Genomic DNA, 141,992 nt, shown 5'->3' on the forward strand with positions numbered 1-141,992 from the left:
TCATCTTGACCCAAAGTCCTAATTCTTTGGTCCACACATCTTGGCCTTCAGTAATATTAAAAACAGCATGTCTCTATGCCAGATGATTATTGTTTCAAACATGTCCATTTCTACATCTTATGTCTGCAACGATAAATGTCAGAGCTTTGAGTCAGGAAACATACACAAGGGAACACAGTGTTTTCTGCGAGATGAAACAGGGTCACTGGCCTGAGGGTTTGGCCTACCACTCTCTAGGGTTGCTTTCCATTGAGGACAGAATTGCAAAGCGGGGCGTCTGGGTGGCTCAGTCCATTAAGCATCTGCCTTCAGCTCAGGTCATATGGGATGGAGCCCCACATTGGGCACTCTGCTCAGTGGGGTGTCTTCTCTCTCCCTCTCCCACTCCTTCTGCTTGGTCTCTCTCTCTTTCAAGTAAATAAATAAAGATCTTTTCTAAAAATTAAAAAAAAAAAAAGAACCGCAAAGCATGGCGCAGTTTCCCCAGTGTTCCTAGTATCGTGTATAACACAAACAGTCCCAAGGTTATACTGAACTTTGAGTGTAGTGCTTATTAAATGCCTCTGCTTGGAGAACAGACTCTAGAGCCAGATCGCCTGGGGCCCAATCCTGGTTCTACTACTGGCTACGCAGAGAGAACCTAGATACAGTGAGTTAATCTAATTTGTTTCCTTATTTGAAAAATGAGGATAATATGAGTACCTACTTCAGAGACTGTTGTAAAGATAAAATGAGCATATACCATAAATCATTCAGTCCTGGACATCTATTTTTAACATTCCTGAAATGAGGGTGTGTCTTGTGTGTCATGCCTCTAGTTTTTTCCTCTAGTGGTACTTGAGGTAATAGTGTATCTTATAGTTAATGAGCTTTTATTTATTTATTTATTTATTTATTTTTAGATAAGTTCTGTGCCCAATGCGGGGCTCAAATTCACAAGAGTCATGTGCTCTATCAACTGGGCCAGCAAGATGCTCCCTTGGGCTTTTAGATTCAATAAAATACAGTAGAGCTGGAGCGCTCAGAGCAGGGCCTGACATGGTGAGCATTATGTGTTATTGCTATTGTTTAGCCCTAGGAACCAAAATATTTAAAACTGCTTAAGAAAAAAAGAGCTAAATGTAGGCTCCAAATAACTTAAATGTTCTGTTATGAGATGCCATTTCAGAAACTTTCAAGTACTATCCAAGATTCCTCTTTGAATTCTCTCCTTCTACCGCCAACTGGTCTCTAAACCCTTCTGGTTCTACTTTTCAGATATCAGATTCATTCTTCTCTGTTCCCACTGCCGCAGGAGTTCAAATCTTCATCCTCTCTCACCTGACCCGTTGTAATCCTGGTCTCTGTTTCCCAAAGGAGACAAAAATCATCTCTAATGGAAAAATTTGATCTCATCAGACTCTAACCCAAAACTCTACAGTTTTCCCCAAACCTGGAAGAACATATCTGCCCGCTTTTGCTTCCCTCTCTGGCCTTTCCTGACTTTTTTCAACTCCCTCCGTCTGCAAACCTCGGTCACTCCCATTCATCCTGCTTCATCTCCTGAAGTCTTAAAATATCTAAGTTCTCATCAACAATAATAATCTTATTACAATGTTTTTTTATTTTTTTTATAAGATTTATTTATTTATTTATTTGACACAGAGAGAGAGAGAGATCACAAGTAGGCAGAGAGGCAGGCAGAGAGAGAGAGGAAGGGAAGCAGGCTCCCTGCCGAGCAGAGAGCCCGATGCGGGACTCGATCCCAGGACCCTGAGACCATGACCTGAGTCGAAGGCAGCGGCTTAACCCACTGCGCCACCCAGGCGCCCTACAGTGTTTTTTTTAAACTGGGGTTTACAACTATATTCTCAAAAAGAGTCTTTAGGGTTTTTTTCTTATTTCAGTGATAGTCTTTTTATCAATGGGATATGAGCATCTCTGATTATCTGGCTGGCCATCTTCTGAAAGAAGTTCAGTGTCAATGCCAGGTTTGCATTTCGTTTACAGTTCACTGGTGCCACGTGTCACTACTTTCATTGTCTTGGCTCAGTGATGAGAAGGAGAGGCGGATGGTATGAAGTAACGTGATAGGGACAAGTTTGAACCAAGTGAAAGTCCAGTGATGTCATGGCCCACTGTGTGAAAGAAGGTTTTACAGTTTCTCAAATGGAGAACAGCAATGGGAAGAAGGAAATCAACTTGATCAGGGAGGGGCAGGCATTGCAAAAGAATTCATGAGGTGCTATATATTCCTGTAGTAAAGTGGCAAATGGTTTTCATCAAAACAGTATTATATTAGATTAATCAGATTAATTTGAATTACATTGGTTTGGACTTTTAATGCTTTGCTTGAAAAGAACGTATAGATTTACTTCGGTGTATAAGAACGCGAGAGCTAAAACCACACATAACTTGAGCTGAGTGTATATTACTACACTTTCAAGTCAAACATTAAAAAAAAATTAAGTGCTAACTGCAAGGCAGTGTCCTGTATTGGATCCCGGAACAGAAAGAGGACGTTAATGGAAGAATTAGGGAAATCTGAATAAAATCTGTGGTTTAGTTAATCGTACTGCTTCAGTGTTAATTTCGGAGCCTTGGTAAGTGTGCCGTGGTTGTGGAAGATGACAAGTGTTGGGGAGCTGGATGAAGGGGGTGCGGGAGCCTTCTGTGGTGCATTTACAACTTCTCTGCATGTTGAAGATTGTTTCAAAATACAATATTTTTTAAAAATAAGCTAAGCCAATACTGAGGGTGAGATTTCTTTTTTTTTTTTAATTTTTTTAAAGATTTTACTTATTTGACAGAGAGAGAGAGATCACATGTAGGCAGAGAGAGAGGGGGGAAGCAGGTTCCCCCAAGAACTAAGAGCCCGATGTGGGGTTTGATCCCAGGACCCTGAGGCCAAAGGCAGAGACCTAAACCACTGAGCCACCCAGGTGCCCCCTGAGGGTGAGATTTCTTATCCCCTTACCTGAATGCTCATTACTTAAGGTTGAAAAATTTGTAACTTTTTATTTACTTATCCACATTTCCATGGATTCCTAAACTGCGAGATACGTCCTCAGATCTCTGCTGAATTGAAAGTGACTTGCCCCGTGCAGACGCTGCTAAGTGTGTGTTGCAAGAATTAATAAGAATAAAATCAGGGCGCCTGGGTGGCTCAGTGGGCTAAGCCTCTGCCTTCAGCTCGGGTCATGGTCTCAGGGTCCTGGGATCGGGCCTCGAGTCAGGCTCTCTGCTCAGCGGTGAGCCTGCTTCCGTTTCTCTCTCTGCCTGCCTCTCTGCCTACTTGTGATGTCTCTCTGTCAAAATAAATAAATAAAATCTTAAAAAAAAAAAAAGAATAAAGTCACCAACTTCACTGTGTGGAAGGTAAGCATTCTAATTTAATGCCTTATATAAGTCTCCTCTCTTAATCTTCACCAAGACCGGTGCAGGAGGCAGAATTAATTTTCCAATATTAAAAAAGATGTTAATATTTGTTCCATTTATGTAAAGGGGTATAGGATATGTTAAAAATACTGTTTTCTCAACTTTTCTGTAGGTATGAAAGTTTAAAACAAATTTTGCCCCAACTTGCATGAGAGACAGGAGGCAGACCTTGCGTGAGTGACTGTGGACCGCCCCCTCTTCCTCCTAGCAGAGCCCTTCCCCACCGGGAGCCTGGGGTCCCACCCGTGCCCATCTCTGTGCTTCTCTGCATCATCACTTAGGGTTGGAACAAATTTCCATATCTTAAAAATGCTATTAGTTTTCTCTTGCTCTATAACAAACCACCACAAACCGAGTGGCTTTCTGGTACATCTCCAGTAAGGTTATTAAGAAATCTTAATTCAGGATGATGAAAGTAAGGCAGTTCCAAGTAATAGTTTTCCAACAGCTAGGTCATTGATGCTGAGCTTTGGTTTAGAATTGTAAGAAAGACTTCAAACATTCCACTTGTTCCTTGATGGGAAATTCGAACAGGAAGACTAAGTTTTTAGGGTCAGCCTTGTCATGGAGAGACTCAACTGTTGGGGGGTGGGAGTGGGTAGTGGGTCACAGTCACTAAGCTAAAGCTCCACAAATGCATGAAAGGACAATTTTGCATCTTTCTATCAGTATTGAACTTCCTTTTACTAATTAAAAATAAATATATTTTTTAAAACAAACAAACAAAAAACCCACATAAACATTGGCTCAACAGCTCTGTAGGTCAGAAGTCTGGCACAGAAGGGCTGTACTTAGAATAAGGCAGAAACAAAGGTGGTGGCCAGGCTGAGTTCTGGGCTGGAAGCTCCGGGGGAAAATCAGCTTCCAAGTTTATTCTTGTCAGCAGAATCCATTTTTCTGCAGTTGAAGGACTGAGATCCCTTGTTTTCCCGGCTGGCTATCAGCTGGGGGCCATTCAGAGCTCCCAGAGGCCAGTCTCAGGTCCTTCCTCTGAGGCCCCCGGAGGCAGCTCACTATATGGTCGCTTGTGCTCTTTTAGGCCACTCAGAGCAGGTCTCTCTGATCTCCTCCCCTGTGTCCCACAGAGAAAACTCTTCTTCTAAAGGGCTTGTGTAAGTTAGGTCCTATTGCAAGATCAACTGATTAATAACCTTAATTACACCTGCAAAAATCTCTGTTGCGGTGTAACATACCATAATATCCTATCGAATGCACAGGGGAAAGAATCACAGAAAGGTGAGGGTCACTGGGTCATTTGAGATCACCGCCGACCACACCTGAAGAGTCATCACCACTGCCATCAATGCCACCACCCGGCACAAGCTGTCTTTTCTGCCGAGGGAGGAGACTGTCACTCCTCCCTCCGTGCAACTGAGTCCTGGCACACAGCCAGGATTTGACAAACCCCATCCGGTTAAGCACACTATGTGTTCAGCTGCTACAATGTGTAAACACCATGTTGGAACTGAATTGAAGTGCCTTGAGGACTTGCTGTAAATTTCTTGTAGTTTTGTGCTATCTTCTGACTTCTTTACCCTTGTTCCCATGTACCATGACCATACTCATTCCTACATTTATTCAGCAAATATTTATGGAGTTGTTACTGCACACCAGGCACAGCTCGGACATTTGTCAATATGTCTGCTCTAGGCTGTAAGCTTCCAGAAGGCAGGTTTCAAGTGAAATTAAATATAAGAAAATGCCCTATAGATGACATTATTATGCAAAACTTGGTCATGACTATTACTTTCTCGGTGAGCTGAACTGGGATAGAGATTGTAGAGTGCATACTGGATAATGGTGACATTTTCTGGAATGAGAATGCACAGTGGTTCTTTATTTTTTTCTTTATTTTTATATGACCCTGTGTTAGGTCTTTTGGCCATTTCATATGGGTTGGACAAGAAAGAAAAAAGAATATACAGTTAACTTTTTCACCATTAGAAAGATTCACTTTTTAAATTTTTTTTAAAGATTTACTTATTTAGGGTGTCTGGGTGGCTCAGTGGATTAAGCCTCTGCCTTCAGCTCAGGTCATGATCTCAGGGTCCTGGGATCGAGCCCCGCATCAGGCTCTCTGCTCAGCGGGGAGCCTGCTTCACCTCCTCTCTCTCTGCCTGCCTCTCTGCCTACTCTGTCAAATAAATAAATAAAATCTTTTTTAAAATAAGATTTATTTATTTATTTATTTTGAGAGAGAGAAAGAGAGAGCAGGGAGAGGGCCAGAAGGAGAAGAAGAAAGAGAATCCCAAGCAGACTGCTTGCTGAGCGTGGAGCCCACTCGGTGCTCAGTCCCACAGTGCATGAGATCATGACCGGAGCTGGAAACAAGTCAGAGGCTCAACCAAAGGAGCCACCCCGGTGCCTGGTGGTTTTTTTTTTTTTTTTATGTTTAAATCCACAAATGTCCAATGGTAAAATAAACTACAGAATGTTTGATCATGGAAATTTATTCCCTGGCTATGACACATAATAGGCACTCGACATCTGTTGAATAAATAAATAAATGAATAGCCAAACTAAAAAAATGATGAAAGCTGTATTATATGCATATTATTAATAAAATAACATTTCATAAACGTTATTGATGTAAATTTATTACTGTTTTCATTAGTATTATTAATACGGGCATTTCATGGTCTCCAGTGGACCAGAATAATTTATTACCTACATTAAGCACAAAATTAAGCTGGACGTTAGATTAAGTCAGGTAGTTTTGTTTGCTTGTTGGATTTGGGTGATGGGGGTGGGGAGGAAGTTCTCTTATTTCCACGAGACAATAGGATCCTGGCTTGAAGTCTCCCTGTTTCCTTCCCCTTTCTCCCTCCTCCTTCTCAGGCATTCATCAGCCAAATATTTATTGGACCTTGTGTGTGTTAGGAATAAAAGCCCACATAGGAGAGAGCCCACACTGCTAAGGAAACCAGGAGAGGGAGAAATCAAAGCAGGGCTGCTGAGCAGTAAAACAGACTGGGAAGACTTCTTACACTTGACCGCAGACACCTTCACTAGGACTATGCCCCAAACCAGACCACAGTCATCACCCGGCGCCCAGCCTGAGACAGTGAGAAGCTATCTCAGTAGATATTTCCTCCTCAATCACTTACAGTTTGCATAAAGAATAGCAAAGATGAATGTGCATGTATTTCCAGCCTGTTTGGAAGGGGATAGCTGGAGTGTTTAATGCATGGACTTCTTTGAATAAGAACAACTCTTTACTGAGAGTGAACTCAGGCTAATTACACTGCACAAAATACAAACGGGTGATTTCTGTGCCTGAAAGCTTTTCACGACCTCTCCTTATGACGGAGTTGCCGGCTGGCATTATGGCCACAAGCAAATTCATTCCATCAGAGCTCACAATGTTCTGATCTCAGTGGGTCTCATGCGTAGTTATTTGTTGACTTAGTCTTGAGGACCGAGTAACTTGACTACAATACTACAATATGATGTTCTGCCTTTGAAAAGTGTTGAAAATGATCAGGTTATACCGAAAGCAACTCATTTTCAGGATGACTTGCCTGGGACTTCCAGAGCTGTAGGGCTTCTGGATCTATAGAAACAGAGACAGTTACATGTGTGAGATGTACAAAGGACCCGTGCAGTCACACAGGGCCCTGTGCTCAGAAAAGCCTTATACTTGGCTTAACACTCTGCCGTCACCATCATGAAATTCTTAGTAATTTTTCAACAAGAGCCCCCACATTAGATACCCTTTCTTTTTTCTTTTTTAAAGACTTTATTTATTTATTTGATGGAGAGAGAGAGATCACAAGTAGGCAGAGAGGCAGGCTGAGAGAGGGGGGGAGGCAGGCACCCACTAAGCAGAGAGCCTGATGCGGGATTCGATCCCAGGACCCTGAGACCATGACCTGAGCTGAAGGCAGAGGCTTGACCCACTGAGCCACCCAGGTGCCCCTGGATACTCTTTCTTATGCATAGTGCATAATGGGCACATCAAGGAGGGTCCCCTAATTTATTTGGGGGATGGGGAGGCTTTCAGAAAGAGGAAGGTATGGGGGAGATCAGGAAATGCTGCTGAAAGCTGCAGAAGAGACAGTTCAGGAACATGGTGCATTTCAAACTAAGGCAGTTGGGACTTCACCCTGAGGCTAATAAGCTTTGAGCCAGAGATCCATGGCCAGATCTTCAAAAGATTCTCTCTCAGGCTGCTGTGCCAGCTAGCTTTGCAGAGTGCAGTCAAGTAAACAGTGACTGCCATTCTCTGAGTGAGGAGGAAAGCCCGCATTCTGCAAAGCAGTAGGGAAAGGTAAAAATGGATCAAGCAAATGTTCAGGGAGAAGAATCAGCAGGCCTCAGTGATTGTTGTTAAGGCTAAGGTAGAGGGCCAGATTCAGGGTGCCTCCCGGCTTCAGGGGCAGGCATGATAGCATATCGCATAAGAGCAGACTGCGGAGGGGTGTGAGAGATAAATAATTCAAGATGAGATTTATAGTTAAGATGTCTGCTCTCATCACATTAATCTATAGACTCAAGGCAATCCTAATCAAAATCCCAGTGGGCTTTTTTTTTTTTTGGTAGAAATTGACAAGCTGAAAATGTGTAGAAATACAAAGGGTTTTTTTTCCAAAACACATTTGGGGAAAAAAAAAAGTTAGAGGACCTGCACTACCGATTCCAAGACATACCATAAAGCTATGGTAATCAAGGCAGCTTCCAGAGTAAGAATCAGCAAACAGACCTTAGAAGAAAATAGAAGGCCCACTAGTAAACCCTAATTTATGTAATCATCTGATTTCCAACAATGGCACCTAAGCAATCCAGTGAGGAGAGGAAATTCTTTTCAACAAAAGGTGTTAGGGCAGCTGGATCTCCAGTTGGGGAAAAATAAACTTTGAGTCCTACTCCACACCCTACAGAAAAATATGAATTCAAACTAGGTCATAGATCTGAACATCAACGTTAGACCATTAAGATGTTAAAAAGGCAACCCAGGAGAGTACCTTGTGACTTGGGGGAAAGGCAGGGTCTTCTTGGGCGGCACACACAGAAAGAGCTGTAATCATGTAAGTAGAACTGACGAGTTAGAGGTCATCAAAATTAGAAACTTCTGACCATCAGGAAACATGGTTAAAATGAATAAGCAAAACACAGGCTGGGAGAAAATGCTCGCCACACGTAGACCACAAAGGACTGGGGTCTCGCATGCGTCAGGAGCAGCAGAGAACCAGCGCACAACTGAGACGGACGTACAGACCGTCGGTCCTGGCAGGGAAAGAAGTGAGACCAGGAGGAGGTGACAAACACTAGGAGGCAGGCGTGTGTGTGTGTGTGCATGTGCGCGCACATGCGTGTGTATCACGTGTGTGAGCTCATGTGCGTGTGGGCACGCGTGTGCGTGTGGGCACGTTGTGCGTGTGGGCACGCGTGTGCGTGTGGGCACGTGTGTGCGTGTGGGCACATGTGTGCGTGTGGGCACGTTGTGCGTGTGGGCATGTGTGTGCGTGTGGGCACGTTGTGCGTGTGGGCACGTGTGTGCGTGTGGGCACGCGTGTGCGTGTGGGCACGTGTGTGCGTGTGGGCACGTTGTGCGTGTGGGCACGCGTGTGCGTGTGCTGTGCGCCCTGCAGTGGGAGTTAGGCGGCGGCAGAGAGGACAGCAGGCTGTGCTCAGGGGCTGGGGACAGCTGAGCTCTCAGAGGTGCAGCGGTTTCAGGTGATGACGAGGCGCGGGGAGTGGCCACAGGAGCGGAGCCACAACACAAGACGGGAAGCTTCTCTGAGTGGAGGACCTGGGGACCGTGGAGGCAGGCACTGGATGTTGTCCATGCAGACACTCAAGCCATGCCATCTTCGGCTGGAGAGATATTTTCACTGAGGAAGGACCAGATGATGACATTTGCATCACTCGTCACATTTCATTCATTCATTCATCCATCCACTCATTCATTCATTCAGGAAGTCCTGCTGATTAGTTTTCTCTGCAGCCAAGCAGCCAGCCACTGGTCTTTTCCTGGTGGGTCTTGTAGTCTCTGGGGACCTACCATCATGGACACATGTCTCTCCTTTCTCTCCTCCGTTCCTAGGAGGGGCTGAGGGTGGCGGTCAGCTGGATGTCAGGAGCCTCGAGGGGGAGGGGCTTCTCCCCAGTCACCCTCTTGGAGGCATCTGGGGCAGCAGCATGAGTCTCCCCAAAGGTGTCCTTATGGGAGGGTCCCGGTGGGAGGCAGAGGAAGGTTGACACGTAGCTGGGCAGCTTGCCCTGGAAGATGGTTCCCAGGCTCCCCAAGGCTTCAGGACCAGTGGGAGGACACAGAGTTTTCTGGAAAGAACAGAGAGAGGAGAACGGGGGGGGGGGGGAGTTGGGATGACCAGGAAGTTTGCAGGGTAGGACGGGCTAGTCATCGAAAAATGAGGGTCCCCAAGGGCCTCTTCAAACCATGGACACAGGACATAAGGCTCAGGCTCGTACCCAGCTGGACTGCAAGGACTCTGCCTAGAGATCTCACCCCTGGTTTTACTAACACCTCGAAAGCCCCACTTTGTAAGTCGGTGTGAACTACTTCACTTAGTGCACAGGTTCAGCCGACTGCCATAGAGAGGGGACCAGGGGCACAGAGATGGTTCAGACAAAGAGGACATGGGTCATCCCCAGAGCTGACCACAGCAAGGTTCCGGGCAAGGCTTGCCACTCCAGCCACCTACACAGTGGCTTGCTCCCCAAAAATGCTGGCTGTGCAGGGTTGAGGTCAAGGTGGAGGTCAAGTGTTAAGAGACTGGCATTCCTGACCTCTGAAGTTACTGGGAGCAGCGAGGGGCTTACGCTCACGGCTTCGGCAAGGTTTATCCACAGTTTATGAATCAAGGATATGTTATTCACAGCAATGAACAGTATATGTTTCTTGAATAATCAAATATCTGATTGGTATCCTTATTAAATGTAATATTTTTCAAGGTAATTTTGAGAATCCACTTATTAAACCAACATTTCCCGGCAACCTGCTTTGTTCCAGGCGCTGTGCGGGGTGTTGGCGACACAGGGAAGAGTGAGGTGTGATTCGTGGCCTCCACTGGCTCACAGCCCAGTCGTGGGGACACCTTGTTGGGTCATCAAGACCAAGGACCACAGCCTCACGCACTGCATGCTGTGCAGAGAGGGATGGGAGACATCAGGAGGTGTAGATCCAGACAAGGACCTGGAAGGGTGTCACAGGCGGGTCATGCTTGAGCGGACTTGTTTGTTTTTAGGCGACCTTTTTTAAGTACATGGTCTTTGCAGGTGCTTTCCTTTTTTAAGTAGCTTTACTGAAATATAATTCACATTCCATATGCTTTTCAGTATGTTCATAGATCGTGCTGTCATTACCTCAACTGGTTTACCTTTTTGCGACCCCAGAAAGAAACTCCACATCCATGAAGAGTCCCATTCCATTTTTCCCCGAACCCTTCCCTCTCCTCTCCTCCCCTGCCCTCCCCCAACTCTAGGCAACTACTCATCTACTTTCTGCATCAGTGACTGGACTATTCTAGATATTTTATATAAAGGAATCTTATAATAACACAGTCTTTTGTGACGAGCCTGTCACCTAGCCCCTTCACCTAGCACCATGTTTGCAAGGATCGTCCACGGCAAAGCCTGCGTCAACACCCCATTCCTTGTCATGGCTGAGTAAGAGTCCCCTGGATGGACATAGCACGGGCTCTTTACCTCTTTGCTGGCTGATGAGCATTTGGGTGGTTTCCAGTCTTCGGCTATTGTGAATAATACTGTTATTAACACATGAGCCCAGGTTTTCGCGTGGACATTGTCTTCATTTCTTTGGTATGTACCTAGGAGTGGAATTGCTGAGCCATCTGGTCACTGGATAACATTTAAGGAATTGCCGAATTGTTTTCCAAAGTGGCTGCACCATTTTGTATTCCTGCCAGCCGTGTATGAGGGTTCCAACACGCCCACGTCTTTGTCAACACTTGCCTTGCCTTCTGTCCCCTTCCCCTTTCTTCCTTTTTTTTTTTTTTTAAATAATAGCCATCTTAGTATGTATGAAGTGGTGTCTCATAGTGTTTTTTTTAATCTCTTTAAAGACGGATGATATTTGAGTACATTTTCATATGCTTACTGGCCTTCTATATATCATCTTTGGAGACTGTCTATTCAGATCCATTGCCCATTTTTATCTGAGTTGTCTTTCTATTATTCAGTTCATCAGAGTTCTTTATAAATTCTAGATACAAGTTCCTCATCGGGCATACGATTTGCAAATATCTTCTGCCCTTCTGCGGGTTGTCTTTCCAGTTTCTAACGCAGTCTTTTTGAAGCACAGAAGTTATTTATTTATTTATTTTTGAAGACTTTATTTATTTATTTGACAGACAGAGATCACAGGTAAGCAGACAGGCATGCAGAGAGAGGAGGAAGCAGGCTCCCTGCGGAGCAGAAAGCCCGATGCGGGGCTCGATCCCAGGACCTTGGGATCATGACCTGAGCCAAAGGCAGAGGCTTAACCCACTGAGCCACCCAGGCGTCCCAGAAGTCATTTATTTTTTATTTTTGTTTTTATTTATTCAATTTTGTTTTCTTTTGCTATTTGTGATCTTGGTGTCACACCTAAGAAAGTTTTCCTCAGCCCAAGATCGCAAAGACTGACTGCTCTGCTTTCTTCTAAGGACTTTATAGCTTCCACTCGTTCACTGAGGTCTGTGATCCATTATGACTTAATCTTTGTAGATGGTGTTGGGCATCTCCTTTGATTGTTTTCCTCTTCTCAGAGAATTACCGAAGTTCTCTGCCGAGGACAGAGCTGGGAGAAGAGAAATTGAACATATGAGGGGAGAGGAGAGTTTGGAAATACTTGTCCAGAAGAGTGGGAGGTAAAATGGAACAGGGAAACAGAGGACATTACTGACTGTATCAAAGGCGCGATGTAGGGTCCCGGTCATGAGTGCCAAGGGAAACTGGAGGGGAGTGTAGAGTCAAGAAATCTGTACAAACAAGCCTACTTATACTAGCCTTTATCTTCCTAGTTACTTCTTCTCTACCTCCTACACCTAGTCCAAACCTCTTTGTCTGATCAATTCACAAATTGATTATTCTATGCCTAAGAGAATAAAAGCTTCCTGCTCTGCTCTGGTCTTCTGGTCTTCGTTGTCTTGTGAAGGCTCCCAGGTAAACATTTAATAAAATTTCTGTGCTTTTCTCCCATGAATCTGTTTTATGCCCTTCTGATTATTGGGTCCAGCCGGAGATTGAACCAGGCTGGAGGAGAATTTTCCTCCCTACACTTTCACTTGACGGGATTCACCAGCCGCACATCTCAGCCTGACACATTCTCTGTTTCCTTCAAGACCATCAGCGTGGTCCTGTGTTTGCTCCGACTACACACAGCTGCGTGACACAGGCACATCACAGGCCGACAGGTGGGTTTTCCCAGGGCTGGATTTTTCTGGCCATCAAGGAAAGCAAAACAAATAAGGGTCAAGAGAGCTGAAAGGGCGGGCAAAGCGGCAGAATCAGTATATGGCTCGTAAAGTATGAGGAGACGATGGATGTTGGTCCCAGGGGATGCACAGGGAGGGCACTAGGAAAGTAAGGGGGTGTTTTTTGGGGGGGAAATAATCCATCCCTGGTTACTGAGGTCGCCATCTATGTTGGCTAACTGCCTTTATCTAAAGAAAAAAAGAAAACTTTTCGTATTTCTATGACAAGCAATAACAGGAAGGCTTGGTTCTTGGTGTTTACATTTCAAAGGGGTGGTTCCTGGAGCCTTAAGGAAGACCTCTCTGGGTTGTAATATCAGCCAGAGGCTTCTGTGGTTTTAAAAAAGATTTATAGACACGTCAAAAGCATACAGGTAGGATTTACAAACATTCTTTTCTCCAGCAAATGTTCTACTAAAAGGAAAGGGAGACAGGGAAGATGTCGTTCTTTTGGGGCAATAGGGGAAGATCAGTCCCTTTATTTTTGGATGTGGCAGTAGTCAGAGAGCAGACTCCGGGTACCGAGACCACTGAGGGGTCCCAGTCAGTGGTAATATTGAAGGCTAAGACCGCAGGAGTAAAAGACAGCTGGACACCATCACTGAAGGAGAACGGTTCAAAGAAGTAAGAGACCAGGGTATGGCCGGAATCATTTCAGTATATGGTGCCATCACCAAGTGTTAAGAGAAAGGATGTGTGGGGAACTAAACTCTTTGAGCTTTGGGGGTCTGTGGAGCACCATACGAAGCGGAAGCAGATGGTATGTCTAAGCTATGCTGTCCAATATGGTGGCCACCCTCCGTGTGTGACTAGTCAAATTTAAATTAATACAAATTAAATAAAAGGTAAAATTCCACTCCTTAGGGTCACTAGCCATAAGTGCCCAATAGACACAAGGCCAGTGTCTGCCACATAGGGAAGGCAGCACAGTTAGAAAATGTTTCCTTTCCACTGGATGCAGCGGAGTTCCACTGGACGAGACAGCAGAGATTCAAGTCTGGGGAGAGGTGTTAGGGGGTCGGAGGAAGAAGAACCTGGAAGCGGCAAGAGGGAACAAGGAGGGTGTTTCCCACTGGAGCCCCAGCTCTAGCAGGTGTGGGGGTGAAAAGCAGCCTCCACTTGAGAGAGAGCTGGGAGCAAAATGACGGCCTCAGGGAAAGCCAGGTTGAGGTCAGCGCCAAAAGGTGAGGGACAGTGAAAGAAGTTGGAACGCCAGGCATGTGCCGTGGAGGGTTGTGAGTTGCCGAGGGCACAGGCACAGGGGCTGAGGGCTTGAGGAGGGATAGGAAGATGGACAGAAGGAGTGAGATGGGAACGATGACCTGGGGACTGCTATGCTTTCCTGTGGTGACTGAGTGAACAGGGATAGACGTATATCGGCCTCGAGGCCCAGAGTGGGGCCAGGCTGTAAGCGGAGGTGGGGAACAGGACCTCTCTCTTCACTGCCACTTCTGGCAGGCCTGTGAAGGGAAATTTTCTTTTTATTTAAATATAATTTAACAATGACAGAAAAGGAACGAGAATAGCGCAAGGAATTTCCATAGATAGACATATGGTGAGACCCTATGTAAAAAGTGAGAAATACATATATCTTTATATGTAATATACACATTATTATTATTATTTTGAACAATTCAAGAGTAATTTGAAGACATTATGTCTCTTTCCCTGCCCCCTATTCCAGCTCTGGAACTACCTATTTCTCCCATTTCTCCGTCTCTCCTTGACTATTTAAGATTAAGAGTTGGGTAGAGCAGGACGAGTGGAAGACGGTAGATTTCAGAGCTTGGAACAGGAGGTGGAATGTGTAGCGCATTATCGCATTTTAGTGGCTGCCACCTGGTGGTCTAGATGGCTGTGGATTTTACTATCGCTCAGTACTTTTCTTGAGTTTAAGAATGAATTATTATAGGGGCACCCGGGGGGCTCAGTCACTTAGGCATCTGATTCTTTTTTTTTTTTTTAAAGTTTTTTTTTTTTTTTTAAGATTTTATTTATTTATTTGACAGAGAGAAATCACAAGTAGATGGAGAGGCAGGCAGAGAGAGAGAGAGGGAAGCAGGCTCCCCGCTGAGCAGAGAGCCCAATGCGGGACTCGATCCCAGGACTCTGAGATCATGACCCGAGCCAAAGGCAGCGGCTTAACCCACTGAGCCACCCAGGTGCCCTAGGCATCTGATTCTTGATTTTGGCTCAGGTCCTGATCTCAGAGTCATGACATCCAGCCCTGCGTCAGGCCCCGTGATCAGCAGGGGATCTGCTTGAGATTCCTTCTTCCCCTCCCCACACGTGTGTGTGCACACGTGCTGTCCTTCTGTCTCTCTCTAAATAGATAAATACAATCTTTTAAAAAATAACTTGTTTATTATTAAAAAAGTTGAAAACACAAAATCAAACAAAGGAAAAGACACACCTATCACGCCACTTTCCAGCAATAACCTCTTCTAACATCTTTTTTTTTTTTAAGATTTTATTTATTTATTTGACAGAGAACACAAGTAGGCAGAGAGGCAGGCAGAGAGAGAGAGAGAGAAGCAGGCTCTGCACTGAGCAGAGAGCCCGATGCGGGGCTCGATCCCAGGACCCTGGGGTCATGACCTGGGCCAACGGCAGAGGCTTTAACCCGCTGAGCCACCCAGGCGCCCTGTCTAACATCTTGATTTATATCCTTTTAAGAGGGATATAGACACATGTATTGTTACATTTACATATTATTTCTTACACAGTTGTAATCTTAACAATGTCACTTAATATTCCTCTAAAACATTTTCTTTCTTTCTTTTTTTTTTTTTAAAAGATTTTATTTATTTGTCAGAGAGAGAGAGAGCACAAGCAGGGGGAGTGGCAGGCAGAGGGAGAAGCAGGCTCCCCACTGAGCAAGGAGCCCCCACATGGGACTTGATCCCAGGATCCTGGAATCATGCCCTGAGCTGAAAGCAGCTGCTTAAATAACTGAGCCACCCAGGCATCCCTCCTCTAAAACATTTTCAGTGGCAGCATGATTATACCATTATTAGTTTGCCCAACTCCCCTTTGTTGGTCATGTATGGTGTCTCTAATTTTCAGTCTCATAAATATAATGAAATGACTGTGGATGTCACCAATGTTTAACATACAGAGCTGCTATTCACACACAGAGGTCTATCTTCATGACCTTGTCAAGCCATGTAAAATTTCTAAAACAGAGTCGATATAAGAAGAGCAAAAAAATTCTCACTTAGCTTCCCCTGATTCTCCAAGAAGTCTCGGCATTTAAGCTCCTTGCTTTAGGTGATCCAAAAATATTCCCTGAGCAGGAACTCAACACCAAGAACGTGACAGTGAGTAGGGCAGAAACCTCTGATCTAGAGTAAAAACACAAGTACACTGGGGTTGGGCACATTGGAATATTTGCACACATCCTCTCTTTCCATTTTTTTTTTAAAGATTTTATTTATTTGAGAGAGAGAGACAGAAAGAGAGCATGAGCTGGGGGGAGAAGCAGATGGGGAACGAGACGCAGACTCCAGCTAAGCAGAGAGCCCAATGTAGGGCTCGATCCGAGGACCCTGGGATCACAACCTGAGCTGAAGGCAGATTCCCAACTGACTGAGCCACCGAGGTGCCCCTCTCTTTCCATTTTTATCATAATTCTCTAAGTAGACCTCAAAGTCCCCATTTTCCAGGCGAGGAAAGTGGAGTCCAAGGAGTTTGGGTATGTGGCAAGTCAATAAATGCCAGAAATGGGACGGGAGGTCAAGTTAATAAACGCCAGAAATGGGACAGGAGGTCAGATCCTCTTCGTTCCAAAGCCAGAACCCAAAGCCCCATGTGGCTCTTCTCTACAGCTTCTCCCCGAGGCACTTGCTGTGCTCTCCTTTGTCCAGGGCTAAGTACATCAAAGACGCGTTTGAAGTGACTGAATGTGTGAGTGACAAATGAGCCCCAGCCAGGGCGGAATCAGTGTCTTCCAAAAGAACCCTCTGAGGGGAAAAAGGCACCTGCAACAGAGAGACAAAGGGAGGAAAAGAAGCCAAGAGTACCCAAGGAAGCTCATTCTCCAAGCACACCTGGACCGGGTACTTAATAGGGGCGGGTCACTGTGCCGTATCAAGGAATCCCCAGAAAAATCATAGAAGACAGGTACATTTTACATTCTCTTTTAGAGCCCCCCAAAAGTCAAGTCACTTGTTCAGTTTCACTCGGTGAATGACTATAAGAGCCAGGACAGGAGTCACGGATGGAGGGCTGCTAACTCGTTCTTTGGACAGGGCAGTGGAGGGCTGCTAACTCATTCTTTGGACAGGGCAGTGGAGAGGAGCTTAGATCTGATTGAGCAATGCGCACACGGAGGTAGAAGAATGAAGTCCAAGTTCCAGGTCTACCATTAACTGCGCTCCCGATTCGATCACTTAATCTCCTCGGGCTGCTTTTTCATCTGTGAAACAAGGACCAGGGCATTCTTGATCATTTACACCTCATTTTATGCATCTCCCGTCCTGCTCCAGGGTCTGTGTTCATACCTTAGTGAGCTAGGACGCCTTAAAATTCTGTTGACCACACTCGCTTTCCTCAATCACTAGATTGAAAACGGATTTATTTTTGCGCCCCCTCCCCCACCCCCCCACTGACTTGCAGATACTGAAAAAACAAAACAAAACAAAACAAAACAAAACCAACAACCACTCCTTAAATGAGCCTTCTCCTTAACTTGATCAAAAAAATCATGAGACTTTACGGCCTTGGTTTGTCCAACCAGAGAAGAAGCCATCGTGATAGTTGTCCTTAAATCACAAGGGTATTTGCTGAATGGGAAAACATAGATCAAGGGACTTCAGGCTCATGGAGAAAGATGCTGGCATCACGGCGGCATTATTACAATGGCGCACGGTTGGGGTATAAAACTTTTCTACAGAGCATCCAAGAGAAGGAAGTGAAGGGAATGCTGACAAGCTCGCCGCAGCTTCCAAGTACTGTCTTGGAAGCCTCCAACGCTATTCTCTCTCACCTGCAAGACAAGCCTAAAAGATGGGCTTGATTGTCCCCCGTTTTCAGATGGGAACCCCGCGGCTCAGCAAGGCGAAGCAGCTCAGCCAATCGCCCGATACCAAAGCCTACTCTGTTTCTCCAACACCCTGCTGACTCAGCGGACAACGCCACTTATACTCATCTCCCCCGGCGATCTGTCCTTATAGAGAAACTTCCCTGGGTTCTTCTCAGAAAAGCCTTGAAAAATGTACTTGAGCCACTGACAGGTGGAATTCTGTGTCTGTGCTAAGTGAAAGGTGCATCCTCTGAGGGTTCTTTCCACGAAGTAACAAAGAGATTCAAAGGGCACTATCTGGGAGAGGCCGGAGAACAGCAGACCAAGTAGGCCAGCCTGGTCCTTCTGGTTCCCAAACTTGACGGGACTGTTCCGTCTTGCACAGACTCCAGCTGGCTCCATACATAACCAGTGCCAACTGCAGAAACATTTCTGGACTCTGCAGTCAAAGCCAAATTCATAGTAAGCTGGAGATGATTCCAGGCCGATAGCATTTCCTTCCTCACCTTCAGTCCCAGGAAGAGGTAGTATTCTTTATAACCCGGGTCGTGTCTATGAAGCACTTTCCATAACCTGTGGGTATTTTCAAAGCTGTGGTCAGGGCACGTAAACTTTTGGTCATTTAGGTATAGATTTCAGACTTTGGCAGGATGGGAACAATTGGAGGAACTGAACCTGGGTTGTTAAATGCTGCTTCCGGCTGGTATATGAAAAGGAACCACTTCCCTTACAGGGTGGGAATGATGTTTTGTATTCTCTAGATCTACCAATGGACGAGGCTCCATGACTTTGGGTGGATTTCTCATTTCTCTGTGTTAAAGGCTGATTGATTATAGGAAACTTGAAAGAATAACACAAGCCCGTTCCAAACTGATGAGTACAGATGTTGCCTTTGAACACTGCAAATCGAAAGACCCTCGGGGCAAGACAGTGCTGTTTTCATCTCCCTCTCTCTCCCTAGGTGGTTTTTTTTTTCCCCCCTTTTCTTTAAGATGTAAGTTGTCCAACAAGATCTCTTTATTTGCCTTTGAAATCAAATGTATCTGATTCCGGTTCTGAGCTGTAGGAAATTGCTGATGACTTTGGATTATCCTTCACTGATAAGATAGGCTTGATAATTTATTGATCTTGAAAAAACAGGCAACAGAAGGATGCCAAACCTTATGAATAGTTTCTAATCTCAGTCCTGCCCCAAAGCCTAAGTCTGTGTATGTATATATGAATATGTATTAAAAAGTAACAAAGAGAGTTATTAACTGTGGTTATTTTCAGACTGTGGAAATACAGGTGATTTTTTGACTTTCTCCTTTACACTTTTCTGTGTTTTCCAAATTCTCTATAGGCAGCATAGAATTACATTTATAAGCAGAAAAATGTTAGTTGGAAACAGCCAAGTTACCTCTACAGCAGTAGCCACCAACGATCACACATTCCAACAGGTAACAAGAAGCTCACGATGTACAATAATCAGAAAGATTTTAGATTCAGAGTGGGAAGATTTCTTTTTTTAAAGATTTTTTTATTTATTTGTCAGAGAGAGAGAGAGAGCGTGAACACAGGCAGACAGAATGGCAGGCAGAGGCAGAGGGAGAAGCAGACTCCCTGCTGAGCAAGGAGCCCGATGTGGGACTCGATCCCAGGACGCTGGGATCATGACCTGAGCTGAAGGCAGCCGCTTAACCAACTGAGCCACCCAGGCATCCCCAGAGTGAGAAGATTTTAAGTAAGACAAGGAACAATGTAGGTCCTCAATAACTTCTAAATCGGATAGCCAGATGTTATTTTGTGTCGAACTCTTCTTTTATTTCATGGAACAAGTGTGTTAGAGGAAGCCATATTTATGGAAAGAATGGTGCCAGAAGCAAAGTTGGGGACACTTCTAAATGTGTTGCCCAACATCTGAGAAGCCAGGGCGATGGCTCAGTATATTGAAGAAAAATGTTGTCTGAAATGGAAAGCACTCATTCTCCCACAGGCTGGCTGAGAGCAGGACAAAGGACCCTTGGATCCCACGTCATTCCCCAGAGACACGACACCCAGCAATTTGTGTAACTTCTGGGGGCATTCCTATCCTCTTTTGTAATTGAGTTTGTGCCCAGCTCTACAGTTCCGTTTTGCCTAGCTGGAAAGAAATGTCATTATTGGGTCAAGTACAAGATTGGAGACCCTGGGTTGAAGGTCCAAGACGGCCACTCCTTCTCTGGAATTACCATTTTTACCTCCCTGTACACACCAAGTTTCCTCATCCCTTGGTTTCAGGTGTCCTCCCTCAGGAAGATGTTGCAAGGACTGACTAATAATGCACACGAGTGTCCCAATACCGATGAGGCACCGTGCAGGTGCTGGGAGTTCCAAACTGCTAATTCCGAACCCACAACAGGATTGTGGTGTGACATGTGACCTTTACAAGCCTCCTGTCTGGGCTGCGTCTGAGCCTTCTCATCCCAGCATCTAGAGTTCCGCCTGACCTTTCCTTCCAAAGATCCGAAAGCATTCTGGGCAGTAGGTTGATAGTCTCACTAGTTTTATCTAGTAAGGGGAATCTCATTTCTCAAGGAATTCTTCAACACCCTCCACCAAAGATAATCCTGAGATTTTTATCTTTCCCAGAAACCACTGAAAACATTGTCCACAGGGAAGGATATGCTCGCACTTCCTCCTCTTACTCCAGAGAAAATGAATTCTTAGAGCTTTTCTTTTTTCAACATTCCCAGGTTAATTTCTGCGGGTTCGTCCTCTTTTTTCAAACAGGACGGATCGCACACCGCGGTAGTGAGACCCTGCCTTTTAAATCCCTCCTACATCCAGGGCCGTTTCGCAGGGGGGTAAGGTGAGGTGGGCGCGTGGGACCGGGAGTTTCCTTGGCGACCCGGGCACGCTCACGCCCACACGGACAGCAAGGCTTGGTCCTCTGCCCAGGTGCATTCCAAAAACATAGGTGGACCTGTTGCGCTTCTTCCCACAGATCAGTGCTCTCGCCCAAAGATTCCCGAGCCCCCGTGCCGGGTCACCGCCGGGTGGGGGTGGAGAGCGAGGCGGTGGCCGCGGGGGCCGGGCGTCCCCGGCCCGAGGACTTCGCCTCGCCCGCCCCTCTCGGTCGTGCTGGCCCCGTGCACTCCGCAACGTTGTGGGCTGGAGACCCACCCCGCCCCCCCCAGCCCCGCCCGATGGTCTTCAGAATCCCGCCGGGACCCACCTCCCCACCCCGCCGCGGGCGCACCCGGGGCTCGCGGGCGGCCACAGCCCGGCCCCGTATGCAAATACCCGAGGGGCGGGCGGGGGCCGCCTCCCCGCTGCGGATAAAAGCCCGGGGCGGGGCGCCGTGCCGAAGCCGCTGCCTCCCGGGAGCCGGCCGAGCGTTCCGTCCCCGCGCCTGCCTGCTGCACGCCCGCGGCCGCCGGCGCCCGGTAAGGACGCGCAGCGGGGTGGGGGACGCGGGGCCACCCGAGCCGCCCCGCAGGCTCGGCTCCCCGGCTCGCCTCTGCCTACGTGCGCTGTCCCCGGCCGCGTTTTCTCCGTGGGGACCAGGGAACCCGCGCCTCCGCGGCGCCCTCCCGGGGCCGGGCAGGTGGCATCCCCGCAGCTTCTGCGCGTGCGGCCGGTTTGTCGCGAGGCCATCAGCAGGCGAGACCCTGAGGAGCTGCGTTGGCAGTGCGCGGGGTCAGGAGGGACCAAGGGGGTCTCGGCGTGGAGGGAGGTGGGGGGCAACCAGAGAGCTTCCAGGACGGGTCTCTGACCTGTTTTTGCCTGTTTGCCCCGGAGCCCTCGGTGGCGCCTTGCGAGGCGCTGGGACGGGAGGAGCGGGCCGAGGGGAGAGCGGTGCGGCCGCGTGCACGTTTGAATGAGCAGAATTAATCGCCTTTGCAAGCTGCAGGCACTGGACAGAAACTGCCAGGCCCCGCACGTAACGCACCTCCGCAGAGTGGACGCCTGTTCTTAGGGAAAAACAACTTCAGTAGTTCCCCCACCACCTTACCCCCCCTTCTTATTTGGGAAAAAGAGGAGTTTTTCTGAAGTGTTTTTAAAGCTAGCACCATTCTCAAGGTTGCTCAGTTAAGATCTGGGGTTTGTCCGAGCTGTTGTGAAATTCCCTCCTTGTCTCATTCCCACCTTTACCCCATCCTTCTCTGAGTCCCGGAAAGTACAACGTGGAGAGGAGGAAAGTATTTTAGAGGGCCCCACGCAGGGGCTCGCTGTGCAGGCCCTCCCCCGTTTGCATTATGGTGTGAGAAGGGGGGAAACCGAGGAAGGGGTAGCCACCTTTCCCCATCTCTTCTCCCTGTCCCTGTCCCCCAACCCTTAAAAACCAGTCAGAACCACCCTAGGGATGGAGCCCTGAGGGCTTCCAGAGTTGCGATAAGGAACTGCTTGTTGCTTTGTGCCTATGGTGTCCTTGGAACTGGAGAATCTAATTTGGAAGGTCGAAGGGGCAAAGTATGGGAAAGAATGGGAAACTGGTAAACGCAAGACATCCCGGAGAGGATGAATTCTGGTGGAAGGGAGTGCTGAAGGAATAGAGATATTTGACGCTTGTCTCCTCCTGTTTCTGTGTGTGTTGCTGTGGTTCTGGTCAGTACCTGCGTAAAAGAAGGCTGAAGCATGTCGGAGTTTTGGTTAATTTCTGCCCCTGGCGACCAGGAAAATTTACAAGCTCTGGAGAGGATGAACACCGTAACTGCCAAGTCCAACCTGTCTTATAACACCAAATTCTCGATTCCTGACTTCAAGGTAAAATTCCTGGACCGGAGGAAGGAGGTGGTGGGTTAGGGGTGGGTGGCTTCTGGGAAGTCAAGGAGACATCACAGGGCAAAGACAGTGACGCTGATCCTCAACCTGGGGCTGAAGATGAACCGGGCACGTCAGTGGTCTGGATGGGACTTCATGCCACCGTCCGAAGTTGGTTGTGGTGTGTGTGGACTTCCAGACCCAGGAGGAAAGGAGCAGGGAGAGATGGGTGTGGTGGGGAGGACCGCCAGTACAGTTTAAACGTGCAGGCTTGGAGAGCTTCCGCCTTGGTAGTGCTCCCGCCCTGGAGCAGGGAGGGAAGCTTCAGGATCCTTCTGGTTCTGGTGGGGAGGCAGGAAGGGAATTTAATGATCGGTGGGCAGACGGCAGAGAGATGTGACAGCACAGAGACGGGAGGCAGGAGACTCTCAGGGCTCTTGCAGTGGAGAACAAAGTTAGAATGAAACAAACAGGCAAGAGGAGCAAGGCGAGCACAGTCCTTTTGCTTCAGAAGAGTGGAATTGTTGCCGTGCTTCCCAAGACTGTACGTTTCCAAAAGGAAGGCGCTTGAGCCATTTCTCGATGACACCTGTGCAAATGTGCTGTGGCTGCTGGAGGGATGGCCCCAACTGACCAGGGGCAGCTCTTCTCGAAAACTGCCATATAATCTTTCAGACCGCAGTCTGCCCTCTGCGCTGGGAGCTGCACCGTCAGCACCATAGACATTGGGGATGCCGCTGTATTTGCTGGTGTTTACTGAGCACTATGGTTGGGGCCCAGCCACTTTAAACACATCGTCTGGAATCTTCCAATCCCAGGGATAGATCAGGAAGGGAGGAGAAAGGAGACCAGGGCTGCAGATCTGGTAATTGGCAGCACCTGTTTCTGAACCCATGTGTCGCTGCCTGTGTCAAACCTGCCCTGTTTGTCCCGTGACCCCCGCTGTGAAGGTTAGGGAATCAATGAACACTCAGCACTTTGTGTAAGGCAGCGTGTCAGACGGGAGGGAGCAAAGAGAAGAGACAGGACCCTCCCCAAAGATGCTTAACGTCAGGTTGCTTGAAAAGAAGCAGCTTCATTTACGAGACATGTCCGGGCCTTCTTATTTCCTAATTTCCTTTCTTAAAGTATTTTTTTGTAAAAAATATTCTTTTATGAAAGGATAGCTCCCACACAGCGTTAATCCTGATTGCTTTTTAATGTCTGACTGGTGGTTGATGACCTGAAAACAAAGCCTTTCCTTCTGGTTCTGTGGACTAGACCTTTAAATACAGTTTTGGACTCTAATAACTGTCACTTTAAGAAGCGGAGTGTTATGAGTAACGGGAAAAGAAAAGGACTTGCATGAATGAGGAGGTGGGAGGGGGAGTTGGTTTTCTGCACCCCCAAGATCGTCGTTAGTAATAGCAGAGAAGAACAGAGGTTGGTTGGACATCTTGAAGAAGAAAGAAAGAAAAGCATCTCATCTTGAAGAAGAAAGGCTTTAGAAACAGCAATTTCTTTCTTTTTTTAAGAGTTTTATTTATTTGAGAGAGAGAGCGAACACACTGGGGTCAGGAGGCAGAGGAAGAGGGAGAAGCAGGCTTTTTGGCTTCTTACTGAGCAGGGAACCCGTGCAGGGCTCATCCCAGGACTGTAGAATCATGACCTGAGCCAAAGACAGATACTTAACTGACTGAGCCCCCCAGGCGCCCCAGAAATGGCGGCAGCTTTAACTTGCTTTCTGGTCCATCTCCTCAACTATGGGGATGAATCCCATGACTAGCAGACGGCCATTCTAAGAAGAAAATGAGCTGGGGTCTCACAGTGACATAGTGGTCACTCCTTCCTCTGGCAGAAATAGGATAGTTTATCCTATTGGCAGAAATAATAATAACAACAACAGTAATAATAATTTAAAAATTCCCCAATTCATTGCTTCTCTTAACAGCCCTTCCCAGTTTCCAGTTCGGCCACTGACCAAGAATAACTAAGGGGAGATGGAGTTTAGAGAACTCTTTGCTGTTGCTGAAAGTGACCTAACTCTCCCCTGCCTTAAAGCGTGAGCCTCTAACTTCTTTACGATCTTTTTAGGTGGGGACCTTGGATTCCCTTGTTGGCCTCTCCGACGAGCTGGGGAAACTCGATACCTTTGCTGAAAGGTAAACTATTTCTTATTTACTGCATACAAGTGAGAATTGGACAGTGTTGTCAAGGGACACAGTGCTCTTGCTTTGGCCAAGCCAATCTTGTCCACACCCGGTCCTAAAAGTCACATAAGGGCATCGGGTCAACAGCAGCACTTGGGGGCCCTTGAGTAGTTTTGTTTTTTGTTTTTTTTTTTTTTTTGGCTGGAGGCAGCGTTTTTCCGGGGGCCACCTTCAGAATGAAGAACACTGTGTGGCATAAGGTACTGAAACTTCTAGAAAATAATTGAGCCATTTCCCTCCAGGCTTTTGTATTTTAAGGTTCTTGGTTTGGTTTTGTGTTGTGTTCGTAGACATATAAGCACATCATAAAAGATTCGAAGGACAGACGGAAGGCTATCGAATGGCAAGAAGTTTCCCTCTCGTCTGGTTTCTTCTCTCCTGTTCCCCAACTTCCCCTCTTAGGTGGCAACACTGTTATCAACTTGGGGGGCACCTTCTGGAGACAGCCTGTACGTGTACCACCAATATGAGTATATTCTGGAAAGCAGGTTGAGAACAAATAATAGCATCTGCCCCCCACCTTGCTTTTCTCTCCTAATCACGTATCTTAGACATAGTCTGGTGTCAGTCCATAACTGGATTTTTTTTTTAAATAGTTTGCATTTTAAAGATTTTATTTATTTATTTAACAGAGAGAAATCACAACTAGATGGAGAGGCAGGCAGAGAGAGAGAGAGGGAAGCAGGCTCCCTGCTGAGTGGAGAGCCTGATGTGGGACTCTATCCCAGGACCCTGAGATCTTGACCCAAGCTGAAGGCAGCGGCTCAACCCACTGAGCCACCCAGGCGCCCCACATAACTGGATTTTTCTGTTGGGCTATATTAGCTCGACTGGAGGTGTCCTGATTTACTAGTATTTCCCTGTTGATGGACATTTAAGTTTTCTGTCTTCTGCTGTTCCAAACAATGCTGCAGTGATGGTCCTTTTTTTTTTTTATTTCTTTGTACACGCCCTGGAGTGGGATAATTATACACTGAAATGCTGGGTCAAAGAGTATTTGGATGTGAACTTGTGCAGATATGCCCGCATCACCTCTCCAATGAATTACTCCCATTCCCAGTCCCACAAAAAGTGTGCATATGAGGATCGTTTAAAGTCTTAAAATCATTTTTTTAAAATTGTTACCCATCTGGTGCATAATCACTGGAAAATACCAATAGATCGTAGAAAATCATGAGACAGAAAATACAAAACCCCAGTAATTATACCATTTAGAGAATGCTACTGCAAGCGATGTTATGTTGTATTTGCAGTAGATAAATCCAATTTTTTCTACAGATATGCTTGCGTACATTAATAATGGTGACACCATGTTATACATATTTTATAACTTGCTTTCTCTTCATATCTTTTTTTTTTTTTTTAAGAATACTTACTTATTTGAGAGAGAGCGAGAACGCTCACATGAGTGGGGTAGGGGGAAGGGGGGAGAGAGAATCCTAAGCAGGGTCCATGCTCAGGAAAAGCTGTAATAGAGGAGGTCCCAAGAAATCTTCAAACACACAAAGAAACAGCACTTACTTCACACTGAAAATGCACATGTTCAGGCCCCACGCAGCTGGAAGAGAAGCCCAGGAATCTATTTTTTTTAATGGGGGAGAGAAGCAGAGAGAACGTTAAGCAGGCTCCATGCCCAGTGCAGAGCCCAACATGGGGCTCGATCTCACGACCCTGAGATCATGACCTGAGCTGAGATCAAGAGTTGGATGCTCTCTCAACCATCTGAGCCACTCAGGCGCCTCCTCTCTTCATATCTTTGGATCACTGTTGACTGTTCCACTAGTGTTATACCACAGGGATTTGCCAGCATTTGTTTATTTGGGTGTTTTAAAAAATAATAATAATAACCCTTAGTTTTGGTGCATCCAGAAATGCGGTGTTTAACCAATGTTCCCATTTGATTGAAACAGAATGCAGAGTGGGGGTAGATGAGGAAAACAGTCCAAGCAGGCCAGGTCATGACCAGAACACAGACCCGGGGCCGGCGGATTGATCTCGCTGCCTCTGTAGAAGGTTTCAGATTCGCTCAGGGCGAATGTGGTGATGTGATGGGTCAGTTGCCTTTTTCACGCATTTCCTGGGAGCCCTCGAGGTCACACTGGGAGGACCCTTCATCTGCAGACTGGGGCTGTGAGCTCGAAATGTGTCCTGGGTTCTGTTGCTGTTCACCTGCCCCCTTCCCCGGGCATGAAAGGAATGCTTTGTTAGTGACATTTTGCTACCCGTGGGATGTTGCTCTGACCACAGAAAGACAGTCCTGGTCACCAGGTCCTGGGCAGCGCACCGTCTTTGAAAAAGAAAACTAACCTTTGGCTTTCTTATCTGTAAAATGGGATAATAGTGAACATCTCTGTGCTTTCCCAGAAGAATGAAGGGGAGTAAAATCGTGTTGCCTCAAGTGTTACCAAATCCGAGGCCACATTCTATGAAAAATTAACGTCCAAGAAAAAGTGGCCTGATCCCTGAATGTCAGCTCCTTTCTTAGGCTGATCTGCTCCACAGGGAATTGGGTCTGACAGCCTCTCTGGAGGCCAGCCCACTGCCCTCGGCAGGAGATGGCTTTCCCGGCCTATTGCAGAAAGGACAGCTAATCAGCATTTTCTCTTCCTAGACTTTTCTAGACCCTTCTAGATCTTTCTTTGCTACCGATTGTCTGCTCTAATGCAGGTCCGAGAGCCTGTTTCTTATTCCCCAAACCCTCCTCTAGCTCTAAAATTCTGTGATCCTGCATTATTATTTCCACCTTTATTTTTTCCTTTGTGTTTCGTTTTGCCTTGTTTTGATGCGTGTCCTGTTCCTTCCCTAGCGGTTGCACAGTTTGCTTGCACTGGTGGCATAGCATGTGTTTAAGGAATAACATAAAAATGTGTGCGCCGGCCAGGTTTAGGCTGTCATTGTGAAACAGACAGAACCCATACGAATGGAGGTGTTTTTCAAAAGAGGAGGTGTTTTTCAAAAGCCGGGGCTAGGTGTGGTGAGAATGGCAGTTGCTGTGCATTGTTTTATTTTTCCTTGTGGGCAGATATTCTCAAGAACCTTCCGTGGTGGGGGGCGGGGAGGAAAATGGTGTGATCTGAGCTCCCTTATTTCTAGCATTTCTTTACTTCCAGGGGCCAGGGTACTTTGTCTTAGAGTTAATGCTGGGGCTTGGAGTGAGGTAATGGGATACACTACCCAGGGGCTTCATGCCTTTGAAATGCCCTACCTGATTCTTTAAAGGGGACTCCAGTGTTGTTAGATAAATAAATGCTGGCCGGTTCTGTAGCCCAGGCAGCGCAAACCTGTCAGCACTGCCTCTGGCCAGGAGAACAGAGGAGGGACAAGAGTTTTCAAGGTGTATTGTTTCCATATCCTTTTATTATTTATTTACTCGGGGCACTGGAGTGTTTTTCCATGTAGCTGGAAGGCAGGTTTTGCTTACTGCCTTTTTTTTTTTTTTTTTTTAATTCCCCCATGCTCCCTTTGTTAATTTACTTTGTACTTACCCTGTAATTCATGAACACTGGAGAAAACAAATGATTTTATCTTGGGAAAAAGCACCCCCCCCACACACACCATTATCAGTGTTTGAGTTCTTCTCAGTATCTTCGATTCTTTTGCCATGCAGGTTGAAATACTACATTTCAACTACATTGCACTCAGATACACCTCACAGGTTCCTGGGGTACACTGGTGACTGTCGCTTGCCCCCGGCTTGTGGAAAAGCTGGTGGCTTTTCTTTATCCCGTGGTTCCATGAAGTTGACTGAGGGTTAGCTCGAAGATGTGGATCACAGATTATGTATCTGAGTGTGGATGCCTGATTAATGGTGGGTTCTTCCAAGGGCATTCTGAAGAGACGCAAAATATGATTTAACAACTTCCCCTAGCTGCGTGACATTTCTCCAGTTCATTAGACAGGTATTTGTTGAATGCCTCTTAATGCTGTGTGCTTTTCTAGACTCCTCCAAGCTTCTGGGCGGTCCTGCTGTAGGTGTTTGCTGTTTTCCTGCTCTCCGTGGTGTTTCCAACCTTCCCCTCCCTGTCAGGCCCCATTAACACCTGCTCATGCTGCTCCACTCCCCCAGACTCTTCTCCTAACCCTCCTGCCTTCAGACCTGTTCATCTCCCCCGTCCTGGTTTGCTTCTCCTTCATTGCACTTTCTACAGTGCCCTTGTGCGTTTCCTTGCTGGATCATCTGCTTAAATACCAGCCTGTCACCTAGACTGTCAGTTCCCTGAGGTTAGCCACTGGCACACTTTGATCCCTTGCACCTGTACTATTGTAGGCCCTCCAAAACCAGCTGAACGAATGAATGGAAGAAAGAATCCTGAAATATTAGGGCTGCACAGACCCTTAGAGATCGAATCTAACCCCTTCGTGTTCTAGATGAGAAAACAAACATGCCCAGAGAGACCCTCCCAGAAGGAGCTAGATGGGCTCGGGGCAGCAGAGGAAGAATAGAGCCTTGACCCAGATCCACCAATCAATCATTGTTGTTTTCTTTCTTTCTTTTTTTTTTAAATACAGACGTTTTAGTATGTCTTAATCCTGTCTTATTCATTGCTCAGATAATTAACATTGGCATTTTACAAAGTATTTGTAAATATTTAAAGATTTAAATGGTATAACAATCAAATGGTATGCAGAGGTAAAAAAAAGAAATAGTTCCAGTTGATTCCAGAAGCTCTCCCCAGAGGCAGTCCTTAGGAGGGCCTTTGTATATCTCCTTTCTTGGTAAAACAAAACAAAAATACACGTACATTCCTGCTCTGATATTTACAAACCTGGAAAGACCTTCTTGTGAGGTATCTAAAAGCACAGATTTTTTTTTTTTTTAATTTAGATATATCCCAAACACTTAGGACAGAACCTATCACATGGTTGGTGCAAAGATCCTATAGATAATTCATCGGAGATTACAGTGAAGTTAGGGGGATTAAATCCTTATCGTTTTGAGTGTTGTGGTGAGCATGGTGGCTCTTCCAGTTGGCTTAATTCTTTTTCTTGTTCCTCTGGAAAGAGCGCTTTCACGTTTCAGTCAGCAAAGGTCCAGCACGGTATCTCATGGACTCTTTCCCCCCAAATTTTATTTTTTATGTAGTTGCTATTAGAAATGAGATCTTCTCTTGAAATGTTTACTATTTATAAATGGGGATTTCCATGTCTTAATTCCGTGACCCACAAACTTAACTGAGTTTCTTTATGGAAGCTAAGGTGAAAGGTCAGGGAGTCTGATTCCAGCGTCTAGAAGTAGGGTTAGGGTCAGGATTAAGGGTTAAGGTTAGGGTTAGAGAGAGTCTGGCTCTAGAGTCCTCTTTTTTTTTTTAAGAATTTATTTATTTATTTGACAGAGACGCAGCGAAAGAGGGAACACAAGCAGGGGAATGGGAGAGGGAGAGGCAGGCTTCCCACTGAGCAGAGAGCCCTATGCAGGGCTCGATCCCAGGACTCTGGGATTATGACCTGAGCTGAAAGCAGATGTTTAACTGAGCCACCCACATGCCCCCAGAGTCCTCATTTTTTTTTTTTTAAAGATATTTATTTATTTGACAGACGGAGTAGGCGGGGAGGCAGGTAGAGAGAGAGGAGGAAGCAGGCACCCTGTTGAGCAGAGAGGCGGGGATCCCAGGACCCTGAGATCATGACCTCAGCCGAAGGCAGTGTCCTTAACCCACTGAGCCACCCAGGCGCCCCCAGAGTCCTCATTTTTAACCACAGTATTAAGACGGGTCAGTTGTGTGACAGCACAAAATTAGAAAGACATACTAGTTTAAGAATGATGACAGCTTTGTAAGAAGAATTTGGAAGTTTCACTCTGTTCTCCATCTTCTCCACATTGTTCACGCAGGCGTCCACTGGCCACATGGGGCTTGAGCTCTTGACTGGTGGCTCGTTTGAGTGAGATGGTAATGTAGGAAACCTCAGATATCGGAAACTTAGTACCAAAAAAAAAAAAAACTACAAAAAACAAAAAAAAAGGGAAATTCTAATAGCTGTTGAAACAATAATGTTTTTGATATTGAGTTACATAAAATATATTATTGAAATTAATTTCACTGTTATTTTTTCTATTGTGGCTACTAGAAATTTTTAAGTGACATGTGGCTCAGTTACATTTCTGTTAGCGCTGGGCTGGCGCTCTAGACAGTGCTTCTCAAACACAGATGAATGGCCTGGGGATCTCGGCAAAATGCGGGTTTTGACTCAGTGGGTCTGGGCTGAGCCTGGGACTCTGCGTTTCTTACAAGCTCCACGCTTATCCTGTGCTGCGGGTCCACAGACCACACTTGGCATTCTATGTTCAGCCTACTTAAATCAGTGGCTCTTAACCTGCACTGTGCCCCAGAATCATCTGGAAGACTTATTAAGAAATAGATGATGGGAGGGGCGCCTGGGTGGCTTAATCAGTTAAGCGCCTGACTCTTTTTTGTTTTTTTTTAAGAGTTTACTTATTTATTTGACAGAGAGATCACAAGCAGGCAGAGAGGCAGGCAGAGAGAGGAGGAAGCAGGCTCCCTGCTGAGCAGAGAGCCCGATGCGGGGCTTGATCCCAGGACCCTGAAATCATGACCTGAGCCGAAAGCAGAAGCTTAACCCACTGAGCCTGGACCCAGGTGCCCCAAGGGCCTGACTCTTGATTTCAGCTTAGGTCATGATCTCAGGATCGTGAGATTGAGCCCTGCGTAACATTCTCTCTCTGCCTCTCTCCCCCCATTAAAAATAAAATAGATTCCTGGGCTTCTCTTCCAGCTGAGTCGGGGCCTGAACATGTGCATTTTCAGTGTGAAGTAAGTGCTGTTTCTGTCTTTGGGTGTTTGAAGATTTCTTGGGACCTCCTCTACTGCGGCTTCTCCTGAGTGTCCCATGGGGGCCTCTGATGAGTGTTTTCTCCTGTTCCTGTTGTCTAGAGCTGGTAGGTGTCTGTAGGAACCACAGTTATAATGATTTTCGTATCTGCTCTACCCATGCTTTCATACATGATGGTATTTTCTGCTCTGGCTGGAGGCATGAAGGCGATGACAGTTGTCTCTCCGTGGGGGATTGCCACTTGATGGTGTGTGTGCCTGTTTGTCTCGTTTTCTGTCCGGAGTGCCACACTGGCGACAGCCTTTCACCCATTCCTCGTTGTGTGCCAGGCACTGTATTAGGTGCTTCTCATTTCTCTGTTTCCTCACAAAATCTCCGCCACCATCCTGTGAACCGTGTGAGTATCTGCTCTTTACAGGTGAGAATATCGCTGTTCCCCGAGAGAAGCTGCTTTGGCAAAGTCGTGTAGACGATGCGTGTGTCAGGCCTTAACCTGGTCCGCCTGCTTCTCTCCCTGCCTCAGCCAGAGGCCGGGGGCAGATGGCAGTTGGCTCCCCCTCTGCCTGCCTGCCCGGCCTTCATCCCTTCCTTCAGACCCTGCTGTCACACTCTTTGCTTTGCCTGATGTGACACAGGCCCTGACAGTTCTCCTTCCCCCCACCGGCCAGCTCTGGCAACTAGAAGTCGGGCCAGGAGGGAAGGAATGTGGGCCGGCTGCTTTATATGCATCAGGCCTGGGTCAGGGGCAGCCGGAGGCAACATTGTGAAATCCAGGAAATAATCTTTTGGAGGCCAAATTTAGGAGAAGGCACTTACTTCCCTCCGAGATCTTGACCAGCTCCTGGGACCCATAGCTCCACTCGCGTTGGGACCTCAGCCCGACCACGGCCACTCGGCCCTCGCTGACTCTTCACACCTCAGCTGGACGGCAGCCCCTTCGACTTTTCTGGTTCTCAAGGGCTTAAGGGGCAGCTTTAAATGGCTCTTTTTTAAGAATGGGCTTCATGTCCTAAGTGAATGTCATTCTCAGGAGACCGAGTACGTATGTGGAGTCTCTATGGGGCCCTTCGATGGCTCGTGGGCCCACAGACGCGCTGCCCAGGCATCCTCGTGTTCCTCCAGGTCCACAGTCCACTTGCCACTCCAGTAGGGACAGAGTCCTGTGGGTGCCACCTTCCAAACTTGGCCCGTGTCCATCACTTCTTGGCGTGTCCCGCGCCACATCTGCATGCAAGCCACCTTCTGCCCTTGCTTGTGTTCCCGTAACACACTCTTCCTGCCTGCCGCCTCCCCCGGCCCTGCCGCATGGCAGCCAGAGTGGTCTTTTTCAAAACGCCCTGTCACATGACTTGGGTGCTTAAAACCTTTCTGTGGCTTTCCAGTACCTTCAGTATAGAATCCATGCTCTTGACCCTGGCTTCCAGAACCCTAATGAGGCAGGCCTTCTTTTATGCGCACCCCCCCCCACAACCACCACCCTGGCTCCATCCTGCTCTGGGTCACGCTCGACCTTCCCTTGACCTGGAAGTCCCCCCACCCTCGCAGGGCGGGTTCCTCCTTGTCATCCCCATCTCAGGCTAAATGTCACCTTCAGAGGCCTTCTCCGGCCCGGCTGTCAGCCTCGTCCTGCCAGGTCGCCCTGTTCTGATACCTGCATTCCATATGCCACTATTTAATACTTTTCTTCTTTGTCTTTATCTGTTTCCTTTAGAATATAAGCCCCAAGAAAGCAGGTTCTGGAACTGTGCCTGACTCATAGTGGGAGTTGAATAAATACATACTGAACACATGGGCCTCATCTGCCCCGTCAGGAGGTCATGGGCCGCCTCCTTCAGCCCATATGATCGCCTGGGAACTAGAAAAAACATACAGAATCCCCGGGGACTCTGATTGGGTACATCTAGGGTGGGGTCCCAGAACCTGCATTTTATTTTGTTGTATTTTATTTTATTTTATTTTTTTCCTGAAGATTTGATTTATTTATTTATTTATTTCAGAGGGAGAGCGAGTGAGAGACTGAGCATGGGGAGGGAGCAGAGGGGGAGAGAAACTTAATGAAGACTCTGTGCTGAGCCCGAAGCGGGGCTCCATCCCATGACCCTGAGATCATGACCTTGAGCTGAAATCAAGAGTCAGAAGCTTAACCAACTGAGCCACCGAGGCACCCCTCAGAACCTGCATTTTGGGGGTCTCAGGGTGATTCTGGGCAGGCAGGCTGGAGATGCTGAGGAATCTGGTTACTGTTACCAGCCATGACCCCATTTAATCTTGACACGCTTCTGGGCACTCGATCTTCAGGCCGGGGTCTCTAAATGTATATTAAAAAGTTGATAATAGGGGCGCCTGGGTGGCTCAATGGGTTAAAGCCTCTGCCTTTGGCTCGGGTCATGGTCCCTGGGTCCTGGGATCGAGCCCCACATCGGGCTCTCTGCTCAGCAGGGAGCCTGCTTCCCCCTCTCTCTCTGCCTGCCTCTCTGCCTACTTGTGATCTCTGTCTGTCAAATAAATAAATAAAATCTTTTTTAAAAAGTAGAGAATAATTTTTTCCCCGAACAGGCAATACATTCACGTGCATCCCAGATAAAAACCATGAGAAATCTCCCTTACATTGTCCATGCCGCCCCTCCCCTGCTGTGCCTGATCTCTTCCCTGCTTCTCTGGTCCCAGTTTAAGAAAACCAGGTTTGCAAATTGCTTGGGTACATTTTTGGTGCTTCCTGATGCCAACACAAGGCGATTTCAGCCTCTATTTTTCTCTCCCCTTTCTAAACACAAAGTGGTCATCTACACATGCTGTTACGGATCTTGCTTATCCCTCACTGAGCAATATGTCCTGGGAGATTTCTCCTGTCGGTTCACCCAGAGCTGTCTCTCTTTCTGGGCTCCCTCGCATTCCACTCGGGGGACGTACCCTAGTTTATGAAGCGGCCCCAGAGGTGGACCCTGGCTTCTCGGCGTTTACAGGGCAGGGAGCTGTTACCAACTGTGTCGTGTATATAATCTTGATGCCTGTATAATTTTTTTCGCGTGGAAGCGTGTCAGGTGTGCCTGCGGGGCGAATTCTCAGAAGCAGACTGCGGAGCCGAGGGTCATAGGCTTTTGTAATTTTGACGGACGTTGCCAGATTTCTGTGCATTGGCCATTTCGCATTTCCACCCTCAATGAAGAAGGGTTTGCGTTTCCCTACACCTTTCTCGTAAAATGTGTTGTCGAATATTGGGTTTTTATGAACTTGACAGTTCAGAAATGCTCCTAGAATATAGTAGCTGTTTTTGTTTGTTTTTCTTAATGGCTCTGTTGAGACATGAATGACAAGCAGTGGAGAGCAAGTTTTCAAAGTGTGCAGTTTGCTGAGTTTTGAAATAGACACATCGGTGAAACTATGGCCACAGTCAAGATGATGAACACATCCCTTCCCCCAAAAGGTTCTTTGTGGCCTTTTGTAATCAGTTTCTTTCTTACAGCTCCGCCAGCGCTTGTAAGCTTTCTGTCACTATAAGCCTATTTGCGTCTTTTGGAACATTGATACAAATTGAATGATACAGGAGAGACCCCTTCCTTTGGTCTGAGTTTTCCATTCCACATCATCATGTGATTGTGTCTATTAACAGTCATTTCTTTTTTGTTTTGTTTTGTTTTGAAGATTTTATTTATTTATATGACAAAGATCACAAGTAGGCAGAGAGGCAGGCAGAGAGAGAGAGGGGAAAGCAGGCTCCCCGCTGAGCAGAGAGCCCAAAGTGGGGCTCGATCCCAGGACCCTGGGATCATGACCTGAGCCGAAGGCAGAGGTTTAACCCACTGAGCCACCCAGGCGCCCCTTAGCAGTCATTTCCTACTGCTGAGTTGTGTTCTGTTTTAGGGGTGAGCCCCTATTTATTTACCTCTCCAGCGGTTGGGGGACATATGGACACTTTCCAGTTTGGGACGTTTATTTATTTATTTATTTATTAGAGAGAGAGCGAGTGTGTGCGCACGCATGCGGGTGGGGGCCGGCAGAGGGCAAAGGCGAGAGAGAATCTCAAGCAGACCCCGTGGAACCTGTTGTGGGGCTCATTCGCATGACACTGGGAGTGTGACTTGCGCCACAACCAAGGGTCACACGCTCAACCAGCTGTGACAGCTGGACACCCCAGTTTTGGACTATTAAAAAAGAAGGGTATTGTGAACATCCATATGTACGGTCTTCGTATTGACATATATTTTAATTTTTCTTAGGTAAGCATCTACCCATTGAGGCAGCTAGAGTCAGGGACACATGAAGTGCGGGTACACACATACCCTTTGACCCTCAAATCTTTGGATTGCTTCCTGACCCCATGGGATGGACGTGGCTTGGAGGAAGGCCACACTGGAACCTTCTAAAGCATGGGGTCCCATGTGGTCCCACAACCTGGCCCCCTTCTCACGGGCTAGGTCTGCTGTTTAATTGCAGTGAGTACTTAGGGTTTTGTAGACAGAGGGAATACTGAGTTGTCGTCATCGTCGTCATTATTTTTAAGGAAATGGCCGTTCTTTGGAAAGTTCACATTCTGGGAGATGCAGCCGATGAGTGAAGAGATCATTTCCATCCCGTGTGACGCGTCAACAAAACAAAAATGGCGGTGGACCGTGTCGGCTCTGAGGAGCCCTGGTCTAACACCCACTTCACGTCGTCGGCCCAAGTCCCCCCAGGCAGCATTTGCCGGGCATCTGTGTATTTGCCGGGAACCACTGTATTTTTGCCAGAGCTGGTGGTAGTACAATTAATAATGTTTCAGAGATCTGTTTGTTTTGATGGAGTTCCCAGATGAGGAAACCAGCACTACGGTAGTATAGTAAGTGATGTGGTGGAGGGAAGTTTCTAGTAAGCCCTACGAGGGAAGTGATTATGGTTTGTTCACAACTGTCTCCCGATGGTTCCGCCTGGTACGTCATGGACACAATATGTTTTTTATTGAGTGCAAGAAGCAACATGTGTTGGGCGCAGTGTTACCCAACACTGTGTTGTGTTTGTTAGGGGTGACTTGGCACAAGGAGGAGCGCTTGGCCTGTTATAATGGTGAGCGGCACCAGGTGGGTCTGGAAAGCTGATGCGGGAAGGGCCGTGGCAGGCGGGTAGACAAGAAGCCTGGACAGGCAGATGTGCTCCTTGTAGACTCTGCCAAGGAGCCAGACCGTCAATATTTGAACTTCTTGGGAAACCGCTGACCTGGTTTAAACACAACGACTTGCTAAGCTGTGTAGTGTCGGAGATTTGCCTGGATGCTGTGGGCGGGTTGGAGAGGAGGGGGCCAGATTAAGAGAGGCAGGACAAGCAGAGAGGAGGCTGTTGAAGGAGACGTGGAGAAAGATGGTGCGGCCTGGCTGGGACCGTGACCCAGGGCAGGGCTCGGACAGATTTGCGGTAACTAGAGAATCTGGCGGAGATGGAAAAGAAGGGAGTGGAGCCAGGGAACTTTGGAGAAGGTGATGACATCCAGTGGGAAGGGCCATATCCGTCCTTGGCATTCTCCTCTAGGCTGGGTCTTCACCTTCAAAGCCAGGAGAAAGGCAGGGGCATGTTTTTAAAAATTAAGATAGAATTCACACACTGGAATAGTCACCCTTTGATGTGCACTGTTCATCGGTCTCCATTATATTTACCTCACTACCACCTGGTTCCAGAACGAGGCCGTCATCTCAGAAGGAAACGCCGTGCCTGTCAGTCACTGCTCACTCCTTCCTCCAGCCCCTGGCCTCATCCCGACCCCTCCACTCCTCCTGCCTCTGGTCATTGGCCACTCAAGTCTGTAGATTCACCTGTTGTGAGCCTTTCATGCAAATAGAAAGCCTGGATATTTTCAGATAAACCAAGAGAGGAAACTCACCTTCCCTGCAGATTTGCCCTGAAATGTGTGTATTGACGGGGGGCCCTATAGGGTGGGTGACTACGTGTCCTGTGGGGTCTGTTGCTTTCTTCTTCTTCTTCTTCTCCCCCTCCTTCCCCCTCCCCCGGCCCCTCCCCTTTTCCCTCTCCCTTCTCCTCCTTCCCCCTCCCCCTCTCTCTCCTCCCCCTCCTCGGCCTCCTCTTCCTCCTTCTCCTCCTCCTGCATTTGAGAGAGAGAGTGAATGAGAGAGAGGGCTCAAGCCAGGAGGGGGAGAGGCAGGGGGAGAAACACACTCTCCATTCCGCGGGGAGCCTGACATGGGGCTCGATCCCGGGACTCTGGGATCATGACCTGAACTTAAGGCAGATGCCTAACCCACTGAGCCACCCAGGTGCCCCTAGCTTTCTTCTTATTTAAAAAAAAGATCTCTGGGGCACCTGGGTGGCTCAGTGGTTAAAGCCTCTGCCTTCGGCTCAGGTCATGATCCCAGGGTCCTGGGATCGAGCCTCACATCGGGCTCTCTGCTCAGCAGGGAGCCTGCTTCCTCCTCCTCTCTCTCTGCCTGCCTCTCTGCCTACTTATGATCTGTCTGTCAAATAAATAAAAATCTTTAAAAAAAATAAAAAAAAGATCTCTTAGTACAAACAGACAAGGGATTTAAATGAGACGTTTAAAAAAAAAGTTTTAAAATTCAATTTATTACTCTAAAGTTGAGGTCTTGTTTTGGCCCTGGTCTGCTGCCTAAGGGCTGTGTGACCTCCGGTAGTTCCCACCTCTCCTGGGTCTCTAAAGGCCCATCCTACTGGTGATTCTGGGTAAGTGGCTTATATTCTAGTCACCCTTCCCAGGCATGACTCTAATGTCAAGGACTTTCCACACGAGAGGGCTTCTTTCATTTGATTTCTCATGGTAATGAAACTCTCACTCCATTCTCTTCTAGAAGTACCTTCGCTTAAATCTGTAGCTGGTTTAAGTCGGCCGCGTCCTACAGCGGCATTTCCGAAAGTGGAACGACTGGTTCGGAGGACACGGGCACATTTCAGCTGTTTGTACATATCGCTAAGTTGTTTTCCAATGAGGTTGGGAGGCCGCGCTGTTTCATCATCCCCTGTCAGTGTGGTGCCCTTAGAAACTCCTGCGGGCTTACCCGGCTGAATGCAAATGACGTGTGCTGTTTTAATGTGGATTTCCTGGTTCAGCAGCAAGAGGAAGCACGTTTTCAGAGGCTCACCAGCCATTTGTCGTTCTGTTTCTGTGGTCTGCCTGCTCTGGCCTTTGCCCGTCCATCCTCTGGTTTGGGGGTGGGGGCGGGGCTGCAGGTCACACAACTCTGGGGGGCGCTCTTCACTTGGGCGCCTGGGCCCTGCTCGGTGCGAGTGGGGCCCCTGCTGTGGGGTCCGGTGCCCAGGCTGCTTGGTGGATTGACTTTTTTGGAAAACACTCTAGAACTTAAATTCCAGTCCTCCTTCTAATTCAGATGCTCAGAGGACTGCCCCATTACCCAGAAAGCCTGCAGGACCCCAGAACATGTCAGTAACACTTAAAAACCAGGGGCCTTCCTTGTCCCTAGCCTTTCCGGGGGCAAATTTTCTCTGAGGATAGATGGGCTTTTGACGAGGACCAAAGATGACCCTCCGAGGTATGGGTAGGTCGAGCTACAGGAGGCCAATTTGACCAAAGTGAATTCTGTTTTGAGTGACAGACGATTTTACTAAATGGCCTTGCACACAGTATGCAGGGGGATCCCCCTGAAGACGGAAAGATCAGTCCATTCCTGCCACTTCCAAAGCTTCTAAGTAGCAAGGCCAGAATTCCAAGCATGGCACCTCTGAGGCCAGAGTTCCCCAGTCATCCCAGGCTGTTCTAGAACCCTCCAGAGCCTTCCAGAGAGGGCAACCTTCTCAGAGTCCTCACGGGATCTTTATTTATTTATTTATTTATAAATATTTTTATTTATTTGACAGAGAGAAATCACAACTAGGCAGAGAGGCAGGCAGAGAGAGAGGAGGAAGCAGGCTCCCTGTGGAGCAGAGAGCCCGATGTGGGACTCCATCCCAGGACCCCGGGACCATGACCTGAGCCGAAGGCAGAGGCTTTAACCCACTGAGCCACCCAGGCGCCCTGGGACCTTTATTTTTATTAAAAGAAAGTCATAGAATCACAGTCCAGTCCCATGTTCCTGACAGTTGCTGCAAGGCATGTTGATTCCTTTTTCCTTTGGCTGAAGAGGAAGCAGGGACCATGGAGCCGGGTGAGGTGCCCAGGGGCTCCTTGAGTCAGGTGGAGGCTGCTGGGCCTCGCTCCTCTGGGCTCCTGTGTGGCCGCAGAGGAAGGCGGGGTGGTCAGAGCCCCTCCATCTGTGGGGTATGCTTGGGGTTTTGGTTAGCCAGAGAGAGACACACTGGTCACTGGAGTGCTAAGAACGGTTGGCGCGGTGGACGGAAGCTTGCACCGGGGCGAGGCATGGGGATGGTACTAATTAATGTCAAGGTCACCAGCAAAGGGATCTCAGGCAAGGGTCTTGGTCTCTCTGAACCTCAGTTTCCTGAGCTCACTGTGGCCTCGCCTTGTTTATCATTCATTTATAGACACGTATGTACATAAGGTGCCCAAGGTCTGGTGACAACTCACTAGATAAAAGCTGTTGCTACTCTTGCTTCCAGACCCTATGGAAGCCCTCTGCCCCCCTCCCCCCCCCCCGCCTCTGTGGGTCCTCTCCGCCCCAGCTTGGAGTCATTTCTGGAAACCAGACCAACATTCGTCTGCTTTGGTCTGAATCATCCAAAAAACAAGGGGAAGGCAGGGAGCCCCGTGTTTCCCTTCCTGTGGATGCCCTTGGGTCCTGGGAACCTGACAGCCACTCTCCCTTCATGGAGAACTGGGTGTGTGAGACTCAGTCCTTCTTTGCACAAAGCAAGGGGTCGGGCAGGTGAGGGTGGGCCGCCTGCCAGGGTGGGGTACCCTGAGGAAAGCTGGGTCCACATTTTCTCTGAGGATAGATGGGCTTTTGACGAGGACCAAGGATGACCCTCCGAGGTATGGGTAGGTCGAGCTACATGGGGTGCACTGGATGGAGGAGACATGAAGCTTCGCTGTGCGCGCTTGCAGTGGGGCCGCCCTTCAGGAATTACTGTCTGTGCTTGGGGCCCTGGGACAGGGGCGCTGCCATGAGATGAGCCCATGGAGATGAGCCCTCTGCTTTGTACCCGTCGTCCATCTGGGCTGGGCCTAGAAGAGCCCCGGGGCCCTGCACGACAGATGGCCTGCTGAGCGTGGGATTGCGGGAGGACAAGAGGGACACAGAGATCTCAGGCGTCCCTGTCCCACTAGGCTCTCAACTCTTGAGCCATCCTATGTCCCAACGGCCCCAGGGAATGGCCCCCGTGGAGCGCAGGGTCCGAAAACCAGCAGTGCTGAGAGGTACCCCGTGGGGCTCTCAGGAAGAACGAACAGCATTGTCATTGCACACCTGGCCAGAGGCAGCCCTTCTTCCCTGACCCCTTACCCCGCAGGTTCCTAGCATCTGGATTCAGCCTGCCCAGCTCCCGAAGGCCTGCCCTGCCCTCCGATCAGCTCCCTACCTGCCCTGCCTCACACCTAGGTGGGGCCTCCATCTTTCTCCCTTTCTCCCCCCGACTCCCCGTTTGACGGGCAAAGTTAATTTGAAAGAAATCCTAACCAGCTGAGCCCAGGTAGCATGCTCTTGACTTGATTTACTTATAGCTCTCTTTCATGTGTAATGCCATTCTTCTTTTTTATTTTTTTTTAAATGAATACATGCTGTTAATTTTAAAATCCAGATTCTCCCTCTGCAAATCTACTGCCCAAAGAAATCCATTTCACCACCGTGGTGCCAATCTTTCTAGACTTTTCCATGCATAATGCATGTATTTTTATGTCTTCTGTTTTTACAAAAATGTGACCATAACTACAGATACTACTTACAATTTTCTTTTCCCCCTTTACTCCAAGAGGTACGGCCTCTCGTGGCCATCCGTAAGAGGCACATCTTTGCGTAGGAGTTTTGTGCACGGGAGCAAGGATTATCAGAAGAACCAGTTCCTGAAAGTGAAATTGTGGGTGGAAATACCTTACATGTTAAAAACTTTGGATAGTTGTTCTGAAAATACTCTCTAGTAACTAGGCTATACCAGTAGACATGGCATCAACAGGGCACTGGTGTTTCAATTTTCCAGGGTGCTTGCCAGTGCTGAAGTCATAAAACTTTGTAATATGCCAATCTGATAAGTGAGAAATATTTCATAGCGAGTGAGTTTGAGCTTTTATCCTAAGTGTTTATGAGCCATTTGTTGTTTACCTTCCAAGCATTTTTACCAGTCTCCCTCTCCCCCGATTAGTGCTAAAAAGTGATTTTTGAGCATTTCTTCAGGTGGTTGTTGGTCTTTTGTTTGTTTTCTTTGGAGAAATGTCTGTTTGAGCCCTATGCCCACTTTTGAGTGGAGTTGTTTGTTTTTGTGTTATTGAATTTTAGGAGTTCTCTATATACACTGGATGTTAATCCCTTATCAGGTATGTAACAAACATTCCCTCCCATTCTGTGTGCCTTTGTATTCTGCTGATATTTTTGATGGACAGAATTTTAAAACTTTCATCAGATCCAGTTTCTTTTCTTCCTTGCCCGTGCTCTTGGTGTCATATCCAAGAAATCATTACCTAATCCAGGGGTAGAAGTTTTAACCCTATGTTTTATTCTATAGTTTTATACTTTTAGGTCTTTCATTTAGGTCTTTGATCCATTTTGAGTTCATTTTTATATATGGCGTGAGGTGGGGGGCCAGCTTCATTCTTTCATGTGTGGATATCCAGCTTTTCCAGCACCATGGGTTGAAAGAGCTGTCATTTCCCCCACTGAACCGCGTTGGCACCTTTTTCAAAAATCACTTGCTGTATATGAGTATTTATTTCTGGGATCTCTATTCTGTTCCATTGGTCCATATGTCTGTCTGTATGCCAGTACCACCCTATTTTCATTATCGTAGTTTTATAGTAAGTTTTGAAATCAGGAAGTATGAGTCCTTTTGGCTTTTGGTTTGTTTTTATTGTTTCACAAATATTCTCCTGTCCCTTTTTCTTCTTGTGGGACTCCCACAATGCATATATTGGTGCATTTTCTGTGTCCCATGGGTCCTTTAGGCTCTGTTCACTTTTTTTCAGTTTTTTCTCTTTCTGTTCCTCAGACTTGATCATTTCCAAGGCCTGATTTCAAGGCTGGGTCTTCCTGCTCAAATCTGCATTGGGAGCCCTTTAGTGAATTTTTCATTTCAGTTATTATACTTCTCAGCTCCAGAATTTTTTGGGGGGGTATTTTTTCAAGGCTTTCTCTTTATAGATACTTTCATTTTGTTCATGGTTTATTTTCTCAACTTTCTCTTCAGTTTTCTTAGTTCTTTGAGCGCCTTTAAAACAGTCATTTTTTTTTTTAAGATCTTATTTATTTATTTGACAGACAGAGAGAGAAATTGCAAGTAGGCAGAGAGGCAGGCAGAGATAGAGAGGAAGCAGGCTCTCCGCTGAGCAGAGAGCCCGATGCGGGCCTCGATCCCAGGACCCTGAGATCATGACCTGAGCCGAAGGCAGAGGCTTAACCCACTGAGCCACCCAGGCGCCCTAAAACAGTCATTTTAAAGTCTTTGGGAGTCCTGCCATCATCTCTCTGTCAGGGACAGTTTGTATTCCTTTCTTTCTTTCCTCTGAATGGGCCATACTCTCTTGTTTTCTTGTATGCCTTGTGAGTTTTTGGTTGAACGTTGGGCTTTGAATCTAATGACGTGTTGATTCTAGAAATCCTATCCTCGTCCTTCTCTGGGTTTGCTGGTTTTTGGTTATTAGTGTTGCTTATTATCATCATTTTGAATTGTTGTAGGCTGTGTCCGTGCCAAGGATCAGCCTGAGGCATAAACTTACAGTCTCCTCAGGTCTTTTCCCAGCCCTTCCCTGGATCTGAACGCTCACTTTCTGACGTTTCCCTGTATGCGCAGTTGTTTTTGAATATTAATCTTCATGTCTGGCTCCCGAAGCGGAAAAAGAAAAATGAAGGCGGGAGAAAGACACAGGCTCTTTAAATCCCTTGGAGGTCAGGGTAGCTAAGGGGGTGGGGGGAGGCATAACAACGCTGACCACCCGGCTCTGTACCCCCGTGATCAGAAGCAGCCGTCGGAACAGATTCCCCGTGTCTCGAGGGCAGCACCCTTTAGACCCAGCTCGGCTCCTGCAGATCGTGTCCAGGAGCACACAGCTGCCATCATGAGTCTGAGGGTTGTGAAAGGGGTCACTGCTACCGTGCTGAGAACTGAAATTGGCCCAGATTAACCCCAGTGAATGGTGCAAGCCTTCCATCGGCATTTGCAAGCCTTCAGCAGGTTCCAGGGTTCCTCTCCTTACATCAGCGAGACAGGCACCGATGGACCCAAGGCCTCGATCAAAATACACGGTGTTTGCGATTTGCTTTTTTAACTCAAAATACGATCTGTACATTCTCCCTTACGGATCAGTATACATCTTCACTGAGTACTTCAGAGGAAGGGGCCGCGTGTCATTTAAACCACCACTGAGGAGCGTGGACTTTGGAGTCATGTAGATTTGGATCAGTCTCTGCTTTGACACTTGTCCCCCTGCACGGGGTGACTTTCAGCAGCGTAACTCTTCATGTTTTCACCTTTCAAATGAGGATATGACCCAGCTCAAAGCACCATCTCAAGAGTTGTGTTCCTGAGATCCTTAAAAGCCCTTACAAGTCAATAATTTTTTTTTTTAAAAAGGAACAATACCAGCAGAAAAACCAACAGGGAAGGGCATGAGCATGCTATTTGCAGAAGAAGAAAACAGACCATTTATGGCGTCAATGAGCCTGTGAAAGATGTCCAGCCTTCGTGAGGATCAAAGAGATGCAAATCAGAGCAGCAGTGCCATGGCGTTTTTCAGGTATCAGATCGGCAGAGATGAAACATTCGTGGCACCTGATGCTGGCGACGGTTTCGGGAAGCAGGCCCTCTTGCCCAGGGCTGGTGGGGCTGTACGCCGGCTCTGTGTGTTTGGAGAGTTGCTTGGCCTGTTTGTTAAAAATCATCAGCGTTCGTTCCCTTTATTCCACTGGTTATCCTTTAACACCTGACCCTGCCTGCGTAAGTGGGCCAAACATGTGCACCGTTGCAACATCCCATCACAGGGGAAACAACCCACATGTCCATGAGTAGGGCAACAGAGCCCAGGAACCAGGAAGCTCCGTTCACGGAAGTGTGTTCCCAGTGAACTGTGGAGTCACGTGGTCCCTGAGGTTCCTTCCGGTGAGGAGAATATCCTGACTCGGTAAGACCACAGTTGGCCGATGACTGTCGTTGGTCATCACAGCTACGTCGGGCCCCTTTTGTTATGTGAAGTAAGTGAGCTTTCCGGTGGTTAAACTTCATCAGACCATGTTACTCTGCGCTGTTCCACGGTGGTGGACACGCCTGAGGCCGGATGCGCGGCCATCTTGTTGTGGCTAAAAGCTCCATATGGGCTGGAATCGGGAGCAGCAGAGAGTCGTTCACAAGATGATGAGTGCGTTCTGCTTTGCAGTGGACAAGGAAGCAAGCATGGGTGGCATTTAGGTGCTGGGAAGTGCCGGGATTCGTGTATTTGCTCAACAAACATTTCCTGAGCTGTGCATCAGGCACTGGGGTGGGGGTGAGAGTCACTGCTACCTCCAGGTAAACAGGTAATTTTCTCAGAGCAAGCACCACAGAGGATATGGAGGTGCACCACTGGACCAGGGATAAGGAGGAGTTGGCGACGGTGTCGGAATAGAAGCTTCCCGAGAGCCGGGACTTTGTTTAGTTCACAACACTGTGAACCGTGCTGGGCACCCAGTTGCTTAACATACAGAATTTTGGTGACTGAATGAGCATACAAATGAATAAATAAAGTTAGTGAGTCAGGGTCTTAACAGCTAACAGAAGACCTATTCAGACAAGGAGAATCTGTTTATAAAGGGATAGACAGTTGCTTGTGAGCTGTAGGTGACCCACAGTAGGGATGGTGTGCAAACCCAGGCAGATGCAGAAGTGTCGTCACACCTGCAGGTTGGAGCGGAAGAGCGCAGAAAGCTTCTGGGAACTGAGAAGGAACCAGAGTGAGGGTCCCCCACCCTCCCTGGTCTCCCATTAAGTCTCCCCGTGAGCGAGGCGAGCGCTGGATGCGGTCCACCGGGCTGCCTGGAGCACATCAGAGGCGTGCCTGGAACTCCGTGCCTGGAACCGCAGGGGCATGGCATCAGACTCCACCAAGAGCCCCAGGAGACGAGCAGGACCATCTCCGTTTGATAGTGGAGGAAACAGAATGAGATCAGTCGGGTCACTAATGAGGATAATTATAACTCATTATAATTAGTGTGATGCAGAGCTACTCTTCCAAGAAATGACAGGGCATTTGTCGAGATTTAAGTCCAGGCTGGGTCTTAGCGACTGTCGACAGCAGCGTGGCCTCAGAGTCCTCAGATGGACCGGGTGGATGGGGTCCAGTTCCTTCTCTGGGCCTCATCCGTCAAATGGGCTAATACTTGTTTTCAAGTCATCTGTGAGGATTCCGTGGGGTAATGTTTACAGATGTTGTACCTGGTAGACTCCGCTAACGTGGTAGGTGTTACCAAAAGAAAACTCACATAAGCTATGGACGTGTTAAGGCTTTGGAAATATTCCAGAATGCAAAGTGTGTGTTCTTTTGGGCAGAGGAGTATGGTTTTCATTTTTGGGTATTTTTAAAATTTTGGTCATGAATGCATTTTACTCTGATGGGAAAACCGGTTCTTCCCTCTCTCCTCCCCCCTCCTTCCTTCCTCTGCGCATCTTTCTCTGCCTTTCCTCCGTCCCCTTTCCTGCCTTCCTCCGGCCTATTCTCCCTCTCCTTCTTTAATCTGGGACCTTTCAGTGCCCTTCTGCCTCAGTTTCCTGTGTTGGTCCCTAGCCCTCTGGCCTCATGCTCTGCGTGGCCAGTATGGCTGGTCCCTACAACAGCAGAAGACCATGTTCCCATCTGGAATTCGGTGACCTGATCCAGGCTTCCTGCAAACACTGCCTCCTTCCTGGAGGCCAGGGTTAGGTCGAGAGAGGGCCTAAGGCAAAGATTTGGATCTTGAGAGCTTTCGACTTTGGTCCTGGTTTGACGTGTTTTCCAGCCGGACTTCTCAGTGCTCACCCTCCAGGAGCGGACAGTCTGCTGCTAGGCCCTTGGAGTCTGATCAGTTACATATATGTTTTTTAAATGATTTTATTTATTTATTTGGCAGAGAGAGACACAGTGAGAGAGGGAACATAAGCAGGGGGAGCGGGAGAGGAAGAGGCTGGCTTCCCGCTGAGCAGGGAGCCTGATACGGGGCTTTATCCCAGGACTCTGAGATTATGACCTGAGCTGAAGGCAGATGCTTAACTGACCGAGCCACCCAGGTGCCCTGATCAGTTATATTAATATTTATAATAATCCTGCAGAACGGACATAATCTGTGCCTTACAGATAAAAGAACTGAGGCACAAAGAATTTAATGGATTTAACGGAAATCATACATTTGGGGGCGCCTAGCTGGCTCAGTGGGAAGAGTCTGGCTCTTGATCTCGGGGTTATCAGTATGAGCCCCACCTTGGGTGTGAGGTTACTTTAAAAAAAAGGAAAAAGGCAGGACACCTGGGTGCCTCATTTGGTTAAGCATCTGCCTTTGGCTCAGGTTAGGACTCCAGGGTCCTGAGATCAAGTCCTGCATGAGACTCCCTGCTTCTCCTCCCCGCTCTGCCCCTGCCCCTGCCCGCGCTGTGCTCTTTTCCTCTCTCTCTCTTTCTAACAAATAAATAAATAAATAAATAAAATCTTAAAAAAGAAAAAGAAAAGAAAAGAAAATGCTGCAAGGGTGCCTGGTTGGCTCTGTTGGTAGAACTTGCCACTCTTGATCTTAGGGTGGTGAGTTCAAGCCCTGGGTTGGGTGTGGAGCCCACTTAAAAATTAAAAGCAAAATAAACAAAAATGATACATTTGGTAATTGGCAGAGCCGCGTGGATTTGAGTCCTCCCTTGAAATCCTGCCCTTCCCGTTCTTGTCTCATACTTCGTTTTTTTGAGGGGAGGGAACCTCTGGTTTATTTGTTTTATTCTTTTTTGGATCTTCCAGTGTCACATCAGTCTCAGGTGTACAACATCGTGATTTGACGGCTTTGTCTGCTCGTCAGCTCACCGTTCTTCCTCATACTTTCTGAAGCCCTCAGGATCCTTTCTGGAGACTTAAATGTTTGATTTTTTGATAAAAAAAGCAATACTGAATTATTATATTCCATAGTAATTCAATACTGAATCATCATTATGGATTTTTAAAAAGATTTTATTTACTTATTTGACAGAGAGAGAGATCACAAGTAGGCAGAGAGGCAGGCAGAGAGAGAGAGAGGGAAACAGGCTCCCCGCTGAGCAGAGAGCCCGATGTGGGGCTCGATCCCAGGACCCTGAGATCATGACCTGAGCTGAAGGCAGAGGCTTAACCCACTGAGCCACCCAGGTGCCCCATCATTATGGATTATAATCGAAAAAACAAAGAGTGGGAAGAACATTTCCCCCTAGTTCTAGCCGTGCTGTCTCTGTAAATCTGTGTCTTGGGTTTTTTCCACGGAACATGATAATACATGCCTTGTTCCACAGTATCAGGAATTCTTTGGAGACCTTCCTTCCAGGGGCGTGTGCAGCAGGCCCTCAGTCGGATATCCCATTTGCTTCCAACAATCCCCTATTGTTGAACCTTCCCAGGGTTTCCAGTGTGTTGCTCTCAGCAAGAGTGCTACGAAGAACATCTTTTGATTCAGGGAGGTTTTCGTGTTCACCCTATTTCCTTAAGACGGTTTCCCAGAAGTGGAAATACTGGTTTGAAGGGTCTGCACATTTGAAGTCTGTGCCTCCACATTGCCACAGTCCCCAAAGGGCAGTGCCCATCTCTCCCCCCCCCCCCCCCCCCAATGGAATGTCACAGATGATTTGGAGGGCACATTCCCAGTCTGACTGCCTTGTGTTCTTTTCCCAAAGCCTCATAAAGAAGATGGCCCAGAGTGTGGTAGAAGTCATGGAAGATGCCAAGGGGAAGGTTCCGGAGAACCTCCTAGCCAACGGAGGTAGGTCACTGGCGCGTTCTTACCCAGGCCTCTCTCAGCGGGTTCTAGCCCATTGCTCGCCCGGTCAAGGCTGCAGGCACAGGCCCCATAGAGCGTCTGGATGGGCACATTGGGCAGAGCTATACCCCCCATTTTGAGCTCAGCAGGACCTTCAGTTTGAAGACCTGCCCCTTGGCCTGTGGAGGGTCCTGCTGTGGCATTTCTAGAGCATCTGACGTTTTTACCCTATAGAAACCTGCAGGGAGAATGGGGTCAGTGGGGTCTCGGGGTTGTTGGATCTGCCCGCCTTCCCCATGAGCTTCTGCTCTGTCTGGCTTGGAAAATTCCACCTGTTCCCCTCCCCCATCCCCACCCCACCCAGCCCCATTCATTCCTTCTCCCAGAAGAAGATGGAAAATGCCTTCAGGGGCTGAGAAAAGCCTCAGACTTACGTCTCAAGTTGTGCCCAGTCAATCCAGAGAGACCAAAAATGCTCTCTGTGCTGTGTGTTCGCATTTAGAATTTCTGTCTCTCCTGGGCCGTAGGGGAGACCCCAGATTCCAGAGACATTCAGGCCCCTTAACTGCAGACATAGAATCTGAGTGTGCTGGAAATGTGCAAGGCGCAAACTTGGAGACTTGGGAAACTTCAAATCAGGTGTTTGAACCCCGCAGAAGTCGCAGAATGTGTGACCGTCCGCATGTACACAAGACCAAAAATGAGAGTGTAAATTCTGTATCTGACATTTCTGTCACTCGTTACGTGTCAGTTCATAGTTTTCCCCTCTTGGGAACCACAGAAGGTTTTTTTTTTATTTGCTTGTTTAAATGGAAAAAGGGTATTGCTCATGCTCCCAGATCTGAACTTGGCTTTGTGGGTTCGTGCGATGGAATAACTCTTCCTTATTACATTGCAGGTTTGAAGGAAAAAATGAAATATTTAAAGAGTAGGTTGTACGTTGTTTGCCGTGAGTGTGCTTGGCGTGATGCCTGCGTGTCCCTGGGAAGGGGGACTCTCAGTCTGGTCATTGGGGTGTGGTGATTGGGTCCTGGTGGATTTCTCGAGGAACAGCCTGGGACCTGGGTCACCGTAGCCGTATGACCTATCACCTGTTGTATTCCTTTTCCCTCTTTCTCATGTCTGCCCTGCTTCCCTCCCCACCTCCCCGCCCCCAGCACCGCATGCCTCCGGAAGTGGGGTGATCCTCTGGTTCTGGAGTTCAAGGTGGACTTTCTGTATCTTTCGGCTGTGGTCTGCTCCTTGCTCTTTGATGTTTGTCCTCAGTGCCCACTCTTCCTGCCTGCACTGGGAGTCTGGCTTTTGTGGACCCTGGCAGCTTACATGTCAGGCTTAGCATCGTGTGGCTCTGCTGGGGTCCACTCACACAAGGGCTCTTCTCTCAGGAGCCTTGGGGAGGAGGGGCCATCCCTGGGCCTCAACAGGCTGTTGCTGGCTCAGAGGAACCATTTGCTTTAGGTTTTCTCCAACCTTCTCAAACTGGTGGAATTTAGGCCAGCCGATCCTTCTAGGACAAACACTTAAGCCCAGCAAATCCTTTCAGGAAGAACATGGGTCTTTACAGATCGGAACTTAACCAAAATTCCTTTCCAAAAGCAGTCTGTTAGTGGCACTGACATTTCTTGCTGTGCTAGTAAAAAATTATTTTGTTAAATTGATCAACTGATCTTCCTTCCCAGCCCGTAATTTGTAAGGGCCCTAGACGGAAGGGTTGGCTTAAGGCAGAGAGCTACTTTGCCATATAAAAACCTGGTCTTTAAGCCACGAGGATTTGAGCCCATGTTAAAATAGCGAACAGGATGCTTGCTTTTACTCAAAATTCCCATTACTTAAAGCTAGACTTATCTTATCATCCCGTGGTCTCCATCCCCAGGGCAGATGGCTGCTGTTCTGAAGCCCGGCTTCCTCTCGGGAGGAGGAGATTCAGCTGTATTTATCTATGTAATATGCTTCATTACCTCCAGGCCCCCTGTGAATTGGGGCCCCATGACTTTGGTGAGACTAGAGCTTCGAAGGCTTGTTCTGTAACCAGCTTTGTGCACACAGAGGTCAAGGGCTGTGGCCGCTGACTCCTGACATTCACAACACGTGTTAGCACAATAAAGGCTCTGAAAAGTACTGCAGTCCAGAGACCTGGTCAGACTGACTTTGGCTGGGGCTTCCCTGGTAGGATTGGGCTTGGGAAATCTTTTTCTTTTTCTTCTGCAGAGCATCCATGGAACTAGTGAGCTAGCAATGGGCAGAATGAACTGGAGGGCTCCGGGTTGGCCTCAGTAGGCGGGATTTAATCCATCTCCCCCAGGGCCATGTCATGGGGACAGCCAGTGGCGGCAACTGCCTTAGGTCAGACCCGGTCCTGGACCTTGGCGGGTCACCTCTCTTGGTCCTGGTTTTCTCCCCTGTCCATGGACTTCATCCTTTTCAGGCACCTTGCCTTGCTGAGGCATCTCTTGTTTTGGCTTGTTCTTTGCCCCCAGCTGAGCTCTGAGTCTAGAAGGAAGGCTGTGGATGCTTTGGATTGTAGCAGAAGCCTGGCAGACATACCGCGGTTTGGAGTGGGCCCTCGATCATGCACAGAAGTCATAAACACCTGGAGATCCGTTCAGTGGAGCGGGAGATGGGCCGTGGCCCATGTGTGTTTGCTGGTCCCTTGTCCTGCTCCCATATAAGGCCAGGAAGGCCTTGTTATGGTTCTCAGACAAGGTTCCTGTTACTCCAGGGCAGTGCCTGTTTATTGCATGTTTTGATTCTGAGTGAGCCTGCCTGGGTCATGGTCTGACCTCCCAGGCCAGGCGTCCAAGGCTCCTCTGACTTCAGCTGGGGGAGGGAGGGGAGGCCTGTCCTTTCTAGGGCAGGGCTGGAAGGACAGGCAGGCCCAAGGGAATGGCTTGCTGCTTTCTAAGATGGAGAACTGTCCTCAGGCCATGTTGTCACCAAAGATGATGGGCGTGGGCAGGGCCATGCTGCCCTTGGATGTGTGCTGAGGGTGAGTGTCTGGGGTCAGGAGCTGGGATGGGAGGGTCACTCAGCAAAGGCCTCAGGAAGCTTCTCTGCTGGGTGCTGAACATGCAGAGGGGCTGCTCTCCAAGCGCTCCTGGCCAGGGGGACAGCCCTGTAGTCCCGCACGTGCTGTGATGCCAGAGGAGCCTGGGGAATCCCCCCAAGGAGATGAGCAGAGTCTGTCAGGAATGACAGGAGCCTTTCTAGAGGAAAGAGCCAGCTCATTCTCTCTGATCTAAATGCCACAGAAACCCTAGCATCTGTGACAATGCCTGGGGACGAGCTCAGTGTACAGCATATCTCTTCTAAGCGACCCATGTCCTGCGAGTTATTTCAGTCCCTGGAGTTATAGGGACGGTCTTATATGGGACCCTTGCTCTGTCCTGGGCACTGTGACAGGCTCTGGGGACACAGAAACAGCCATCTGCCCTCCAGGAGCCTGAAAGTGCCAAGAGAATGGGGGCGGGGGGGATCAGGCAGCATTGGAAGAAGCAGGGAACAGGGGAACATCCAAGACTGTGGGACGGGCAGTCAGTTGGCAGGCTTTTAGGTGGTGGGCCCTGTCCTGATGCTGAAGGACAAAAGCAGCAGGAGAGTAAGGGGTGGGAGGCAACAGGCTTGGAAGTGGCAGAGTGGGGAGGAGGAGGAGGGGCTTCTGGCCAGCATCTCCTGCCTGGGACCAGGCAGCAGGGGCGAGGGGGTGGGGGGGGGGGTGGGGGGCTCTGTGAGTGGATCAGTCACCATAGGAGGGCTCCTTCTCCGCCTTCTGGATCTGCCTCCGGCTCTACCCCCACCTACACCCCCATTATCCACACATTCCTTCTGGTCCTCCCGGGTCTGCAGTCTCCCCCTGCAGGGGTGGTCATACAAAAACCCACCGTAATCCCAGATTTATACCTAAGTCTGTATTGGCTCGAGGTGCCTTAACGAAACACCAGCCTGGGGGGCCGACGTAACAGACATGGATCTCCCACAGTTCTAGACACTGGATGTTCACTGTCAAGGTGCCCGCAGGCTGGTTCCTGCGTTGGGTCCTCACAGGGGCTTTTCTTGGAGAGAGCATGCGGGGAGGGAGAGAGAGAGAGAGCTCCGTGGCGTCTCTCCTTACAAGGACGCTTATCCTAACGGATGAGCTCCCTCCCCTTGGCGACTCTTGTCAATTCCAGCCCCACTGGAACCCGAGGGACCTCTTCTAAGGGCAGGTGAGCCAGACGTGTCAGCTCGTGGTTCTTGGGCAGAGACAGGCCATGGTGCACACCGTAGCCGTGACCGTCTGTGGGCGGACAGGGAAGGGGCGTGGCACTCCGTATGCCCCACCACTGCGTGCCGGTCCCACCTCGAAAATGGAGATGATGATAGCACTTAGTAGGGTTGAAATGCAATAATTCCCGGGTCCTGGCCAAGGGGAACAGTCAGTGTCACCTGCCTGATCGGTTGAGGCCCTTCCCGCTTGTTGCGCGCCCGCCTCTCCAGCAGGCTGCTTGCCTCCTCTGAGCCCCATTTCATCTCCGTCTGTGTCCTGGGGACTCGGCTGCCCCCCTGTCGGGCTCCAGCTTGTCCTGAGCTGAGCTCATCTCCTCTCCCCTCTGCCCCCTCCTGCTGCGTCGCGGCTGCCCAGCCGAGTGCTTGTCCCCCCCCCCCCCCCACCCTCTCACCCCACCTGGAAATCCAGGTGTGCCTTGGGCCGCCTCCGTGGGCAGCCGTGTGGGCCTGCCCTTCCCCTTCTGTTTCCAGAGCTTGGGCCCCTCTCAGCTGCTCCTTCTCTCCCACACTCCCCTGCCAGCTTCTCTCCTGCAAAGCCCCCGTTGGCCCCCGAGAAATCTCCGTGTACGAATGTCCTTGACTGACCACACAGCCCCCAGAGGCTTGGTATCCTAACCTGCTTGGTGACCTTCCCAGCCCTGCTGTTGGAGTTGGAGCGATGTGTGGCCACTTGCTGGCAGATAATGGGGGGCGGGGTTCCATATGTGCGCCTGGTGTCTTTATCACCCCAGGAGAAAGTGTAGACACGGCCTATAGCCCTCCTGTTTCATCGGCTTGTCCCAGCCCTCCTGTGGCCCTGCTACAGCCCTCCTGTTCCATCGGCTTGTCCCAGAGACTCCTGGGCCCCCCGCACACCCCCTCTGGGTGTCCTCAGCTCACACCCACTGCCCTCCCCCTCCAGCCCCTGCCTGTCGCCCTCCCCGCCCTCCCTGGGAGTCGGACACCAGCTCTCCCAGCCCTCACACCAGGCCACGCTTCTGTTGCCACTCGCCGGGGTGTGAGGTTTGCCTGCTTGTCTCCCTAGGCGACTGAGCACCTTGAAATCCAGGCGCTGTGGTCTCTGCTCCCCTCATGGTGGCAAGCTGGGGTTCAGTGGACGTGCCCGACCGTTGAATGAGCAGCCACCAGTGCCCTTTCCGTGCACAAGGACATGCTGGGAAGGGCAGGCGTGCACGTGTTGTGGCATGAGAACCCAGTGGAGGAAGGCTGGTCTGGCTTGGGTTCATGGTGGGGGCCACCCCAGCATTGCGTGCACAGACCTGACTTAGTACAGGGAGCGAGGGGCAGGGTGTAAGCAGCAGCGGGCTCCAGGGCGCATGGAAGAGGGGGCACTCAGAGGTGTGTGGCCTGCTTTCCCACCCATTTCTCAGGTAAGGAGACTGAGGTGCGGAGGGGCCAGTTACTAACATGCTGGAGACTGAGGTGCGGAGGGGCCAGTTACTAACATGCTGGAGACCCACGGCCCCGGTTCAGTCGTGTGGCATGTGGGCCCTCACTCCAGGGCTCCTTCCTCGGCCTGCAGCCAACAGGGAACCAGAAACATCTCAAGGGGAGCGGGTTTTGGTTTGCCTTTGGAGAAAGCAAGGAGAAAAGGGAAATTTTGTTGAGAAAACTCTGGTTTGGTCTACTCATTATAGACTTCTATATAAAGGACTGAAAAATGCATCTCCTTGCCATGTACCAAAAACCACAGTCGCAGAGTCGAGTATTTTGCCAAGATTTTAAAATGCTGCCACTTTCATCGTTGTGTCGTCTTCTTCTTCTTCTTTTAAGATTTATTTATTTGAGAGAGAGTAGGGGGAGGAGCCGAGGAGAGGGAGAGAAAGACTCTTCAAGCCGACTCTGAGCATAGAGCCCAGTGGGGAGCCCGATCCTCGGCCCCGAGATCACGACCCACGCAGAAATCAAGAGAAGCCCGATCAATGACCTGAGCCACCCAGGCGCCCCTAAAATGCCTTTTTTGAAATCGCCCCGCCCAGTGCTTGGGTGAGGACGGTAGAAAGACAGCTCAGCTCCTCTTGCGAGCAGGTGGCGCCCGTACCTGGCTCTGTGGTCTTTGGGTTTGGCTTGAGGCCCTCGGGTATGTCTCCGAGATCCCTCAGAACAGAACAATAACCCAACAGGGGAGTGCGGCCAGCACAACCAGAAAAGGCGGGCGGGGAACGAGCCTGGCTCTCAGAATCTCTCCCAGTCCTGCTTCTGCCTTGTGGGGAAGTAGGATCTCCCTAAGGCAGACCTTGGGGGCAGCCGTCTGAGCATGTTTAGGGCACAGGTGTGGCCACTGGTGGGTTCTTCTGAGGGGCTTTGGGTGCTGCTGACGGTCCTGATGGAAGGCCCACGGCTGGCCCAGGGCTCCACTGGGGGTGGGGGGCAGCATGTGCTTTCCCGGAGCCCCAACTCTGTCCCCCCGTTTCTCTGATCGCTTCCTTGGGTTCAGTGGGGCTGCTTGGCTCGGGGTTTGGCAACCTTGTTGGTCTCCTGAGGCGAGGAGAGTCCCACTCACTTGCTGAAATGTGTTCCTTCCAGTTGACTTAAAATCCTTTGTGACCCACTTTGAGTGGGACATGGCGAAGTACCCCGCGAAGCAGCCGCTGGTGAGCGTGGTGGACACTCTGGCAAAGGTGAGAAGATGGCCTTCTCTCGGGGGACAGTTGACCTCGGCGCCCGGGCGCTGCTGACCACCCGGGTGTTGGGGGCCCAGGCGGAGTTTGCCAAGAGGGACTTTCTGGAAGGCCGGAGTCGGGAGGCTGGGTGGGGTCCCAGCTCTGCCGAGTGACCCAGGGCGGAGTCCGCTTCCCCTCTGCTTCTTGCCAGCCCTGACCAGGCCTGGTGCCTTTCTCAGGCGTGGCCTTCCGTGCCCTGGGCAAGGCCAGGGACTTTGGGGTTTTGAGGCGGGCACCTGCCCTTCCTCCACCTCTTCCGGCCATGTCCCCCGCCAGGCAGCGGCCTCCACAGGACACTCCCCTGGTGCCCCTTCCGTGGGCTCCCTCCAGCTTGTTACCTTCTGGAAGGTGCTGATGGAGCAGCTCAGCCCCATCCTGACCTCCTCATGAGAGCCGCAAGCCCCCACACATCCCTCAGTGATTGTTTGCTTAACAAGAAGGATCTGCTTCCATGGAGAGTCCGGCTTAGGAGCCCTGACTCCTGGGAGGCGTTTACGGAAGGCATCGCAGCAGGTCCTGCACCTGCTTGGAGGCACCTGTGACAATAGTGAGGCCAGGAAGGGGCACCTGGGTGGCACGGTCGGTTAAGCCTCTGGCTTGGTTTGGACTCAGGTCGTGTGTGATCTCAGGGTCCTGGGATCGAGCCCCGCATCAGGCTCTGTGCTACCATCTCGGTAAGCGACAGCCTCCAGCTTTTTCTTCATAAGTAACAGGACTGTGGCCCAAGTCTCTGGGGACATTGTGGGGGCTGTGGCCTTGTTGACTCCTGTTTGTCTCACTGAGGGTGAGCGCCCGTGGCCTAGGACTGCCCCCTCCCTCCACCATCTACTGAGCCCCTCACAGGCCGTGTCTCCTCCTGGCCCGGGTGGCGGGGAGCGACTCAGCCAGGCCAGGAACAAAGCCTTCCTGTTGTCTCCTCAGACCACAGAGCCTCCCAGGTGTGTCTGGGCGGGTCAGGGGCAGGAGATGGGCCCCTGGGACCCATCCGAGTGCAGCCCTGTGTGCTCGCCATGGCGGGCTGGTGCCCGGCCCGTGTCTGTGGAAACTCGGGTGGGGCCAGAAGGCTCCGGAATCTGGGTGCGGCTCCTCCGGCATTGCTTACGCCACAGAGGTCCCGGCCCCTCCTGGGACAATTGGGCAGTGATTCCGGAAAGCCCTCTGAGGAGGGGCTGCCCAGCGCACCTGGGCCAGGTGTGGCTTCCCGGAGGTCCTGTGTGCCTCTGCCACCCACCCGGGGTCGCGCTGTCACTGCTGGGGCCGGCCGCACCCCGCGGGGCTCTCTGAGGCCAGGCCGAGCCGGGCAGGCGGTCAGGCTGTGATCTGCGTCCTCTCAGGACGGGGCTCACTGGCGTGGCTGTCCCGGGGGTGCCGGCTAGCAGTGAGGACCCCGGGACACGACAGGATGTCTACCGAGAGGGGAGCAGAGCAGTTGTAGAGGACGGAAGTTGGCTTCTCTCTAGTTCGGGGACCCAGAGAGTGACTTTGGCCGGCAAGCAGGGACGGGGGGGAGGGCACCGGGGTGGCCAGCATTCCCTGTGGGCCACAGCCACACTGGGCTCTTGTTTCCCGTGTCACCCCCGCGAGGCAGGGTCTCCTTCCCGTGTCACCCCCGTGAGGTGGAACCCCTTCCTCTGGTCTCAGAGGAGGAGGCTGACAGAGAGGTTCAGTGGCTGGCTCCGGGACCTGGGGGGTGAGAATGCAGGTCTTGATTGTACTGTGTGTGTGTGTGTGTGTGTGTGTGTGTGTGAGAGAGAGAGAGAGAGAGAGGTTGGGGGGTGGGGCACATAGAGAGAGACAGGGCTTCCCAAGGAGGCCCCGAGCCGGCTCCGCTGCAGGGAACCAGCTCTTTGAGGCTCTGAGTTTTGGCCCTGGAGGCTGACCTGCATCAGGATCCCGTGTGTGACGCCCTCAGCCCTGGTTCAGGTCTGTTACTTCTTGGGGAGAGCCTTGGGGACACAGAGGTCGCTGTGTCACCGGGTGTCGAGCTGTACTTGCCAGGTGTCCGGGGAGGTCTCTTAGCCTGGAAGAGCCCTGTGCTGAGGTGGTCAGGGCCGGGCCCCAGACCCTCCCGACTGCTGGGAACTGAGCCCAACGTGTCCCTTAAAGAAGAGGCTCAAGGGTGAGGAGGGCTTTGCCCCCTCCCCACCCTGCATGTGGCAGCACGTGCGGTCACCTGGTGCCAGCCCACCGTGGTGTCAGTCTCCACGGGCCGGGTTATGCTGCAGGTTCAGAAGAGCCCCCAGACCTCACCGGTGTGACCGGCACAAGGTTTACTCCTGAGCATGCACACGTGCTGCTGAGGGTGGGGGGCCCATGCCGACCCCTCAGGGCGCTGGTGGCTGATGTCTCCACCACCGGAAGCATCTCTGGGTTCTGCGGGAGGGTCCACGAGGCTCTTGGGGCTCTTCGGCCAGCTGGCCCCCCACCTCGGAGCCCAGCTGAACGCACGCCCTCAGCACGGCCAGTGCCAGCTTCCCTCCCAGGGGTCACAGACACGGGGGTCACAGACACTGGGTGGGGCACCCGGCTCCCTGGAAGAGCTCTGGCTGGGGCAGGTGGACCCCACCTTGCTGAACGGGGACTTTTTTGTTTGATTTAAATATATATATATATATATATATATATATAATTTTAAAAGTTAAGACTGTGGATTGTACCTGAGTTCGTTTCTTGGTTATGATTGCACACTGTTGTTATGTAAGATGAGTACATGGAATCTCTGTCCCATTTTTTTTTTTTTCATTTTATTTATTTATTTGACAGACAGAGACCACAAGTAGGCAGGGAGGTAGGCAGAGAGAGAGAGGAGGAAGCAGGTTCCCCGCTGAGCAGAGAGCCCCATGTGGGGCTCGATTCCAGCTCTCTGGGATCATGACCTGAGCCGAAGGCAGAGGCTTTAACCCACTGAGCCACCCAGGCGCCCCTCTCTGTCCCATTTTTAAAAGTATTTTATTTACTCATTTTTAAAAATTTTATTTATTTGTGAGAGAGAGAGCACACAAGCAGGGGGAGCAGCAGGCAGAGGGAGAAGCAGGCTCCCCACTGAGCAGGGAGCCCGATGCTGGACTCGATCCCAGGACCCTGGGATCATGACCCAAGCCGAAGGCAGACACTCAACTGACTAAACCACCCAGGTGTCTCTATTTACTCATTTTTTAAAGTAATCTCTACCCCAGACATGGTACTTGAACCCATGAACCCGGGGTCAAGAACCGTACACTGTACCAACAGCCAGCAAGGTGTTCCCTGTGTCATCTTATTGTAATTTCCCATGAAATCTGTCGTCATTTTAAAGGATAATATTTTTTTTAATGGTAAAAAATAAAAATTACATATCTTATTTTAAAAATCAGACGTATCAAGGTATAACGATAAAAACGGGAAAAACTTCCCATGACTAGACCGCTGTCTTTCCTCTTCCCCCAAAAGGTGAGCGACGTGTTAACCTTTGGAAGTGGATCCTTCCATGTCTATACGTGTCTATACATATAGTGGACCGTGTCTATACGAACGAAATCTGTAAATTTCAGCTCGGGGTTGTTCGGTCCCTCAGGCGGCCTACGCAGGGGTATCCACGTCAGCAGCGTTTGTTGGCATGGAGCGGGGGTCCCACGGGGTGCGACTGCGCACCCCCGGGGAGCTGGCTCAGGACGTGGGGCTCTGAGTTGGGAGGAGGGGTGCGGTCCCTCAGGAGCTGGGGGGTCGGCCTTCGTGTGCAGGAGTCTCCCGCGACCATCTGGAAGGCCGCACCGTGTCCCGTAACGTGGGCCGCCCACCTTCGTTGAAGCAGTTCTGTGAGGATGGCACTCCGCTGTCCGAGCATGAGTTTGGACAAGCCCTCTGTGTTTTGAGGGCTTCCTGCTGGGCATTTGCCTTTTCTGTTTCCAGCCATTGGGAGGACATCATCCCTCTGGCCGAGCAGGTGGGCCTCTGAGGTCAGGCAGCCAGAAAGCAGGAGAGCTAGGCCGTGGGTCCTGGGCTCGGCCTGTATTCCCTCCTCCCACGACATATCCGCCCGGGCCTGCTGCGGGTGGGGGTCTGGGACGCCCTCCCTGAAACTGGACAACGGATCTCCTGCGTGCCAGACCCGTGACCTGCATGCAAGCTGAAAGGAGCTGTCCTGCCGACCTACCCCTTCCCGTGGGAGGGGGCCGCGGGTCAGCGGGGCTAAGCCATCACGGGCCCCCCAGAAGCCAGGATGGCGTCAGCCTGGGCTGGCCTGGCAGGGTGAGGAGGGCTTGCCATCAGAAAAGTCACCTCACTGAGGGGTTCTGGAACAGCCGTGCCCGTGTGGGGTCTTGCAGAGTGGGGACGTGAATCTGTCCCCTGCTCCCCACGGGCTACGCAGGGCCAAATGCTGGCATGTGTGCGGGAGCGGTGGGGAGGGAAACACGAGCGCTCCGGACAAGCGGGCAGCGTTGATTACTTACTGCTTACTCCGAAGTGTGCTGTGCTCACTTTATGGTCATTTTGAGAAGTTGGGGCCCTGTCTTTTGCTTTTCTGAATAGCAATTGGCCCAAATCGAGACTGACCTGAAATCCCGAACAGCCGCCTACAACACTCTGAAGACAAACCTGGAGAACCTGGAGAAGAAATCCATGTGAGTCTGAGTTTCTGCACTGAGGGGCAGGGCGGGGGCAGGGGCCAGGCTGGGCGGGGGCCGGGTGGGCCAGGAGTGTGCCTTTCAGGTCTCTGGGTAAACCAGGGTCTATGCTGGGTCAGAGAGAGAGAGAGAGGGCACCAGCCAGACAGGCAGACGCCGCAGCCCTCCTGCCTCTCTGGGAGCTGCGGACTGGGAGGGGGGCCTTGCTGCACGCGGTGAGAAGGCCCGAGCCAGGGTGATGGCACCCCCCTGCCTGAGCCCAGAGAGGAACACCATGCTGCCTCTCACCCCCTTCCCTCCCTCTCCCAACCTCCCCAGGTTACTGAGAACACCTGGGGGGCCCTAAGACCTTTCCCCTGGAGGAAACTTAACAGAGGACCCTCTCTGCAAAGGCGGTGGGGGGACCTGACTAGCCGAGCCTGGCCCTTGGGGGAGGGCCCCCAGGGTAGCGGGGGCTGCAGCCCAGAGCAGACCATCCGCAGGGACTCTGGAGCCTTCTGCACTCAAGTGACGGACCCCCCACAAGAGAGAGGGAGCAGACGGTGTGGCCTGCGGACAGCGGTCACCAGTCACCCAGATGGTGGGAGGTTTCTGGAGAAAAGCAGAAACCCAGTGTCATGCCGGCTGCAACTCTCTCGTAAGGGAGTAAGTGTCTTGTCGCGGGGGGCATGTCAGGAAAGGCCAGATGAGCTCCTGCCGCGGAGTCTGGAAGAAGGTGCTCCTGAGTCGGGCTGAGCTGGCATGCGGGACCCTCCCAGGCGTCCTAGGTTCTGGGTCTGATCCTGTTGGCAGTTGTCTGAAGAGCCTCCAAAGAAGGGCAGTGCCCAGGGGAGGTCAGAACCAGCTGCTCCTCTGAGCAGCTCACCGTCCCATTCCCGCCTCTCCCTCTGGATGGTCCCTGGGCCGGGTGTCTTCTTCTTGTGAAAGAAGCATATGGTACATTAGCGGAGATTTTAAAACCAAAAAGGGAGAGATGCACTTCAACTAGAAATGGTCGCCGTTGGTTGCGTGACTTTGCATCCGAATTAAATGGGCATCCCCTGAGTTTCGCCTCGTTCTTGGTCCTGCGAAGGCGTGAGATAGGAGAAGGGCAGCGTGCCGATGGCAGAGAGCACCCTAAATGGCGACCTTGGCTTAGAGCCGTCACGGCATTGACCATTTGCCTGCTGGGCCATCTACTCGTCGCATCATGGATTTGTGGACTCCTCGAGAATCGTTTGGGACTTGAGCAGACATCTGGCCCAGCCTTGTCATTCAGCTGATTCACCGCCGCGCTGATCTGTTGAGAGCACTTGGAGGGGGAAGGGGTAAAGCTGTTCTGCCGCCTTCGCCCATTCTTCTTCCAACAAATGTGCAGTAAGCACCGGCTATCCTCTCAGGCTTTATTCCAGCCCCTAAAGATAACAAAGCAGAAGAAAATTGGATTTCTGCCCTCGGGGAGCTCCCAGTGACTTGCCCAACAAGTGTCTGCGGAGAATCAGCTGTGTCCTTGGAGTGCAGGCGTCGATGAGACAGAGCAGACCTGAGAGCAGAACGGGGGTGTGGTAGGGGACACGTGCCCTGTGCCTTTGGAGAGGGTCCTAAGGGACTTAGCAGTGAAGGCGCAGGTGGGAGAGGTGAGGCTGGAGGTGGCATGTTACCTAAGACCATGGCCTTGGTGGAGTGTTTGAGACCCATTGGCCAGGGAAGTGTCGGCTCCTAATGTATTAGCTGACACGGCCCGGGTGCCCAGGCTACAGTCTCTGTAGCCATCCTTGGCCTGCTTGCTGCTACAATACCCTTGAACCATGTGCTAAAAATACCATGATCTCGATGGAGACCGGGTTCTGCTGGGCATGAAGCAAGCAATGGCAGGTGAGGTCCGCTGGCAGCTGGACCTGGGAGGTGTGAAAAGTGACCCGGGCCTCTCTCTGAGCCCGTCTCAGCTCGGGACAGCCCAAGTGTTAACACCGGTGTAACTCAAGCTGCCTGACACCCACAGTCCCCTCCCGGCAGCCCCAGGGGCAGCGCAGGTGATGGTGGTGTTGGGTTCTGCCGCCCCTTGGGGGACTGGTGAGGGGGCCTCTGGCCCCGCCAGCCCCAGCAGCTATGGCCACCCTCGGCTGGGGGACCAAGGGGCACACTCAGCCCGGGGACCTCTGAGCTTTCATGTTTCCTGCCTGCCCTCCTGACCCAGGGCCTGTGTGTTGAGGGTGTGCGGGGGTCCATGCGTCCCAGAAGCCCGGGCCCACTCTGCCTGTCTGCTAATCCCGCCCCCTTTGTCCCACCCGGATTCAGGGGAAACCTCTTCACCCGGACCCTGAGCGACATCGTGAGCAAAGAAGACTTCGTGTTGGGTTCTGAGTATCTCGTCACACTTCTGGTCATTGTCCCCAAGTAAGTGGCCTGGGAAGGGGGTTACTGGGGGCCTCAGCCCATGTTGGTGATCCCAGAAGGAAACCAGCCCTGTCCAATGGAGAGAAAGGGGGCCCTCCATGGCCAGGGCTCCAGCGGCAGGAATGGGAGCAGGGTGAGTGCCCACAGGTAAAGCAGTGAGCAGCTTCCGTGTGCCACGAGCCTTAGACAGGAGCCCATTTTGCTCACAATAAACTGGGGAGGGGGGCGGGGGCGCCTGTGACCCCCTTGTCCAGAAGCCAGAGAGGTCAGTTGGCTTCTCCGAGGCTACACAGGGTCAGGACTGGAAAGCTTCCCCACATATCTAGCTGAACCCTTCACCTGAACCGTCTGTGGCATCTGGCGCCCTTGGGAGGCTGGGTCCAGGACCAGGCTGGGGAGGGGGTCCCCACTGCCCATGGCAGGACCTTGGAGTGCTTGGGGCTCTCTGGCCCAGGCCTGCTGATCTCAGTCCCTTGGGAAAAGTAGTGTACAGTGTCCTAAACACTTGAACACCCCCAGCCTTTCTGCAGAAATCACTGAATGATCCGTATTCTTGCAGATCAAGCTATGCACAATGGCAAAAAACCTATGAATCCCTCTCGGACATGGTGGTCCCTCGGTCGACTAAGTGAGTGAAACCCCACCTTGGCACCTAGGCACCAAGTATGCTGTGAGGGTACAGGGACCCTCAGCCCTCCCCGCTTGAGCTTATGAGAGTCCCTCAGCCTGGAGGTCTTTGCAGCCGCTCCCCCAGCCACGCGCCAAGCTCCCTGTATCCTTCAGAATGCCGCTTCCCTGCCCCCTTTTCCAGGAAGCCCCCTCTGGCTGTATGCCGGTGAAGATCCCCCTCACTGCGCTCTGATCCATGATGGCCACAGGGGTGGGGTGGGGTGGGGACAGTTGGAGTAGTGTCTGGCCTGCTGGAGTCAGAGCAGGAGTGGCCGGTAAGAGCTGGGAAAGTGGCAGGAGAAGAGATACAGGAATATATTCAAACTGCGATCACCACGCACGTGGGGAAACCAGCCCAGCAGGGGGCTGCCTGCAGCAGCAGGCATGGGTCTCACCATCCTGGGTGGAGCAGGACAGGCCAGTGGCTGAGAAGGACACCCAGCGTGAAGCCAGTCACTCAAGGCTTGGAAATGGACAGAACGAAACCATACGTGATCTGGGCACGTGCAGGTGCACAGGAGAATTGAGGGGGTGTTCGGGGGATTGGAAACGCCAGACTCAGCGCAGTGGTGACCTCAGAGAAGAGAGTGACATGTGGCTAGAGTGTGGCCTGGGGCTTCTGCCACGTGAGAGTTGTGTTAAGTGGGGCCTGCCTATATGTAGTATTTGTTATTCTTTATGCCTTTCTTTTAAAAAAAAAGATTTTACTTACTCATTTGAGACAGAGAGACAGAGAGCGTGTGCATGAGCAGGGGGAGAGGCAGAGAGGGAGAAGCAGACTCCCACTGAGCCGGGTCCTGGAAGTGGGGCTCCATCCCAGGACCCGGAGATCAAGACCTGAGCCCATGGCAGACCAACAGCCACCCAGGGCCCGTCTCTATTCCTTTTCATATGTCTGAAGTAGTTTGTAATTTAAAAAGATTTGGCTTTGGGTCTCGTTCAGCCACACCAATTCACCTGCTTCTGGGCGCACAGCGTAGGGTGAGGACAGCTCTGCCCGTGCCCCTCTCCGCTCTGAGGCCCCCTCTGGTCGGGGTGGCTCTCCCGGGGTCACAGCTCACAGGAGATGGCGATCAGGAGCTACACTGAGGGGTGCAGGGAACGGGACAGCCATAGCCTGAGGTCACGAGGGGCGGCCAGAGGAGGAAGCCAGGGCCGTCCGCAGGGAGAGGAGGGCAGACAGCCGGATGGAGGGGCTGGTCCTTGAGGCCCGCCAGCTCGGCAGAGGCCGCCAGTGCTCTGCGACCACGAGCTGTGGCCACGAGCTGGGGGACCCCTCCGGCTACCTCGGTAGGTGATTTGGCTGCTCAGACCGGAAGCCCCGGCCCTGCATTGTCAGGAGCCACCGGAGGGTCTGCAGAGGTAATTCTGGAAGTTTCTGGAGCCTGGGGTGGCCCAGAGACAGGAAAGGTGACCTGGCCAGCATGCCTGTGAGTCCTGCCCGGGCTTGGCGGAGGGCTTCCCTGAGGTCTTGTGGCCGACAAAGCCAGCTCAAAGGAGCTGACCGCTGGCTGCCGTGACCCCTGTGTTTGGGACAGTGCCCACTGTGGCCCTGTGTTGAGGCGTGCCTCGGAGGCTGGCGGATTGGAACATGGGGACACTGAACGTGAGGTGGACACGGTGGGACAGTTTCCACCGACTGGAGTCTGTCTGTCCTGCTTCGTTCTGAGCGTAGCGCGTCCGAGCCTGGGCACGTCCCCCGCAACATGCGCACACAGGTGACTGAGACCCGGGAAGAGGTCCATGGCTCAGCACGTCACACACTGGAGCCAAACTGGGGGTCTCTGCAGCTAGTCCCCTGTCCCTCCCTCCCCTCGAGGGTCTGCCTTTAGATCATCCAGAGGCCCCAGAGGCTTCAGCCCGGTGCAGGGGTGGAAGGAGCAGGCGGGAGCAGCAGCAGGTGGTGGAGCCCCGCACCCCCCGGCCGGGAGTCAGGAAGTCATGAGGGGCGTCTGGTTCCCTGCCCTCAGCTGGTGGGGGTGGGGTGGGGGCCCTGCCTGCCCACAAGCCAGCCGCCCCTGGGCAGGAACCCACCTCCCCTGGGAGAGGGAACAGGCCGCTCCTAGCCCAGCTCCGACCGCAGTTGTGGTGAGGCGTCCAGTGACCAGATGCTTCTCTCCACCAGACTGATTGCTGAGGACAACGAGGGCGGCCTCTTCACGGTGACCCTGTTTCGAAAAGTGATCGAGGATTTCAAAACCAAAGCCAAAGAGAACAAGTAAGGGCTGGCCTCAGTGGGCTTCTCTGGGTTTGGGCTGTTTCCACTGGACGGGTCTCTCTGCTCCGTCGGGAAGCTTCCTGGTGAAAGCCTCTCATTTGCTTGTTTTAAGGTTCACTGTCCGTGAATTTTACTATGATGAGAAAGAAATTAAAAGGGAAAGGGAAGAGATGAGCAGGTTGCTGTCTGATAAGAAGCAACAGTATGTGAGTAGACTACATGGGCAGGCGGGCGACTTTCTAGAGCGTCCCCCTCCCTTGGGGGCACGCGGCCTGGGACAGGTGTCCCATGAGGCTGCCAGGGCAGGGCACCCAGGGGACACCTGAGCTGTGAGCTAGGGCGCTGGGCGCCGTCCCTAGGAGAGCTCCCGAGTCCTGCCCCTGCCCCTCCAGGAAGGGACTCCGAGCTCCAACGTGCCCCTGAGAAACTGAGGCTCTGGGAGGTCACAGAGCGTTTCCCCCAAGAGGAGAACCCCCCCCCCCTCACCTTCCTGTGCCCCGAGATCCGGGCAGGGCAGGCGGGGATCCAGGCAGGGGTCCCTGTGCCAAGCGCGGGCAGGCCTGTTGCCTTAGTCTCCTTGCTGGCCTCCTCAGTGTGGTTCTTATGCGTGATGGGACACCCCCTGTCGTCAGCCCCTGGGTTTATTCCCCCAATGCTTTCAGCAAAGAGTGGGGGCTTCTCCTTGAGGTTTCTGACGACAGCCTGACAGAAACCTTCCTCGTGCAAGCGCCGCTGAGCTCGTGGGGGAGCAAACCAGGCTTGGAGTTTGGGAATGTGACAGTGTCGCCTTGGGAAGGTCACTCAGCTGCTCTGTGTGAGGGGCTCATTCCACACGTGGCATCCTCCTGCTGTGGAGACACCTAAGCCGGGTGGCTTTGGGGTCCCCCCTGGTGGAATGTCTTCAGGGCCCCTCTCCCCGCCATCCCCACTGGGTGCTGTTCTCAGAAACTTCCAATTTGGCCTCTGGTGTAGGGTGGAGGGAAGGAGTAGAATGTACTTCAGGTTCTGGAAGAAAGCTGTTGTGTAGACATGAACCTGCCAGTACGGGCTTAGGCGGAGAGCAGGAATTCCCCCCCTCGCAGCCCCGTGTTGACCCCGGGCCTTCTCTGACTTCGGGCTGGCGGAATCGGCATGTCTGGTTTGACCTCTCTGGTCAGTGGCTTTTTCACAGGGACTCCAGACAAGCCGCCCCCTCGGAAGTGAGCAGCAGCATGGGGTCCACAAACTGGGCTTCTCAAAGCCTTACTGGATGGGCCCATCCCCTTTGAGGATGAGGCAGGAGCTCGTCCTATAGTGGTGCCTGTGGGGGGCTTTCACCCGCCCCCAAGCAGACGCGCATGTGAACGGACGTGCATGTGCACACCAAGTGAACGCACGCGTTTCAGACCCCAGATCTGCCGGGCTTTGGGTTAGGGCTGTTCCTGTGAGGAGGTGCTGGGTCCCGAGGCCTCAGACCCCACACACCCAGGCGGGGACTTTTGCTCCTTGGCCTTAGCTCGCCCCAAACCCTGATCGCCCAGGAGCGCCCCGTGGTCTCTCTCTAGCCTCATCCCTGCTGGCTTGGGTCCTGGCCCTGGGTCCCCTACTCAGTGTCTCGGTGGGCGGGGGGAGGTGAGACAGTGGCAGATTTGACCAACGTCCAGGCAGGAGGCCCTGCCCACAGGACAGGTGGTCACATCGTGCCTTTGGCACCAGCCTTGGCGCTGGCACAGACCCCCTGAGGAGCAAGGTGACACACCAGAGCTTGTCGCCTGCCGTCTGGGGCTCAGGTTGCCAGCTGGCGCTTCCTCGCAGGTGTAAGGCGGCAAGTGGAGGCCTTTGCACACCCAGGCTGCCCCGGGAGCCCTGCCAGGGTCTCGGTGGAGGGGAAATGGAGCTCCAGAGGAGACACGCGAACTCGGAAACATTTAGCTCCATGCGAGGCTCCGGCTGTGTGCCACTGAGCAGGGGGCAGCCGGGGGGCAGCCCTGCCCTGGCTTCTGAGGCACCTCTTTCCCCTTTAGCTTGTCGGGAGGTGGGTCTCACCAGCATCCCGCACCGTCTTTGGTACTTGTCAGCCAGAGGGGACAGGCTAGGTCCTGGGGTTCCGGCTCCCTTGGAGAGCACACGGTGGGATTTTCCAGGGCTTTCTCCTTGTCTGCAGAGAAAAGAGGATAAAGCATGGTAGGTCCCAACAGCGTGCCTGGCTCATTTTCTGCATGGAGCCTCCATGAGTGCCATGGAGCCGCCGTGGCTGGACAGGGCAGAGGGGCGCTCCGTGGTCCCATGTCCTGGCTGCCCGTGGAGGGGTGCTCCCGACCAAGGCCAGGCAGGGGCGAGGATGCGGGAGCTTGCCCCGCTGCTGGCATTATGGCCGTGTCCCTGCGGTAGGGGCCCCGAAGATTTGAGCCCCCCTCCCCCGCCGCCCCGCCCCATCTCCTGTCCATCGGCCCTGCAAGTCCGGAGGGCGGTCCGGCGTTCCCATGCGCTTTCCCGGAGATGCGGATTTTGTGTGTTTGTTGTGATGCGTGTTTGCTGAAAGATTAATAAATGATTTCTGTGCCTTTAGCAAACTTCCTGTGTTGCTCTTAAAAAGGGATCTTCCACCTTCCCGGACCACAAGGTTAAGGTAACCCCGCTAGGTAACCCCGATAGGCCCGCGGCGGGGCAGACGGACAGAGAGAGAGAGAGTGAGGGCGAGGGCGAGGTAAGCAGCACCCCTGCAGCCCCGGGGCTCCCCCGCTCGCATGTCCCCGCCGGTGCAGGCATCTTTGGAGGAAACGGCGCCTTGCGTTTTCTGTTCCCCAGTGTGGCTTGGGAGGGCTTCCATCAAGGAGCCCAGAACGCTGCCTGCCTCCTCGTGTGGAAGGTGTCTTCGGAGCTGCCCCCCGCCCCCCGGCTTGGTGGCCAGGGGTCCTCTGCCCTGCCTGGAGGTGGCGGCCGCTGGTGATGGGGGCAGGCCCTGCTGGCTGGTGGGGGTCAGGCCCCTCAGCTCTCCTCCCCTGGCTGCGCTGGCTGGACCCACCCTTGACCTTTGTGGGCAGTGGAGGCATCAGTGGGGGCTCGGAGCCTTGGCTCCGGGTGCTCGGGCTCCCCTGGAGGACCGGCCACTCCAGCCTCGGTGACTGGGGTTGTGGCCTCGGAGGTGGGCTCTGCGGAGCCCCCGGAAGCGGCAGCTGGTGGCTGATGCCAGGACGGGGCTGGGGGCGGGGGGATGCGATGCGTTCCTCAGAGGTGGGCTCCCTGGTGGCCCGGTGTCCAGGGAAGCCCGTCCGCTGCTGCCCGGCCCTCCGCAGCCCGGTCTCTGGTGGCCCCACGCATGTGCCAGGTGGCGGCCCGCTGAGCTTGCCGGGCACTCGGTGCCCCGGGAACGTGGGCCGGGGCCGGCTGACTCGCTGCTTCTGCTGGTCGCCAGGCGTCTCTCCACGCGAGGCTTCGCTCTGCCGGGACCCGTGTCGCCCTTGGCCTGGTGTCTGGTGCCGCTGCCCGCGGGCGTCACAGGCTGTCCTGTCTTCGCAGGGCCCACTGCTGCGCTGGCTCAAAGTGAACTTCAGCGAAGCCTTCATTGCCTGGATCCACATCAAGGCGCTGAGGGTGTTTGTGGAGTCCGTGCTCAGGTGCGTGGAGGGGGCGCCCAGCCCGGGCTGTCCTGCGGGGGGCGGGGGGAGCAGCCAGCTCGGGGGGCCTCTGGGGCTGCCGCCTCTCCCATCCAGCACCCACACCTCCCCCTGCCCTCTCCCTGTGCTGCTCCTGGCTCTTGGCGACATGCGTAGGATTTCCCAAGTCCCTGCGGTCCTGTGCTCCGCGTCCGTTTCCTGCCGGCCCCGGGGTGGGGGTCGTGCCCCCTCTCCAGCAGGTTCTGTGCTGGTCTGCGCACCTGCCGGGGCCTGGCCACTCCCGGAAGAGATGCCACACCGCGTCCGTCCTTGACTCTGAGGCCCAAGGCAACCCAAAAACTAAAACCTAAAGTAGAGTGAATTAACGACGACAAAAATTTTGTCTTGTTTTTAACAAAAGCGAAGTGGGTTCGCTGTGGAGAATGAGGCAACCATAGAGAAGCGCAGTGAGCGACAGTGACCTCTACCTCTGACACCGAGAGCGTGCGCTGCTGGCTCAGGTGCGGGCGTGAACCGCTTTAGGAGTTTTTGTCCTTGTTTCGCTCTTTTTTCCCCTAGTTTATAGATAGATCCATTTTTTACTTAATTTTTACAAAAATGGAATTATATAGGAAATATTTTTTGAGAGCTGGTTTGGAGGTTCTAGAAGGGGAGCACAGCTGCTCATATACCCTTGACCGAAGAGCATTCCTCCCCTACCGAGACGACCGTCCCCTTGGACGGAGGGTGCGGCTTTGGGAGGGACACACGTGGAGCCGTGAGGGGGGACGGGGACACCGGCCTAGCCAGCCACATCAGCCAAATCAACCCTGGTGATCCGTGGGGTGACAGATGTCGCGGCCGGATTGCCCTCACATCCAGGAAATGTTGTCTGAAGCCTGCTTTTCTCCTGTGTTTTGAAGATGCCCCATGTCATCAGCTCAGGGGGCAGATCTTGGTAGCACCGCACACGGCTGGCTGGACACTCTTTTTCCAGAAGCTCCCACCCCTGCTGCTTGGCCCCCCCGGCCTTCCGAGCCTCTGGAGTGCTGTCCCCAGCCTCTTCACCCGCCGGCCCGGCGACCGCCCACCCGGAGGCCCCTTTCCCTGCCTGTGCTTTCTTGCATCTCCTGGTTCTGCCGCTCAACGGAAACCCGCTTCTCTGCACATCTGGCTCCTCTTCCCTCTGGCTGCCCCATCAATGCCACTGGCCTCACATCCTCCCTGTCCCCACGCCCCAAACCTGAGGGCTCAGCTCCCTCTGCTCCTGCATCCTCGCTCCCTTCCCCACTCCCAGGGCCCCCCAGCGCCCTTAACAGTTCATCCTCCTGCCTCTGCTTTCTCTCTTCCCTCTGCCTCTGGCCTCCCCGGCCCAGCTGTTGCCACGGGCTCGCACTTGGTTCTCTGCCTCTGGTTCATGCTCCACACGGCTGCCAGTGTGGTTTCGTTCAAACAAACTGGTGGCTGCCAGGCACGGGTTTGCCCAAACACAATAGGGTGGCTGCCAGGTGTGGTTTTGTCCAAACACGATAGCTCCTCGCCCACCCGTCTCCGAGGCCTGGAATGGCCTGGATTGTGGTGCTGGGTCGCAGGGTGTACGCAGGCTAACCCGCAGTGTTCCAGCCATCTGGGGCCCCACACTGACCTACCTGCCTCCAAAGTCAGTGGTTCTCAGGCCCCATAGTGCGGATGCCTGTTTGCTCGAGAAGCCGAGGTAGAGGTCTTCAGTATCTTAAGCTGGATCAAACGGTTTCCCCTAAAAGTATATGTAGAAATAATTCTTCTTTTAAAAATTTTATTTATTTGGCAGACAGCACAAGGAGTGGGGAGTGGCAGTCAGAGGCCGAGGGAGAAGCAGGCTTCTTACTGAGCAGGGAGCCCAACACGGGGCTCAGTCCCTGTGTCTGGAGATCACGACCTGAATCAAAGGCAGACACTTAACACTTCACACTTAGCTGTAGGAATGATTCTTTATGAGACTATCAGCGTAGAACTTTTTCTTACTGTATCTGTATTTTTCCTGAATACAGTCGTAATACATGAACACTGTTAAAAAAAAAAATTCAAGTTTAGAAATCTATACTGTGGAGAAAGTTCCTCACAGTCCCCCGGCCCAGAGATAATCACGGTTCGTGGTTTCAAGACTTTTCTCAGCCCCCGGGTGGGATCATTCGCCCTCACTGTGCTGCAGCTTCTTTCACCTGCTTCCAGTTCTTACCCGTGTGTGTGGCGCTACCTGATCCTTTTAAACAGCTTTTCCATATTCTAGTCTGTGGAGAGATCATAGTCCAAGAAAACAGATGTTGGAAGCAAGTTTGTTAGAGCAAAGACGGCGGGGCTCACCTGCCGGCCCGTTCCTTCGACTCCCCACTTGGCGCGCGGTGCGGTCTTCCTCCTCGCCCTCCACCTCTGTCCCTCAGCCCAGAGCTGGACAAGGACCAGATGCTGACTGTTGGTGGGCTCAGTAAAACCAAAGTGAAGTGGACCCAGCCCTCACCTCGCTCCCCCTCAGGGTGGAGGGGACCGGGGCCCGCAGTCATCCGGGAGGAGATGGGCCAGCCGGCCAGGGAGCTCGCTGGTCGGTCTGGCTCCTGCGAGGGGTGCCGGTGGGGAATGTTAGGGAACCCTAATGGTGGCTGTGCGTGTGCATTCATTTAGGGAGAGTCGTATAGAGGCAACATGAAAGGGCACGTTGGGGGAACCCCACCATTTAAGGGGTGGATGCAGAAAAGCCCATGAGGAAGTCAGAGGCAGGAGGAGGGAGAGGAAGCAGAAGGATCTACGTGTCCCTGCAAAGGCTATGTGAGGCCATTGGTGGGACCAGCTAGAGTGGTGGCCGAAGGATGATTGGGTGACACAGGACACTGGGTACTCTGGTTTGGAATGAGAGCCGTAGGGAGCCGAGGAAGTTTATTTTAAGCAGGGCAAAGTGGTGACGGGGGAAGGGGGCAGCAGGTGAGAAAGGCTGACGCCCCCCGCAGCCGGGTGGGGGTGTGGGCTGGCTACAGTGGTCTCGGTATGGAGGGTACCGGTGAGGGCTCCCCACCAAGTGGCCTCAGTGATCAGGGAGGAGGGTTGTCTCCTGAGTGATCCAGGAGGGAGCAGCGGGGGCGGCCCTGAGCAGCAGAGCAGACCCAGCTGTTCCTGGAAAGCACGTTCCGAGCAGAACAGAAGGCGTTCCTTTAAACTGATCTGCCACGGGGTTCGCAAGGAAAGGACTGGAAGGGTCTGGCAAGAATGGGAAAAGCCCTGAAGTCAAGAGTGGGCTGTGAAAGGGGCCACGGGCTCAGAGGCTGCATTCCGCCGGCATCCACGAAGCAGTGGAGGGCCTGTTGCTCTCCACGGACCCGTGCCTCTGCCCTGCAGCAGCTCCCAGGCTGGGAAAGGCAGGAGAGCTCTCAGCACCGCCGTCCTCGTGAGGGAGGATGAACCATCTCCCAGAGCAGCGGGACGGCGACTGTGTAGTCCGACGGGGGCGGCAGTGACGGCCGGCGCGGGGAGAGGATGGTCTCGGTGAAGTCCGGGCCTGGAGCGGGTTTCCGAAGCGCGCGGGCCGCTGGGGTAGGGCGTGTGAAGGGAAACTGCTCGTTCGGGTGTGCGGCGGCGGCGGCCCCTCGGCTCGTTTTCCCCGAATGCCAGAGCTTTGGAGGGAAGAGGGAGCAGAGGAGGGACAAGGCCATCGGCTGGGCCAGCCAGCTTCTCCGGCACTTGGCTCCTGGGAAGACCTCGGCGGGCCTCTGAAACCGGGGTTCAGCGCGCCCAGAGTCCATCGAAGGCACAGGACTAAGTAGGTCGTAGGCTCGATTTCCAGTGAAAGCAGCGCACGCGTGGTTACAAGCAGCCTCCTTCACGTGTCCTCCTGCGGGTCCAGGCGACCTCGCTGTCAACAGACACCACGCCATGAACGGCCAGAAATGGCTGGGGAGCGTGTTCTACTAGCGATGTTCCTATCCAGAAGAATCCAGGTAGTCTCACCTCTGACCCTAGATATTTCATTCAGCTGAGTTTTATTTTCTTAAGCTATGTTGACTGAGGCCTTTTTCTTACTAGAACTTCCTGTTTCTTGTCGGGAGTATTAGACCCACACTTGCTTCTGAGGTAACTTAACGCATGTCTTGTCTGTCTGGGAAGGTACGGACTTCCGGTGAATTTCCAGGCGGTGCTCCTCCAGCCTCACAAGAAGTCCTCCACCAAACGTTTACGGGAGGTGCTGAACTCCGTCTTCAGACATCTGGATCAAGTAGCAGCCGCAAGCATACTGGATGTAGGTAGAGAATCCAGAAAGCGCCAGCTTTCCACACAGACGTCCATCTCTCCACATGGGAGGCACTTTGCAAAGATGGACATTACCCTTTTGCTAAGACCTACGTTTCACAAGTGTGCAAGGCTAACAGGGAGGAGGCCGTGTGTGTGTGTGTGTGTGTGTGTGTGTCAGAGCTAGAGAGCCACCTTGAAACGGGCAGACGAGGCGGGACAGCGGAGTGCTGTCTGCATCTAGATAGAGCGCCAACGTGCCGTCTTTTGCAGGCGTCCGTGGAGATCCCAGGGCTGCAGCTCAGCACCCAGGACTACTTTCCCTACGTCTATTTCCACATCGACCTCAGTCTCCTCGACTAGAGCTGCGCGGCCCCAGCATGCTTTCCTGTCTCCAGACTCCTACAGACACCTTTCCCTTCGCCGGAGGACCCTACGGAATTCACCTTTTAGAGAAATTGCTCACAAAAGTTAGTTACAGTTGTATTTATTTTTTTTTTAAGTTACAATAAAGAAATGCTCAGTCCTTTGAATGGTCTCTTATCTTCTAACATTACTGGAACTGCACTTTACAGAAACGGGTTCCACCTCGGTCGGTCAGCGGCTGCCGTGTTGGGCCTTCACGGCCACCTCGTGCGGCCAGAGGAAGGAAGCATGTCCGATCCCGAGCTGTGTCCTCGGCCGTATTTCCTAACGGTCACTGGGGACGGGCCGAAGACAAAATCCTGGGCACGAAGGGCAGTTCTCAACTGACCGCCCACTGCTTTTCACCCTTCTTTCTACAAACTCGCTGTACAGGTCACATCTCACAGCTGGAACTTGGCCTCGCAGGGCACATAAGAAATCTGTGTTGCGGCCGGCCTCCAGATGGTGTCCTTTGGGTCACAGGTTTATAGGGAGGTAAGACATCAGGGTCTTTCCTTCGTTATATTAATTTACTGGCTAAACATCGGACTCTGATTTTATGATCTGGACACTAATTTCATACATTTATTGGCATTGTCCAAAATATTATTTTATTTTTTAATGGAAAAAAGCCATTAATATTCAAACGAAAGAATCACATTAAAAAAACTTAATATGTAAGAAACAGCCTCCAAGAACATTTCAGCAGCAGTCAGAGGGAGGGAAAAATATGTCAATAGCCCATCAGTTTTCCTCAAAATATTACTTGACAGAATACAACCCAATTCACTGGCTACAACAATTCATAGAATTTTTCACTGTTCTCTTGAGATGCAAAGTTCACTGGTGCAGTGTTTTCACATGACCAATCAAGTGCTACTTCTTGGTTAAAAAGGCCACTGGTAGACTCATCTGATTGTGAAGAACGTTCCTTCACTGCTGGGGAACTCTCCCAAGGAAAGCGAACTGAAGTCTGTGCCAAGCCTCTCACAGCTCATCTCTTTCCAAATCGTCCAGCTCCACGTCACTGAGGTCAATGTCATCTTCCACGGGAAGCTGGAAAACAAAGACAACGTGAGGCCCTGCAGGGACTCAGGGGGGGAGGGGCTCCGAGCGCCTGGGCTCACCATGGAGCGGCCATTTCTAGGGATGCCCCGGATCGGAGAGCCCGTTCCTCCCTCACCCAGCTCCTGCATGAACACTGCCTAGTATGTCAGCTGGAAAATCTGAGAACTTGGGTGGAGCATGAATTTAACAAATTCCCACCTCCTTAACACCGACGGCCACTTAGCTGGTCCTTCGGAGGAGGAAGGGGCAGAAGTGTACTAGAATAAACACTCATCCCAAAGCTGTAACTGTTTCTCAGACACAGAGTAAATGAATTCCAGGCTAAATGCTCAGTTTTGGAGTGATACGCAGGAAGGAAACCTCGGTCTCGTCAAGAATATCCAGTGCCATGCGGCCCTGAAAGGCTGCGGAGGGCAGGACGTCTGTGACCCCATGCCAAGGCTTCCTCGCGGTGGAAAGGACTCGGCTGACAAACAGCAGAGAGGCACACGGACAGGGAGAGCTAGAAGCGGCTGCACAAGCAGCCCAACGACAAGTCCCGCGGGCACGTGGCCCCGTGGCGGGGGACTCACCTCGCCATCCTTGCCGTCCCAAGGCTCTCTGGCGCTGATGGGGGGGAAGGCCCCGCCTCCGACAGGTGCGGTCGAGCCCCGCCCGAAGGAGAGCTCCCTGCGGGGGAAGGACCAAAGCGAGTGCGCGTGCATGAACAACGCTTTCAGTATCTGTGCTGCCGCAGCGAGCACGTCAATGCTTTTAAAACGGCTACTTGCCTACTAGGTGCCTGCGGAGGCATTTCTCACCTCTCGCTCCTGCATGGTGTTATCTTTGCAAGCAAGGACAGCAAAGCGACCAGGCGTGAAATTGCTCAGGTATTGGCATCAGGTAAAACCAGTTATCACCAGTAATTAAGAAAAACTTATTTTGCTTAAATACAAATTAAGTACACAAAAGCTATCCCAGGTGGTATAGAACGCGGGTGCAACCCTGATAGTTCCAGACTAGTTAACTCCTCTGTACTCAACAAACAACAACAAACCAGAAAAGAAAAACTAGTTGAAAAGAAGTACGAATAAACTCAAAGCTGGGGTTAGAACGGGTCATTGCCAGTCAGTGAGTCCAAGGGCTCAATCTTGTTACTTATCGCTCTCATGCATTTCCTAAGGTTCTTGACACTGGGATCCGCTGCTGAAAAAGGTTGACATTTTTCTAAGTAGATGATCCCGGAACAACATGGGCTAAACTATGCGAGTCCATTTACACAGATTTCTCACACTACAGTAACAAACTATTTTCTCTGATTTTCTTAATTGCGTCTTCTTCTGGGGTTTACTTCAGTGTAAGAATCCGGTACACAATACATAAAGCCTACAAGATACGTGTTCATCAGCTCTTTACCCGGAGCTTAGTACCAGCTCTACACGAGTGGAGAGAGACAAGGTCTGGGCTGACAAGGTTCACCGTTGTGAAAGGCACAGTTATAAGGAGACGCATTCACCGAAACAGTGCAGCGCTGCTGCCTTCTATTTGCTGGAAGGCGATGAAGTCTTTGGGATGAGCTGAGGAGCAGGGCCGACAGACAGCTCCGAACTGTCTGAAGTCACTGCAGAAGTAAGCTCGTTTCCACAGAATGACCTTCTAGAGCTAATGGCCAGAAACGGAAGCCATCCTACCCGAGGTCAGGGGCACAGAGCATGCTAGGGTGGGAATGGGTGAGAAAGGGCTCCTTCCAGCCCATGTGAGACTTTTATGAGGATCAGGAAGAGTTCAATGCTAGCGGCACAAAACGGCAAGGTGGCCAACGCTCTGTAGAATCCTTCGACAGGAAAGAGAACACAGCTCTTACAGGAAGATGACTTAGCACGCAAACATGTAATTCAATGGAATGCCAGATGCCAAACAATTCTAGCTACTGGCTGGTCTGTGCAAACCCAGTTGTGAACCCACACCACCACAGAATGAAGCCACGAAATAAAAACAACTCGAGAGAGCAAGAAATTACCTGAGAAACTCATTAATGCCTTGCTCGCTGAAAGACCCTTTTAGAAGAGCAAATTTCATCTTGCGTGCATTGATGGCTGCCATGGCAGGGTACCCAAACCCTCCGATCCCCAATGCATTTTCAAGTTCCGACTGGGCTCCAGCTTCAGTCCACAGCCACCTAGAAAGACAGGCGGGTTTCAGGGTAAAGATCCCTTTCAAATTAGTTGAAATATAATTAGCAGGTATTGAAAAAATGATTACACTCCAACTATTTCATGGAATGAAAGGGATGTAGAAATAAAAAAGTTTACCAAAATAATGTATTCTAGACACGCTCTTAACTCCAGGCCCCTCTTAGAAGCCCTACCCTGTACCTCCCGAAGTCCCTCAAATCTACAAAATTTTCCTCTTGGCCTCTGAAATATCCACTAAATCTGGTAAGTTTTCTGTCTGTGTTACCTGAACTCCTACTGATCACTGGGAGGGTTACACATGCTCTCTAGGAGTGTGACTTCTTTGTAATATTTACTGACATGTCGTTATTCCAGACCTACGAACATGCTCGACTGCGTTTCTTTACTCAACTGCTACAGCGGTGAAGACTAAGGGGCACCGGAAAGTGCTTTTCTGTAGGCCACAATCCTGGGAACTCGGCACCTGTGCGGGGCAGCAGGGGCAGGAGGCGGGGGGACGGCAAGAGGTATTGAGGACGAGAAGCAAAAATATCCAACAGGAGGCAGACACACTGTGCCTTGAAATCTGCCTGTATCTACCCCCTCACTTGGAAAAGGGTAAGAAAACAACCTTCTACTTCTGCCTCATCTAGCCCTAAAAGCTGTACCAGAGTGCCGTTAGGGGACTCGGTTTTTGCTTGCAAGCTGGGACCCCAACCAGCATTTAAATGACTGCTCTGGGGGCATCTGGGTGGCTCAGTGGGTTAAAGCCTCTGCCTTCGGCCCAGGTCATAATCCCGGGGTCCTGGGATCGAGCCCCACATCGGGCTCTCTGCTCAGCAGGGAGCCTGCTTCCCTTCCTCTCTCTCTCTCTGCCTGCTTCTCTGCCTACTTGTGATCCCTGACTGTCAAATAAATAAATAAAATCTTAAAAAAAAAAAAATAAATAAAATAAAATAAAATGACTGCTCTGAGCAAGAGTACACCGTGGCATAGATGAGTGTCTTTTATATAAAGAAGAATCCTGATTGCTTTTCCTTCTAGAGGATAATTGTTATTTACCTATTTAAAAAAAAAAAAAAAAAAAAGCCAGAGAGAAACAGGGCACATCTGACAGAGAACACAGTGGAAACCCAAAATTCAGGAGCAATGAAGCTCTTCCAGCCAAATCCTACTGAGATAATGACAACTTACCCCCACATTTTCTTTTTGTATTTGTCTGCCAACTTTAGAAGAACTTCTAAGTACGAGTTTCTTCCAGCCGCTCCTGATTGAAACAGACAGAATTTTTTCAGGGGAAAGGGAAAGGGAAAGGAGTCCGTCACATTCATCAACCGAGCACGCGTTCTCAGAGCAGGGAGCGCGGAGCGGAGACGGCGAGGGAACCTCTGCTCATCGTACCGGTATCCAGAATGTGGGGCAGCACGGCCACGACACAGAGCTGATGTTCCTCACACGTCTTCTTGGCGATGTCCTCACTGATGATCTGTGGGCCCAGAAGACAAGAGCTGGTTGGAAGGCCGCTGACACGAAACCCAGAGGTCAGTGTGACAACAAAGACTTGGCCCTGTCACATTCACTAAAGAGCAAAGCAGTTCACGGGACCGAGCGGCTCCTTCTGAATATGACAGCCTCGTTAAGTACTGTGGCACCAGCGACAGTTCTGCTCTGTGACGGGCTCCTGTGATCTGTCCCTTAGCCCTCCCTCTGGGGTGCCAGCGGACATCACGCACACACAGTCTTTAGAGTGACAAAGCCTGGGTGCGGCCTGGCTCCGACAACCATTAGCTAGACAGATAGATACGTGTGTTATATATGCACAAGCCCTTGAGGCTCTCTGTGCCTCTGTTTAAAAATGTAAAACGGAGGTAAAAGCATATTTACCTCTAAGCATTCGTGTGGGAACTGAGAGGAACAGATGTAAACGTACCCACACGATGCCCGCTACGTGCTTAGCTGCACAGAACAGCTATTACTTGAAGAATAAGGACAGCGTGACTGGAGGCGTTCTGTTGATAAGCAGCCTGGTACATCTATCCCTGCAGTGTAACTATTTTAGTGCTAAAAGTCATGAAGACGCAACAATTTATCAGACAGATCTTCCCCACTTGGAAGTACAGTATCACTTCCAAGAGAACGCTTTAGAAGAGAAGGGAAAGCGCTCATCTGAAAAGACAAAATGAGAGTCATCACTGAGGCATAGCCCCCGCCATCAGCCTGGACAAGTGTTTCCTATCTCGAGTGAAGGAAGTGGTTTACCTCAAGCAGCTCAGGAGGTGGCGCATTCTCAGAAAACAAATCCAGAGCCCGGGAGACGATGTCGGATCGTGTTCGCCCTCCATCATAATCCACAGGAGACTCTCCCTTCTGAAATATCTTGATTGTAGGAAATCCCCTAATCTATGAAAAAAAAAAGACAATCAAATTAACATTTAGTAAGAAATAAAATAATCTCTATGGATTCTAAAACTACCTTCTAGGTCATTTAACAAAACAATGTCCCAGCCTACATCAGTGATCGGGGATGAGACAAAGGTCTGTTAACCAGGTGGTTTTAACAGTCTGCCCACCAGGCTTAGCCAAGGCTCATTCAAAACTCACCTATATACTTCATACAACACATCTGTTCTAGAACAAATGGACCGACTTTGAAAGCAATGTTAGCGACTTTAAAAGCCTGGGCAAGCTGAATATTTGCACAAAGCACACAGCAGAAATAGTGAGATACTGGATTAAAAAAAAAAATGATAGTCTTTGAACTCTGAAAAACAAACTGAGGGGTTTCAAGGGGCAGGGGGGGGGAGGTGGGGGTACCAGGGGGTGGGTATTATAGAGGGCACAGACTGCATGGAGCACTGGGTGTGGTGAAAAACTGATGAATACAGTTATGCTGAAAATAAATAAATTAATTAAAAAAAATTGATAGTCTTGAGTTGAAGATTTAATAGTTTTAACAATCAAGTCATTTAGTTTCATTACAAATGCCCTCCTACCACACAGGGAGGTTTGGAACGCTGGCTGAAGAGTTGAAAACACGGTGTATTTCTGAGAGAAACGAGCCTTACAGACACACTCACCCCGTATCGGCTGGCGAGGAACTGGTTCGCGGTGGCATCCACAGCGGCGAGCTTCACTTTTCCCTGTGTTTGCTCTTTGACCTCCGTAGCGGCAGCAGCCCACTCTGGCTCAAGGCTACAGAAAAATATTTGCACCTTAAAGCGTTTTAACTCTTGGCACAGATACGTTAGCTGAGGTGCGCACGTCTGGCCAGGCCTGTGAAAGCACACCTGGACACACGCTGTGCGCACGTGCGGCCTGAAGCACCACCACCCTTCCACGTTTCCCTCCCGGGCCTTCTGTCACTGCCCTCCCCAAATCGGGACGCTGGCTCCCTGTTCATCTCTGAAAACACAACAGAAGATTCTTTTTTTTTTTTTTTTTTCCAAAGATTTTACTTATTTATCAGAGAGAGAGGGAGAAAGCTAGCACAGGCAGACAGAGAGGCAGGCAGAGGTAGAGGGAGAAGCAGGCTCCCTGCTGAGCAAGGAGCCCGATGTGGGACTCGATCCCAGGACGCTGGGATCATGACCTGAGCCGAAGGCAGCTGCTTAACCAACTGAGCCACCCAGGCGTCCCTCAACAGAAGATTCTAATGCCAACGTGTAACCATCACTTCGAGTCCAGAGTTTTTCTAGAGATCCTGGGGATTACCTAGGTCTGGGCCCGCTTCCTCGAAGCAATCGAGGTGACTGTACTGAAAGCACCGTGACGCACAGAACTCGGTACAAAGCGCTTACTTTTTGCAGTGTCCACACCAAGGAGCATAGAATTCAACCATCCAAACATCATCACTATCAAGGACATTCTTATCGAAGCTGTCGTCCGTCAGCTCAATCACATCCTTCTTGCTTGAACTTTCACTCCTACCCTGTCACAGGTGACACTGAACATTAAACTAGGCGTGGCCAGAAAGCACATTATTCCTGTTCCAAACAGATTTAACGGTCTCACCCACATCTTAATGAGGTTTGGAGCTTTTCTTTCAAGTGAAAACTTACTCAGTTTGGGGGCATTCCTTTTTTTTTTTTTTTTTTTTTTTAAAGATTTTATTTATTTATTTGAGAGAGAGACAGTGAGAGAGAACATGAGCGAGGAGAAGGTCAGAGGGAGAAGCAGACTCCCCATGGAGCTGGGAGCCCAATGTGGGACTTGATCCCAGGACTCCAGGATCATGACCTGAGCTGAAGGCAGTCGTCCAACCAACTGAGCCACCCAGGTGCCCCTGGGGGCATTCCTTAACAGTATTTTCGCGTGTTAAGAGGTGTTTACTGTCAATTACCAGCTCCTACAGTATAAGCTATCGCACGCACCTTGGGCCAAAAGCCATGGAAGCAGGGAGACAACTATGCCCATTAAACGCTGGGAGTTTGAAATAAAGGATAAGAGCTTGGAGTCTCTGGGTAACTTCTTCATCTGTGTAAGGAGCTAGTTGTACTGGTCTCTTTAAGAGTCAAGGGCCATTTTATCTCTATTTGTAAGAATTTAAGGCCTCTTCACGAGAATATAAGTACATCCTGGTTAAACATCCCATCTCCTACACGGACATCTAAAATACCAATCCATGGAACAAGAACGTCTTTGTCTTCTTCCTGTCCATTCATAGGCGTTTTCCAGGATTTCAGGCTGATTGCCAGATACAGGCCAAGAGATCATTCAAATTTCCCCCCTCTTTGCCCAAAGTCCACCTGGTCTCTTCTCTTTCGCTTTAGAACTACAGCGGCCATAGGACCCCAGAGCCTGGCTCCCCCAGCCTGGAGCTCTTTCTCGGTCTACAGCTCAAACTCTTCCATTTTAGCATGGGGACAGAGACGCCCATCTGTGGCCTGGTTCTTGGCCTACAGTTGTGGCAAGCCACCCTGGGACTGCCTCTGAGGAGGTCAAACGAACAGGATGGTTGGTTGCCTCCCTCTGGCATTAGCTGATCTAACCTGTTTTTAACCGAAAGTTCTACTACCTACAATAGTAGTAGTGACTTTAAAAAAAGTAGAACAACAACAACAAAAAAACCTATCCTCTACAAGGAATCCATACTCTGGCATCAGAATCATTACACACATCAAAAACTAACACTATACAGCCTTACTTGCTTTCCAGAACTGTATCCGCCGCCCCTTCCCCCAAGGCGATCCTTGACGAGCTGGCGGAGAGCACCCAGAGCAGCATCTACGATGGCTTCACCAGTTCTGCCACCTACAGGAAGACATAGCACAATCAGACGGACAGGTGGCGGTGAGCTGTGTGCCTGGAGGACACTACCTCAATCTGTCAGCTTTATCGGATGTTTGAACACACCCAACAGTACGAACGTGTATTTAACAAAGGGCCAAGTTCTCCCTCTAATGCCTTTTGCACTAGACTTTTCACTGGGAAAACCTAATCCCCTTCTTCAGTTTTAGATTACTAGTGTGAATAAGAACACCTTCCTGTTGACCTATCAATATCATCTACAAAGGAAAGTAACTCACAAATGTTTACATAATGTGCAACATGGACACAGATGCGTAAGAAACTTATTATCTAGTTGCCACAGCAGAGAGCAAATTACCAACTGAGAAAAATAGAAGAAACTAGTTCTATGATAACAGAGAGAAAAAAAAATGTGGACAAAGGATATGAAATATGTGAAGCCAAGAAACTAGAAAGCAGTCCAGGCCTCTTTGTTCTACCCTGCGTATGACACAGTTATCTTGGGCTTCTTTTTAGGTTCTCTAGCTGAATTTACTCCTAATCTAAGAAATATTAAACCCTGTAACTGAAACTCAATAATGACAACAGCCCTTAGAAATTTCATCAAAAACTATATTACTCTGGGCGCCTGGGTGGCTCAGTGGGTTAAGCCTCTGCCTTCAGCTCAGGTCATGATCCCAGAGTCCTGGGATAGAGCCCGGCATCGGGGTCTCTGCTTATTGGGGAGCCTGCTTCCCTTCCTCTTTCTGCCTACTTGTGATCTCTATCAAATAAATAAATAAAATCTTTAAAAAGATAACAAAAAACTAACAAACAAGAAACTACAGTACTCAAGGAAAAAGTCAGGGGGCTCGTAATGGACTCAGAAGTGCGCGGTTGATATAGGCCGTGAGGTTATCTTCACAGTTTAAAGGCAATACTCTAACAAAATCTCTGGAAAATTTCATTTTTTAAAAAAAATAGTTTCTTATCAAACTGCCAAGGAAGAGAGAAAAACATCTGACAATACTTTCAGACCTGACATCAGAAAACAAATACAGTATAACACCACTTAGAACACGTTCCAAGTGTGTCCTTCCATGGCCCTGGCTGACAGGTCCTCACACCGAAGGGCAAGCTGTGAACAGACCACAGCCTTCTGTTCCTTCTCTATCTCCAGAGGCCTCCACCCTCTGAACCAGCACCCCTTCCTCCAATCTACCTGGGAATATACCAAATTAAGAAAGGTACTACCAAGAAAGAGAGGGTTTTCTCACTCTAGACCAAGAGCTGGCGAACTCTTTGTGAAGGGCCAAACAAGAAGTTATTTTCAGCTGGGCAGGCCTCCCTGTCAGCAGCAGCTACTGGATGCCGCCATCTGAGCGTGAAACAACTACAGACAATACGTTAACAGGTGTGACTGTGTTTTGAAATACTTTATTTACAGAAACAGACATGCCCTTGCTCCTAATTTTGACCTACCTGTTCAAATCAGAATTCCAACCAGAGGAATGGAGTCGTTAGGAAAAGTCCTTACCCTGATAATCTTCTGGTCTGTTTTTGTTGGAGCCAAAAATCTTAATGGTAGGAAAGCCCTGAACGCCGTACTGGCCTCCGAGAGACTGATGCTTATCTGCATCAACTGCGCCAACTTTTACAACATCCTGTGAAAACAGAAAAGCGTTAGCTACTTTTCTTTCAGCTGGAGCAGATTCCACAAAACCCACCATTCGATTCTTGTAGACTCAGGGACAAGATGGTAAAGGGCAGGGTTAGGCTGACAAACAGAATTAATGTAATGTGGAATGATGGGTGAGACAGAAGCCAGCCCTGGAGGGAACTCGGCAGCTTCCAGAATCAACATGATGAAGAATCATCATGTCACTCATCTGGAAGACCGAGTTAACAAAAATAGACAACATAAAAATTAAATGTATGCTATCCCTTTGCTCCCTACATGGTTCTGGCACCAGAACAAAGGCTCTGAGCTTCAATATGCAAATGACCTTCCAATCCTACATCAAGCCCAGCTGCATACTGATTTACACATTCACAGGGGAACGTGGATGTCTCAGAAACTTACTTTTAATGCAGTTGCTGCTTTCTTCCATTCCGGTGTCAACCTCTGACAGTGGCCACACCTTTTAGGAGATGAAAACACATGGCAACAATTAATGTCTTTAATCCCCAATTCAAAAATACTCCACCAGGGCATCTGGGTGGCTCAGTCCATTGAGTGTCTATCTGCCTTCGGCTCAGGTCGTGATCTCGGTGTCCTGGGATCAAGTGCTACATCAGGCCCCCTCCTCAGTGGGGGCCTGCTTCTCTCTCTCCCTCTGCCAGCCATTCCCCCTGCTTGTGCTTGCTGTCAAATAAATAAATAAAATCTTTAAAAAAAAAAACACTCCACCAGCAGTCTACGGAGTGGCTTGCACGGGGCGGGTGCTTGCCGGGAATACATGTACTTATAAAACCTGATCGGTGGCGAGAAGGAACTAGCCATTTTAAGTGACTTTACAATAATCCTTTTTTATATATTAACTTAAAAAGTTTTCAAATTACTGTTTAATCAAATTATATTTGAAGAGTTTAAACTGTTCCCTGTAACTCTATCCCTGGGTAGGAACTTTAGCATTTTTCTGGTCAAGTATACCTCAGTGTTTGGTCTGAGTTCTATAAGGCCAGGCGAAATGCAGATTCTTGGGCGCCATAAAATTAGAATGCCTACAGAAGGGGTTCAGGAACCCACATTTTAGTAAGATAAGCTAGTGATCCTTAAGCCCATTGGGTTTGATATTCCCTGATCTAATCCAACCTCTTCATTTTATAGATGAGGCCATCAATATTAGAGCCTAAATCTCAATGTTCTTTGGCTCCCACAGCAGCATGTGGAGCTAAAAATGTACATGTAATCCCAAATTTATAAGCCTCGCAAGCTGAAAAGTCCTCGATACCACAAGGTGGGGAGTTAAAAGGGCAAGAGAAAGGCAGATGAGAACACAAAAAAAACCAACTTTAATCTTGTAGGGAACAATATCTGAAATATTGTAAAACATAACACATACAGATGAGTGCTTTTAAAAAGTTATACATACACAAACCTGTTATGTTTACACCCTTTATCGAACCTGCAGACATTAAATTGTTTTTATGGCTGAGTAACATTCATTGTATGAAGATACCATAACCAGTTTACGCATAGGTGATTATTTTTTGTTTTTTTGGTTTTTTTTTTGACAAAACAAAGTCAAGTCTCCTATCTAGGTTTCTAAACACCAAATGAGCAAACACAATGTGCATGTGCCAGCACCATGAGGAGCCCTTCACACAGAACTTCATTTCATTGGCATGATAGTGAAGACAGGCCTTGTTATCTTCATCTTCCAGATGAGGAGACAGAGGTGGAGAAATTAACAAACCTGTCCACTATCACACAGCGGACCGGTGACAGATCTGCTGGATAGGTCTCTGACTCCAGGTCCCACGTTCTTAATCACTATGTACTATCACCTTCCACAGGGGCCTAAGCTTAATCCAATATTTTAGAAGTTAGGACCTTGGGGCACCTGCATGGCTTGGTCATTAAGCATCTGCCTTTGGCCTCAGGTCATGATCCAGGGGTCCTGGGATCCAGCCCCACGTCAGGCCTCCTGCTCGGCAGGAAGCCTGCTTCTCCCTCCCCTGCTTCCCTGGCTTGTGTTCCCTCTCTCACTGTCTCTCTGTCAAATAAATAAATAAAATCTTTAAATGAATGAATGAATGAATGAATGAACGTCAGGATCTTCTGGGAAATGTCCTGGAATGCTGCTTCTACATACTTCTATCTAATATCCTGCTGTCCACGTGCTCCTGCTTAGAAGTCCAAGAGCCAAAGTTTTATAGGACTTTGCGCCTCTTTAATTTCAGCTTATACTATGAAAGGACTCAAATCAGAGATTGTCAAGAGCGTATGTTACCTTCAGTTTTGATATGCATATCTCTAACCCAAGGGTTCCTCACTTGTGGTCCACAGACCCTGAAGGTGTTGGTAGACAAAAATGCAGGGGCTTCAAGAACTTCTGATGGGGGGGGAGACACCTCTATTTTGCTAGCTTGTAATGGAAATGAAGGCTTTCCTTCAACGATGGACATTACACACGCCTACTCTTAGATCCCTGCCCCAGTGCTACACTTCTCTTCTAGCCTTGCCTATGCTCATCACTACTTCGGGACGATGGTGTCTAGGCGTTAGAGCTGCTGCCAGATCTTGGTATTTACTGTCCCAGTGAACGAGTACCACATAACCACATCAAGATTTATTTTAATATTTTGATGTTATTTAGATATTTTAGGTTCCCTACACAGTCCTATATGCTTTATTTTACACGCAAAAGAGGAAAGTCTTTATTCTGGAAGGAATTCAAAGCCTTCACCAAGCTGCCAAGTTCCAATACAAGAAGAGGGGAAGAAATACCTGCTCTAATGAGACCTCCTGTTCCCCAGAACATTAGGAAGCAAAACTGCCACTAACAGTTAACCATTAACTACAGGGTCCAGATCCGGCTTTCTCAATGATGCTCTTTGGTTTAGTTTTGGAATGAGGTATATTATCTTTATATAGTAGCTCCCCAAAACAATGTCAGTTACTCATGCCATAAATGATAAAAGAAAAAAAAAATCTGGGGCGCCTGGGTGGCTCAGTGGGTTAAGCCGCTGCCTTCGGCTCAGGTCATGATCTCAGGGTGCAGGGATCGAGTCCCGCATCGGGCTCTCTGCTCAGTGGGGAGCCTGCTTCCTCCTCTCTCTCTCTGCTTGCCTCTCTGCCTACTTGTAATCTCTCTCTGTCAAATAAATAAATAAAATCTTTAAAAAAAAAAAAAGAAAAAAAATCTAACATAAAAACTGCATACAAAAGCATTCAACAACAGAACAGTTTGTACAATTACAATCTGTACATTTACTAATACAAATGAATTAACCCATACAGAATGCTCATTTCGATTTAACAAAAAAAGAGAGGCTTTAAAAAAAATAATAAAGGCACTCAGATAAGTAGTATTCACAATGTGGCAACATAAAAGCAGAGGGTTTTTACCTTAATTTGCTACACTGGACATTAACTGAAATAGTCCATGAGGACTGGTAATGAGTTTCCAAAAGTCAGTTTCATGGTCTTGCAAAGGAAAAAATTACAGCAATAAAGGAAAACCTTCCATCAGGTATATCCTCAAATGTACCCTTCTCAAGCCCAGTAAGAATCTGTAAGAATTTCACTGACTACATCTCTGTGAGCATAGGGGGCGCAGCTCACATCTAAAAGGACTTCCTGAGATCATCTGCGGGACACAGCTGGCTGGGACCCAGGTCTCCTAACGGTACTCACGGTCTGCTAGATTACAGAAGTAACAGCCTTGAGCACATTTTGCAGTTTCCATTCATTTGTCTCTACACTTGCCTATTTGTTGGGTTTCTGTTTTGTTTGCATTACAGACTGAACTACATAAATAATTAGTGCAATACTGTATTTTGACTACGTATAATCATGCACCATTAATTTCAACAATAACTGCATCTTTACCCCATAAGGGTCCCCATTGCCAGCAATGCATGTAAGGAAAGAGAAGAATTTTTAAATTAAACCAGTTTTTAATGACCTATTTCTGGAAGCAACACTCTTCAAGAAACAGAATGGAATCTATCTTCCCTTTCCTGTGCCCAGTACTTTTCAGCATAAACGTGTTTCCCTCCCATCAAGATCCCACTTGCCTCATCATTGAAATATACCTTCTTAAAATCAGAAGGATTTTATTTCTTCTTTTTTGCAACAGTTAGCTGCTTCAACCGTATTTTTTCAGTGGACTCAATCTCCACGGCCTTTAACTCACACCACTCTAGGGAGTCTCCCACTTCCCTACTTCTTTTAAAAAAGCAGTAAGCTAGATAAACTAGATGACTGAATAAAACCACACTTTCAAATAGTATTTTCTCTAACTTTATGGAGTACCATATATAACCCACAACGGCTTTCTACGTACCAGGGAGCATAGAATTCTACAAGCCACAAGCTATCACTCTGAATAACTTCTCGGTTGAAATTTGATGGAGTCAGCTCGATCACATCGTCGCTGGAGGAATAGAGACCATTCGCTGCCAGGAAGAAGGTGCAGCTAATCAGACCTGCGGCGACACAAAGCAAACATGAGTGAAAGGGTTCAGGCTCTGGCAGCAAACTCAGTAACGGGAGTCAATAGCCCAAGGTGCTCCCGGGGCAGGGCCCTTCTGACCCCCAGCCCCGCCCCCAGCGTGCCACCCTCGCAGCCCCTGGGATCTCGCTCTCCCTGGCGCAGGACACAAGGACACAGAGTCCACACTTTCACCTCTCGAGCTGCAACTGACAAAACATTTCTTACTTCGTGATTATACACGAACATCTTCACTCTTCACAATCACCCTGGGAGGTACTACTACTACGGCCATTTCATGGGCGAGGACACTGAGAAGTTGGGAGGCCACCCTGTGAGCCTGGACAGTGCACACAGCATTTATTTCTTGTGACACACAGTTGTGATATTAGCACGCTACCTTTACTACTTTTGGAGGAAAAAATCACTTGCTTCCTCCACTAAACTGGGACATCAAGGGCAATAACCGCTTTTATAAACAGTTTTACTTCTGCTAACACTATTCATGGCAATCTGCAGGCACTTAAAATGTTGTTGGATGCGCTTACAAAGAATTTTCTCATCCAGGTTATAAAGCGAGCATGGAGTCCTGCATTATTAACAGCACAGTTTAGCCACATTGTGGACCTTGTGCATTTCGCTAGCTACTCTAGGACTTGAAACGTAATTTTTAACAATTATATAGGAAAACAAGTTCTGAACTGACTTACGAATATCTTAAGAACTCAAAAGTTCTGAATTGGTAGTACTATCCAGCTCCACCTCCTCCTTTTAAATATATATAGGACTTCCTTGTTTTCCAACTGCATTGCATCTAATACAATATGCTTAATAATGCTTAATAATGAACTATTCTTGACTTTAATATTTTCTCATTTGCTGGCTTTGGGTTGAAAAATAAACTTGATGATATTAGAGAAATTCCTGTTACCTTTTCTTAGGATCTATGAAGATGATCATATAATTTCTTTCTTTTAATCTACTGATGTACCAAACTGTGAAACCGACCTGTCCTCTGAGGCAGCATGGGCGCGCACCATCTTAGTCACATTTTCCTAAGCCTTGTGGACAGAATTTGGAATACTCTGAACCCAGCTTTGCTGAATAACCCAACGGAGAGTTTCTCCAGGAAGGTGCGTACACCAGTGCCAACTGCTCCACTGCTAAATCTTCCATCTACTTACACAGCACTTTGAATCTTCAAATCACTCTCAAACACAGTAGGTCACTGGGTTTTTCACAGCAACACTAACTAAAGAGCAGGGATGGGGCGCCTGGGTGGCTCAGTGGGTTAAGCCGCTGCCTTCGGCTCAGGTCATGATCTCAGGGTCCTGGGATCGAGTCCCACATCGGGCTCTCTGCTCAGCAGGGAGCCTGCTTCTCTCTCTATCTCTGCCTGCCTCTCCGACTACTTGTGATTTCTCTCTGTCAAATAAATAAATAAAATCTTTAATAAATACGGAAACAAAGGCACATCCAGTGGCCCATCTGTGGCCTCTGACTTCTTTTTCCAAGTTCTTCCCATTAAACCACTGTTGTCCTTTTACTGCTCAGGTGAAAACGGCTCACTAGGTCGTGGGCATGAAGGAACAATGTAATCATACTGTTCAAGAAGGCTGCGTCCCAGGGCTGCCTGGCTGCCTCAGTCAGCAGAGCAAAGCATGCCGTTCTCAATGCCAGGGATGGGAGTTCAAGCCCCACATGGCATGGAGACTACTTTAGTTATTTATTTATTAAGATTTTATTTATTTATTTGACACAGAGAGAGAGAGAGCGCAAGCAAATGCGTACACAAGCAGGGAGGAGTGGCAAGTGGGCGAGAAGCAGGCTTCCTGCTCAGCAAGGAGCCTGATGTGGGACTCGATCCCAGGGCTCTGGGATCATGACCTGAGCCAAAGGCAGACCCTTAACTGACTGAGCCACCCAGGTGCCCCTGGAGACTACTTAAAAAAAAAAAAAAAAAAAAAAAAGAATATTGCAACTGTGTACTTTACTATGTGACATAAAAGGCTATCATGCAGAGGGGTATGACCAGATTTGTTTTCTAGAGAGTTTTCTGGCTGCAATGTGGGAGAGTGGGATCACCCAAACCCAGGGAAAGTTGAAATGCGCAACAGTAAGACACGCTACTGGGAGGTCAAGTAGGAGACTGAAAACTAACTGCAGGACTTGTCCTCCGCCGCAGGACAGCTGTGGCGGAGTAGTGAAAATACGCAGCAGCCAATCTGCAGAAGGCTGGAGTGTAGGAGGGAACAAGTTGATGGAAACAACAGGTAAGTCCTTAAAACAAGACTTATTATGAAGAGCACAAGAAGGCAAGCAAATGTGGGGTGGAAGGAAGGTTTCTCTTCAAAGGGGAGTGAGAGAGACTAAGAAAAAGTGGAGGAATCATGAAACAAAATGCCTGGAATCAGGAAGGGAGGGAACCAGAGCCAGTGATGGGAGCAGCCTGGGACAGGATGACCTCCTTTCCCACTTCCCAAGATGGGAAAGGGTGCATGTGGATGGAGATCAGGCCATCCAAAGTGGGGTTCTCTTGGTAACTGCTGCTGTCCAATACAGCAGCCACCCGCCACATGTGGCTGCCCCAACAGGCACTGATGGTATTAAAAAACCCACTAAATTTTGAAGACTGGGTAGGGGGAAAAAAGCATCTTCTTAGTATTTTTGATATAACATACTAAAATGATATTTTATACACACTGGGGAAATATATATTAAAATTAATTTCACCTGTTTCCTTTTACCTTTTTAAACGAGGCTGTTAGAGTAGTTAAAATCAGATATAAAGTTTGCATTATTATCTCTACTGGACTGCATTGCTCACTAATCTTTCTGTTGCTGCAGGAAAGGTTAAGAGGAGTTTGACGTATTTAACAAAGCAAGTAAATTAAGAACCTAAGCAGAGAGAATCTTAATTCTGAACAAGCTTAGAACTTAAGACTGGTCCTGGAAAATCCTCCATGGAGTTCTACTTTCTAAAGTTTATCATTTTTTGTAAAATCAACACGAACTGACACTTGTTCATTACATTGAGCTCACTGTGGAATTTTCAAAAATGCAAAAGAAACCCATCAACAGTTCCACTAGGATGAGCGATATTTTGGTGACTATTCTTACCGACACCTCCATGTAATCTAGAGGTCTAAAACTTTTATTTATATGCATGTGATCTTACTACACATTCTTTTCCATAATTTTTTTTCACTCAAAATAAGTTAAAGACATTTCCTATGTAGTTACGGATCACCTTCACCCCCTACATAGCCATTCTTAATGGCTCTATCACGCTGCCAGTCTACCCCCACAGAATTTATTTCCAACTTGTCACAATTAACAGACTAATGCTGAAAATTCTTATACTTGCCTTCTCCCCCAAATAAATATAAATATTTCCTTAAGAGATAATCTTACAGGAGGGATGGGGAATAGCTAATATTTTGATGTATATATCTGTCCAACTACTCTCCAGACACTGACATGTTAACTATGAATAATGCTTAAAGGACATTACACACCAGAACTGTCTAGGATATATTAACTCATTTTGAGAAATCTATGTGGTATGTATCATCATGCCCATTTTTAGACCAGAAAACGGAGCCACAGAAAGGGTAACCTGCCTAAGGCCACCTCATTAGAAAAATGGTTACGCAATCCAGATTTTTAACCAAAGGACTGGAGACTGCATTCGTATAATCCCAGGGAGGGTCATTAGGTAGATTGTGGTAGGAGAATTGGTTTCTTTCCCTTCTCCATCAATCAGGGACAGCAGGCTGGAGTCACCTCAGGGATGGGCCATGATTTTTACCTCGGGAATGTGCTTCCTTTCCATACAAAAATGGTCATGACATCAGTGTAAAACGGACTCGGGCTTTTTTTTTTTTTTTCTTCTAACCATGTTGCTGGAGTTTTTATTTTCTTTAAATTTTGCCTGACTCTCACAAGGGACTCCCCTTTCTTTTAACTGGCTCTCCAGGGGAAATATCTGGATAACAGAGATTTGAAACCCAAATTCCTTAAAAGGCAGTATAACCTAGTAGGGTTAGAATGAAATGAAATACTCAGAGAAAAAAAAAAAAACAACAGTTCAAAAGATGCATAAATTCCAACAGCAGAAAGAAGGGAGTCACTATCCCCTATGAAAACCCTCAAGAAAACCAACAAAAAACCCCAGACCACTTAAGATGATAAAGTAGGTCAACCTCCACTAATGAACGTTCTGTTTCTGAAATTCGCATCGCATTTCCACTCACCGATAATGAGCACCAGTGGGAAACTGGCATATCCGAGTGTCTAGAATCTATGTGAGCAGATGGTTCTGCCATCCGCGGCTCCCCATTATTCCTCCACAGTAGTTCAGGACGTTACAAACCCACATCAGCAACATCTCTGTCCTACACCTGCCAGCAAGAGTACCCGATCCCAACGCGGTCATCTAGAAACCAGCAGGGCTCCCTCAAGGGTTGACTACAATTATCCGAATCATGAGGTAACTGAGAGAATCCCGGACTCTTCGGGAGCGGCCTCTGAACTCACCCGGGAGCAACTAAACAGAGACTGGGGTCCTCCCGCCTCCTCCGCGTTCTCTCCGCAGCCCCACGGCAAGTATTCGTATCTCGCTTACCCTCCCGAGACCTGAGTGAACTCATTCATCCTGACAACGGCCCAGAGTGGCCAAGCGGCCCGCTCCGGGTCACACAGCCAGCACAAGCCGGGGCGGGCGGGGGTCTGGTCTGCGCCCAGGGCGTCCCGGGAACGCCGGTGAGAGCGCCTGGGCTGGGCTGGGCTGGGACCAAGGGGCGCCAGAAAAGGGTCGGGATCATCCTCAACCTCCGTCGCCGTCGTTTCTAAAACGGGCATTTACATAATTCGTGGGAGTCCGCGTTCCACCGACTTTCTGAAAGTTCCACCACGCTTAAAGGGCTTCTGGAAGGCCGCGTCCCCTTTCGCAGGCAACTCTTCGGTCTGATCCCAGGGCTGGGTTTTGGGATTTCGGTCCTCGTCAGTGGCAAGTCCACAGAACAGGTGGTGACCCCGCGGCCGAGCCGCACGCAGGCCGGCGTGAGGACAGCCGGCCCGGATCAAGGGAGCCCTGACCCTGACCCTCTCAGGCCGCCCCCGGCCGGAACCTCCGCCTGGGATCAAGGTGCTCCGCGCGGCTCCCACGCAGCTCCCGGCCTCGGCTCCCGCCCGGCCCGCCGCCGCCCCTCCGCCCCGGGTTCGCGCCCAGCCCCGGGGCTCCGCGTCCCCGCCGCGCCACGCTCCCCTGGGTGGGCTGCGGGAGCCCCCGCCGACGCGCCTCCCCTCCGCACGCGCCCCGAGTCCGGCAGGGCCCCGCACCCTCGCGCCGGCCGGGCCCGCCATCCCCCACCCCTGCTCCGGCTGAGGCCGCACGCCCGCCCCGCCGGGACCTCCCAGGCGGCCTCCCGACACCAGGAAGCCGGCGCCTACCCAGCACCAGGCGAGCCATGCCGAGCGCCCCGGCCGTCGTGTAGTCCCGCCGTCGCCTGAGCTCCGCGCGCCGCGCCCCCGCCGCCCCACGTCCCGCCCTCGGCCTGTGAGGCAGGCGCCGGGCGGCGCGGAGGGGACGGGCCGGAAGGCGTTCGCCAAGCCGTGGCCACGGCTCATTGGTCCTCGCGGGCTTCGCTCATTCGCATAGCCAATGGGAGGCGGCCGGGTAGAGGTTCCCGGTTTGATTTTTTTATTGGGGGCGGAGCGAGCGGCGGAAGGAGGGACTTGCTGGGGGCGGGGCGGAACAACCTCTCTTTTCTCGGTGGCCCCCTGGTCCTGCGCGAACTCCGAACTGGGTTTTGAGGACTTCCTGTCCCTCCTGTGGAGTCTGGGGTTTGGCCCTTGTTGTCTTAAGGGTCTTTATTCTCTCTTTCCCTCCCTGGCCTCTAGCGACCCCCTTTCCCACCCGTCACTCATCCCTTGCCCCTCCACTCCCCACCCCTTGTTCTCTTTGGGGGTGGGGGGTAACCTTTTTTAGCCCTCAGTACATCTGGGAGCTAATTAAGTAATATATTAATTATATTTTTCTAATCTTTCTCGTCTACCGGACGAGTATTCAGTCAAACGCTTGCTAAGCACGTACTGTATACACTATAAGTGAACATATACTTATTTTGTGGAATTACTTTAGAAGTTCCCATCTCGGGGACACCTGAGTACAAAACCATGTCGCTGATAGATCAGGTTCTCTGTGGAAGCCCGTGGGCCTTCAGGCTCAGAGCTCCGCAGTACCGGGGGGTTCCCTCCTTGCCCTGTGAGGGGCCTTAGCAATGCCATCAGATGCAAAATTTGCAAAAGTTAAGTATTTTAAGCGTAGCAGACTAAGATGCTGTATCTTTCCCCTCTGATTTCTCGTCCTGTGTTTGGAGTGGACTTGAGCATTTTGGTTTTGTATTAGTAATGGTTTGTTTCTCTGTAGTGCTGAGTGCCTAAGGTAGCTCCGATTCTGGCCAAAGCATTTAGCATTAAGTGGAGTCCAGGAGTGGTGAGGGCCTGTAGGGCTTCCTGGAGGAAGTGGAACTACAGCTGAGTCTGAAAGATTTCCCAGGCGAAGAGAAAGTCATCCAGGCATAAGAAGCTAAGGGAGTGAAGAAGGCCCAGCAGGGGGAACTGACACCAACGGAAATACAATGCCAGCCACGACCATATACGAAATTTAAACATTTCTAGCAGCCAGGATGCCTGGGTGGCTCAGTGGGTCCTGGGATCCAGTCTCACGCCGGGCTCTCTGCTCAGCCTCTGTCTGCCTGCTCCCCCTGCTTGTGCTCGCTCTCTCTGATAAATTAGGAAGATCTTTAAAAAAAAAACTCTCTAGTAGCCACATGAGAAAAGTAAAAAAGAACACCTGAAACCAATACAACACTGTATGTTAACCATACTGGAATTAAAAATTAGGAAAAAGCTGGGGCGCCTGGGTGGCTCAGTGGTTTAAGCCTCTGCCTTCAGCTCAGGTCATGATCTCAGGGTCCTGGGATCGAGCCCCACATCGGGCTCTCTGTTTAGCGGGGGAGCCTGCTTTCCCCTCTCTCTCTCTGCCTGCCTCTCTGCCTACTTGTGATCTCTCTCTATCAAATAAATAAATAAAAATCTTTAAAAATTAGGAAAAAGAAAAACAGATTAAATTTAATAATAGAGTTTAACCCCCAATACCCCCAATGTTATCATTTCAACATATGATCATATAAAAATGATTAATGAGCTATTTTACTTGTTTTTTCATGCCAACTCTTTGAAGCCCAGAGTACATTTGATACTTAGAGCACGTCTCAGGTTAAACTGGCCACATTTCAAGTGGTCAATAACAACCGCTAGCTAATGGCTACTGTATTGGACAGCACAGATCTAGAACCTCCTTCGAGTGCTTGACTGGTTCTTCTCCAGTTGAGTGACTGAAGAGCAAAGCGGGAAAAAGCTAGCTAGGCTCTGAAGGCCTCGTGTATCCTGGAGGCTATGGGGGGAACAGAAGAATTTAGGGAACACAGATTCAGCCATCAAAAGATGGATTTAGGGGCGCCTGGGTGGCTCAGTGGGTTAAGCCGCCGCCTTCGGCTCAGGTCATGATCTCAGGGTCTTGGGATCGAGCCCCGCATCGGGCTTTCTGCTCGGCGGGGAGCCTGCTTCTTCCTCTCTGCCTATCTCTCTGCTTGTTATCTCTCTCTGTCAAATAAATAAATAAAATCTTTAAAAAAAAAAAAAGATGGATTTATCTAGAACATTCTGTCTCTTCTTAAACAAAGGCTTAGATGTGTTCACTGTTCACTCATTCACTGATCCTGTCCCTCACTCATTCCGCTCATTCACTTGACGAGTATTTCCTGAATGTCCATTTATTTCAAGCATGGTCCTGGGTTCCGGGGGTTACTCCAGTGATTAATAGATGTTCCTGGCGGTGTAGACGCTCACAGTCCAATGAAGGAAGCAGGTCAGTAAGAAGCTACAGTGAAGGAATATCCAGAAAGTTCCATGGGATCACATAGTAAGCAAGCAGTGTGTTCTCTTTGAGGGAGTCTGATGTTGAAGAGATTTCCTGCCATGGCAGGAAGGCTAGAAGGGATGAGCCGGGCAAGGGCGGGCTCCTGAGCAAAGGCACAGAAGTAGAAAAGTACCGAGTGTGCAGTCAGTCGCGGGCAGCGGTCCATAGCGGGGCTGTTGAGACTAGTCTCAAAAGCTGTACTGAGCCACAGAGACAGTGAACACAGCAGGTCAGTTTTTTTTTTTTTTTTTTTTTTTTAAAGCAACACTGGGTTTTAAGAACAAAAATGTCAAAAACTTTTTACATGATTAGCTTTCTTGAATTCTAGAACTTTGGGTGCATATTCAGCATTGCTCTTTAGGTGCTCTCAGTCAATAAGAACGGAGTGTTCCAGAGTTGGGTGACCAAGATTTGAGGCAGTTGCAGAAAGTCCCATTGGCCTTGGTTGGAAGCTGAGCCCCAGCTCCGGGCTATGGTTCCCGAAAAGACTCATGGGGCAACCATAATATTTTCTGAAGGCTCCTTCCTCAATGTCTTGATCACCAACCAGAAGTGAATAAACCAGAGGATTTAAGGAGGAGGAAAGGACAGTCCAGGACCTTGACTTTTGTCCCCCCCCAGGGCAATGAACAGAATTAGTGACTCGGATTTCCACTAACTTTCATATAATTAATAATAATAATAATAATAATAATAATAATAATAAATAACATAGGATAGCTTTGCACGTCCTTCCCAGATTTTTTAAAGCAGGGTTGGGAGTGGAGATGTTGGTGAATAAAGTGGAAATTTCTTTTTCTTCTATTTCCCTATCATTTCTGCTCTCCCCCAGCTGGGTTACTGTGGCTGCTGCCTGTCTCCCCTTGTCCCTCACCCTGACTTCCGAAAACACCCCTTCCACCCAGAAAGGAGAGGAGACAAAGGCAGATGGGGCTGGGTTAGAATGAATATGTTGGGGGGACTGTCATGATCGTTATATTTGCTCAGAAGTGAATGCAATGAAATGAAAGCCCCAAGGAAGGAACTGGATTATCAGCCGGCCCTGCCTCCCCGGACAGTCGGGGAGGGAGAAAGGGAGAAGTCCGTGCTGCACCTCTGCGCCCCCCCCCCCCCCCCCCCCCCCCCCCCCGTTTTCTATTGCACGCTCCTGGATTTTCCCCTTCTCAGCAATTGTGTTCCTTTCTCACGGCCATTGTGACAAGTTAGCTCTAGCTTAGTGGCTTCAGTGATGCAAATTTATTATCTCATGGTTCTGTAGGTCAGAAGTGCCACCCGGGTCTGCCTGGGCTGCCCTCAGGGGTTCGTCTGGGCCGGGCTCCTTCCTGGAGGCCAGGAGAGAGCACCTGTTTCCTGAGCTTCCTACATCCCTTGCTTCTTGGCCCCGCTCCATCTGCAAAGCCACGGATTATGTCCGGCTGAGTCTTCTTCATGTCCCATCTCTCTGTTTTCTCTCTCCTGCTTCCCTCCCCCACTTTTAAGGACCCCTGGGACTACATGGACCCATCCAAATAATTCAGAATAATCTCCCTATTTTAAGATCACTTGATCAGCATCCCTTCCTTCCGTTTGCAAACAGGATTCCCCTTGGATATGTAATGCAGCGTGTTCACCAGTTCTAGGGGTTGGGACATGAACGAATTCTGGGGCCCGTTATCCAGTGGTGACTCCCCCAGGGCACTCGGTGAGTACCGTCCAGTGAAGGAATGAAGGCCCCTCCATGGCAGGCATTCTGGGACTCTTCCCTGTGGCAGACAGGCCTCAGAGAGGTGAACCAACTCACCCAAGCTCCCAGAGCCTCGGCTCTTGGAATCTGTGATCGTCAGAATGGACGAGTCTATCCTGTAGTAACACACGACTCCTCATCTGAGCGGCTCACAACAATAAAGGAATGAAGGAAAATACTGGAGACCGGGTCACTTAAACCACAAAAATTTCTTGTCCCCCAGTTCTGGAGGCTGGAACTTCCAGATCACCGGGCTAGCGGGGTTGCTTTCTCCTGAGGCCTCTCTCAGATTCGTAGGCGGCCATCTTCTCACAGGTTCTTACGTGGCCTTTGGTCTGTGTGAGCCTCACTGCTGTCTCTCCCTTTCCTTGTGAGGACAATAGTTGTATTGGATTAGGGCCCCACCTTATGACCTTTTTGACCTTAGTTATCTCCACAAAGGCCCTATATCTAAATTCAGTCACACTGGAGGTCAGGGCTTTACTGAGTGACTTTTGAGGGAACACTAGTTGGTAATATCGACGTGTCCCTTCCTCTTGTGGAAGAATATCTTGGGGATGGGAAGTGGAACATTTTGCAGAAATATATATACTCTCCCCCTCCCCTGATTCTAACCCAGCCTCTCCACGCCAGAGTCCCAACAAGAAGCCCTTCCTCAGGGCTCTCCTGCAACAGATCACGTGCTCACTGAGGAGCGAGGCTCGCCTCCTTCCTCTTGGAAGCTTCCATGCTGCCTGCTTGGTGGCCTACACCTTGTCACACTCAGCGTCTTCCTCAGATGTGTGTACGTTATTATTTCATTAGCATCCTTTGCCCATCATGGCCGCCACCCAGGGAACGTCAGCCTCAGGTCGGAGGCTGTGTGGAGAGCTCACCTGGATCATTCTAGTGAAGCCTGGCAGCAGTCTTGTGCTGAAGAGTGGCGGGGTCCCAGTTCTCAGTCATGGGACCAAATCGGGAAGGTTGAGTGACTTGCCTTGAGGACACACAGGTGAGAAGCAGAGTAGAGATTCCCCCCACAGTCCTGTCTGCCTCCAGGCCACACTCCATGCTACCCTGCCTCTCCCCCCGGCCACCCGCTAGTCTAGGAGAGTCTGGTCCCCTGGACACGGCCTCGATGGCCCACCACGTCTGGCCTCAGCCCTGGCTCCCCCGCTCGTCCCACTCTCCTTGGCATTCCAGAACTCTCACACCTTCCTGACATTGTAGGTACAGCTAGCTCTGCTGGGGCTTCCTTCTCCCCTTGTTGCTTGGCCATTCTGGCCATTCCTCCAGACTAACTCGGCTCAGAAATTATTCTTCACCGCAGACCCATTAGGATGGCAACAATTTAAAAAAACGGAAAATACCCGGAGTTGGCAAGGATGGGGAGAAACTAGAACCTTCGTGCTCTGCTGGTGGAAGCAGTGGAGGTTCTGTCTACAGAGACATTATACCACATGACCCAGCAATTCTCTTCCTAAGTAGATACTCTGAAGAACCGAAAGCTGGGGTGGGGGTGCCGGGGTGGCTCAGTCAGTGAAGTGTCTAACTCTTTTTTTTTTTTTTTTTTTTAAAGATTTTATTTATTTACTTGAGAGAGATACAGTGAGAGAGAGCATGAACAAGGAGAAGGTCAGAGGGAGAAGCAGACTCCCCATGGAGCTGGGAGCCCAATGCGGGACTCGATCCCGGGACTCCAGGATCATGACCTGAGCCGAAGGCAGTCGTCCAACCAACTGAGCCACCCAGGCGTCCCTGAAGTGTCTAACTCTTGATTGGGGCTCAGGTCATGATCTCAGGGTTGTGAAATTGAGCCCCATGCCAGGAGCCAGGCTGGGCATGGAGACTGCTTGAGATTCTCTCCCTGTCTCTCTGCCCCTTCCCTGCACTCACTCACTCCCCCCACCAAAAAAAAAGTTGGAAGCTGGGACTTACACAGATACGTTGATGTTCATTGCAACATTATTCTCGGGACTCAAAAGGTGGGAACTCCCCACACGTCCACGGGTGGATGAATGGTTATACCAGATGTAGTATATCCGTACATGGGAGTAATTTTCAGCCTTACAAAGGGATGAATTTCCGACACATGTTATAATATGGCTGAATCTCAGAAGCATATATGCTAACATATATACGGAATATGTATTAAATACACCAGACACAAAAGGACAAATATTATATGCTTCCACTTCGATGAAACACTTAGATTAGTCAAATCTATAAAGACAAGAAGTAGAATAGAAGTTTCCAGAGGCTGGGGGAGGGAGCGATGGGGAACTGACGTTTAATGGGGACAGACTTTTTTTTGGGAAGATGAGAAAGTTCTGGACGTGGCTGGTGGGTATGGCGGCACAACAGTGTGAATGTGCTTGATGCCACTGACTTGAACACGTGAAAATCGTTCAAGTGTAAATGTGATTTCATGTGAACGTTAGCAACATAATCACATGCAAGAAGAAGGTGTTCCTGCGGGCTCGCCCAGGTGTCGGGGGTTTCTCTGCATCAGTATAATGTACTGTTTTGTTCTCTGCTTCTCTGCTGGTGGAGAGTCCTGCCGGGTCAGTGATGGTGTGTGGCCCGGTACCTGACATCATTAGGTTTCTGATACGTGTTTTATTTTAGTGCAAAAAGAAGCGAGTGACCCTCATCCTGGTGTATTTCAGGAAGTGTCCACAGGCACAGTGTTCTCCCTAGGCGCTCCTCTGGGAGCCCGCGTGCATTGGGCAGCCCAGGAGCACAGCAGGTGCTCGCAGGGAGTATCCATCTCGCCTCTGTTTCTCCAAGAGCATCAGGCAAATTGGGACAGAGAGCCACGGGTCCTGGAGGGCCGCCGTTCTGAGAAGAGCCTCTTCCCAGGTCCTGGAGAGGCTGGTCCGCGTTCCAGCGGGAACGACCCAAACCCCGCTGTCCTTGCCTACAGAGGTCTGTGTGGTCGCTGGTGCCACCTGGCAAAGAAGGCAGGCATTGCCCCCGAACCTGGAGGGCAGGGACATGAGCGCGCCCCCTGCAGGTGGCGGGGGTCAAATCTGCAAAGGCCTCCTATTCCAGGCGAAATGTGTATAAAGCACAGGAGTCCGTAAGCTTCAATGTCGTGATTCTGGGTGGACGACTTAATAGCCTCTCTTGTGCATGTCCCACCACTTATTTCCCTGGTCCTCTTGGTGGGCCATTTTGTTGGCTTCTCTTTTACTTCCCCTGCTACAGGAGGGGCTGCCCTGACCTTGGTACTTGGTATTCGTACCTGCTTAGAATCACATCTGGCTTAAAAGGAGTAGGGCACTGAAGGGTGAGCACAGGCGTTGCCCCAGTGGCCGGAGGGCGGGGATGTGCCTGCCTTCAGGACAGCCTGGAAGAAGAGAGCCATGGGTCACCCCCTTGGCCACTCCCTTGGCGGCCCTGCCTTGTTCTTCCTTCTGCTCGGTTCTCCCGGTGGAAGATGGCCCCCGCAGTGGTCGCTAGGGCTACCCCACAGAAGGCAGCAGAAACGCACCGTCTCACAGTCCTGGGGACCAGAGGTCTGAAATCAAGGCCGCTGAGGGCGGTGGTCCCTCTGAGACCTGCAGGCGCATCCTCCCTTGCCTCTTCCAGCTTCTGGAGTCTTCCTGGGGCTCCTACATGGCCCATGCATCACTCCCACCTCTGCCTCCCCGCTCACACGGCCTTCTCCCCAAGTCTGTGCCTCTCCTCTTCCTTTGTTTCTTAAATATTTTATTTATTATTTATTTGAGAAAGAGGGCATGAGCTGGGGAGGAGAGGGGAGCAGAGGAAGAGGGAGAAGCAGACTTCCTGGTGAACAGGGAGCTCGATCCCAAGACCCCAAGATCATGACCTGAGCCAAAGGCAGACGCTGAACTGACTGAGCCACCCAGACACCCTGTGTATCTCCTTTTCTTGAAAGGACTCCAGCTGTATTGCATTAAGGGCCCACTGTACCCCAGTATGGTCTCATCGGAACTAATCATATCTGCAAAAACCCTATTCCCAAATAAGTTCATGTTCTGAGGTAGCTGGGGGTTAGGACTTCAACACATCTTTCTTGGGGACAAGATTTGAATAAACTCAGATTTATATGTCAGATCCCAACTTGGCGGGGACAGAATCTTGATAGGTGCAGGTCATGTGCCCAGTCCCATCCCTGACGCCTGTGGGATGGAACTGGATTGCCGACACAGGACTGAGGAGACCAGCCCCCCACCCCGGGATGGAGAGAGATAGGTGGTGCCCAGACAAAGAGGAGGGGCCACTGGTGTTCACTGCAGACATTCTGGAATATCCATTTATTTTATTAAAAAATTTATTTTTTTATTTTTAATTCTTATTTTTAAATTTATTTTTAAGTTTTAATTTTTATTCTGATACAGTTAACATAGAGTGTTATATTAGTTTCAGGAGCACAATATCGTGATTCCGCATTTCCATGCATCCCCCGGTGCCCATCGGACAAGGGCTCCTTCATCCCCGTCCCGTTTCCCCCTTCCTGACCCACCTCCCCTCGGGGAACCGTCTGTTTGTTCTCAGCAGTTAACAGTCTGTTTCTTGGCTTGTCTTTCTCCCTTATTCCCTTGGCTTGTTTGTTTTGTTTCTTCGGTTCCACATATGAGTGTAATCATACAGGATTTGTCTCTTTCTGGTTGATTTATTCTGTTTCGCACAGTACTCTCTAGCGCCATCCATGTTGTTGCAAGTGGTAAGACTTTGTTCTTTTTATGGCTGAGTAATATTCCATTGAATATATATATCACGCCTTCTTTCTTTTTAGAATTTTTTTAAAAAGATTTTATTTACTTATATGATAGATAGAGATCACAAGTAGGCAGAGAGGCGGGCAGAGAGAGAGAGAGGAGGAAGCCAGCTCCCCGCCAAGCAGAGAGCCCGATGTGGAGCTCGATCTCAGGACCCTGGGACCACCACTGGGCCAAAGGCAGAGGCTTTAACCCACTAAGCCACCCAGCTGCCCCTATATCATACCTTCTTTAGTCACTCATCTGTCCATGGACACTTGGATTGCTTCTATAATGTGGCTATTGTAAATAATGCTGTTATCAAGATCGGGGTACATGTATTCCTTTGCATTTGTGGGTTTTTTTTTTATTTTTTGGGTAAAAAACCTCATAGTGCAATTACTGGATTATAGGGCAGCTCTATTTTCAACTTTTTGAGGAACCTCCACACTCTTTTCCACAGTGGCTGGACCTGTTTGCATTCCCACCAACAGTACAAGAGCATATCGGTTTTAAAAAATCACATCTCTTGACTATTTCCTTAGGCTTCCCTTTTAGTGACTCACAAGCCCCCTCTCCCTCCCCATGTGTTATTATTAAAAATGTCAAACACCTAGAAATATCGGAAGACTTTTTCAGTAAACATTCACAACCCGCCCCACCTCCGCCCCAAGTTCTACAATCACGGTTTACTGATTTGCCATTTCTTACAACTATTCACCTGCCCAGGATCATTTTTAGAGATCTTGATTTCTATTTCCCAGTTATCTCCTAGCTATTCTTAGTCAATTTACAGCTTTATCAGCAGCACTTGAAAGTGCTCGCAACAATTCTCTTCTAAAGTTCCTAAAGGAATACCTTTCCTGGCCTGCGGCTTTCTGACACCGGTCACAGTCTGGGTGGCTTCTGCGAGCTCGCTCACGCACGTTGGGAAGTGGATGGGACTTGGCTAGGACCTCAGCTGGGATGGTTGGTGACAACACCTACTCTGTCCCGTGTGCGTATGTTGCGGGGGGCGGAGGTTCCCTTCTGCTCTGGAAGCTGGGTTCAAGAGTGAGCACTCCACGATTCAGGAAGAGACGGAATCTCTCATTAGCTGAACAGCAATAGAACCCAGACTCAAGGCGAAGGGACACAGACCCACGTCTCCGCGACAAGAGTACCAAAGAATTTTATGACCAAGTTTTAAAAGCACCTGCAGCGGTTTATGTTATTAAAGAGTTGGGAGTCGATTCGCAGATTGGAATGCTCTTGTCTCCCTTTGGTGCTGTTGAATACTTTTCATCCCTGCAAGAATCTGCCTTAGCCCCACCCCCACCTGTTTCCTGAAGGTTGAAATTCTCTTGCTTCCTGTCTCTACTGTGGCCCTGCAAGCAGGTGGAAGGCAAGACTGGTTTCATCGATATTCACTGCTCCTGAGGCCAGACGGAATGCCCCTTACAAGGCAGGCGCCCCGATAAATGAGTGCCAGACAAGCAAATGTAAGTGAGAGGTTGAAGCGGGTAGAGAGAAGAGGAGGAGGGCTCAGGGCAGGCCAGGTCTCCAACGGAGGGGGCGGGGAGGGCTTCTGGCTGTGCAGGTGGGTGTCACCTCTTATTCAGCAATATCTGAATCGTTGTTCCCCCAACGACCAGAAAATGCAAGGGCTTTTCCCTCTGCAGGGTCATAAGTATTTCTGTGGCTTAAAGATCCGAGCTGAGGGCAGTAATAAGTGATCTTTAGTGTCGTTCAGCAAACACAGATAACTGGGAGTATGTTCCTCCTCCAGGAAGCCTTCCTAAACAGGCATTTCAGAGACCAATGTGATCTCCACCCAATATGCCACCCGACAAGTCAGACAGGCAGCTCAGTGGCTGACCCAGTGGCCTTTGGTTATATGTTTGGGCCTGGCTTTCCCTTGGTAAACGATTTGCGAGGCTTCTAGACAAAGCTAAAGCCAAAGAGTGAGGGGCTTTATGAGACCAGGCCCAGCCCCTTGAGCTATAGGGCCTCACGGCCACTGTTCAAGCGAGACATGGCCTAAGTCTTCCTTGTTAGACCTTGCTGTCTTTTTGTTGTTGTTGTTGTAGTTAAGATTTTTATTTATTTATTTTTGTCTTTGTGAGAGAGAGAGATGGAGATAGGGGACGAGCAGGGGGAGAAGCAGGTTCCCCACTGAACAAGGAGCCCGATACAGGACTCGATCCCAGCACTCTGAGATCATGACCTGAGCTGAAGGCGGACACTTAAGGAACTGAGCCACCCAGGTGCCCTACATGTTGCTCTTGTAGCAAATCTCAGGAGACGGACGGTGAGCAGAGCTTCGTGGGCAAAGATGAGGGCTCTCCTTCCGCAGCCTGCCCAGGTGGCTGGTCTCTAGCTGGAGCTGCTCTGTAGGCAGTGGGCGGTTTTTACGCCCTGCCTCCCATGACCTGTTGGGGCTGATCTTGGAATACCCCAGGGTCTCGGCATGGCTTATGTCCACCCCATCTGTGGTTAGACTGTGATGGGTAGAATGCTGTGAAGCGCTTCTCCAGAGCAGAGATGGTCTGAACAAGTCACCTTGCTCAGTTTTTCTTGGGTTTCAGAGGTTAAAGGTTTGATGCTAAAAAAAGCAAAGGGGCTTCTTGGCTGCCCAATCCAAATGTCTTCCAGGTCCCTTCTGAACCATGAAGTCCCCGGGACCCCTGTCTGTTGGAGACCCTCCGTGGTGGCCCCCAGGACCGCTGGCTCCTGCAGCCTCAGGAATGTCCCACATCCCTTGTCCCCCCCTGATTGAGTAGTTTGGTCCCTCCTACTTCTGTAAATTCTCAGTGCCTTGCCTCCCACGCCAGAGACTGCCTGTGATTTGGCCAAAAGCCAGCAGACCAAGGATGTTGACTTTCTGCTCTCCAAACAAAAGGTCCTCTAGTTACCAGGATCTGCCCTCATTAGCAGGCACAAGGGATTATTAACATTTTTTTTTTCTTTTCACAGAATCATCAGCAAATCCTGCCAGATTTGAAGCCTCAGTAGTATTCCTCCTCTCCTTCCAGATGGACCCAGACCGGGCCGGGTTTCAGCAGCTAAGGTCTCAACTACCACAGCAGCCCCTGGCTTCTGCCTTCTTTTGGTTCTCTTCCATTCCTTCCTTCCCCAGAACTTTCTAGATCTTTCCATAAGTTGAGAGAGGCCCAGGCCCCTTCCTTAGTTTGTTTTTTGATGTACTAAAAACCAAAGACATTTCAAGGTCGGGTTACAAGGTTATGATGCATTGTACATGTTTGCTTTTCACAATATTAATGCTTTATTTTTAAAAAAATAATGATTTTGAAAAATGATTTTATTTATTATTTGAGAGAAAGAGAGAGAGAGAGAGAGCATGAGCGGAGGGGAGAAGCAGAGGGAGAGGGAGAAGCAGACCCCTGCTGAGCAGGGAGCCAGACACGGGGCTCGATTCCAGGACCCTGGAATCATGACCTGAGCTGAAGGCAGACGCTTAATCAACTGAAGCCACCCAGGCGCCCAGTATTAATGCTTTAAATGTGAAAAATGTAATGCTTTTCAGTTGTGCTAGTTATAACTGTGGAATTAAAAAATAATATAGTATATTCCAAATGGTCTGACCCGGTGATAGGACACAGGTCCAAAGTAGTTTCATGACCATCCCCCGTTTTTTTACAGTACAACACGCATTTCTTTCTTTCTTTCTTTTTAAATTAACACACATTATTTTCTCCAGCTGCTCTCTCCCTTTTTTTCCCTTGCCAGTATGTCCTTTGAATGTTGACTCCTATTTGAAGATAGCCTTGAACGTCCGACTGTGGATTCCTTCACGAACTAGAAGCTGGGCTTTCCGGCCACCCACCAAGGCACAAAACAAGCTTCAGTGGCCGAGTGGCCAAGCTTCAGTGGCTTCAGCCTTCCTCAGGCCTCCTGCTCCACCCTGTGTGCACCTGCCCGCCCTGGGGAGCCTCAGGTCTTAAGGGAACACTTTGCTCTCTGGCTGTCTATGCCTAGAATGCCCGACCGCCATCCTGCCCTTGACCGGATCCCATTCAGCCTCTAAGGTCTAAGACCATGTGTTTTCCCTTCCAGGAGTGTCCCCATGTGTGCCCGTCAGAAGGTTGAGGGACCCTCCTCCTGCTGCCTGTATCCTGTGCCGCTGACTTCTTACCATGACCTGCAGCACGGTGAGTCTGTGTCTGACCCCCGCCAGGGCTCTGTGAGCAGCTCCGAAGACAAGGGCCATGACTTGGTCAGGGCTGCGTCCTGGCTTCTAGCAGGGGCCCAGGGAAATGGATGAATGAGTGAAGGTTCCAGTGAATACATGTAAAAAGTGAACGAAATGCCACAGGGCTCTGTGCCTTATCAGTTCTCCGTTTGTTCTGACCTAGATGATTTTGTTTGAGTTGGTGGAGCGTGGTGAACTTGGGAGGAGGCCATAGTTCCGGCCCAAGGCCAAAGTCCTCTTCCTCTTTCCTGCAGGCCTGGGATTACGCTCACCTGCGTGTGACCAGAAGGACCACCAGGTGGCGCTAAGTGCCCGTGGGGGACCGTCACAATCCGCCTCTTCTGCAGGGCCCGGAGAGTCTGTTCCAACGTTCCAAGAGACTGAAGATTCCTCTAGGTTGTTTTCTTGGAGTACCCATGAGCTCACTCTAACATCCCAAATCTAGCCCATGGAGGAAAAGAAATTTTGTTAAAGATGTCTAAATTCAGCCGAAGGCAGAAACTAGTCCAACATTAGTCCACGTGTGCAGAGCACAGCCCGAGTTCAGGGCTGTATCAGCTGCACTGCTCCTGAACGGGTCCTCGGTCACCCCTGCTGCGGCCGCGAGGCCCCCCGAGAGGACGTGGCCGGGCCCCTGGGCACACAGGAAGTCTGCCTTCACAGAACACACTAGAACCTAGGGCTACGACCCAGCACTACCTTGCTGGCTGGTCGTCAAGAGGCGAACAGGTATGGATGGTGGCCTGGTCTTCTCAGGGCGGGGAGGGGCCTGGATCACTCGGAGCAGCTCTCTAGGAGAACATCTTGTTGCTCCGGACCTGAGCTCGTGGCCCCATTTCTTCTGGTCAGTAACAACTCCTTCCCCGCAGACACTAGCCTCTCGCTGTCCCTGAGCTATGGTGGTGGTGGTGGGGGGTGGGGGAGGCTCCTTTCAAACTTGCTTCTCCCTGGGGTCCTTCTGGAAGTGAAGGGGACACCACCGCGCTTGCCGTCCTTGCTGAAACCATCCCGCACGCCGATGTCTGTCTTTCTGGGACTCCTTGCACTTGGGGCAGCCGGGGTAGGTTTTGCGCTTGATCCTGGCTGCCCCTAGATGAACTCACTGCGCCAGAGGACGACGATGAGAATTAGACTCGCAGCTGGACAGACAGGCTTCCCATGGATTAGCTCTGTGATCCCCCACCCCGTGCCCACCTGAACCTTCCCCCGCCCCCTCCACCTGCCCAGGCCCACAGCTTTGCCCTGCTCCAGAGACCCTGCTTGTATTGTAGTCCGTGGGAACTACTGGCCACTTGGCTTGTGGGGGTCCTTGGACTGGGCTTTCCCCCACCTGCAGAGCTACTCAGCTTGCTAAGAAGACACTGCACAGTCGTGCTGCCCGCAGAGAGGGTGCCAGCTCTTCCTGGATGGGAAGCCTCCTGGCGCATGGCGGCCACAGCCTCTCAGCTTCCAGCGGCAGAGTCCGTGCTTTTATCTGACAGCTGTATACACAGGGCATGGAGGGATCCTCGGCAGGCCTCTCCTTGGCCTGGATAGGATGTGTCACCAGCGGCTGATCCAGGTTGCTAAGTGGCCTTCTGGTCACACCCAACCCGGTGCCCATGGTCAGGCCACTGCATGCAGAAGGGACTGATGCCAGCTTGGCCTCCAGACTTAATCTGGCCCCGGGGTTAACTCATGCCTGAGGGCAGGCCCCCTGAGATTCAGGGTCCCCTCCCCACTGCCACCTACTCTCTTCTCCTTTGGGCCCATGGCTGGCCACAGCTGCCACCACCTTCTCTCGTTCTGGAATTCCTGGGCCAGGATGGCCTGGAGGCAATTTCTCAGGGCTCTTTCTCTGTTATTTCTCTGCCCTTAGATGTATCACCTCCCCCACCCTCCACCTTTCAATCAGTCCTACAGGGTGAGCAAGGAACTTACAGACCAGGGGAGTGGTCCTCAGAGGGCCCTGATTTTGGCCTGGCCAGCAATCTACTCAGAACTTTTCTGAGCCCCTTCCCAGAAGTTTCCCAAATGCCAGTATACTTGGTACAGGCCTTTTAAGCCCCTTGAATTAGGACACATTGTTCCCACTCTGATAACAGATTGGAGCTTCTATAGGGCCGGCCTGGGTGCTCCAGCCCAAATGTGTTCCCTGGGAAGAGCTTCTGCACACAGCAGCCTCGCCAGTGGTATTTGTGAAGTGAGTGGATACAGGAGTCAAGGCAGGACGGTTTGAGCACGTCCCCAGCCTAGAAGCCACAAAGTGTCTTGAAGCACAACTCAAGGGGTACCAGGGTCCCCGAGCGGGAGCCAGGGACTCTTATTAGAGGTTGTGAGTTCTCATTACAGACACTGTCTCCTTTTCCTGGTCCTTGCCGCTGCTTCTCTATTTCGCTTATCATTTGTTGATGCCACAAGGAAACAGAATTCTAAGATAAATTCCTCTCCCTTCCCCAACCCCCAAACTTCTGAAGAAGTTTTAAGCCTGGCATTACAAATTTTCTAAATACTGTTGCAAAATCCCAACAGCTTACACAGCGAGCGAAGTGCGGATCTGAAGAAAAATCTCCAATGAATTTTTATGTTTTCTGTGCCAGCGGCTGCATGATTCAAAGGGAGGTAGCAACTCGGTGTCCATTCAGGCTTTACCTTTGGGGAGAGATTAGAAAGGTGGAAATCTTGAGCTGGATCAAAGGGAAGCTCTATTTCTATGTGGGCCACAGATGTTGCCCACAGCAGTGAGTTTTGGAGAGAAACAGATGCTCAGTGGCTAGGGAATATTCTGGAACCTTCTAGATGTCTGTGCCTCTTCCCTTCTCTTTGGACATTGGTGTCTGGCATACAGTGGACATTCAGCACACGTTTGTCGGATGAACTAATTTGATAGCGCAGGTTTGTGAGTGTCTTGGCCTGGGGCAACAAGAAATTACTGATAATTTTGTGCTGATTATCTCATGTAAGCCTCATCTGCAGTGTGTGACCCGAGCAGGGTTATTTTTATTGTAGACGTGAGATGGCTGAGATGTTCAGGAACCCCTCAGGGTCACAGGGCTGGCAGGGGAGTGAAGCTGATGTCATACCCGAGCCATCAGACTCCGGAGCGTGTGTTGCTGACCTGCTGACCCGTGGTGAATGGATGGAACTCTGTTTTCTGACATATCACTGTCTGGCCTACGTTCTTGGGTGTATTTTTTTTTTTTTTAAAGATTTTATTTACTTATTTGACAGACAGCGATCACAAGTAGGCAGAGGCAGACAGAGAGAGGGAGAAGCAGGCTCTCCGCGGAGCAGAAAGCCCGATGTGGGGCTTGATCCCAGGACTCTGGGATCATGACCTGAGCCGAAGGCAGAGTCTTTAACCCACTGAGCCACCCAGACGCCCCTCTTGGGTGTATTTCTTATAGCACATTTTCCCAGCCCTCCTTCTAGAAACCCTTTGCTAGGTCTGGCTGCCAGAAACTACCAGCAATGCCAGAAACGTCCTCCAGGTGTCGCTGCAGGGAGCCCAGGGGGTGGCGTTGGGGGCCTTGCGGCTGGGAAGGAGAGGGAACAGGGAGCAGGGCGCCTACACGTGCTGAAAGCCATCCCTGTGCAATCAAGAACATGTTTTCATCAATGAGAAGCAGACCTCTTGGGCCCAGGAGGAAACTGGTGCGGAGCGCTGGCTGGGCTCCCCTCGGAAGTTCGCCTTTGCTCGGTGGCCAGATGGGTTGGATGGGGGGCTCAGCCCTCAAACAAGTCATGTCTGCAATGGCCTGGAAGCCGTCAATCCTGCTCCTGCCGGAGATGACCCCATTCCCCCAGGTGCCAACTGAGAGAAATGTGTCACTTGAGCCCAGGCCGGGGATGGGGTGGGTGGGGGTAGGGGAGCTGACTCCTCCCATTTTAGGGAACTTCTTAGAGTTCTGCATGAAATGACCATGGGTGTTTGTCAGTCAGTCCTTGGGGACAATAACAACCCAATCTGGCTTTCCATGGTACCTTGTCTAATATTTACCCCGATATAGGGCAGAATCAAAGAAGCGGCATCCTCAGATCTGGGTTTGGAGAGGGAACGCCCCATTTTTTAAAAAGTTGATTTAGTTAAGTAGTCTTTGTATCCACCATGGGGCTTGAACTCTGGACTGAGCTCAAGAGTCACATGCTCCACGGTCTGCACCGGCCACGCGACACGGGAGCTCCTCATCTTACAAGGAATCCTGAGGCTTTTCCTCACGAAGGGAGCGGGGTGTCCCTTTTGGCCCTGGCTTCCACAGGGAGGCGAGGCTGGCTTCAGGCACCCCTCATTGATGGCAGAGGGGGCCTCCGGGGCGGGGCCCTGCTAGCCGGCCTGTGCATTTTGGGGCTGAAAATAACTCACAAGCAGGGTGTTGTGGGTTGAATTGCCTTCCCCTTGGACTCACATGCTGAAGTCCCAACCCCCAGGCGTCTGTGGACAGGACCCTGTCTGGAAACAGGGTCATTCACTGCCGATGTAATTAGTGAAGATGAGGCCCCACAGGAGGAGGTGGGCCCCTAACCCAGTAGGACTGGTGTCCTTGTGAAAAGGGACCGTCTGAAGGAGCCGAGTCTGCTGATGCCACGATCTCAGACCTCTAGCCTCCAGAGCTGGGAGACCATCAATCTGTTGTTCAAACCACTCACTTTGGGGCACCTCGCTGCATTGGCCCCAGGAACCAACCCTCAGGGAGAGCATCTGGAGGACAAATGGACACCAGCTGTCCCTGGGATGAGTCCACACCTCTCGTCCCTGTTGGCCTAACCTTGCCCTCTGGGCTCAGGGATAGAAGAGAAACACCTGCCACTTTTAGGAAGTTTCCATTGAGGACCGACATGCCTGTATGAGAAGTTAGCCTAGACGGAGGGGGAGTTCTCAGATTCTTGAACCCAAACGTTTCTGTATTTGGCAGTAGAGCAATCATCTTTTTTTCCCTACAAAAGGAAACTTCAAGGCCCAAACTCCTTATCTTATAGGAAAAGGGTGCTCAGGGGGGCCCTGGATGTGCACCCCTTCTCCCAAGGTTGTGCTTTAATAAAGGGCAAACCCCACGTCAGAGTCGAGTGCCCCTGACCCCGGAGCCGGGCTGGAATGTAGTGCAGTACTTTTCTCTTCCTTTTCAAACAGGATGGGTTCTGGACCCCAAGGATAGATCGTGGTACAGAAGAGGTTTACGGTGTGCCTGAGGCCCTGGGCTCTGGGCAGGCTCTGTCCCAGAGCAGCCAGGCGATGGGATGGGGGCGCCCACGGCTGAGTCTTGAGGGATGGATTGACTGGCTCTGCCCCGATTGGGTGGGCATGCTGGGCTCTCCCAGCAGAGGGCGCAGCATGAGCAAAGGCCCTGGGTCTAACCATAGTTCCTGCGCAGGGGAGCTGTAAGAAATTCAGTGTTTCTGGAGTTCTGGGAGCCGGCTAGGGTGGGGGCGGGGAGACGGGCCGGGCCGGATGAGGGGTGCTCACAAGCCATGCTAGGGAGGGTGGACCGCGTCTTTGGGGTCATGGATAGAGGGAGGGTGTCATTGATTGTTCACCCCAGGACACCTTGGAGAGTGAAGAGGGGCTTAAAAATAATGATCAGGAGTTAATTGCTCTGAGGCAAGAGTGAACCACGACCGTGGCAGACCCCCTGTCACGGCGAGCCCCTGAAGTGTTCGAAGCCAGGAGTGACGCAGTCCCGTCTGCACTTTGGAAAGGTCGCTGGCTGTGCAGCCCAGACGGCAAGACGTGCGCGACATAAAGAACTCAGGCGGCAAAAAAGAGAACATCGCGGCGAGGGGGTCTCCCCCGGCCCTGTCAGAAGCAATCCCTGGCCTGGGCAGGAGTGTCTTGTTCCAGAGGGAAGGTGACTGTAAGAGCAGGTGTGTCCGTGTCTCCCCTTTGGCACAGTGGTCGCCCTTGGTCCTGTTCTACCCTTGGCTTTTAATCAACAGGCCGCGGACGTCATTCTGCCTCAGTGCCAACAGAGCTGCTTCCGTCTCTTTAAAATGCTCCGTGGATCCAGCATACCGCATTCGACCCGTGCCCTGTGGATGGACGTGGAGGAGGTTTCCGATTTTGTGCTGTCGTAAACGATGCTGGGACTCGGGTCCTCGTACAGAGCAACGTGTGCCGAGAATGAACCGCCCGTGATGGGATCACTGAGTCCGAGGGCGTAGATGCATTTATGATTTTTTTTTTTTTAAAGATTTTATTTATTTATTTGACAGAGAGAAACCACAAGTAGTCGGAGAGGCAGGCAGAGAGAGAGAGGGAAGCAGGCTCCCTGCTGAGCAGAGAGCCCGATGTGGGACTTGATCCCAGGACCCTGAGATCATGACCTGAGCCGAAGGCAGCGGCTTAACCCACTGAGCCACCCAGGCGCCCCTGCATTTATGATTTTAATAGATGTTGCCAAATCGTCCCTCACCGGAGGGGAGCTCATCCCGTGCACACACCCCGGGGCCCGAGGACGCGAACTGCAGCGAGAACGGGTTGAGTCCCCAGCGACTGGGCGCGGTGGCTCGTCTGAAGGGAGGTGGGGAGTGTGACCGGATGATTGTTGCAAGTGCGAGGGAGAGACACGAGGGTCTCACGTGCGGCCGTCATGGTGGGGGTGGCGGGAAGCAGTGGTTTGGGGAAACACATGAAGAGGCAGAGTCCCCCGACCCAGGTGATAGAGGGGTGTGTGAGGACAACTTCTGCTTCTCTACCTGGTGTGACTGGGAGGTGCAGGGGAGGGAGGTCGCTTCAGAGCAGCTGAGGGCATCCAGGTGGAAACGTCCAGAAGTTGGATACATGGGCCGGAGGCTAGGGAAGAGCCCTAGGGCAAGCCCCAGTAGGGCTGATGGGACAGTCTGGGCCAGCGTGCCCGGGGACCCAGCATCTGAGGGAAGAGCGAGCCAGGGGCCCGGATGCAGTGGCTGCGGGAGGGCCTCCCTCTGGGCCCCCGCTCGGCTCTCGTCGGTCGTGAGAAGAAAGGCCTCCCTGACTGTTGCTGTCTGGGTCCCTCCCTGTCTCATCTTATGCAGGCCCTGGTCGGGGAGCCTGGGGCTCTGCCCTATGTAAGGGGTGGGCTGCAGGAGAGGCTCATGGATGGAGGAAAGGGGCACAAGGAATATTCTGGAGGCCCAAGACATCAACTCCTGAATCTGGAGGCAACAGGTCTGGCAAGGCAGGGACTCGAAAGTGTCCATTAGAGCAATTAGGAGATCACGAGTGCCCTTAGCGGAGCTGGTTTCAAGCAGAGGCTGGGATTCTTTGAACCCATAATAGAAAGTCAGCGTGTTTACTCATCGGTTGTATCCTAGCAACAGCGTGTTCTCAACCGGGCTAAGTGTTCTAGAAAGCAAGACCAAATTATACAAGAACACAGCGTTCTAGAATGTCTGCATGGGCTTGTCAGCCGGGTTCCTCCTTAGAGGGACGCAGGAGATGGGTAAAAACTACCCTCCTTCCCTCCGAATTTCCAGGTAGTCCGCGACCGGCACTTAGTACACGAATAGTACACGGTAAGGGCTTTGCCTGGGTCATCTCCCGGAATTCCAAGTTAACCTGAGGGGGATCGGAAGAGCGGAGTCCCAACTGGGGAAACGAGCTGTGACTTGGACTTTGCCACCTTTAAGATCCAATGTCACTTCAGCCTTTGTTGTGGGGTCACTGCTGTCGCCAAGACTGGCGATGCCTTCCTTCCCTCTCCCTGTGGATCCTCCCATGCAGGGGCGTCCGATTTGACCCATAGCTCACTTCCAGCAGCTTTGAGGGATGCACAGAAAATACGGATGCCCACGTGACCTCCAAGGCTGCCATTTCCCCGTTGGGCACCGCCTCCCAGCCCCTTGCATGGCTCAGGGAGAGCATTTGCTTACCTGATGTAGGCAATCTGTTCTCTTCATACCTGTCTTTCCACAGATGGATGGGGAGCGGGTCTGGGAGGCAGAAGCTGGTCTCAGGTGTGTCTTTGTATAATTCCCTGCCATGGGTAAGGACCCAGGGACTGCTGTGGGCCAGGCTCAGGAGATGAGCAAGGTCTGGTCTCTTCCTCTGAGGTCCCGTGGTTGAGTGCAGGACAGAACCTAGTACACAGATTCCTTGGAGGAAATGCAACAAACCGAAGAGAAACCAGCGTGAGGGGCACCTAACCCAGCACCGAGCAATCTGCAGAGACTTCCTGGAGGAGGCAACACCTGAGCTGGGTCTCATCAACGCGAGGAAGAGTCAGCCTGGTGGAATGTATGGAAGGATGCTTTGAGCTTTGAGGCAGCCTCTGTGAAACCCGCAGGCGTGGGCTTGCCTGGCAATGCTGGGGCCCAGAGGTGAGACAGGTAGTTTCCTGGCATTGTGCCCACCCCAGGGCGGCCCTGGCAATGTTGTGGAATCAAGAACAACTTGATGGGGACAAGGTCTTTCTTCAGGCAAAGCGGGGTGAAGTGCAATGTCACAGTTGCTCTTCTCTTCCCTTGTGATCACAGACCGTAGCCACCGAGCCTGAGTATGGGGTGAGCACCGAGGGGGTGCAGTCCGCCAGGCCCTGCAGGACCTCGTTCTTTGAGATCCGGTCCCACGTGCAAGGCGGAGGGATGACGGCTGCCCCTCTGGCTCTCTTGAGTGTTGCTCAAAATAACATGAAATGGTCTTAGGTGGGGTCAAGACTCAGGTCTTTCTCACTCGTTCCTTTGTTTTTGTGGTTACGCCTTTGGTTTGTCCAACTTGCTGTTGAGACTGGGAAGCCTGTGGTCATGGAGGTCCTTGTTTCTGAGTGCCCGGGGGAGTGCCCCTGGGCATTTGGCCCAGGAAAAACCATCTGAGTGGCTGGCTTGGTTTTCCGGTTTGGGATGTAGTATGTTTTTTTACTGCAGTGATTTGTGAAGTTAGAAATAGTTATTGAATACACTTCACGAGACAGACAGGACAAAGGAGAATGTAACTCTCATGTTCCTGATACCCCAAATGAACAGATATTAACAAGTTTTTGTGTTTACTTCAGACCTTTCGGTTTGCTTGTTTTACGGAAATAAAACAAGGCAGATGAAACTGAAGACTTTTCTACTTCATCTCTCCTTGGAGGAAGCTGCCGTCGTGAGTTTGAGAGGCCGCCATGGCACGATTTCCTGATTTGTAGGGTCTGCTTCCTTGAGCAATGTGCAATATCATGGAGTGTGTCTAGAAATTTTACGTGTAATTCGTTGACCGTGTTTGCAACTTGCTTTTCCGTTCAAACCTTCCATATCTTTGAGGTCTGTGGATGCAGTTGCATATAGGAGCAGTTGGTTTATTTTACCTGCTGTCGACGTATTAGCTGATGTTTCTCTATTTTGGGTCCTAGGAATCTGTCCTGATTTCATAACTGAGTACAGCCCATTAGCTTTCCCTCAGGCATTATCTTTCTACTTTACCTGTGTTTTTCTTTGCTCTGATTTCAAAGAAAAATAGATTTTCAACATTAGAACAGTTCTAAGCTCATAACAAAGTTGAGGGGATGGTACAGAGATTTTTCAGACACACCCCCTCGCCCACACGTGCACACCCTCCCCCTTATCAACACCCCCCCGACCAGAGGGGACATTTGACACAATCGAGGAATCTGTGTTGACATACTGTCCTCATCCAATGTCCATAATTTGTTTTTTTTTAAAGATATTATTTATTTATTTGACAGAGATCACAAGTAGGCAGAGAGGCAGGCAGAGAGAGAGGGGGAAGCAGGCTCCCTGCCAAGCAGAGACCCTGACTGGGGGCTCAATCCCAGGACCCTGAGACCACCCACTGAGCCACCTAGGCGTCCCCCCAATGTCCGTCGTTTACAGTTAACTCTCGGCGGTGTACATCTGTGGGTCTGAACAAATATATAATAGCACGTCTCTGACATTAGAGCATCATACAGAATAATTTTTACTGCCCTAAAAATCCTCCGTGCTCTGCCTGTTCACCCCTTCCTCCCCCTAATCCCTGGCCATCGCTGATCTTTATGCTGTCTCCATTGTTTTGCCTTTTCCAGAACGTCACATGGTGGGAATCACGTAATGCGTTATCTGCTCAGATTGGCTTCTTAAGTAACATGCATTTAAGTTTCCAGCACAGCTGTTGATGACTTGATCGCTTATTTGCTTTTTGTGCTGAATACTATCCCCTTGTCTGAATGTACTGCAGTTCATTCATTTCGAGAGAGGACATTTTGGCTGCCTCCAACCCTGGGCGATTAGGAATAAAACTGCTGTAAATATCTGTGTGCAGGGTTTTGTGTGGACATGTTTTCAACTCATTTGGGTAAATACCAAGGAATTCACTTGGGTCACATGGTAAGACTATGTCAGGGGGCACTGGGCTGGCTCTGATGGGGGCGCGTGTGACTCTTAATCTCAGGGTTATGAGTTCAAGCCTCATATTGATAAAATAACAATAATAATGATAATGATAATAATAATGATAAGTAACAATAATAATAAAAATAATGTGTTTAGTTGGTAAGAAACTGCCAAACCGTCTTCCAATGTCCTGATTTTTACATCTATCCGCTCTTCACTTTTTTTGGATGCTGGAACGTTATCTCAGATCTTTTTTGGAATGAGGCAGGGGAGAGATGCGAGGAAGCAAGCACATGAAATCTTATTTCTATCCAGGCTTGGCCGCCGGGGACTCAGGCCAGACCTCTGAGAGGGGGACTGAAAGAGAAGGCTGGTTTTGAGGTGGGTGTGCATCCAGCTCAGACTGCCAGAAAGTGGGTCCCGTCTGCAGACTCCTGGAATGTCCTACGCTGAGCCCCGAGGACGCAGGGCTAGAGGGAGGCTGCAGACGGGAGGGTTCGGCCAGCGGACACAGGTGTCAGCTGCTCTGTGCCCTGATGCACAGATCCTACTTCTGCTGTCCGTTTTGCTCAGACAGCAGCTCACTGCTGGCTGGGAGGGCACACCGCCCTCTCTCGCTCCTGGTCAGGCCCCCCGGGTCCAGCCGAGGCTCAGGCGCCAGTGCAGGAACTCAAAGCCGAGACAGAGCACCGGCCGACCCCTCAGTTGACGAGAAGCCTGGGTTTCCCTGGGACGGCCGCAGCCCTTGGGTCCTGCCTCTTTCCAAGTCCTTCAGGCCAGCCCCGCCAACGGGTCTCCCCAGAAGTGGTCCTGAAGCGAGTTCCACAGCACCTTGACGTCCTCTCTCCTGCCATCTTGCTGATGGAACTCTCTGTTCCTTCTCCAGTCCCTTCTCTGCCCACCCCTCAGAGGAGGGCCCGAGGGCATGGCAGCGTCCTGACCCTGACCCCCAGCTGGGACCCCTTTTCCTACAGCTTGCGGCCACCCTCCCTGTTCCCTCGTTCCCTCACCAGAGGGCGCTCTCCTTAGCACCTGGCAGGGGCCACCCAAGGGTGGGGACACTTAGGAGGGCCTCAGGGCCTGGAGCAGGCCCCAGGTAGGCACCTGGAAGGGAGAATGAATTGAGATAATGGCAGCCTGTGAACGTCCGGCCTGTTTTAATATGCAGCTTAAAATCTTTTCTTTGCTGTGCTAGAAGGATGGGATGTAATTACCCCTGCTTTATAGCCTAGGAGATGAAGTGCTCTCTGTCCCGGAAGAAGGAGGAGCCAATACTGCCGTTGCTCTGGGCTTTAAGGGCCACTAAGAGCTGCAAGGTTTCCTTTGCGGGGAGGAGGTGCAGGCTGGCGTCGAGGCCTATGGGAGGTGAGAGGTCGGGTGGTTAGGGGGCGAGCCAGACGCTATGGCAGGACGCTCTGAGCTGGTCCCGGGCAGTCACCCAAGACTGGAGATACGCTGAGTGGGCCAGGGAAGCCCCACGTCGAGGGGCCTTGTTGCATTCCTACAGGGGCCGCCAGGGATGAGAAAGCCTTCCATGGCCTGGCAGCCCCTCCATTTGGTGCTGGATGGTCTCTATGCCCTGGTGTGCAGTGCCCATGGGAGCCGCACTCTGGATGGGGGACCAGGCTGGCTCTGTCTGTCTGGTTCTCAGTCAGGGACCTCCTGATGGCCGGGACGCTGCTGTGTCTGTGAGCGTGTGTGCACCTGTGCCGCACTGAGTGCGCTCCGATCCCTTGATGTGGGCCAACCACCATCGCCCCCGTGACGCACAGTGTATCAGACGCGGCGCTGTGCCTGGGGGCAGCTCACCCCTTCACGGGCACCAGCGGAGGCTTCAAGGGCCGTGCTCACCTGCCTCACCTGTCACGCAGCCAACAGCAAAGCAATAGATCTCGCTCTCGGCGGAATGTGGAGATTAAAGGTTTAACGGCAACTTCCTGATAGCTTTTGGGGACCTCCACGGCCTTTGGCTTAGGATCATTCTCCTCCGTCCTCTGGATGAGCAAGTTCTGGAACCAAGATAAGAGAGCTGCCAGAAAGTTCTATTTGAAATGAGAAATTTAAACACTTTTAATATATTCCGTGAAGGTATTTGAAATGGTAATAGTAATTAAAATATGGAGGGGTTCACCGTGTGGCAGCTATGGTTTTAAGCACGATACCAGAGTTGGCTCATTCCGTCTCCCAGCCGCTGCAGGCCGTGGGGGCCCGACAGGGCCAGCGAGCTGTTGGTTTTCTTCCTTAAACAGCGACACCTCCACACTCATAGCCTATGGCTTAGGATGTCCGGAAATGGCATTCCTCATGTACATTTGCGACCCTTTCTGCATAAAGTCATTCTCAGAACCCAGAGAACGTTGACGTGTTCTGCAAACAGCCAGGGAGTGTTTCTGGCCCCGCCTGAGAAGCTTCCCCACCCCTGTATGAGCTTCTTCTTTCGGGCTCACTGGGGGCTGAGTAGGACATAACTCACAGGCAGTCACCTCCAACTCCCGTGGCTAATCTGAGTGAGAATTGTCCTGCCGGAAGCTCTTGGCACATTGTTAGGAGAGCCTGGAAAGGAGCTGGGAGAGGCACAAGTCCCACAGGGTGGGAGGTCGTGGCCCTGGGATGGGCAGAACCCCCTGCCTGCCCTGGGCTCAGACCCCAGCCTGGCCGCCACGCCGGTGTGGTCCCCACGTGAGAGCGACACGATAATTTATGGCCGTCCCGGATTCTCGGGAGAATAATGAGTCAAACTTATGAATCATATTTTGTAAATAAAGTGCCAATGTCAGGAGTGTTACTGCCTTTACTTTCAGTCCCGTGGAGGTGTGTCTCTGGGGTGGTGGAGTCAGGGTAGTTGGATGATGCCTATTTTGATTTTCTAAAACTTTTTGTTATGGTAATTTTCAATACAAATGAAAGTAGATGGAATAGATTGCCAACCTCAATGATTAACGGCATCGGGCTGGGTTAGTTTTGTTTCATCCATTCCCTGTAAAAAAAAAAACAAAACTTTATGGAGCTATAATTTATATGCAAATAATGAACTAAAAAGTGCCTTCCCGGGAATTTAGATGCCCCTGTACCCATCACCACACTGAGATACTTAACATTTCATCACTTTCCAAAGTTGTCCTGGGCCCCTTTCAAGCCAACTGCCCCTCCCCCCGTAGCTCCGGGTCTACAGCAGACCCTCCGCGGGACATACGCATCTTCCTATGGAGGCAGGGACTGCAGGCAGAGTAAGGTCTTGGTCTCAGCGGAAATAGAAAGATGGAAGCATGTTTATCCATAGACATAACATACATATAAATACATGGAACATAAAATTTGCCGTTATAACCATTAAAAAAAAATTCTTTTTTTTTTGAGAGAGAGCGAGAGCAAGCTAGCAGGGGGAGGAGCAGAGGGAGAGGGACAAACACACAAGCGGACTCCACGCTGAGCGCAGAGCCCAACGTGGAGCGCGATGTGGGGCTCGATCTCACGACTCTGGGATCATGACCAGAGCTGACATCAAGAGTCGAACACTTAACAAACTGAGTCACCCAGGCGCCTATGTAATAACCATTTTTAAGTGTACAGTTCAGGGCATTAAGGCCACTGACATTATTGCACAGCCATGACCACCATCTATTCCTAGAACTGTTCCATCATCCCAACTGGAACAGTGACTCCCCATTTCCCCTCCATGCCGGCCACCACGTTGTAGCAGGTGCCAGAGTTGCCTTCCTTTGTAAGTCTGGTGACACTCCATATTTTGTGTATCCCGCCATCTGTCAACGGACACTTGGATTGCTTTGGATATTGTGAAGAATGCTCCTATGAACGTGGGCGTCCCAATATCTTTTGGGGTCCTGGATTTCCATACTTCTGGGTGTGAACTCAAAAGCACACTTGCTGGATTAAACTGGTAGTTCTATGACTTATTCAATTCTATGATTCTATATTTCATTTCATTTATTCACCATAGTCTTGTCCAGAGCCGCTGTAGCATTTCACATTTCCACCAGCAAGGCACAGGAGTTCCAGCTGCTCCCTACCCTTGCCAGCACTTGCTCCTTCCTGGACCCACACCCCCACTCTGATAGCTGTCCTGATGAGTGTGAAGTGGTACCTCATAGTGGCTTTGATTTGCATTTTTCTGATGAGTAAGGACACTGAGCATCCCTTCATGGGCTTATTGGTCATTTGCATACTTCGGAGAGCTGTCTCCTTCCTCTTCTTTTTAAAGAATGTTTTCTTATTATTGCAAGTAATTTTGATCAATTCTTTCTTTATCTAAAGTATATTTATTATTATGCCCTTTTACATTTTTCATCCCCTTCTTCCAGATAATTCTGCTTCAGGAGGTATATAATGTTTGACTGTCTTTATTTTGGAGCAGGTGTCTTCTTTGGGAATCTGGTTACTTCAGGACCCCATAACGATGTCAATCAAAGGTCAGGCTGGCATGGATCCCAGAGTCTCATGGGGGAGGGGGAAGGAACAGAAGGGATCAGGACATGCCACCCCAAATTTGCTACTTTGACATAAGAATTATTTTGAGCTGAAGGCATTTGGGTTCCTGAAATCCCTAATCTGCCTAAAAGAGTCTTCACCAAAGAAGTCAGTTGTCATGAAACCCCTTCCAGGAGCATCTTCAGTCAACTCTCGGAGTTGACACCAGGCCCAGACAGACTGTCACAAACTGTCGAATCTTCGTCTCTTTTCCTGAGGGCCCATTTATCTTTCCCCAAAGTCATGCACTTTCTCTAAAAAGGGGGAGATTTCTTTCTCCTTGTCCCTTTCCCCTAAATTAGGTATACAGACCCCAAGTTCTAATCCCCACTTTGAGTTACTTGTCTCTGGGTAAGTGTGATGCCCAAGCTTGCAAACTTCTGTTGCTTTTCCTCTTGTTAATCTGCCTTTTGTCTGATGCATGGGCCCAGTCAGGGAGAAGGAAAAGAAGATTCCCTTCTCCATGCAACCCAGGGCGTCTGAGGCCCAGATCCCAGAGAATCCCTCCTGGTTGTGGTCTCCCTCCCTGAAACTACTCTGGTAAGGGATGTTTCTCTGGTTCTCAGTGTCTTGGAAGGAGCCAGACTCTCCAGGTCCCTGTGCTGTGGGTTGTTGGGGTGAAGAGGAAGGATGAGTGGTCTGCCTTCCCTGGTTGGTCTCAAATCCTCCCCACAGCAGGGATCATGCAGTGCCTAGAGCCCTGACTGTTCCACAGACATGAGCAGCAGTGGTCTGGCCTGACGCTCCAACAGTGACTGTGCTAAGGTTCAAGATGGCGCCCAGAGCAGAACTCCAAGTGCCCTACCCACCCTCTCTACTGTCTTCCACCATCCAAGGCCAATCTTACTCTGAACTTAATGTAACTGTGTGATTCTTCTCTCTTCAATAACATGACTTCATTTTTCCAGGAGTCTTCAGCCCAGCCTGATTATTGTTATAGAAGTTTCCATAAAGACTCATCAGCTTCTCTGGGGCACCTGGGTGGCTCAGTGGGTAAAAGCCTGTGCCTTTGGCTCAGGTCATGATCCCAGGGTCCTGGGATCGAGCCCCACATTGGGCTACCTGCTCCGCAGGGAGCCTGCTTCCTCTTCTCTCTCTCTCTGCCTGCCTCTCTGCCTACTTGTGATCTTTGTCTGTCAAATAAATAAAATCTTTAAAAAAAAAAAAAAAAAGACTCATCAGCTTTTCAATGGAAAGCATCAAGAAACCCTTTGCGCCCTAAGGTTCTTTTGAGTTCATTGCTCAGAATCCTTCCTTTCTGTTTCCATCAAACCGGACTGTCCAGCCATGACCCCACCCAATCCTGATGAAGCTTTCCTCCATCGGAACAACTGTCTTAAATCAAACTTCCAGTTCTCAGCGAATTCTGATGGGGGTGTCTCCTGTCTGAGCCATTGCCAGACCTCTGGGAGGGGATGTTCCTGTTTACCATGGGAAGCACGGAACTCCAACGAGTTTTCTCAGCAGGTCGTGTGAGTCCTGCTCGGGAGGCACCGGGCACTGCTTAAGCCAGTCTTTGGTTTTTCCAGCTCTTTTTCATCTCCTCGTTCTTCTTCCTTCTTCTGATCCGTGTTTCTCTCGCTCAGTCATTTCTCTAGGTTGATTTTAGGGGAGGACGCATCAGGCCACTGGGTGGGACTTCCCTTCCAATCGCATTAAAGGGAACTCGCATTGTTACCTTGTAGACTCTTGGGGACAGCATGCCAATTTCAGAGGCTGTCCGCTGCCAGGATCCAGGTTTGTTTAACCCAGCCCCCCAGTTACAGTTTATATTTTCCCATGATTGACCCTGAAATCCAACTGATCTTGATAGGCATTTCAGCTTCAATCCGGAGGGAAGTTTGCTAGTTGTGTGATTAAAACACAATGGTGATCTAATAATGGAGTCATAATGCCAGCTTAATTATTCCTGCCTTTTTGTGACTATTTTAAACATGTAAAGTCTGTAGGCAGAGAATAATTATATACCCATAGATGTTTCAGTGCTTTAAAAATTTCTTATTTTCTAATGCTAGGTATCTGGTTAGTGTAATGGGCATTTTTATTCATATACAATAAAAAAGTTAAGTGTTTACAAAAATTAAATATGGTATCGAAGTCAGGACTGTTTCAACTTATAATTATTGACTGCGACAGCACTAGCAGCTCCAGCCCTGCTAACCAACCCGTCTTCACGTGGTTGCCCCTGGTACTAGGGAAAAGACAGCAGGGTAAAAAGATGACACTCGGGATCTGAAGCCACCTGGACCCAAATTCAAGTCCCAGCTGTGTCACTTACTAGGTCTGATGTCAGTCAAGACCGTGACCTTCCTGATTCCTGATCTCCTCAGATGTAAATGAAAATATTTGTGTCTGATGAGATAGTCAGGAGGATGCTTGCTCTTGTTGTTTGCTTGACTGGAATGGATGTCCTGTGACATTGTCGAGGATGATTTACCAAACTCCATGCCACCGAGGGCTTGGACGTCATTCCTTATGGAGTTTATCTCATAATGCATATGGCTGAACAGATCCTTCAAAACAGAAGGAGGGGCATTTGCTCATGAAAAATTACCACGATGGGGAGACGTTGGTGGAAACTGAGTATGGAGAAGATCAGCTCCTGCTGATGTCCCTAAAAACAGAGAATGTGTCCTTAGCCCAGAAGGAAGGGCACAGCCTGACTGCAGGCTGGGTGTTAACACGGGAAGGGTCCATGTGTGTCTGGCCAAAGGAGAAGCTTGACAGACAAGCCTAGAGCAGCAGGGGTGAGGGAGGCAGGTCTGGTTGGAGGAAGGGAGCTTTGGCCTAGGGCTCCCTCCTCATAGTCCTGTCCCATGGAAGAGATGGGGGGCCAAGCAGCCACCTCCTTAGTACTGGTGTGTCTCCCTCCTTGGCTCTGGGTTTGCCCACAGCATCCAACCCCCTTGCCCTTGGGCTTTTTGTGCAGTGCCATCCTTTGCTGTGACACGGTTTGCAGGGGGCCACATTCACAGCCTCCGAGTGGGTGTGCGCAAGATGACTCACTGAGGAGTGGGGACAAATATTAGAACTCCCATTTATATTTATATTTCATCTTGTTCTAACATGCTATTTTCAGTTCACTTGTTAGAGCGCACATAATGTGGTACTTTAATCATAGTCACCATTTATAAAATCTATACAAGAAAAAAAATCTATATAAAAGAAATACGTACATTTACCGAGGGTACACATTTATCGCTGGGCGGCCCATTAGAAAAATTGGGTGATCGCTGCTATTGATGGCCTGATCCCTGTCATTCTATTTTGAGCTGCAGAGTCACACTCTGAAATGCTTTCTCATCTTCCCAATCAGCCTCACAAGGACTTGGGGATCAGCTGTTGAGTGATGAGTAAGTTGGAGCTTCTGAGTCTACGAAGTTGAGAACTGGTCTTTCTCTCCCTGGTAAGCCTTGGGCTCTCTGAGCCTTAGCTTTCAAATCAAGTGTCAGAACAGTCGCCATCTTGTCGGCCTCCTGGGGTGTTGTAAAGACAGCTCGTATCCCATCATCTTGAATCTGCAGAATGCCAAAGCCAGGAGCACTGAAAGTAGTAAGAAAAGAGTCAGATTACTCTCAAAGGAATGACAATTGATATGAAGAGATGTCTTCTCCTTTTCTTTCTTCTTCTCCTTCCTTCCTTTTACAGATGGTTTATTTAGAATTCACCAGCTGTGCTCTGTTGAGATGATCCCCCCCAGACTTGTTGGCCACATCCAGAGCTACAGCCCAGGGAACAATTCCAGTACCTTCTTCTCTCCATTGGGCCACATGAGGGTATGGTCTAGGCCACATGAGCATCGAAGAGCTGCTTTATAGCTAATCTGATCTGCTTTTTATTAGCCTTGACATCTATCCACCTGTCAGGGCACTGCTGTTCTTCATCTTCATGGCTGATGATGAGCTCAGGGGAAAGGTGAGGTTGGCACAGGGGTCAAGTGGATTATTTGGGTGCCTTCCTCTGAGGATATTTGGGTTGCTTTCAGAGTTGCAGTGTCTTGGGCTGTGGGAATGTGGAACGTGAGGGACATGAGACAAGTTCTCTCCCTCATCCTTCATCTTTGTTTGTGGCTGTGGACACCTTTTCTGTACTGCCTATTTGCCTCCAAAGCCTTTTGGCACTATTTGTAAGAAGGCAATATAGCAAACTTCTTAATAATAACGATGGAAGTCAGAAAGTGATGTACGTTCCATGTCCTGGGAGGTATAATTGACAGTCTAGAATTTTACCTGCAGAAAATTTGTTTTACAAGAATAAGGGTAACGAAGATATGTCAAGACAGCAGAGTTTGTCCCAAATACCACCTCACCGAAGGAAGTTTTAAAGGCAGAAGGACCAACCTAATGGAAGGATGAAGAAGCTGACAAACATATGATTAATCTAACAAGCTGCGATTAGGCTGAAACATCAACAAGAATAAAAAGTGCTAATCTGTGGAGATTAAACAAGTAAGATAGAATGAACATACCAGAAATCTTAGCACTTAAAATTGTAAAGTTCTTCTTTGTTGGGAAGGAAGATAAAATTTATTAAGTATGCATGTGGGTTACCTACTGAAAGAAGAGAGAACGTCTATTTCCAAACCGGTAAAGGGACTAAGTGGGATAAGGATAAAACACCACCTTAACTAATCCATATAAAGGCAAGGAAGAAGGAAAATTAAAAAATGCAGAAAAAAGCATGGACAGACTATGGTAAGGAAAGAAATCCAAATATATCAGAAATCACAATACATGTAAATGGACTAACATTCCATTCAAAAGATAAAATTTAGACTGGACAGAAAAACAAAGATGGCTTTCTGCTGTTTATAAGACACATCTAAAACCTAAGGGCTGGGGTTTGCTTCAGAATAGGTAGATGAGTGGTTAGGTGTAGATAAACGGATGGCAGTGTAGGCGGCATGAGAGCGGACATTTATCGTTGCTGGGACTATAATGAGTGTATGAGATATATTATACGATTCTGTCTATTCTTGTACATGTATGGACTCTCTAATAAAAAGCAAATGCAAATATCAAACAAAACAGACAAACCATAAGCATACAGAATTGTTAGAAGTCAAGTATAGAAAAATATAAGGCAAATATTAATTAAAAGTAGATGTAGTTATAAACTTGGGCACCTGGGTGGCTCAGTTGATAAGCATCTGAGTTCTGCTCAGGTCATGATCTCAGCCCTGTGTGGGGCTCCCTGCTGAGTGGGGAGTCTGGCTTGTCCCGCCCCCTCTGCTCACCCCCTTCCCCACCCGTGCTCATGCTCTCTCTCTCTCTCAAATACATAAAATATTTTTTAAAAAGTAGGTCTGCATGATAATGAAAACACTCAATTCATCATAAAGTTATAAGAATTCTAAACTTGCATTTACCTAGTAATATAGCCTCGAAATATATAAAGCAAAAGTTCATTTTAGAAAATAACTATAAGAGGAAATTGACAAATCCCATCAAATTGGGAGAATTTAAATACAATTTTTCACTAATCCAGAGGGAAAACAAATAAAAAATTCAGTTTGGATACAGAAAATTTGAAAAATATATTTAATAAGCATTGATGAGGTACATATATCAATATATAGAACATCTTAACCCATGAATGAATGACATTCTTTCCTTTTAGTCTAAAATTTAAAAAAAAGGTTTTATACTATGGGAAATTTCTAATGTGTATGGAAGTGGAGATAATAAAGTCCCAGGTGTACATCAGCAACTTAAATGATCTATTAGCACGTGAAACAAGGCACGCCTGTTTCACCCACTCCCCCCTCCTCTATCCTGGATTATCTTTTAAGCAAATTCCAGACATTACACAGTTTTACCCATAAGCATCTCAGTATGTATCTTTAAAAGATAGAGACATTCCTGTGTCTCCCTTTCCCACTCCCCCTGCTTTTGCTCTCTCTCTCTCTCTGTCAAATTAAAAAAAAAAAAAGATACATTCTAAAAACAGAATCGTAATACCACGCTCACACCTAAAAACAGATGTTAACAATGAATCCTTAATATGCATTCAGACTTCATATTTCTCCAATTCTTATATATACACTTCGTTTGAATCATGAACTGGCTTGTTAGCCTGTCTCTTGTGTCTCTTGTAATCTGTAGATTCCTCTCCATGTTTTTAAATTTTCATTTTCCTCTGCAATTTATTTGTTGAAAAAAACTGGGTTGTTTATTGTTGACTGTGTCCATTATGTGTCCATGGTGTCATTTAATGTGTCCTGTTCTCTGTTCTTTCTGTACATTTTGGATTCTATCTAAAGACTTGATCGATTTTAGATTGCGTTTTTTTTTTTTTTTTTTTTTTTTTTTTTTAGGGGAGTCTGCTTCAGAGGGTGTTTGTAAGTTCTTTAACCAAGAGGAGTGAAATAACTGGTTCTTTATCTTTTGGGAATGTCAGCAAGTGTTAGCGATCATTAATGATAACCATGAATCCCTCAGGCATTGTAACAGGGTGACAGTCTAATTCTATAACTCCTTCATTTAAGCTAGACTATTAAAGATCTTTTTTAAAAGATTTTATTTGCTTGTCAGAGAGAGAGCACAAGCAGGGGGGAGCTGCAGGCAGAGGCAGAGGGTGAAGCAGGCTTCCTGCTGAGCAAGGAGCCCAACACAGGACTTGACCCCAGGGCCCCAGGATCATGACCTGAGTCAAAGGCAGATGCTTAACTGACTGAGCCACCCAGGCATCCCTAAGCTAGATTATTGATGCCAAAATAATCATGTCCTTATCAACTCGTGTGTTACCCAGAGATATAGTTTGTAGAGAAAGAAGGGACAAAGTCAAATGCACTTTAATATTCAAACAGCCAATTAAAATATTATAAATATCACTTACAATTTCATAAATAAAATTAAGTTCATGGAAATAAATTTAGAAGTATGTAATACCAAGGTTGAGAAAATGATACAATTTTTACAGAGAAACATTAAAAAATAAATGGCAAAATATGTCAGGTTCATGGATACAAAATTTCCAGAATCGTATAGGCGTTAATTCTTTCTAAGCCATTGCACACATTCAGTTCTATGGGACTCTAAGCACCCATGTTTTTGTACGTAGAATTTGACAAGTTGGTCCCAAAAATGTAGCGAGAAGAGCAATTTGCCAAGTTTAATTAAAAGACTCCAGAAGAAGAAGGTGGGGACTAGCCCTGAAAGATAATGGTAATTAGTGAAAAGTTGCAGTGATGGTGTGGCACTGGGGCAGGGATGTGAAAACAAACCAATGGAATAAAATGATAGAAATTGACCAGGCATACATAGAAACTTGATTTATGACAAAACAAAGCGGTATAAGCTAGTGGGGGAAATGTACTTATCATTAATATTGCTGAGATAAGAATAACCACATAGAAAGAAAAACACTAAATAGGATCCTTCCTTATGCCATTTATGAATATCAATCCCAGGCCAATTAAAGACCAGGCTCCAAACGTCAAAATTATAAAACTTTAAGAAGATAATATTGTGTTCATCTTTACGACCTAAAGTTAAGGAAGAAGCTCTTGGATGAGGTACAAAGGATTATGGTCACAAAGGGTAAAGATGGAGAAATATGATAATATTAAAATGAAGAATTCTTGTTCGTTAATGAGATATGAAGAGAATTCATGAATCTGTTTACTGCTGATGTAAATGGGCACATTACTTGAAAAACACAATGTGGCCTGACCTGGCAAAGCTGAGGGCGCCTGCGGGGGGGGGGGGGGGGTGCTGCGGCCGCCCTGAACTCCTGGGAGTCTATTCTAATGGAAATCTTACCAAGGATGCTCAGAGCCACGCTGTTCCTGCTGGCATCAAATTGGAAACAACCAAAGGGTTCCCTGGCGGGAGAAGGGATGAGAGAGGTTTTGGGGTATTCACACAATGGAATGCTAGTAGAAGAATGAGTCGGTACCATTTCTTTTATGTGAAGTTCAAAAACATGCAAAACTAAATACCTTTCCAGGGATGCAAACACAGCGAGACTATGAAGCACAGCCAGGAAACGTAGGCACAATTCATGAGAGCGGTGCTGGGACGTGGTGGGGGTGGGGAGGGCGGAGGGCGGGGCGGGTGCGCAGTGCCGCGACGATGCTGCCATGTTCTGGTCCACACCTGGGCTGTGGGTGTAAGGGCGCCTGGAGCAAGTGGTGGTCTTTGCATCCTACGCGCTGGTTATAAAGATCTGTACCTATTTATATCTACTTATATTTCTACATCTACCCAGTAGACACCCTGCTTCAAACCCTTTGGGTTTCCAGGGGAGCATAATTGTTGCACCTCCTTGGGAGCCCTGCGTGCACCTGAGAGCTGCTCCATGTGTTTGGGATCGTTAACCAGGTGTCCTATATACAATCCCGACTCCAGCTCTCCGTGTCTGTGGACGCTGGCCAGCTGGAGTGGGGCTGGGCTGGCACAAAGGACCACGAGAAAGAGCGAGGCAGAAAGCGAGCTCCTTGGAGGGCACCCTGCTCCTTCCAGGGGGACTTCAGAAGGAGGGCGTCATCTGCGTCCTTTAAGAGCTCATCTGGACCATTCCGTCTAGGGGTAGTTTGGGCAGACCAGCACCAGATTCTGCCCAGCCCTGGGAGGACGCCTCGTCTGACAAAGAGATCACCAGATACAAGCTTTGTCGGGGTTGGGGGGGAGCTAGGAATGGAACACAGAAAGTCGATGCGCCACTATCCTGTCTTACCTATGGTTGTCAAGGTTACCAGAGCCTCGGGTTTCTTAGTAACCACTCCTCCCAAAATAGCCTCCATTGGTGCCAGCCGGCGAACTGCATCCTGTCTCCCAGTCATATTTTACATGGTTCTGAGGAGACAAGGAGGCCCCTTGGCACAGAGTAAGGTTAGAGAGAAGGTTACACGGAGCCTACACAGCTGTTGCCCATTCGATCTTTACGGTGGTGGAGCGAAGCCTTATAATCCCCAGTTTTCAGAGGAGAAAACAGGCTCGGATGACTCACAAGACTCAGAACGGAACAGAAAAATCTAGATTTTTCTGAGGCCGTTGACGCTGCCTCTCGTGAGATGTTCGGTCACACCACAGGAGAGGTCGTGTTGGACCAGCAGTCCACTCTGAAGGTTGAGTAGGTCAGGCTGAGGTTCTGCCTTAGTGACTGATATGGCCACTGTCCCCCACCTTTCTTCCTTGCCAACAAAACCCCTATTTTGTTCCCATGTGAGGGGCTCTATGCTCTGGGGAACCCCTCCACCTCCCCCGCTCCAGGGAGTGAAGCTTGACTCTTTGTGGCAACGATTCTATTCCCCTTGTTGGGATTGTTTAAATGTGAAACGTGGCCCCATCTTGGCCAGTGGAAGTGGGTTGCACTTCCCAGGGGGAAGTGCCCCTCCTCAGGACCGGAGCCCACCTGCATGTGGAAGAGCCTCTTTGTGGCCGCACGTGGCAGCGCATTGCTGATGATGGCCAAGCAGGAGAGTGGAAAGCCTTTGGGTCCCACTCTGAGCTCCCTCTATCTTGTCGTGTCTTGCTGGCTCCCCTTGGACTGCACTTTGGCTTTTGGCTCCCAGGCAGAGCTCTCTGCGGGTGGGGGTTCCAGTTGCACCCGCCTGTGTGCTCCCCGGGGGGGCTGGGCATTTGTCCCGTAAATGCCCCCTCCCCCACTCCAGTCTTTACCTGGTAGAAGATGTTGGGGGGGGCTCGAGGTGTCTGTACCTCATGTGTGGGGGGCTCCTTGGTGACTCTGCAGAAGGTCCTTGGCTTGGGTCCTCCTTATGGTTAATGCACAAGTATTGTCCTTACTCAACATTCTAGCAGGTAGGTTTTATTTGGAAACTCCTTCCATAAAAAATCCTTCACAGTCTAGGCAAGGACCACCGTGACAATTTGGAGGGAGTTTAGTTAATCTGCCGAGAATGAGAATTCTCAACAAGGACTACCGCCTCACTCACCCATTCTACCTTTATGGGTTACTGGATTGTTGAACGTCTGGTGTGTGCTAAGCATTGAGCCCCAAAGGAAAGTTACACAAAAAAGAGTTCAGATGTGGCTCTCCGGCCCCACCCCTATCCCCAGAGCGCCCAGGCCCGCAGAGGGAGCTCTGCCAGGTAGCTCAAGGCCATGCGTGCCGAGAGAGGGTCCCTGGCACTGTGCTCTAGCAGCGTGTGGAGGGCGGGGAGAGGCTGGCGGGCGGGTTGAGTTGGAAGGGAGTGAGACTGCAAGAGGTGGAGAGCAGATGGGCTTGCGGGGTTTTTGTCGGAAGTAGTGGGAAGGGGAGGGTGAGTATGTCCTCCAATGCCAGGCGGAAGCTTTGGGACCTTGTTTGGAAGACACTGAGGGGTGGAGTTGGGAGAGAGATGTTACTGTGGAGACTGTGGTTTGATGGGGGGGATTGAGGGAGGCAGGCAGGAGGCGGTGGTCGTCCCTGGGACAGCTCCTGGAAGTCAAGCAGGTGCCACTTGGAGGGAAGGGAGGACCCATCTGTCACCCAGGGGAAGTAGAGGTGGGGGCACCGAGCTGGGAAACATGGATCCTAGACCTGGTTTGGCCTCGCGGTTGATGTCACCTTGGTCAAGTCATGCCTCCTCTTGGGGTTCATGTTTTCTCAATGCAAACAAAGGGGGACCCACCCCCTGGGATCTCTGTGGTTCTTGGGCTCTCTATGCGTGATGCACCTGTGTAGGAATCTGAGCTGCTCGTGGTTGCAGAACCGGATGTAGGGGCGGGAGGAGGAAGGTCTTCTGGCTCCCGTCCTTCACTGTTCAGGAGGGTGGTGGCCCTTTCCTTCACTGTAGGAAGAAAGCAGGAGAGAAGGGTCATGGGACAGCTGCGTCTCTGTAAGGAAGGGCAGGGGCGGCTTGGGAGGAGCAGGCATTAGAACCCGCAAGGATTTAGAACTCAAGCATACACCTGTCCATCATTGCTTGTTTTTCTAGCTCTCCTTTAATTTATTTTTTGCTTGATTCCCAAGCATGTATCAGAGTTAATGAAGCAATTCTATTGTTAAACCACATAGAAATTTAGAAGACAATGTACTTGGGTTTGAATGGAATAATTAGATGTCGGGGGGAAAACATCAGTAAGAGAATTACTTGTAAATCTCACATATTACCCCTTTGTACCACATCCATGAAAAAAATAGGATCACCTAAAAAACTCAGAAACAAGCTATTTTGTGAGTTTTGGTAAAAAGCAAAAGCATTTCTATTTCCGGTGAAATGCTTTACAAAGCACTTCAAAATGTAGATCTGAAACTCCATTTCTGGTTTGACATCTATGGAGAAGGCTAGAATCACTTTTCACTTTTGAAGAAGCATGTGATGCTGTTGAAAGCCATCAGGATTTTCTCTGGCAGAACCCGTACCTGCTAAGATGCCAGGGCACCATTCTTCTTTGCTGTGAATCATCAGACATAGTTTAAATTATATTTTTGTTGATGGAGAGGTGGAGGCTTTAGGATATGGGGGGATGTGGCAGAGACTGTGTAGGGGGGTGTCAGCCAGGCAGTCTAGAGAGAGCCTGAGGAGCCTGTCCAGCGTGAACTTGGGCTCCCTGTCCTATTTCCTGCTGGGGACAAGCAAGCAACCTTGACCTTGGTGTTGACCCACATTGGCGGAGTTCAGCGATTGACAGGGCTCATTCTCAGGCATCACTTCCCTGGTTTCAGATTCCTCTCAGAAACAGGTGCAAATAGTTTCCTTCAAAGGGCACACTTAGCTGACACTCTCAGAATGCGGGCAAATTTGTGTGCAGCCCCAAGCTTGTATGGACCCTGCCAAGTTAGACATACATGTGTGTAAATGGGATGTCGGCTGTGGCACGGGGAGCAGTTTGAAGAGTGGAAAGAGCACTGGATGTGGAGCCGGGAAGTCTGAGTTCAAAGCATGGCTTGGTCTCTTACTGGTTACTTGACCTTGGGCAAGTTAATCAGCCTCTCTGAAGCTTATTTTTCTCTTCTGTAGAAAGGAGCTCGTCACAGCACCTTCCTCTCAAGGGTATTGTGAGGCCTACATAGGATGAGCGTTGGGGAGGCATTTTGTGAGTGATGAAGCATCCCCGAAACCCTCAGACTTGGGGTTCATCAGCAAACCTGGCATGTCCCCAGAAGGGTGTGATCAGAGCATCAGAGGACCCGGAAATCATGTCACATGTTTAGGGTGACAGAGCCTGGCATCATGCCTTCCACTCTCAGGGCCTGCTTTGCTGAGCACAACTTAGCGGTGATGTGACAAGGGTCAGGTACCCTCCAGGGGACTTGCCCGAGCCATCCCTGGGACTTAGCCCTGACCTGCGCCTGGCCCATGGCCTCCATCAGTGACACCTGGACCATGGAGTTGGGTGGCAGTCTCTAGGACCGAGGTCAACAAGAGAGAGGGAAAATGCCCGTCTCCCCCCTCTCCCTCCTCCTCCTCCTCATTTTTGTGTTATTTCTCTCGGCTGGCAAAGTATTCAAAGAGCTCTAATTATTTAGTTGTCAGCTTGCGTGTAATTGTTTGCCCATAAATTGATTCACTTAACAAAATTTATTCAAATGTACTTCTTTGCATTGTACTTAAATGAGAACATTTAGCAAGGGCGGCTGAGGCGGGCCGTGGGGACTGCTGGGGGCGGAGTTCAAGGACGGCTGTCATCAGCGAGTCAGGGCCCCCCTACCCTAACCCTAGTTTCCTTTGCGGGAAATTGGGGTGGTGGCAACTCCTTCCTCAGTGCTCTGGCTCAGATCCCGTGGGGTGGATGTGGCTATGAGGGATCCCTGGCAGAGCAGATGCCCTCTAGGGAGAACAGCCCACTCCGGAGCGGTGACAAGGGCCAGGCCTTTATAAGATGGGATCTTCCAACTGGGAAGAATTGCTTTAGGGGATTCTGGAAGCTTCTTGGGGAGTCTTGGTTAACCACGAATTCTTTATAAGGAAATTAAGCCAGCAGGTCCTGGCCCTAAGACAACTCTCAGTTCCTCTAGAAAATCTATGATGGCCCCAGGGCAATATGAAACCAGTCTTCTCCCTAAAATACAGAACAGTGGGGAAAGGAGTCCTTAAGCGTTCCTTGGTGTTTGAAAAATCTTTTTTTGTTCCGCTTGGGTGGCCGTAAAAAATACCCTAGACACGGACAGAGGGGCTTAAGCAATGCAGGTGAGCTTTTTCGCAGATGCAGATCTGAGCTCAGGAGGCCGTCGTGGCCGGGTTCTGGTGAGGGCCCCCGGCTGGCGGGTGGCCGGCCACCTTCTTGCTGTGTTCTCACCCGGTCTGGCCTCCCCTCCTCTTGCTGTGAGGGCGCGGGTCCTGTCCCCTCAGGCGCCGCCTCATGACCTCATTTACCTTAATCACCTCCTTGGAGGCCCCGATTCTAATACCGTCATGTTGGGGGGAGGGCGGTGACATGTGAATTTGGGGGGACACAAGTGGGTCCACAGCAAAACTCAGGTGTGGAACGGGCAGAAGTTGCGGGGTGGGGGTGGGTAGCAGTCAGGCCGACCTGGGTTCGAATCCTGCCGCAGAGGGATGCGGGCAAGCGATCACCTCTCCCAGCCTACCTCCTCTTCTGTGAGGTGGGACGGCGCGGCCACAGCGCCCAGGGCCTGTGTAAGGCTCAGTCTGGGGGGGGGGGGGGGGAAGCACTGGCAACAGCAGCTGGCGCCCCCCCCATCTCCAGGGACCTCCTTCCTGTTCTGCCCTCTCGGGAGATTCCAGCCCTCGGTGCCTTGTGCTTTCAATGATGAAGAGGTTGAGCTGCCTTTAGGGTCTGCTTTAGCTCCTTGGTCCTGGAAGTGTGTCATCTTGAGACCAGAGCACCGTGCAGAGGAGGGGCTCTGTGTGCCCCAGGGAGGGTAATAACACCTAGCTCTCGAGGTTCTTCCTGTGAACCAGGATCCCCTATGGGGAAAGACCTAATTCAGCCCTTGGCCAGTGGCAGATGATAAACCTTGCACTGTGGCTCCAGGTGAGGCCCGAGTCGGGAGGATTCACTGAGCACTTACTATGTGCCAGGCCCTAGGGGTACAGCCTGGTCCCTGCTCTTACGGGCCTTGGAGTCTCCGGGGAGAAGACCAGCATTAACCAGGTTACAAAGGCTCCTGGCTGCGGTCTTGGGTCCATGTCCACCTGACAGCTGGCATCTCACTGCTGCCCAGCAGACGTCCTCGGGAGGGGCCGGCCCCTGGCCCTGAGGATGATGTGCTCTGGGAGAGGTGCTCTGGGAGGGAGAGCACAGGAATTCCTTCCCTAAGTCCCTGGCGTCTCCTCAAATGCCAGCTCAGCCCGCAGCTATGCACTCCTTCTTAGCCATCTCCTGTTTTGGTGTCCTCTGGGCAGCCCCTCTGAGTGTCCATGAGTCACAGAGCCACTCCTTAAACTCCCTGGTCCTGCTCACGGAGAAGAGCTTTCCGTTTTTAACAAACAGATTCCAGGGAATGGAGGCGCGGGGCTGTGAGTGTGCCCACAAAATGATGGCTGGGGCCGTGCGCCGGGGCTCCGTCCCTCCTGGTCCTCCCTCGCGGTCCCAGCTGTGCCAGGGACTTGCGGGGGGACATGGGCGAACCCCTGCCCGCTGGGTCAGGTGTGGAGGGCGGCATCAGGTGCACAACTGATGGGGGGGGGTTAGGAGGCACGAGGAGGCCCGCTTGGGTTTAAACCGCACCTTGATTTGGCAGCCGTTAGAATGGAGGGACAGAGGTTTGTCACCTTGACCACCTGCTATGGTAGATACCTACCTTCGCAGCGGGCTTCATGGAGTAGACCTCTGAGCCTGTCGCCTAGAGAGTTTATCGAAGGCCTTCCTGCTTTGTTCTATGACTCTCTTACCGATAATGGACAGTTAGCAACAAACAGATTTTATCCTTTCTTTTTTTCCTAATATTTTATTTATTTATTTGGTAGAGAGAGAGAGAGAGAGAGACTGAGAAGAAGCAGGGGGAGCAGCAGGCAGAGGCAGAGGGAGAAGCAGACTCCGGGCTGGGCAGGGAGCCCGACGTGGGGCCCGATCCCAGGACGCCAGGATCATGACCTGTGCTGAAGGCAGACGCTTAACCGACTGAGCCTCGCAGGCACCCCAGAGTTTTTGCTTTAAAAGAAATATAAAGCCCTGGAACCGGTGAGCTTTTTATTATGACTGTTATTATTTTGGACATTCAGTTGGTTTATCTCTGCAAAGACCTGAACGTAGCTGTTTAGGGTGAGATTGCTAACTGCCCTTCTTCCTTTTGGCAACAGGAGCCCCTGAATTTTAGCCTGGCACATAATGAACCATCACAGACCACATTTCGCGGTCTCCCTTCCAGCTAACTGTGCCTGTACGATTAAGTCTGGCCAACAGGGTCAGAGGAAGTGTTGTATGCCATTTCTGAATTATTTGTCTAAGTACCTCAATTGCATGTTCTGCTGACCCTCTGTCTTTCCCGGGTAGAGATATGGAGGTGGCTCTGGAGCCAGTGTCTACCATGTGGACAGTGGTGACAGCATACGACGGCAAGGCAACAGGGCGGAAGAAACTTGGATCCCTAAATGACCTCACCGAGCAGAGACACCTGCCAGCCTTTGGCCCACTGCCCATAGTCAGAGTGTTCCGTGAAAGACAAACACATTTCTATATTAAGTCCCTGTATCTGGGGGCCTCTGACATAACGGATTAGCCTAAACCCTAAGTAATATATGTGTGATCTCACAGAAGGTGTGGTTAGGTATCTAATTATCTGTAATATGGTTTTATGCTGAATTCTGTATGGATTTATGTTATTTATTGCTATCCCCAATCTAACATAGATTGCTAAGACTTTTCAGGATTTTATAGCAGACATATGCTAGCCCTTTTGCTTATAATTTTGAATTCCTTTAGATTTTAAAACCAAGTATATGGGAGACAACATTTATGGAAGATATCACTCTTGACAAGCTTGACTTATTTATATCAGGCAGTGAAAGTTATGTAATCTGGTGGGTTTCCTTTATGCTTTAGCTTCCAGGAAAGTTAGAGTCGTGTCAATTTAATGCTTACTATCAAAAACTTGTATTCACCATAGACTTTCTTTTAATTGTGTTTCTTTCCCTATATATATGTCACATTTGTGTTTTTGGGAAGAGATCCACTGCCCCTATTGTCACACCCCTCAGTGTCTGCCTGTCTGTTCCTCTGCCATCCATGTCCCTTCCCCCTGTGCACTACAGAGCTCCTTCTTTCCTGATGACTCAGTGAACATGTTTTTTCTGTGTACCTGTAGCCTTCCATAGGGAGCACACCTCCTGGACTTTTTTTTTTTTTTTTAAGATTTTAAAAATTTATTTGACAGAGAGAAAACGAGAGAGAGAGAGAGCAAGCAGGGGGAGCAGAGGAGGGAGAAGCAGGCTCCCTGCAACACTGGGATCATGACCTGAGCTGAAGGCAGACCCTTAACCGACTGAGCCACCCAGGCGCCCCTACTTCTGGACTTCAGTTAGAACTTGGAGCATACTGTATCTGCTTTAGCACCTGGATGTCACTGCTGGAGTGCGAGCCTATTGTGGCCCTCCCTGCGGATTGTGCCCCTTACAGGTAAGGGTGGATTTGTCCAAGACCAGTTCCCTATAAGTTGGTCTCTTGCCACGTGTCTCCCTGGAGACACGGTAGACCCAAGAGCTTGAAGCAGTCAATTCTAGAAGATTCCTAAGGTGGCCTGAAGTGGTAATGGGAGGACTTTCAGTCTAGCCCTTGATAACGACATACATAGGAGGTGTTCTTCAAACCACGGACGCTGAGATGGTAGGGCTGAGTTGGAGTCAATCTCCAGCCATGCCATACGGATGTTGGATTCTAACCTCTGATCAGTCTAGTGGAGGAGCCTGTGTCCCAGTAACGATCCAGCTAAAAAGCCTCAGAGCCCAAGGGCAGAGTCCATCCCTCTCTCAGATTCTGATGTCTTGTGCTGCCACTCCATGAGTGCCCTCAGTAAACAGGCTTCAACAGGCCAGGTCTGGTTATTTATCCTGCCTGTGTGACACCCTGGGATCCAGTCTCCCCTTTTCCCTCTTAGTAATAGAGCTGTGTCAGTGTTTGAGCAGATGTGATTGCCCGGGAGGGAATTACCCCCAGCTACTCTTACAGCCCCTCAGAGCCTATGACTAGGAGTTAGCCAAAGGAGTGTGGACAGAAGTGATATGTGCATTTCCAGATCACATTTTTTTTTTAAATTAGGAAATCATGTGCCTGTCCTCTATCCCCATCCCAGCCCCTTTTCCGGACTGGAGTGTGAAGATGACAAAGGAATGAATTTTGATCATGGCAATAAGATAACACCCTTGGGTATGGCAAACAAGACAGGAAGACCTTGAGTGCTGGGAATGTTCTGCTCCCTTGATCTGGATGGTAGTTTCACTGACGTGTACATACATAAAAGATAATTGAGCCACCCTCTGACTATTTCTGAGCTGTATTATACACAAGTTATGCCACAGGAAGGAAAGGAAAGAAGAACCTGGTCCCCTGAATGACCCTGTGGAGTCGAATTTTCCTCTGGGCTGTTGCAAAAGAGAAAAAGAAATTCCTTTATGGTTTGGGCCATTGTATTGGGGGAATTTCTGTCCTAGCCATTTAGCATGTACCTTAAGTAATATATTTCTTTTCTTTTCTTCTTCTTTTTTTTTTAAAGTAGGTTCTGTGTTCAAGGTGGATCCCAATGCGGGGCTCAAACTCACCACCTTGGGATCAAGACCTGAGCTGAGATAAAGAGGCTGATGCTTAACTGACTGAACCACCCAGGTGCCCCTTAACTAATATATTTCTTAAGTGTAGGAAGTTTCCATTTTTATTTTGTCCTGTTCTTTTGACAGAGCTTGGTAACTAGGAAGTGCTTGCTATTTGTTTGATGAGTGCCTATTTTTGTACATGGCTTTTATCCGTTTATGGGGACATCTAGTACAAGTAAACCCAGAAAACAGGAAGGGTCACAACATGCCCCTGCCCTGAGGGCTCTGCCCTCCCCCTCCCCTGCTCCATCCCTGCCCAGACCAGATGCCTTGGAGCTGCTAGTGCAGCTTCTTAGCCCCCTGCTCTCCAGGCCCTCCCTTCCCCGCGAGCACTGCTGTAGTATCTTCAGCTTGCTTCTGGAAAGGACAAGGACTTTTGAGAAGAAGGACAGGGGGAAAACGTTGTCCCTGGGGGTAGGGGAAGGAGAATGGACATTTTAATCTGGTCTCACCAAAGCCCTGGGTGTGCATGGGGTGAGGCAGCAGTGGGAGAGGCCAGAGAGGCAAGCAAATGTCTGTGGTGCCTCACTTTGACATTGAGCCCCTGAAAGAGGAGGGTCAGCCATCCGCCAGTTGACATGGCTGCCAATCATGGGACCTCGTTCATTTATTTGTTCTTAAACTGAACAGGAACCGGGTCATCTGTGGGGTCTGGTGGTGGGCTTGTGGGAGGGAGCACCCTCCCTGGAGGGTCTCCCAGGCTCTGTGGACTCTGCTCGGCCTATTCTCTGTCATCTCCCTGAGGTACCAGAGATAAGTCCTGAAAATCCCCATTTCCCAAAGATCATTTCATGGAGCACTAATTTTTTTTTTTTTTAAGGAAAAAATTTCTGTGGTAAAATAAATGGAGAAAGTGGGGCTTATGCCCCCCTCCTTGGAAATTCTGGCAGGTTAGCTCATTAAAACCTCTGCGAAGTAAAGAGTATGCTGAATGTCGTGTCTGGGTTTCCCAGGGCTGTCATAACAAAGTACTAAAACCCTGTGGTTTAAAACAGAAATGTGTTCTCTCCTAGTTCTGGAGGCTGGAGGTCCCAAACGAAGGTGTCAGTGGGGCCACACTCCCTGAGACACCCATGGGGGAGACTCCTCCCTCGCCTCGTCCAGCTTCTGTGTGGCCAGCGATCCCTGGCTTTCTTTGGCCTGAAGCTGAGCCCCTTAGTCTTTGCCTCCTGCTGTCATCCCATGACTTTCTTCCCCCTCGACATGTCTCTCTCCTCTTCTTATAAGGACACCAGTCATATTGGATTAAGGACCCAGTCTACTCCCGCGTGACCTCATCTTGACTAATTACATCTGCGGTGAGCCTATTTCCAAATAAGGTCACGTTCTGAGGTGCTGGGGGTTAGGACGTCCACATATCTTTTGGGGGGACACAACTCACCCCATGACACTTTGTTTAGCTCAGAATTTCCCAAGAACTTATTTTTATTCCTCAGAATTCTTTTCAAAATGCTCCCCGATGATCCGTCTGAGCTGGTGGCGAGAGCAACTCACTTTGGGAAATGCTACCTGGGAAGAACAAGATGGGGAAGCCAACCAAGGGATGAAGTGACCACAGGGGAGACCGCCCAGGGCTGGAAGGGGATTTGGAGTCCTCCCTGAGGCCCTGGATTGGACGCGGGGCAGGGAGGACCACAGGACGGGGAAGCAGAGGTTGGCCTTTCCAGGACCACACCACAGAAGGCTTTCTGGCCTGTCCTGGGGAGGACGGGGCTCTGGGACAAGCCATCCTGGGGCCTGAGGCTGCTTGCCTGGCTAAGACACCACAGCGAACGTGGGGTGCAGGGGAACTTGGGCCCAGTCGTCCATCTCCACTTCAGAACCCGTCAGAGCAAGGGAGCCACAGAAGGGCAGCATCCGGTGTGTCCCCACTGCTGTCACACCTGGGCTCTGCCGCCTCAGGCTCCCAGCGCTGAGATGTGGGTGGCGTTTTCACACCTACTGAGCTAGTTTGTGGAAAGCACCCAAAATAAACCACAGGGTCTATAAACAAGTTTTATTCCTGCCTATCCACTTTCCCCTCAACTGGGCTTGCGATGCTGGACATGGCACCCACCCCACACTTCTCACTTTGCGGCATCTGGGGAGAAGGAGAATCCAGTTCTCTCTGTGGTAAAAGGACATGGATTCAAGTCCAGGGTTTGCCATGGACCTGCTGTGTGATCTTTGGCACGCATTCTAACTTCATCTTTGCATTTATAAAATGGAAGCAATTACACCAGCCCTGCTTACATCAGGACTGTGGCTACTAACTATCTCTCCTTCCTTGTCGTTATTCTGTGCCAGGGACTATTATAGAAGCAGTGGTTCTAAAAGTTTCCTGTTGGGTGTGATGTACATAACATGCTATGTGAGCATGTTATCTATATTTATTTATAGCGCTATGCAAAAATATGTAGTCATGTATTAATCTCAAGAAAGTAGCATAAATAATGTTCCCTTTTTCTCTCTTAATGACGAACTTTTGCTAAAAAAAAAAAAAAAGAAAACATTTCCTCGTTATGGTAATAATAAAACATCTTTTAAATCAGGTTTATTGAGATGTAAATGACATAAAATAGAGGTGCGTCATTTTGTGAGATTTGCCAAATGTATATAATCATGCAAACATTGTTTTGATCAGGACAGAGTGTTCACATCCTCTCCAAAGAAGACTGTGTCCCCTTCTGAAGCCCGTCACTCCTTTCTCCCCCAGCCTTAGGGAACTTCAGACTGGGTTTCTGTCCTTAGGGTTTTGCCTTTCTAAATAGCATGTACGTGGAATCATACAGTAGCTCTTCCTG

At 50.0% G+C, this 141,992-nt stretch overlaps 2 protein-coding genes across 4 annotated transcripts; one reads left to right on the forward strand and one right to left on the reverse strand.

The window, feature by feature from the left end:
• Positions 1 to 21,192: 21,192 nt before the first annotated feature.
• On the forward strand, positions 21,193 to 73,717 carry ATP6V1C2 (ATPase H+ transporting V1 subunit C2). Of its 3 annotated transcripts, XM_059405152.1 has the most exons (14): positions 21,193 to 21,284; positions 22,452 to 22,605; positions 24,676 to 24,743; positions 48,480 to 48,565; positions 55,352 to 55,446; positions 59,998 to 60,089; positions 62,370 to 62,468; positions 63,028 to 63,096; positions 65,263 to 65,355; positions 65,468 to 65,561; positions 67,904 to 68,041; positions 68,854 to 68,951; positions 73,062 to 73,194; positions 73,458 to 73,717. In XM_059405152.1, exons 2-14 carry the CDS (start codon positions 22,477 to 22,479, stop codon positions 73,545 to 73,547), a joined length of 1,284 nt encoding a protein of 427 aa, XP_059261135.1. In that variant the 5' UTR covers positions 21,193 to 21,284; positions 22,452 to 22,476; the 3' UTR covers positions 73,548 to 73,717. The 3 variants fall into 3 exon arrangements, with proteins under 3 accessions (XP_059261135.1, XP_059261136.1, XP_059261137.1); XM_059405153.1 differs by lacking the exon at positions 67,904 to 68,041; XM_059405154.1 differs by lacking the exons at positions 21,193 to 21,284; positions 22,452 to 22,605; positions 24,676 to 24,743 and adding exons at positions 31,296 to 31,387; positions 31,503 to 31,561.
• Positions 73,656 to 93,759, reverse strand: PDIA6 (protein disulfide isomerase family A member 6). The gene is made up of 13 exons (XM_059405155.1): positions 93,652 to 93,759; positions 88,051 to 88,192; positions 84,120 to 84,177; positions 83,574 to 83,700; positions 81,954 to 82,060; positions 80,608 to 80,738; positions 79,888 to 80,002; positions 79,070 to 79,210; positions 78,212 to 78,296; positions 78,005 to 78,077; positions 76,657 to 76,815; positions 75,230 to 75,326; positions 73,656 to 74,645 (listed from the first exon to the last, which is right to left on the reverse strand). The coding sequence occupies exons 1-13, from the start codon at positions 93,668 to 93,670 to the stop codon at positions 74,577 to 74,579; spliced, it is 1,323 nt and encodes a 440-aa protein (XP_059261138.1). The 5' UTR covers positions 93,671 to 93,759; the 3' UTR covers positions 73,656 to 74,576.
• Positions 93,760 to 141,992: the final 48,233 nt, after the last annotated feature.

The sequence above is a fragment of the Mustela nigripes genome, chromosome 7 (assembly GCF_022355385.1).
Source record: "Mustela nigripes isolate SB6536 chromosome 7, MUSNIG.SB6536, whole genome shotgun sequence".
Classification (NCBI taxonomy): Eukaryota; Metazoa; Chordata; class Mammalia; order Carnivora; family Mustelidae; genus Mustela; species Mustela nigripes.

Coding starts and splice junctions, on each gene's coding strand:
- ATP6V1C2 (XM_059405152.1), top strand. CDS start 22,477: ATGTCGGAGTTTTGGTTAATTTCTGCCCCTGGCGACCAGGAAAATTTA. Junction 62,469..63,027: donor CTTCTGGTCATTGTCCCCAA/GTAAGTGGCCTG, acceptor GTATTCTTGCAG/ATCAAGCTATGCACAATGGC. Junction 68,042..68,853: donor AGAGTGAGGGCGAGGGCGAG/GTAAGCAGCACC, acceptor CTGTCTTCGCAG/GGCCCACTGCTGCGCTGGCT.
- PDIA6 (XM_059405155.1), bottom strand. Junction 80,003..80,607: donor TGGTGTGGACACTGCAAAAA/GTAAGCGCTTTG, acceptor ATTTTTCTGTAG/CCTTGAGCCAGAGTGGGCTG. Junction 79,211..79,887: donor TCCTCGCCAGCCGATACGGG/GTGAGTGTGTCT, acceptor TTTTTTTCATAG/ATTAGGGGATTTCCTACAAT.